General features: G+C 43.5%; 1 protein-coding gene across 2 annotated transcripts; it reads left to right on the top strand.

The window, feature by feature from the left end:
- Nucleotides 1–55,899: 55,899 nt before the first annotated feature.
- OAF (out at first homolog) lies at nt 55,900–137,165 on the top strand. Of its 2 annotated transcripts, none has more exons than XM_077457377.1 (5): nt 55,900–56,045; nt 62,375–62,634; nt 108,250–108,384; nt 127,982–128,162; nt 136,298–137,165. In XM_077457377.1, the coding sequence occupies exons 2-5, from the start codon at nt 62,419–62,421 to the stop codon at nt 136,570–136,572; spliced, it is 807 nt and encodes a 268-aa protein (XP_077313503.1). In that variant the 5' UTR covers nt 55,900–56,045; nt 62,375–62,418; the 3' UTR covers nt 136,573–137,165. The 2 variants fall into 2 exon arrangements, with proteins under 2 accessions (XP_077313503.1, XP_077313502.1); XM_077457376.1 differs by lacking the exon at nt 55,900–56,045 and adding an exon at nt 56,944–57,133.
- Nucleotides 137,166–144,179: the final 7,014 nt, after the last annotated feature.

Here is a 144,179-nt window from a genome sequence, read left to right as displayed (position 1 = left end):
CATTACTATATAAGTTTAGTTATTTATATAATATATACTGTATATATATATATATATATATATATATATATGTATATATATATATATATATATATATATATATATATATATGTATATATATATACACTATATATACAGTATATTTACAGTATATAGGCAGCACAGTGCAGTGGCTGCTGGTGCTCAAAATTTTTGGGGGGGCACAAACAAACTGAAAAATTCTGAAAACAAAACCCATCAAACGCAGCCTCACTGTGCCCATCAAACGCAGCCACTGTGCCATCAAACACAGCCACTGTAGCATCAAAAGCAGCCACTGTGCCCATCAATTGCCGCCACTGTGCCCATCAAGTGCACCCACTGTGCCCATAAAACGCAGCCACTGTGCCCATCAAAAACTGCCACTGTACCATCAAATGCTCTCATTGTGCCATCAAATTCTTCCACTGTGCCCCATCAAATGCTCCCACTGTGCCCCATAAAATGCTCTCACTGTGCCATCAAATGCTCCCACTGTGCCCTTCGAATGCTGCCACTGTGCCCCCCCCCCCACCCACCATCTGCCCTGGGCCTCTCAAAAACACCCGTTGCCAATGTAATTCAAGTGCCCAGCTCCTGAATAGGGGTTGGCAGCGGTGGCCATGGATAGATTCATGCAATGCACAGATCTATCTTTTGGTGATAGAGGGGGTGGCGGGAGAGAGGGGACAGCACCTGTGCGCCCTTACGGACCGCCAATTGCACAGTGGCTTAATGATTAGCTCTTAGGGTCATCAATTTCAATCCGACGCAAGAAAATATCTGAATGGAGTTTGTATTTTCTCCCTATGCTTGCGAGAGTTTCCTCCAATGCTCCAAAGACATGCTGGTAGGTTAATTGTCTCCTGTTGAAATTGTCTCTAGTATATGTGTAATATGTAAGTGAGAGCCTCTAAGGACCTTTGATTTTAAACTCCTTGAGGGCAGGGAATGATGTGAATGTACAGTATGTGAAGAACTGTGTAAATTGCTGACAATAAATAGACACAGGTACCTTGTAAACCACCTGTTAACCATTCACAGTAAATATACTGCGAGTGAGCGGCAGGTGCAGGCGTTTTTCCAAATTTGGGGCCCCCATGCACTTGCCCTCTGCTGACCCATGCTGTGATTGGACACAGCACGAGTTTGGCAGCAGATTTCAACCAATGATTTCAACTGAAACCTGCTGATCGCTGTGTCTAATCTGTTCTGTTCCAAACACACAGATCTCTGTGTACAGAGAACAGTGATCTAACTGTTTCTTCTCCCTGAAAAGCAAGGCAAAAAAACAGCCAAGTGTGTAAAAGCAGCACATATTACACTTCTCAGGTAACCCGGTTGCAATTTGCGACTTACTGCAATTTGCAGCTTTTTTTGCATTTTTGAATGATGAAGGCATGTATAAATGCACTTTACATACTTTATTTAGCAATTTTTAGCAATTTTTTTGCAACTTGTGACTTCATGCAAATTGCTGATTTTTTGGCATTTTTTTTAGTTTTTTTTTGTATTTTTTTGCATTTTTTGAAATTTTTTATCGCAATAATACCATCTTTTCTCTTATGTCCACCTTCGGATGTCACTATGTCACTATACATCCTCTAACATAATTTTTTACCTCTAGTCCAGCAATATACCATAATGCAATTATATTTCTTACCCATTTTTTTTAACTTAAATTAAATTTTATAATATTGTGTATTATGATATATTTGGTATTATGCGGTGTGTCCGTTACAACTTGGAGTTAAGTAGTCCTTGTAAAATTACCCCTCATCATGTTGTGGAGTATTTGTTGTCTATTGGCATTTTAATCACACTACTAGCAATAGCATCCGCCATGCCGAAGCCTGGACGAACCAAAAATGGCCACGGTCACATGGCCATCAATTTAGGACACACCTCATACCATATAAAAACAGGATGGTGTAGCAAAATGGCACCACTCCAAATGACGTCCCATTGAAGAAACTCGTAGGGAGGGACTATGCAGCATCATTGCATCACTTCCGGTTTTGAGCAATGGAGCGCAGATCGCTCCGGTTTCCTGTTTTTAAACACTGTTTTCACTTTTAATGATTTTTATTAAATGTGAGTACCCATCAGTATTATTAATAAATGTTTGGATATTTGTACGGTATCACATTATGGAGTCTCTTTCCTCTCTACATGTGGGCAACATCTTAGCCCTTGTACACACGGTCGGAGATTCCGACGGAATGTTTCCTATCAGACCGTTTTGTCAGATATTCCGACTGTGTGTGGTCTGCATCGGACTGTTTCTGTCAGAATATCCGACGGACCAAGTTTTCCAACTTGCCGGTAAAATTTTCTGACAAAATGCTCCTATCGGACATACTCCGATCATGTGCAGCCTACTCCGACGGACAAAGTGCCACGCATGCTCAGATCAAATTCCTAGACCAAAGCTATTGGCTACTAGCCTGAACATAGTCCCGTCGTAACGAAATAACGTCATCACGTTATGTACAATCGGATTTTCCAACAACTTAGTCCAACATCACTTCCAGACCTCTTCCGGAATTAATCTGTCGGAATTAGTCCAACGGATTTGGTTGTCGGAATCTCTGACCATGTGTACAAGGGCTAAGAGGTTAACAGTGAGGAGACCACTTACATCGCAGACAAGGAGGCACTTGGAGAACACAGGACAGGAAGTTTCCTCCCACTCCACAGGCTACACAGCAGCTCATACTGTGAAGGTGAAATGCCTTCTTGTGGGGTGAATAATAGCGGTGAGTGAGTTTCTTATGGGGCACTGTTTTCCAAGAAGCACAGAACAATTTGAAGGAGCACATTGTCACTTTATTGGACTTTTTTTTATACACCAGGGTTTGAGGACAGAATATACATATTTCTGAACCCAGTTTCACAGCAACAATCTCCGACCGTGTGTACAGGGGCTTAGATTGCTGCATCAGGCCCAAATCAATCAGCTTCTCCAGCCACTGGGTCATAAATGTTTGGCTGTTGTCTCTGAAGTAGGCCACTGTTGTTTTTTAATTTCACTATGACAACTGTCCCATCTCTGTAATGTGAGTTTGTGGTTTTGAGGTGTTTTTGTGCAATTTGGGTTGACATTTTGTTGAACTTTGTATACATCAGGGTGGTACTAAAAAAAAGCTATGCTAAGTAACTTGTTTTTGTTGTTGCAGTTTGTATGAAGTTGATAACTATAGCCTATTTGTTATTTAACAACTTCAATACCGGACACTTTCACCCCCTCCCTGCCCAGGCTAATTTTCAGCTGTTAGCTCTGTCACACTTTGAATGACAATTGCAACGCTGTAAGAATAATTGCACATATAATTACAAAAGCATTTCTAAAGGGATGAGTGTGCAAGAGCTCAGAATAAGAAAGCATATCTACAGATGGAAGAAATACAGTGTTTTTTAACTAGTCCTAGAAGTAGGCTTCCAGTTAAGATCCTGACGGGAGCCCAGTGTGCAATGCTGAGAGAGGTAAATAGGCATTCATAGTACAGTACTGCATGCAGGGCTGCTCTAGGTTGGCTAACATTCTAAACTTGCGGATCATCGGATCCCTGTCCAACTCATCGTTAAAACAAGAATAATTGGGCAGAAGTAAAGGACATGCAGAAAACTCACAAACCCTACATTTACCAATGCTATGAAAATAGTTATAGAACACGTATTATAGATTTTGGTGAAATCCTGCTTAGATAAACATTTTTCAGTAAGACTCCATTCACACTTGACAAAATCGCATGACAAGTCATTCCCTATGTTTTCCAATGATACACATATATGTGTGACTTAAAGTTGCAGCAACTTCAAAGTAGTTCATGAATTACTTTGGTCTGACTTTCATACAACTTTTGAGGGCTAGCATTGAAATCTATGACCCTCAAGTTGCATGAAAGTCGTGGCTGAATATTATACAATGCAACAGTTGTCCATTGCTGATCAAAGCCAAAGTCTAATCCAAGTAGCACCCTTCCAAACTAGCATCAAAGTTGCGTCAAAATTGAATCAAAGTTGCACTCCAAAGTCAGAGAAACTTTGGAGTTCTACTGTGAATGTGATAATGGTTATTTTATTTTTGAGATAAAATGGTTGTTGCAGATTCTTCATCTCTGGCCTCTAAAATTTTCTTTTGGTGAATTAATATTAGTTTCAAACTTGACTAGTTCTTGGTATGATTTGTTGGATTCAAAAACAGTGTAGTGTAAAGCCTGGCTCATACAGGGTGTACTATACAAAATGTCCATGCAGGGCCGTGTCTAACCACATGGGGATGCATAGATGTATATTTGTAAATGTTGCTTGTCAAAGTGTTTTAAACAAAACTCATAAAGCAACAATAGACAAATCAATTTGCAAATCATTTGCCAAACTTTTGATTGTTTGATTAATCTCTGTGGACCAGTGACAGTAATACAGTGATCAGTGCTAAAAATATGCACTGTAACTGTACTAATGACATGGCTGGGAAGGGCATAAACATCTAGGTCGATCAAAGGATGAAAGTGTTTGTTAAGCCACTCTAACCTGTATAAATCATCAGCACTGCCTCCTATTGTAGTATCCTCCTCTGTGTGTGATTTATAAATATAAATGCTGCAAATACCTAATTTCACTGCCGAGATTGTGATCACGTGACTGGCCAACTTTCTCCTTTTCTCCTCTGAGAGATGCAATGGGCGGGGCTGAGATTCCTCTGCTGATGCCAGTCTGGAGGGGAGAAAGAGAGCAGGAGAGAGCTGGCTTATCATGTGATCGCAATCTCAGCTCTTAAATTAGGTATTTACAGCAATTATATTTATAAATCATTCACAGAGGAGGACACTGCAATAGGAGGCAATTCTGATGGTGTATACAGGTTAGTGTTATGAGAGCAGCAGGAGGGAGGAGGTGTGGCTCACACACAGACAGAGAGGGGAGGGTGGAAGAGGACACAGGAGCAGAGAGGAGAGCAGATAGCAGGCTGCTGATGAGGGAGGCACGTAAACTGACCACGGTGTCTGGTCTCAGCAGCCATGATACACAGTGGTCAGTTTACAGAGAGGTGGGGAGAAACTGGCAGGATCAGCCAGGTTGTTTTAGGTGTTACAGGGGGCAAAATGACACAAGACAAGCACTGTGTCATATAACATGCTTTAAAGGAGCAAGAACCCTTTTTTTGGGGGGGTTAACAAATGCTTTAACTGTGTGCCTAGCCAATGTTTTTCTGTGCACAGTTCGCTGGTTTCACTAGGGAAAGAGATCGATTCTAGTCCCTGCTTCCCCCTGTCAGAACTGAGATATGCCTTGTTTACATAGAGAGTGAATTATCACAGCAGAAGCGACCCACTGGTGGTGCACGTGTGCCCCCTGCAGGCAGAAATGCAGAATCACACAGCAATATGAATATGAACATTTACCTTTACTTTTCTCTCCCTGTACTGAGATACTGATGTTATGCTGCAACATCCTCCTCTGACCAGCAGGGAGAGAGCTAAAGCCAAGAAAGTCCTTAGACTTCTAAGCAGAGTGCTGAGAATACTGGTTAGGAGTTTTAGTTTGATACAGCAGCCATACAATAGCAACACTATAATGGTTATAGTACATTTCCCAATATACACTGTGCAGGAGAAAGTGTGGACAGAGGATTTATATTAAACTGCCCAAGAAAGTTCTTACTCTCGCCATCCAGGGGACTGGTAAAAGGGCTTTTTGCACATAGCTGATACTGTTAGAAGGGATTGAGCCACTCAGAGCAGGACACCAACTGTACCCAATTCATACTGTCCTCTATACTGTAAGCTCTAATGAGCAGGGCCCTCTGATCCCTCTTGTATTGATTTGTATTGTAAGTGTACTGTCTGCCCTCATATTGTAAAGCGATGCGCAAACTGTTGGGGCTATATAAATCCTGAATAATAATAATAATAATATACTGCACCTATCCCAAATGTAGACTGCACCTATACCAACCCTGTACCACATTATAACAAACCATTACTGCAACTGAACCACATCTAGCTTGCACCTGTGCTGAGGCTATAATGTACCTAAACTGTATCTATACAGCGGGCAAGCTAAGCGGAACTGCTGTTAATTGCACTGATGCTCTTAAAGGGCCCCAACAATAGCCAGCAGAGGAAAATCTCAAAGGACTGCAGCTCACATGATAATTATTGTGCAAGCCCCCTTTGTTCCCCTGCACCCTCCACTACCATTCTGTTTTTCTTTTGGACATTGCATACCCAGTTGGTCTGGGACTAGCATCACTGTCATAAATGAGTTCTGACAATAAGGTTCCAGCACTCAGTAGATTAAACTTTATGACTGCTCACTGCTGCATTCTTGTCTTGCTTCTGTTTATGCTGATCTGGACACCAAATATCATCTTATGCCAAGCCTTTACTGTTAATTACTTTGTATGCTAAATTGTGTTATTATCATTGTTAATCCATTTATGCTTGGCTACTTACCAAACATTTTGATAATATATTAAGTTTTCCTTTACCACCTGGTTTGGTGCCTGTTTTCTGTGATATAGCTCTACTACTGGGTACCAAGTTTTACATTCAGTCATTTCCTTCAATATTGTATGTTTGTACACTCAACCTTGTATGTTAGGTTTTTTTTGGAAAAGATTGAGCCAAATAACAGAGGTAGCGCTACACATTCACAATATGAATGCAATGCATAGCAATAGTAGAAAATAACATCACAGGTTAGACAAAGTGAGATTTGCAATAGGCTATTGAGGTTTGAATAAAGTGTATTGCTTTTTAACTAGTAAATTGTGCATGTAGATTTCATGCTGATGAATTTGATCTATAAAAAACTGATGAAAGTTGTACTAGTTAAAAAGCAAAAAAATGTTATTCAAACCTCAAAAAAGCTTTTAAAATGATAAATTTACCTGTAAAATGTTACAAATGCACGACCCCTGCAACCAGCCCAATCCCCTGTTGTGACAATGAGCGGGGATGTTCTCCACCCGCCCATCCGCATCATTTATACGCAGTGTTGTGTGAATGGGAAAACTACAAGTACCAGCAGCCTTTGCGGCTGTCGGCTTGTAGTTCTCAATGAACTATCATGGTGCTGTTGAGCACTGTGGTAGTTCATTATTCTTCCTGTCAGTGTGTACGGAGCAGACAGCTTACACTGACAGTCTGTAGGAGTCCTGCATGGCATCAGCGATCTGCTAATTGCAGGTGCAATGCTTTCCAGGCTCCTATAAATAAAAAAATAAAAAATAATAAATGCACATTTTTTTATATATGCAAAAAATGTGCATTCATTATTATTTTAAAGAAAAGTAAATTTGCACCATTGCAGGAGCAGGGTTAATATCACTCCTACTGACCACCTTTGTGGGAGGAGTTAATAGCACTGCCGCTGTCATCAATGCTGAGGGATAATATTGCAGTCACTGACATCAGTGTGGGGTTTATTATTGAGGTCTCTTACACAAGAGCTGGAATTATTATTGCAAATACTAATTGTAAAAAAACACCCTGTAAAACAGCCCATTCAGTTTAAAATAGAAATGGAAGGCAAAACAGTTTTTTATAGATATTAAAAAAATATATAAATACCTTGTGTCCCTTTTTTATAAGTGATCACACTGTTCTCAGCTGCATAAGAGCTGGGGGGGAAGAGAAGCAGGAGCATACTGACCTTCTTAGACCCCTTTCACACCACGCCGCCCATAGCAATAAATTAACTGGTGGGGATTTTCCTTTTTCATGGCTCCCAACTGTCCCTGATTTCGATGGACTATCCCTGATTTGGAGCAATGTCCCCCTGTCCCTCTTTCCCCCTCATTTGTCCCTCATTTTGGTCTGATCCATATAGTTGTACATAAAATGCACTATCTAATTTTCAAAAAGTGTTTCCCAGTGCTAAACCTTTCATCCAAATTCTAAATTGCTACATTTGTAAATTTTAAAAGTCAATATAAAGGAATAGTAGCGGCAAAAAAAAAAAGCCTTTGTGGATTTAATTAACCTTTTTTTTGGTTAATTCTCCTTTAAGGGTTGTGACAGGGGGCATGTCTTATGTCTACATACATTTTCTAGTAGGTGTCCCTCATTTCAGTCTCAAAATGTTGGGAGGTATGAGTTTGGCATATTCACATTGGGCACCAAACCACCACGAACACAAACTTCTCCCCATACCCAAGCTTATCATACCCAAAACTTTTCTAAAATCACCAATGAATCCCTCAATGCATGCTGTCCAGTATAAGAGGTGTGCAGTACTACAACTCATACTGTAGGAGGGTGCTATTTCAATAGTGCAAGGACCATCTTATTTGCTCTTTCTGCTCCAAAGGGGCAAGAATGGTGGAAATGCAGGGTTTCCTAGCCGTCTTTAACAAGGCTTTATGTGTCTTCCTCTTGCCATAACCAACTACAACGGTAAAGCTGTTTGGGAACTTTGAGTGCCAGCATGGCCTGTATGCTTCTGGTTGACATGGCTCACTGGAATTTGTAGTTCTCCACACTCTGCAGAATCTCAGGTTTCCTAACTCTGGGAAGTTCAGCTGAACGAAGACGCAGGAAAGTTACATAAAAGTAAACATAAGCTGCTGAGGAGAGGATACGTGACCATTTACTTTTCCCTACTGGGGCAAATTAAGGGTCACTTTAAATTACTATATATTAAGGTAAACCTGAAATAGAAGGGGAGGGCTCTATTTTAAGATAAACACAACTTAGTAAAGGGGGAAGGCAACTTGAAAATTGTTGAGTGCTGCACATTTTGTATTCAAAAGAAACCTTTGTCATACAAGCTGTGAATATATTACAGTAGTAAAATACATGATAAACTGTTATAGAAGGAAGGAAAAGAAAATATTGAGAAACGCAAATCACCATAATTAAAAACATATGTTCATATATTTAGTGAAAGTGTAAAGTTCAGAGTTCTGTGACGCACCTCCCAGGCAAAAAACCATAAGAACATGCCTAACAAAGACCTGAAAATGTAGTAGCTATATCATGTATATTAAGGGGGCAGTCAACCCAAAATAGTTAGAACTATAGATTATAGAAATTTCCACTTGCCAATTGATATTTCTTGGAAACTGTCATTTTTATTGTGAAATACAATTTAGGTGTATTCTTCAAGAGACAAAAGCCAGAAATATTGTACAGATTCCAGAAAAATTGACCTTTGGTGGTTGTGGTGCTGGTGCCACAACACTATAAGTCCTCACCGTTACTCTGGGTGGGCACAGGAAGGGGCCCTCCTGTGAAATATTATATCAAGAATTGTAATTACATGTCCCTGTTAAACAGGGGCAGAAAATTGGGCCTTAGGCACTGGTGCTGGTGCCACCACACTGCAACCTCTGCCATATACTCTAGTTTTATTGCAGGAATTAGCCCTGCTGCAAACCATTGCATCAAAAATTGTAATTAAACGCCCCTGTTAAACAGGGGCAGAAAATTTGGGCCTTAGGCACTGGTGCTGGTGCCACCACACTGCAACCTCTTCCATATACTCTAGTTTTATTGCAGGAATTAGCCCTGCTGCAAAGCATTGCATCAAAAATTGTAATTAAACGCCCCTGTTAAACAGGGGCAGAAAAATTGGGCCTAAGGCACTGGTGCTGGTGCCACCACACTGCAACCTCTTCCATATACTCTAGTTTTATTGCAGGAATTAGCCCTGCTGCAAAGCATTGCATCAAAAATTGTACTTAAACGCCCCTGTTAAACAGGGGCAGAAAAATTGGGCCTTAGGCACTGGTGCTGTTGCCACCACACTGCAACCTCTTCCATATACTCTAGTTTTATTGCAGGAATTAACCCTGCTGCAAAGCATTGCATCAAAAACTGTAATTAAACGCCCCTGTTAAACAGGGGCAGAAAAATTGGGCCTTAGGCACTGGTGCTGGTGCCACCACACTGCAACCTCTTCCATATACTCTAGTTTTATTGCAGGAATTAGCCCTGCTGCAAAGCATTGCATCAAAAATTGTAATTAAACGCCCCTGTTGAACAGGGGCAGAAAAATTGGGCCTTAGGCACTGGTGCTGGTGCCACCACACTGCAACCTCTGCCATATACTCTTGTTTTATTGCAGGAATTAGCCCTGCTGCAAAGCATTGCATCAAAAATTGTACTTAAACGCCCCTGTTAAACAGGGGCAGAAAAATTGGGCCTTAGGCACTGGTGCTGGTGCCACGACACTGCAACCTCTCCCATATACTCTTGTTTGATTGCAGGAATTAGCCCTGCTGCAAATCATTGCATCAAAAATTGTACTTAAACGCCCCTGTTAAACAGGGGCAGAAAAATTGGGCTGATGGCATCACCCAGAACCAGAAATGTTCTTCCAACATATCAGCGGAGGAGGAAGAGGATAGACAATCAACATAACAGGACAGTCACTCAGCATCAGCATAGGCAGTCTTGAAGGGATGTGATATTTCAAAAAAAATTATTCTGTTACATCAGCTTCAGGTGCTTGGTAGCTGTGGGTGATCCAAGACTGATTCATCTTGATGAAGGTCAGTCGATCAACTGATTCGGTGGACAGGCGCACCCTGTGATCGGTAACAAAGCCACCAGCAGCACTGAAGGTGCGTTCCGAAAGAACGCTGGATGCAGGACAGGCCAGTAGCTCAATTGCATACTGTGCAAGCTCTGGCCAGTGATCCATCCTCAAGACCCAGTAAGCCAGAGGATTTTCGGTGGGAAAGGTGTCCAAGTCTGACCTTGCCCCTAGGTATTCCTGCACCATGTAAATCAGACGCTGGCGATGGGTGCTGGAACCGATCATACCTTGGGGCTGCGGACTAAAAAATTGTCTGAAAGCATCAGTCAGACGGCTACCTTCTCCACCGCTCCTTCTGACCGATGCCTCAGCAATACGTTGTCCAGGACCAGGAGTTTGTAACCTCCCAGTCTCTGGGAACGCGTTGCACAGACCTTTCTGCAAGGCCTCCCGCAGATGTCTCATCCTCTGCTCCCTCTGCGATTGCAAGATAAGGTCGGCAACCTTACCCTTGTACCGTGGATCAAGGAGAGTGGCCAGCCAGTAATGGTCCCTCTCCTTGATCAGAAGAATACGAGGATCCTTCCGCAGGCTTTGCAGGATCAGGGAGGCCATGCAGCGTAGGTTAGCTGAGGCATTCGGTCCGGAGTCCTCTGGGTCACTAAGGACAACATGATCCGCAGCTACCTCCTCTCAGCCACATACAAGTCCACGTGTTTCTTGGGACTGTAAATCATCCCTACAAGACTGCTGTTGCTGCTGATGCTGAGTGCCAGCCTCCACCTCCATACTGACACAATCATCCTCCTCCTCCTCTTCCTTCTCCTCATCCTCTTCCTGTGTGATGGGTGGCACAGCAGGAACACTGTCTGGATAAAGGGGGCCTTGAGAGGCAAGGAAGTCCTCCTCTTCTTGCCTCTGTTCTGCCTCAAGTGCCCTGTCCATTATTCCACGCAGCGTATGCTCCAAGAGGTGGACAAGAGGTACAGTGTCACTGATGCATGCACTGTCACTGCTCACCATCCTTGTGGCCTCCTCAAACGGTGACAGGACAGTGCATGCATCCCTGATCATGCCCCACTGGCGTGGTGAGACAAAACCAAGCTCCCCTGACCCTGTCCTGGTGCCGTAGTCGCACAGGTACTCATTGATGGCCCTCTGCTGCGTGTGCAGCCGCTGCAGCATGGCCAACGTTGAGTTCCACCTGTGGGCATGTCACATATAAGGCGGTTCTTGGGCAGGTTCAACTCCTTTTGGAGCTCAGCCAGCCGAGCACAGGCATTAAATGATTGGCAGAAATGAACACAGACTTTCCTGGCCTGCTTCAGGACATCCTGTAAGCTCTGGTACCTGCCCAAGAACCGCTGCACCACCAGGTTAAGGACGTGAGCTACACAGGGCACATGGGTCAGTCGTCCCTGTCGGAGGGTGGAGAGGAGGTTGGTGCCATTGTCGCAAACCACCATCCCTGGCTTAAGCTGGCGTGGCGTCAACCACCTCTCGGCCTGCCCCTGCAGAGCTGACAAAACATCCGCCCCAGTGTGGCTCCTGTCCCCCAAACAAACCTTTTACCGCACTCACCTAGCACTCTCTCTGCTTTGGCTCATTTCACACTCCACACTCTCACTACACTGTTTATCCTTTTCATACCTCTGCAGGCACATCACAACCAACATATATGTCTACACTTCATCCTCTAGTTTTCACCTGCATTGCTCCAACACTCTCCATACATTTCATTTTTATACACTCTCATTCCCACACACTATTTCTCATTATCACGCAATTCTTTGTATATTTATTTTTTCACCTCACACACTTACAATCTCTTTTATTTCATTACAATTCTTTTACACGCTCACTTAACGCTCATGTACATACTTTGTTTTAGATACGCCTATTCTCCATATACCAGCACTGTTAGCACATGGAATTTATCTTCATACCCAGGCACCTGTTCACTATATCCGCCGCCCAAATATGCCGCCTCAGCTCCCGGGCGGGGCGATCTGCGCCTCCGACGCACCACGGACCAGTTGCTGTTTGCTATGTTCGCTGCCGGGGATGGTAGATATGCTTAGTTAACCTCTTTTGAAAGCACTCTATGTACTGTACCTATTCCCCTCTATACAGAGTGTGGTTTACCATATCTATATATTTTACAGGTATCTGTCGCATCTGCTCCTGATGAGTGGAGAATACATCCACGAAACGCGTAGAGCTACATTTGATGCTACAGTGATAATTACTACGGCCCGACGTTACTTCTAATTAATTTTTAATATTAATTCAGTACATTTATGTTTACATTATGTGATTACAAACACAGGTACCGGATATGTCGCCCTGAGGCATTTTTAGGCTATGCTGTTGCTCCACATACTATTTACTGTTCATATATGTTTTTTGACTTTATGTGTCTTTACATACACCTTGATGTCTCCATATAACACATTTTGTGCCCTACAATGGCACATGTATGTATGTATATATATGAATTTACTCTGTATCATATATTATGGATTCAATTAAATTACCTTTTTCTGACCCTCACACTTCAGCCGCTTCATTTTAAAGTCCCACTTTTTTTCCCTCCTTATTGTGCTAAATACCGGGATGGAGGCGCTAACCCGTGCCTCATTTAAAGTCCCAAACTGCTGCGCCTACTGTTACAGGGATGGGAGCGGCTGGAGATTTGGATTAGTAGTGCTCCCCTGCTATCCATGTGCTAGGGTCATTCTTTAGATGTCCATATGCCCTACAGGGATATGTACATCGGGTACAGCCAAGAACGGACTTGGTTTATTGGTGTATGTTGACAACAAGTCTATTAAGTATTTTATATGACATCTCCGGTACAATCCCTATGGTTATACATGAATACTCATGTCCTATGCATGTCTATGTCTCTGGTGGTGATCTGCATTTGGCTGCTGGTAGCGTTGGTGGCGTTGGCGGCCCCTTTTCCTCACCTATGGGAGCTGCGATGCACATTGTGGGCTCCTCCCCCTCCTCCCTGCACATATAATTTTTATGTCCGGGAGGTTCGGGTGGTTGTCCCTCCGTGCATCGGCGCCACGGTTTGCGGATTTATTTATTTATTTTTTTTTTTTTTTTTTTTTTTTTTTTTTTTCGCGGCATCGCGCCGACGCCGCAGGTACCATCTACGTGACCCTGACGGGGGTGTTTGGGCGGCGCCAATTGCTGGGCGGCTCCACCTGCTCTAGTGTTGGCGCCCCTCCCCCCCCCCCCCCTCGGTTCACACACGTGGTGCTGGCGGCTTGTATTTGGGCTTTCCCAGGTGAGGATGGCTGATTGACACAGCCGGTCTCCTCCTGTGGTTCCTGCACACCAGTTGATTTCTTACTGGGTGATGCTGGGTTTACAGCTATCGGGTAGGTGTAATTTGGTTCTGGATTCACTTTGGTTGTTTTTTTTTTTTTTTTTTGTTTGCCCACCTTTGTTATATCACTTTGTATCACCTATACACTCACTTGTTTTACATCTTATCCTTTTACCGCACTCACCTAGCACTCTCTCTGCTTTGGCTCATTTCACACTCCACACTCTCACTACACTGTTTATCCTTTTCATACCTCTGCAGGCACATCACAACCAACATATATGTCTACACTTCATCCTCTAGTTTTCACCTGCATTGCTCCAACACTCTCCATACATTTCATTTTTATACACTCTCATTCCCACACACTATTTCTCATTATCACGCAATTCTTTGTATATTTATTTTTTCACCTCACACACTTACAATCTCTTTTATTTCATTACAATTCTTTTACACGCTCACTTAACGCTCATGTACATACTTTGTTTTAGATACGCCTATTCTCCATATACCAGCACTGTTAGCACATGGAATTTATCTTCATACCCAGGCACCTGTTCACTATATCCGCCGCCCAAATATGCCGCCTCAGCTCCCGGGCGGGGCGATCTGCGCCTCCGACGCACCACGGACCAGTTGCTGTTTGCTATGTTCGCTGCCGGGGATGGTAGATATGCTTAGTTAACCTCTTTTGAAAGCACTCTATGTACTGTACCTATTCCCCTCTATACAGAGTGTGGTTTACCATATCTATATATTTTACAGGTATCTGTCGCATCTGCTCCTGATGAGTGGAGAATACATCCACGAAACGCGTAGAGCTACATTTGATGCTACAGTGATAATTACTACGGCCCGACGTTACTTCTAATTAATTTTTAATATTAATTCAGTACATTTATGTTTACATTATGTGATTACAAACACAGGTACCGGATATGTCGCCCTGAGGCATTTTTAGGCTATGCTGTTGCTCCACATACTATTTACTGTTCATATATGTTTTTTGACTTTATGTGTCTTTACATACACCTTGATGTCTCCATATAACACATTTTGTGCCCTACAATGGCACATGTATGTATGTATATATATGAATTTACTCTGTATCATATATTATGGATTCAATTAAATTACCTTTTTCTGACCCTCACACTTCAGCCGCTTCATTTTAAAGTCCCACTTTTTTTCCCTCCTTATTGTGCTAAATACCGGGATGGAGGCGCTAACCCGTGCCTCATTTAAAGTCCCAAACTGCTGCGCCAACATGATCCGCAGCTACCTCCTCCCAGCCACGTACAAGTCCACGTGTTTCTTGGGACTGTAAATCATCCCTACAAGACTGCTGCTGCTGCTGCTGCTGCTGATGCTGAGTGCCGGCCTCCACCTCCATGCTGACACAATCATCCTCCTCCTCCTCTTCCTCCTCCTCATCCTCTTCCTGTGTGATGGTTGGCACAGCAGGAACACTGTCTGGATAAAGGGGGCCTTGAGAGGCAAGGAACTCCTCCTCTTCCTGCCTCTGTTCTGCCTCAAGTGCCCTGCCCATTATTCCACGCAGTGTATGCTCCAAGAGGTGGACAAGAGGTACAGTGTCACTGATGCATGCACTGTCACTGCTCACCATCCTTGTGGCCTCCTCAAACGGTGACAGGACAGTGCATGCATCCCTGATCATGCCCCACTGGCGTGGTGAGAAAAAACCGAGCTCCCCTGACCCTGTCCTGGTGCCGTAGTCGCACAGGTACTCATTGATGGCCCTCTACTGCGTGTGCAGCCGCTGCAGCATGGTCAACGTTGAGTTCCATCTGGTGGGCATGTCACATATAAGGCAGTTCTTGGGCAGGTTCAACTCCTTTTGGAGCTCAGCCAGCCGAGCACAGGCATTAAATGATCGGCGGAAATGCACAGACTTTCCTGGCCTGCTTCAGGACATCCTGTAAGCCGGGGTACCTGCCCAAGAACCGCTGCACCACCAGGTTAAGGACGTGAGCTACACAGGGCACATGGGTCAGTTGTCCCTGTCGGAGGGCGGAGAGGAGGTTGGTGCCATTGTCACAAACCACCATTCCTGGCTTAAGCTGGCATGGCGTCAACCACCTCTCGGCCTGCCCCTGCAGAGCTGACAAAACATCCGCCCCAGTGTGGCTCCTGTCCCCCAAACAAACCAGCGCAAGCACGGCATGGCATCGTTTTGCCTGCGTACTTGCGTAGCCCCTGGAACGCCTACGAAGCACCGCTGGTTCTGAGGACAGAGCACTGGAAGAGTCAATGGAGGAAGAAGAAGAGGAGGGGGTGGAGGAGAGAGGTGTGTCACAACCAATAGTAGCATTTTGGAGGCGTGGTGGCGGAACAACCTCCAACACTACTGCACCTTGTCCTGCATCCTTCCCAGCTGCCAGAAGAGTGACCCAATGGGTCGTGAAAGACAGGTAACGTCCCTGTCCATGCCTGCTGGACCATGAGTCAGCGGTAATATGCACCTTACCGCTGACCGCCCTGTCCAGCGAGGCAAGGAAATTGCCTTCCACATGCCGGTAGAGAGCCGGAATCGCCTTCCGTGAGAAAAAGTGGCGTTTGGGGACCTGCCACTGAGGAACCGCACATTGTACAAACTCACGGAAGGGGGCCGAGTCTACCAACTGAAAAGGCAGCAGTTGAAGTGCTAGCAATTTAGCCAAGCTAGCATTCAACCGCTGGGCATGTGGATGGCTGGGAGTGAACTTCTTTCGCCGGTCCAGCAGCTGGGGCAGGGACATTTGCCTGCTATAATCGGACGTGGGTGTACCGCTAGCAGAGTTCCCGGAAGCACTTGGCTGTGACACACCTAATTCTACACCTTCATTCCTCTCAGAGCAGGTTTCAGAGAGGACTGAAGGTCTAGTGGGGTTGGAGATGCCAGCTGATGAGGAGCAAGGAGAGGTCCGCTTTGTTCTTTGGTGTGGGTCTTTGAGGTACGCTTGCCAACGAGCTGCATGGCAGGTCAACATATGTCTGGTCAAGCATGTGGTGCCCAAGCGGCTGATGTTTTGGCCACGCGAGATACGCTTGAGACATATGTTGAAAATAGCAGCGGTGTGATCTGATGCACTCGTCTCAAAAAAGGCCCACACCAAAGAACTTTTAGAATAACGCGCAGTGGCAGCGCCCTGCACAGGCGGAGCTCTGCGGTGTGATTCAGTCGGTGTGCTGCCCCTAAGCTGGCCCCCGGAGGGCATCCTGCCTCGTTGGACATGTGCCTCCTCCTCCTCCTCTCTCCTTCCAGGCACCCACGTGGAGTCAGTGCCCTCATCATCCCCTCCCTCTTCATCGCTGTAGCAAACCTGGCAGTATGCTGCAGCTTGTGGAACATGACTGCCAGATTGCTGTCCTTCTTGAGCATCCCCTCTCTCTGCGCTCACGCTACTGCCTTCCTCTAGCTGAGTGTCATCATCAGAGCCCACAAAACACTGGGCATCCTCCTGGAGCATGTACCCAACACTGTGCTCAAAGAGTTCAGGAGACTCCTCAGGAGGACGTGGTGGGTCTAGGGAAGGAGTCACTGATGATGACATTGAGAGGAGGGAAGACGATGCGTTGGCAGCTGCTTTGCTAGTACCCTGAGACTGGGTGAGAGAGGATGAGGAGGATGAAGAGGGCTTGGTCATCCACTCTACCAAGTCGTTGGCATGTTGCGGCTCAACATGTCCAGCTGCCGAAAAGAAGGACAAGCGTGTCCCATGGCCACGTGCTGATGACAATGCACCGCGTCCACGACCAGCACTGTTGTCTCTAGACACAGAGCCTGCTTGCCCTCTTTTATCGGCTCGCGCCTGTCTGCCTCTCCTTGCTGGCCTTCCAGACATGGTAATGGCCTGAAGGGAGTTGGGTAAAAAAGCAGTTGGGTAGTGTAGATTGTGCTAGAGGCACACAACACCCACTAACTCCTGCAGATGCCTTTATTATAGAACACCAGAGATAAAGGGGTATATACAGATGCATACTGTGCTGTGCTGGAGGCACAAACAACTTCCAATAACTCCTGCAGATGGCAAGTGGTCTCAAATAGAGAAGAGCTATGTAGGTGGATATAGCGGTGTGTACTGGGTACAGAGCACGCAGACAGCACGCACAAGCTCCTAACACTACTGACTGCAAGCTCTATTATAAAAGATAGATCACTAGCTATATAGGTGAGGTGAATATAGCGGTGTATACTGCGGTCAGGGCACGCAGACAACAACCACTACACAACAGCAAGATCGAAAATCGTCTGAAAACGATTGGTGTGTACTGTGTTGAAGGTACACAGAACACCCACTAACTCCTGCAGATGCCTTTATTATAGAACACCAGAGATAAAGGGGTATATACAGATGTATACTGTGCTGTGCTGGAGGCACACACAACTTCCAATAACTCCTGCAGATGGCAAGTGGGCTCAAATAGAGAACAGCTATGTAGGTGGATATAGCGGTATGTACTGGGTACAGAGCACGCAGACAGCACGCACAAGCTCCTAACACTACTGACTGCAAGCTCTATTATAAAAGATAGATCACTAGCTATATAGGTGAGGTGAATATAGCGGTGTATACTGCGGTCAGGGCACCGCGCTGGTGGCCTTATATAGTGTGGGGCGTGCACTACACAGCCTGAGCTATGATTGGCCACAGGCATCCTGCCTGTGGCCAATCATGGCTCTCCTCGCTGCTGGCGCTGCGATTGGCCAAGCACACAGTCACAGCACAATCATGAGCCAGCAATGCACTGCGCATTGCCGAACGGACGAACAGCCGATGTTCGAGTCGAACGTAAATTCGTCTCAAACATGAAGCTCATCCCTAATGAGCACCAAGGGTCCTACACTTTATTGTATTTGGTGGGGTAGCCCCTATGCTGAAAGATAATTTTTTTCAAATGGGAGGATCTGGTTCACCATCTGGATCCACTGTCGGGTTGCTGGAGGAGCAGATTGATTCTACTCAATCATTATGGCCTTGCAAGCTAAGAAGAGAGTTTAACAATAAGCTTTTTATCCAAAAAAAAAGCAACAAGAGTATATAGTGGCAGCAAAAAAAAGCAACAAGAGTATATAGGGCAGCACAGTGGTGTAGTGGTTAGCACTTTCACTTAGCAGCAATAGGGTTGCTGGTTCAAATCCCGACCACAACACTATCTGCCTGGAGTTTGCATGTTCTCCCTGTGCCTGCGTGGGTTTCCTCCGGGTACTCCGGTTTCCTCCCACACTCCAAAGACATGCTGGTAGGTTAATTAGACCCTGTCCAAAAGAATTGGCCATAATATGTGTATGTCAATGTTGTAAGTGTGTCGGGACTCTACAGGTTAAAGGACCGCATAAATAGCTGCAGATGGACACCGGTGGCAAGAAAAAGCGCCCAGAGGCGATTCAGTTCGTATAGGTAGCGCTATATAAGTCATTCATTCATTCATAGTATATGTCAGAGAAAAAAGGAAAAAATATTGTCCAGATTACATAGGCAGCATTTCAGTTGTTGGTGTAGGACACATTTCAAAATTGACACAATGCATGCAGCTGTGTACACAACAAGATATACTTTTTACACTATAAATAAAGGAAGGAACATTGTGAATCCAATTTATTGACTAAACCACATCCTCATATAGACCACAGACAGCAAACATAGTACTTCTATAATCTTTTGTAGGCCTTAGTGCCCACACCACATCACCATTTAGCTGTGGAGGATAAAAAACATGAAAGTTTCTATTTTTCTGAATAAATCAGAATTCATATACTACAGACAGCATATATAGTATAGTTGCCAACATTGTAAAAAAAAATGTACTGTATAGGTACGCTTTTTTTCCTGTAGGTGAAGTCTTATTATGATTAGGGGACGGGACATTAATTTTTAGGTGTGGCATAGTGGGGAAATAAAAATGTGGCCCGCGAAGCGCGCATCGGCGAACAATGGGCCTGGTTTAGGTAGACTATTGGGTGTGACTGAATGAGGGTGGGGCATGGCTGAACGATGGATGGAGGGAGAAAGAGAGAGGAAGAAAGAGGGAGGCACAGCAGGCTCAAATCCTACACCACAATAGAAATGTGTGTATTCCACAAAGTTTAATAATCAGCAGATAAATATACTCCAAACACCTGGTGTTAGCGCTTCAATCATCCCAACACCATGGTTGTTATGGTGTCAGGATGATTGAAGTGCATTATTTCTATTGTTACATTGTAATATAAAATGAAATCAACTCACCATAATGCAGAATCACAGGGAGCCCTGATCGTGTCACCTGCTACCAGATGCCATCAGGTGCCCCCAGTGGAGTCCGTCCTTTCATCAAGTGCCCCCAGCAAAGTCCATCCTTACATCAGGTGCTCCCAGCAGAGTCTGTCCTTACATCAAGTGCCCCCAGCAGAGTCCATCCTTACATCAGGTGCTCCCAGCAGAGTCTGTCCTTACATCAAGTGCCCCCAGCAGAGTCCATCCTTACATTAGGTGCCCCCAGCAGAGTATGTCCTTACATTAGGTGCCCCAGAAAAATCTGTCCTTACATCAGGTGCTCCCAGCAGAGTCTGTCCTTACATCAAGTGCCCCCAGCAGAGTCCATCCTTACATTAGGTGCCCCCAGCAGAGTCTGTCCTTACATTAGGTGCCCCCAGCAAAATCTGTCCTTACATCAGGTGTCCCCAGCAGAGTCCATCCTTATATCAGTTACCCCCAGCAGAGACCGTCAATACATCAGATGCCCCCAGCAGAGTCCGTCCTTACATCAGGTGTCCCCAGCAGCAGATCCTCTCCTTACATCTGGTGTACCAGGCAGCAGATTTCTCCTTACATCTGGAGTCCCTGGCATTGCAGCTCTCCTTACATCTGGATTCCCCAGCAGCGGAGCCCTCCTTACATCTGGTGTCCCCAGCAGCGAAGCCCTCCTTATACCTGTGTCCCCAGAAGTGGAGCCTTCCTTACATCAGTGTTCCCAGCAGCAGAGCCCTCCTTTACATCTGGTGTCCCCAGCAGTGGCAGCTACAGTTCCTGGCTTTCTCATGTGTGTAGTGGAAAGGGGAGGGGCCTCCAATCGATCCCTGCAGCCAATAGGCTTCAGTGTATAAGAGAATTGTCTACTTGTACACTGAAGCACTGAAGAGAGAAGCCAATTGGCTTCCCCTCCCCTCTCCACTGAACACAGGGAGAAATAGTCCTCACAGCAGCAGCAGCGGCCATCTTTTTGTAGCCTGCCGGCCGTTCTTGCCTAGAACATTCCCGATTTCTCGGGATAAAGGCAAAATCCCGGGAATTTAATCGGGACGAGCTCCGATCGGGATGAGGGTCCCAAAATTGGGATAGCCCTGGGAAAATCAGGACTGTCAGCAAGTATGAGGTAGTATTATCTGAATTTGTTGTAGGCCTCTTTACTTAAAACAAAAATCAGCTAGAACAATTCATATACAATCAAAATTAAGTGATAAATGCTCAAAAATTAAATATGATTAAATTAATATAGTGATTAATAACAGTTGACTATATTCAAAAAGTGAATAAATAATTATAAATGAATAAATAAATTAATTAATTATTGACTATAAGTAAATTAATTTAAATTAATTATAATCAATAAATAAATAATTATAAATAATATATAATAATAAATAATTATAAATAAATACAGTGATTATTAATTATTATTATTATTATTATTATTATTAATAAATACAGTGATTATTAATTAGAATTAAATAAGAATAAACCAGGCAGGATATTTTTATTTAAATAAACAAAATATACTCACAAACATAGCAGTAAAAAAGCATGAAATGCCGGGCGGCATGCGAACGCCCGTTCAGAAGGTCAACAGCTATACAAATGCACTGATTCCTGTGTAAATGACAATGGCAGTGAATGGGTTAATCAGGAGGTGGCAGTGTAGGTGTTAAGTGTGTCCTAGGGGCGTGTTACTAACTGTGGGGGGTGTGGCTGTGTGTTAGTGAACACTGATCTCTGCTCCAATCACAGGAAGCAGAGATCAGTGTCACTTGTTGCTAGGCAGAACGGGGAGATGCTGTTTACATCGGCATCTCCCCATTCAGCCTCCCCGTGAGATGATCGTGGGTATCCCCACGGCGATCCAGTCTGCGGGACCCGCGACCGGAACTCATGGGGGTCCCCACCAGCATGCACGTGATGGCGGGTGGCAATTTCAAATGGACGTACCTGTATGCCAATTTGCCTGCCCATGCCATTCTGCCAACATACATCGTCGTGTGACGGTCAGTAAGTGGTTAATGCTATATTGGTACATTTAGAAAAAAAGAAAGGTGAACAAAGGTAAACTTAGCCTTTAAAGCGGTTGTATAGTAATTTTTAGAACTTTTACCTACAGGTAAGCCTATAATAAGGCCAGGGCCGGATTAACATAGGAGCTATTGGAGCTGAAGCTCCAGGCCCCTTTCTCAAGATAGGCCCATTTCCCCCCCCCAAAAAAAAACAAATCTAAAAAAAAAAAAAAGAAAAAGAAAGATCGACTTCGAGGATTGTAGCTCGGCGATCAGGAGTCACAGGGACTCCACATTTGGGGGGGGGGGGGGGTAGGTAGCTACCAGCACTGGTTAAAATATGGGGCTGCTATCATCTATGGTTCCAGAGATACGGGGCTCCTTGTGCAGCCTGTCAGAAGCTACATACAGATCAGCCAGTTTAAATACAAGCTGGAACACTCTGCAGCAGACTGAGATGATGAACTCACAGAGCTTAAAATAATTATTTGTATATTACTTATGATAATTAACCCCTTGCCACCCAGGCCCATTCTGAGACTTCTCTCCTACATGTAAAAATCATCATTTTTTTTTATGCTAGAAAATCAAACTCCTCTGCTGTGCATACTGCCCACTGTCATACCCTTCACACTCCTCTCCTGTACATAGTGCCTTCTGCAATACTCTCTGCACTCCTCTCATGTACATAGTGCCCACTGTTAGACCCTCCACATTCCTCTCCCTCACCTGCACATACTTCCCACTTTTATACCATCCATACTCCTCGCCTATGCCTCTTTCCCACAAAAACTGTTCTTTAAAATTATACTGAATATCCTTAATGTTACCAGCTCTAGAATGGGCACACTTTTGTTAGTTCAACTAAGACCCCTTTCCCACCACACCACCTATAGCATCGGTGGTAAAACGCTATTTTACCGTCGGATTTGCGGCGCATTTCGGCCGCTAGCGGGGCACTTTTACCCCCCGCTAGCGTCAGAGAAAGGGTTAAAACCGCTGGCAATATGCCACAATAGCGGCGTTTGGCCGGCGGTATTACAGCGCTGCCCCATTGATTTCAATGGGGAGCAGCGGTGGAGGAGCGGTAAACACACCACTCCTTCACCGCTCCAAAGAAGCTGCTGGCAGGACTTTTCCCTGACGTCCTGCCAGCGTACCGCTGTAGTGTGAAAGCCCTCGGGCTCTGACACTACAGACAATGGTGCAGCTTTTTTAGGGCTGATTGCAGGCGCTATTTCTAACGCTATAACGCCTGCAAAACGCCCTTGGTGTGAAAGGGGTCTAAAGGAAATCTATTTATTTATTGTTTATAAAAGGCCCCACCAAAATCCTGAGCACCAGGCCCATGATGTTCTTAATCTGGCCCTGAATAAGGCTTACCTGTAGGTAAAAAGAATATCTCCTAAGAATATCTCCTAAACCTGTACGGTTTAGGAGATATTCCCCTCGCAATGAGCTGCTGACTTCAGCGGCGCATACGCACCAGGGATTCTCATCTGAAAGTCTCGTGACGGCATTGCGACATTTAGGCATTGCGGCTCCCGCCACTCACAGCACCGGAGCGTGGACCGAGTGAGATGCCGGCTCCTTGTTCTAAGGTAAGTATTTCATAATGAGCTAGCTCATACTAGCTCATTATGCCTTTTCCTTTACAGGTGTAAAAAATAAAAGTCAGTGGGTTTACTCCTGCTTTTAAGTCCCAACAATTAACTCATCGCTATTGCTCCCTTAGGGTCTCCATTGATATTGATTTGTATCTGTTTGGAAAGTGCAAAAAAAATAAAATCTGTTGATCCTGCCAGAAATCCAGCGAGCTTCTGTGGACTCTGTCCCTGCCATCTCAAGCAGTGTTATCAGCCCTGCCTAGCTCTCCTCTTAGAACTACAGAACCCCTTCCCTGTGTGTTATAGAGATGAGAATAGAGGGAGGTGTTCTGTAGTCTGAAATAGGAAAGCAGGCTATGGTGACAATTCAGCTCCTCAATAGACACTTTACAGTGAAAGTAAGCAGCCTCACCTTACGGCAGAAGGTGTCACTGGTAGGACCACCATGTGAAAATAAAAGCAGAAAAAAAGCCTAAAATAAGAGAAATAATGCAGCCACCCAATCTGAGGACAGAGAATCTTCAATATATTACGTTTTGTTCTTGAGTTTTGTTTGTAGGCGGCCTGCGGTAATTCCCTGGCTGCAGCTGGAAGTTATTATCATGTAATGACCTTCTCCTCCTCCAGCTTGTTTGCTGCGCACAACAAAAACAAGTTTGGATGTAACAACGTGGCAGAAAAAACGTTCATAGAGTTCTGTTTAATGTTTTATTGTAAAAACTTTGTCATAATTCACAATCAACGTTTACGAGTTTATGCCAATCCCCTGTGTAGACTGATCCTGTACACTTTCTGTTTTCTGTTTTCTCTTGTCCAGCAGAAAAGGTCCAACGGAATCATTTCATCGGATATTCCGATGGTGTGTGGGCTTCATCTGACTATTTTCTTCAAAAATTCTGATGGACATAGAAACAGAACATGTTTTAAATCTTTCTGACGGAATCAATTCCTATCGGGAAAACCGTTTGTGTGTATGCTGGTCCGACAGACCAAATAAGACGCAAGGGAAACTATTGACTACTGGCTATTGAACTTCCTTTTCTAGTCCTGCCGTACGTCATCACATTCAAAACAAACGGACTTTGGTGTGATCGTGTGTAGGCAAGCCCGTTCGGTCAGAACTCCGTCGGAAAGACTGTCAGAGTTTATTCCGGCCGTGTGTTTGCGGCATAAGATATCAGACAGAATATTAGTCCCGCTGCACATGTGAAAAGGGCTGTTTTATATATTCTTTATTAGCCAGAAAGGATAGAAATCCACATTTTGTGCACCAAATGCTCCAACAAGCTCATTCCACAGAAGTCGTGGTGAGATCGCATCTGTCAGACAAGGACCTGTACACACAGGCTGAATGTCGGGGGCCAAGGCTTTAGGGGTTACTTTCGCTCCGATTCAGACTAGTGCGACTCCCAAGTTGCGCAATTTAGAGTTGCGACTTTCATGTGATTTTACACTCTCTGGCACTCAAGTCGCATCAAAGTAGTGCAGGAAACTTTTCAAAGTCAATGCGACTTTAAAGTGATTGTAAAGTCTCGTTTTTTTTGCTTTAAAAATAACAAACATGTTATACTTACCTGTTCTGTTGCAGTGGATTTGCACAGAGCAGCCCAGATCCTCCTCTTCTCGGGTCCCTCTCTGGTGCTCCTGGCCCCTCCCTCCTGTTGAGTGCCCCCACAGTAAGCAGCTTGCTATAGGGTCACTTGAGCTGATCCACAGCTCCCTGTGTCCATTCAGACACGGAGCCTTGGCCAAGCCCCGACTATTTCTCTCCTGAATGGCTGACTGTTTTTGATTGACAGCAGCAGTAGCACTGCTTTCTCAGCCAATGAAGAAGGGAGTCCCGGCAGCCGAGACACTCGTGCAAGATCGCTGGATAGAGGTGGGGCTCGGCTAATTTTTAGGGGCATACAGGAGGCTTTTTATCTTAAACCATTGAAATCAATGGGCTGCGACTTGTCATATGACTCTGTGTCCAAAGTCGCATGACAAGTCGCACTAGTGTGAATGGAGCTTAAAACTACACAGTGCAAAATCTGGTGCGGCTCTGCATAGAAACCAATCAGCTTCCAGGTTTTTTTGGACAAAGCTTAAAGTTATTGTAAAGTCTCTGTTTTTTTTTCTATAAAAATAATAAACAATTTATACTTACCTGCTCTGTGCAGTAGATTTGCACAGAGCAGCCCAGATCTTTCTCTTCTCAGGTCCCTCTTCTGTGCTCCTGGCCCCTCCCTCCTGTTCAGTGCCCCCACAGCAAGCAGCTTGCTACGGGGGCACCCAAGCTGAGTCACAGCTCCCTGTGTCCATTCAGACACAGAGCCCTGACCCAGTCCTGCCCCCTCTCTCCCCTGATTGGCTAGCTGACTTTGATTGACAACAGTGGGAGCCAATGGCGCCATTGTGTCTCAGCCAATCAGGAAGGAGAATCTCGGATGGCTTCAGCTGCCCACAGTTAAAATGGTTACAGCCAGACTCAGTAGAGGGAGATTTCTGCTGCATATTTGGCAAGTATAGAATCACAGTATATATAAAATAATAAGCAAAGTGGTTGGAGGGAAGCTTCTGAATGGCAAAGATGTTTTATTACAAATTATGTGAGCAGACTGCAGTTCCTCTTTGAGGATTTTCACTCACTTTCTGTATTGGTGACTTTATTTCACTTTCACTCTCGGTGATAATGGTAAACAGGACAAATAGAGAGGCTAAGTCTCCATAATGGGTACAGACAGCAATAAACACTTGATGGGTTTTCTAAATGTTGCCTTTAGTTATACTTTAAATGAATGCATGTGAACACACACACATTATTGCGTCTCAATGGACCACAGAGTGTGAATGGGTAATAAGTCACTGACCTAAATCAGAGAAAAGTTATACCTGAATATTTTTTACAGGTCTATATAATAAATGAAGTACATGAGAGCTAGGCAACTGACATTTTCATAAAGAGAGATATATTAGGGGGATTCACTATCTCTATTGTCTAGGTCACCAATGTCACAGGGCATGAAAGTTCAGCTCAATAAAAATCAGGACGGGGATGAAAGGGGAACAGTCTAAAGCCCCGTACACACGAGCGGACTTTTCAACATCCAAAGTCCGTCAGACCGAGTCCGTCAGACTATCCGATCGTGTGTGGGCTGCAACGGACTTTAGCTTCGCAAAAGTCTGACGGACTTTAGAAATGAAGCATGCTTCAAATTTTCCCGACGGAACTCTGCCGGACCCGGTCCCCTTCGAAAAATTTGCTCGTGTGTGTGCTACTCCGACGGACTAAAACCGACGCTAGGGCAGCTATTGGCTACTGTCTATGAACTTCCTACGTCGAATCCAGTCGTACGTCATCACGTTCGACTCCGTCGGAGTTTGGTGTGATGGTGTGTGGTCAAGTCCGTTCGGTCGAAAAGTCCGCCAGAACTCCGTCGGAACTCCTTTGGAGGTCTGTCAGACTTAATCCCTCTCGTGTGTACGGGGCATAAGAGTAGATTTCCATAATATTGGAAATACACTATATCCCCAAAAGTATTGGGACGCCTGCCTTTACACGCACATGAACTTTAATGGCATCCCAGTCTTAGTCCGTAGGGTTCAATATTGAGTTGGCCCAACCTTTGCAGCTATAACAGCTTCAACTCTTCTGGGAAGGCTGTCCACAAGGTTTAGGTGTGTGTCTATGGGAATGTTTGACCATTATTACAAAAGCGCATTTGTAAAGCCAGGCACTGACATTGGATGAGAAGGCCTGGCTCGCAGTTTCCGCTCTAATTCATTCCAAAGGTGTTCTATTGGGTTGAGGTCAGGACTCTGTGCAGGCCAATCAAGTTCCTCCACCCCAAATTGCTCATCTGTGTCTTTATGGACCTTGCTTTGTGCATATTTGGTGCAGGGGGGGGGGGGGATTATGGTCTGGGGTTGTGTGACGAAATGTCCCTACACTCAGCTTGAGTGCTTTCGTCATATACCACTTCCTCCCAGTCTGAATATAGATATCAGATATTCCAACCGTTCCCAAGCACAAAACAAGACAAGACTTGTTTCACTGCTGACATGGACTCTTTATTAGAAACAGAATACACACAGCTGGTGGGTGTGATATGTGAGGAAGCAGCATCCGCCTGAGGGGAGGGGCCAGCCAGCACTTACCGCGGTGTGCAAGCGTGCGGGGGATGGAGGACATGGCTCGGCGAGGAGAGGTGAGAGGCTCCGACCCAAGCAGACGTGAGCCCCCGCCGCTTTAGCAGGGCAAAGCGCGGAACAACACCCCCTCGCTACTCCCGCCGTTAGTGGGCGGGTTAAGGAACAAGAGGTAAGCGTGTGTTAGCGGTCGCCTGGGATCCGACCCCCCCCTCTGACCCTACCCCCCCCCCCCCTCCGCCGGCAACGATCAGACCAGACGGGATTCGCTACGAGTCCAGAGAGACACGGGGAAGACAGACAAAAAAAAAAGCACGGTAACAGTGATCAGTGGTATTGTTTGTAATGTATTACAGTGTGCAGTTTTCCCTAATGTGACCACCGTGTGCATGCTTCCGGAATCAGGTGCCTAGGACAGTAAAGTGTATGCGATGTTTACAGAGTGAACAGGTACCCCCGTTCAAGGAAAATCTCTTATAGACAGGGATGGAATGATTGAGGTACTTTCTTTAATGTTTTTCATGACATTAATGTGTACAGATTTACTTATAAAGTGATGGGTCATTAACCACTTGCTTACTGGGCACTTAAACCCCCCTCAGTCCCAAACCAATTTTCAGCTTTCAGCGCTGATGCACTTTGAATGACAATTGCGCGGGCATACAACACTGTACCCAAATGAAATTTTTATCATTTTTTTCCCACAAATAGAGCTTTCTTTTGGTGGTATTTAATTACAGCTCGGAGTTTTATTTTTTGCTAAACAAACAAAAAAAGATGCAAAAAAAAAAAAAAAAATCATGTTTAATAGTTTGTTATAAAATTTAGCAAACAGGTCATTTTTCTCCTTCATTGAAGTGCGCTGATGAGGCGGCACTGATAGGCTGCACTGGTGGGCACTGATAGGCTGCACTGGTGGGCACTGATAGGCTGCATTGGTGGGCACTGATAGGCATAGTTAAGGCGGCAATAATAGGCACAGATAAGGTGGCACCGATAGGCACAGATAAGGCAGTACTGATGGGCACAGATAAGGCGGCACTGATGGGCAAAGATGGGCACGGATGGGTGGCACGGATGGGTGGCACTAAGGGGCACTGATAGGTACCACTGATAGATGAGACTGATGGGCACTGATAGGTGGCACTGATAGGTGGCTCTGATAGGTGGCACTGCTGGGCACTGATGGGCGGCACTGCTGGGCACTGTGGGCACTGGTAGATGACACTGATGGGCACGGATATGTGGCACTGGGGTGCAGCACCGTTGTTGAGGCAGATTGAGGGCACTGTGGGCACTGCTGGGTGGCACTGACGGGGGCACTTATGTTTTATTAAGGTGGCACTGGCAGGGAGCAGGTGGGCACTGGCAGGGGGCAGGTGGGCACTGGCAGGGCTGGCCGTGATCGGGACTAATGTCCCGATCACGGCCGCTGGTGATCGGCTCTTTTTTTTTCTCCTCGCGCTGACAGCGCGAGGAGGAATAATAGCCGATTACCGGCTCCGTTGCATCACATGATCAGCTGTCATTGGCTGACAGCTGATCACGTGATAAGGGGTCGGGATCGACCCCTTGCTCGGATCAGTGATCAGGCGAGTCTCATAGACTCGCCGATCACAGAGCGCGCCGCGCGCGCCCCTCAGGGGGCGCTCAGGCCGCCCGTGCACGGGACGACGTCAATAGACGTAGTCCCGGCAAAGGAGGTCAGCGCTGTAGCCGTCATTCGGCTATAGCACGGATCTCAAGTGGTTAAGGATTGTCTTTATACACAGTAGAGAAACTGGTCACAGCGGGACAATTTTATAAAGTTATTGCGTTGCTATCCTCAGGAAAATGGAAGGGAACGTTGTATGGGAACATCACATATTTAAATATACAAGTAATTTTTCAGCTTAAATATGGGGTGCTGTTGAAAGTTGCCCCTGGTGGATTTCTCAGGCAAAAGGCGAAAAGTTAAACGTAGGAAATGTCTACGCGGTTCACATGGTGAAAAGACATTCCCGCTTAAGGCACATCCCATATAGACAGGGCTGCATGATCAAGGCACCTCCTTTAATGTTTTCCCTGACACTATCGTGAACAAACGTACTCTTAAAAAAACGGGTGATAGAGGATGTTCTTCACACACAGTAGAGAACCCAGAAACAGTGGGGCAATATTATAAAAGGTTTGTAAAGTCATTTTTAGTAAAAAGTGAAGGGAATGCTGTATGCGAACATCTCACCCTTAACTACACAAGCAACCTTTTTGTTTAAACATGAGGGCCCCCTGAAAGTTACCCCTGGTGGATTTTCCAGACAAAAGGGAATAAACATGAGCCAGGAGGCAAGGCTGTAAATGAAATCAACCAGACTGTGATGGTCATGCTATAACCGTGTTGTTAGATGGCCGAGGGTGGATTGCAGGGGGAATCGCCCATATACTGGGCCAGGAATCGCATAAATTGTCTAAAGTGACGGGACTGCAACATTCAGTGAATTCTTATTGTATACTATTCAGGCTAAAACACACCGGGGTGGGTATATTCCTGGACAGGGCGTTCCAAGAACAGGAATTCAGGGTGTACGCAAGGACCCGAGATTAGACGGGCAGAATCTGCCTGGCGATTTATACCATATAACAACACAATAGGAGTAAGTTACCATGAGCAAAGCAGCGAACAAAGCCTCTAAAAGCGGGGCTTCGCGGACCCCAAAAGAGAAAGGACTAGACATCACAATTCAACAATATATGACCCAAGGAGCAAGCCCTAAAGACCCCGGAATAGGCAAGAAACAGCTGTCCATGCAAGAACATAAGAAGGGACCAGGTAAACATAAAGGAGGACCCCGATGTGACCCCGATGGTGTTTTCATGTGACCCACTTCCTGTGTATCATCCTTGCTTACTATCAAATAAGTCCTGCCAGTTATAGATCACCGTTTGGGACTTTCTAAAATGGCCGCCACGGCGTCCTCACTGAATTCATGTCATGCGCAATATGACCTGCATCGGTATATTTTCTATTTGACTCACGCATCGTACGTTATCTTTACCTATTGTCAAATAAGTCCTGCTATCTATAGACTATGGTTTGGGACTTTCCAAAATGGCCGCTATGGCGTCCTCACGCAATGTGCGTCATGCGCAACACCGTGACGCGGTCTCGCACATGCGCACAAATCAATTTGACTCCGAGGAAAAACTGGGCAGCCCTTCCCTTCTCTCCGCCCGCAGCTCGGCGGTGACGTCAGACGCCGCCGAGCTGGAGAGGTTTAAAGTTTCCCATCCTAATCAGTTGCCTCTTGGCAAATGATGGGATTGGATGTCTCGAGTACTCTCTGGAATCCTTTGTAATGAAAAGGTAGGCTACTTTACAACAGTTGCCACCGCTCTAATTGTCCAAGTCAGACCTTGCTGGGGATCTCTATATGGCAATTCCTGCTGGGGGTCTCTGTTTGGCTTTTTTATTTTTATTTATGTTTCCCATTATTTTTTCTTTCTTTTTCAGTACCAACTCGTATTTTTCCTTAACAATATAAAATACTCCAGCCCATGGACTATCCTGACACACTATTGAATATTTTCATAATTCTGTGTTAGCCTTATTGATTCAATTAATTTACTCAGGTAATTATTACTGTGGGTTCCATAGAATTATCCATTTTTATCCTTTTACATACTTTTGTCTAATATTTCTTTGGCCCTTTCATTATTTTGGGCTACATATTCCCATTACTTACCATCTATTATTTATCCCTCTCTGCAGACCCAATTGGCGACATATCTCTCTTGATTTTGGTCTTGGTTATGAGCCAGTATAGACTTCATGCCCTAACCCAACCGATTTTCCAATGACACTATGAGAATTTATTACTGATACAGGGAGTTTTTGGCGACTTTGGTGAGACACTATGCATATTGTATTTATCTATAGTTATCACTGGATTCAATATATGTATTTACCAAATGTTTGAACATTATATCACATTACTCTATTTATTTAATTTTATTTTTTCTTTCAGACTAATTTAATATTTGTATTCTTAAAATGTTCTCTTTATCCATATGTATTGATTTATCTTAACATTCAAGATATATCCTTATTATTTTAGTGCTAATTCTCTGGCTGCTTAAATAATTTTCCTGAAGAAGCCCTATCTGGGCGAAACATGTTGAATAATCGCAGCTTTTTCCTTTTTTCCTGTATGGACAAAAGAAATCTTGGTCAATCTTGAAACGCCTTTCTACGCATCAATGGGCAAAACTGTTTTTATGAATGTATAAGTTATATTACTTTTTTGTACAACACAAATAAAATTATATTATTTTATCTATTTTTCTGTTAATTTTGTGATTCGATACCCTAAAAGTCCCAGGGGTTGGTGATTCCCCAGCCCCTTTCTTGGCCCCCCATTATTTTTCTTCTCATAACTATTGGGACGTGGTATCTTTGCTGTTCTGATTCCTTCTCTCCAAAAATTATTTTCTTAATGTCTGATAAAGGAGGAGGTGCTCATCAATCCAGAGATGACATAATAACAGACAGCGAATGGGAAAGCAGCAAAATCGATGAGTCGAGGGTTGAAGATCACCCCCCTACAAAAGGAGAAATGTTGGAGATGCTGTTGAAACTCGAAAATGCAATTAAAGCAGATATCAGGGGACTCCGGGAAGATATGGGAAGCCTGCTAGAGAGAGTAGAGGCTACAGAGAACCGTGTGGATCTTCAGGCTCAGGAATTAAGCCAAGTTAAAGAGCATGTAAAAATAATACAACATGCACAAAGAGATATCCTGTATAAGTTGGAAGATCAGGAGAACCGGAGTAGAAGAAATAACGTAAAGATTAGTTCGGTCCCGGAGGTAAAAGACGAAGACCTGAGGTCAATATTTGAAAGTATCTTCTCCCCTTGCTGGGTAGACGAGACAGGAAGCACCCCAAAAATTGATAGGATTCACAGAATCGGGAAAGTAAGACATGCAGATACCGAAAGACCCCGGGATATAATTGCTAGATTTACTTTCTTCGAAGGAAAAGCAGCACTCTGGAGAAAGTTAAGGGGGAAAACCCCCCTACAGTATAACGGTCGGGATGTGCATATATTCCCAGATATATCATTCGAGACGCTAGCAAGGAGGAGGCTTTTGAGACCGATGTTGGCTGAGATGCTCGCCCAGAATGTCAAATACAGTTGGGGTTTCCCGGCATGTTTAATAGGGAGCAAAGATGGCAAAACCGCGAAGTTGAGTTTCCTGGAAGACCTGGTAGATTTCTGCGATAAATTATACATAGGCACTCCCGATCTTCCAGGATGGATGGGAGAAGCAGCAGGATCATTATAGTCTAGGTATAGTACTAGTATAGTATAGGGGGGAGGGGGAAAGCGGCGGGGGGAAGCAGGAAGCTCTAGGGGATGTTGGTTAGGAACCCTTTCACCCCCTCCAATGGGAGGAGGTGGGAGAGGCGCAGGCTAAAAGAGCCCCAGGCCCTCAAAACAAGTTGATTGGGAGATGGTAGGGGCTTATACGACCATTAACCAAACAAGGGCCGAGAATAGGCCGCAGAGAAGGCGGGGAGGCGGGAGTGGGGGGTGGGGGAGTTGGGAGGGGGGGTGGGAGGGGAGGGAGGGACAGATGAGGGAAGGAGAAGCCGTGGATCACCAGAGTAAACAAGGCAAATGTACCCGTGTGGGGTAAGGGAGGCGACAGGCCAACTGAAGGTAATAGCAAGATGAGTGGCATAAATTTTATGTCATATAATGTTAAGGGCTTGAATACCCCGATAAAGAGACATAAGATTCTGGCTGAACTAAAACGCTATGAAGCTGATGTAGTTTCTCTCCAGGAGACACACATCTCCCTCGCATCAAATATCAGATTATATTCTAGAAACTTCCCTGTTTGGTATTATAGTGACACAATATCTACGAGTAGTAGAGGGGTCGCTACAGGCTTTTCGAAAAAAACGAGGTTTCATTTAAGTGATAGAATGTGTGATGCGGAAGGGAGATATCTGTTTCTGAAGGGTGCATTGGATGAGATGGAATGTACGTTAGTCAATATTTATGCCCCTAATAGCAACCCGATTGGTTTCCTAAATAAGACATTAAATAAACTTGGGAAGTTTCAAAAGGGATATGTGATCATGATGGGAGACCTAAACTTCTGTTTGAACCCGGAAGTGGATAGCTCGTTCGAGGTACAGAGGGTGAGAAATGAATCGCTAAAAAATATATTACAAAAATGATATACCAATCAATTGGTGGATGCATGGAGAGTCATGAATCCGAGGGTTTGTGACTACTCGTTTTACTCAGCAGCTCATAGGATATACTCCCGCATTGATTATATATTCATTGACCACGGGTTGCTGGATTATGTAATAGAAGCCGGCATAGAAGTGATTACCCTCTCGGACCATGCTCCAGTAAAAATAAGAATGAATATCTTAAAGGGCGGGAGATGCCCCTCGCCGTGGCGGATTAATGAAGATCTGCTACGGGATGAGGAGGATAAGGCCAGAATTGGCATTGAAATTGAACAATACTTCGCTTCAAATGAAACAACGGAAATTGCAGGTCACATATTATGGGATGCACATAAAGCCTATATTAGGGGAATATTGATATCACTAGGGTCTAAAAGGAAAAAAATGAGAGCCGAAAAGATCAAAGTATTAATGGAAGAGATATACAGCTTGGAACAAGAGCATAAAAAAGGACTGAACCAAAAGGAAATAGTATATAAAAAATTAATAAACACAAGGGACGAACTGAAGGGTCTGTTGGAACAGGAAACGAAGAGGGTGTTTAATGGTTTGGCCCGGGAACGTTACATAGGGGGAGACAAGCCGAGCAAGTATTTAGCTAGGATGCTACAAAAAAAATAATAATAATAATAATTTTATTGGGAAAATGCAAAATAAAAACTGTAGCATGGTATTTACAACCTAAGAAATTGCGGAAACCTTCAGGATATACTATGAGGGGATATACTCAGATAGATACCTGGGACTACAGGACAAGGCCAAAGATAAGAGGATCGGGGCTTTTTTAAATAAAGTTAGATTACCCAAAATAAGCTCCCTTGATAGCGAGATGCTTGAGAGGCCAATATCAGAAGAGGAATTAGAGAGGTCACTATTAAAATCAGCCCCGGGAAAATCCCCTGGACCAGACGGGTTCACAACACTGTATTACAAAATATTTAGAGAATCCCTTATCCCTAAAATGTGCAGGTACATGAATGGTCTGGGAGAGGAATACAAAATGAGTAATGAAGGCCTAATGGCTACAATCACCTTAATTCAGAAGGAGGGGAAAGATCCAACACAATGTACTAGTTATAGGTCGATTTCGCTGTTAAATACAGATACAAAACTATATGCCAAGGTCTTGGCGGAGCGGATGAGGGAGTTAATGACGACCTTAGTCCACCCAGACCAGGTGGGGTTTGTACCGGGGCAGGAAGGAAGAGATAACGGGATAAAAACACTTCTCTTACTCCAGCGGATGCAACAGGGAGGGACCCCCAGTCTGCTCTTGTCGACAGACGCGCAGAAGGCCTTCGACAGGGTAGACTGGGGGTTCATGTTCCATACAATAGAAAGGATGGGGATAGGCCCGAAAATGCTACAGAAGGTGAGAGTGTTATACAATCAACCAAAGGCACGTATAAAGGTAAATGGACAAGAGTCAGCGTATTTTGTAATGGAAAGGGGTACAAGGCAGGGGTGCCCGTTGTCGCCCCTGCTGTTTGTCCTGTCGCTGGAACCTCTCCTGGCGGCAATTCGGGAAAACCCAGAAATAGCAGGTGTAAAAGTAGAGAAAGAAGAACACAAACTCTCCGCATTTGCAGATGATATACTATTTTATATTAATAACCCTAAGATGTCTATGCCAAATTTAATAAGGATGTTGGAACAGTATGGGGACGTATCCAACTTTAAAATAAACCGGCTTAAATCTGAGATATTGAACATTAACATTAATAGAAAGGAGGCACAAATACTGCAGCGAGAATGGAGTTTTCCGTGGCGGAATGAACTTAAATATCTGGGAATAAAGCTGGCGAAAACTGAGAAGAAACTGTACCGGATTAATTACATCCCATTACTAGACGAGATCCAAGCAGAATGCAAAAGATGCAGTAATAGACCATTATCGTTGGTATATAGGCAAGTTAATGGGAAATACAATTCACCTCTTATAGCACTAAAAGAAAAAAAAAGTGCCTCCGTTCATCAAAAAACGGGAAAACGGGAAAGGGAATTAGGGACACAAAAAGACAGTGTAATGCTTGGTAAAATTTTTAAATTAGTCCATAGCTCTGCCGTGGATTCTAAAACAGCAGAGATGAATTATAAATGTCTGACGAGATGGTACTATACCCCATAAAAGAACAGTAAATTTCAGCTTGACAGCTCTAGGGAATGCTGGCGTGGGTGTAAGGAGACGGGTACGATGGCACATCTGTGGTGGGGTTGCCCGAAGATAAAAAAAGTTTTGGAACCAAATTCTACTTTATACTAAAGAGATCACTGATATTGCGGTGAGTGCCGACCCCTGGGTAGTGTTATTTCATACGATAAAAGGGGGGGTTAAACAGTATAAAGAATCTCTGATCCCACATTTATTAAACGCGGGGAAAAAAATTAATCCCAAAAAAATGCCAGGAGTTGGAGGCGCCCTCAATGTGGGAATGGGTCGATATGGTAGAAGAGACCTACAAGATGGAATGTTTAAGTGATAGTCTGGAAGAGAGGAGCAATAAACATACTGCTGAGAAATGGAAGCGTTGGCAAGAATTTAAGAAGAAATGGTATATTACAGAAGGGCTAAGGGCATAAACCTCACACGGGTACAAATAAGGCAGGATGGCAGTTCGAGGGCGGTGGTCCACAGAGTTGGGGGGGGGGGGTGGAGGGGGGGAGTTGGGGGGGGGAAGATATGGCGTTAGGGTACCTAGGGAGGGGAGAGATTAGGTTTTGGTTCTAGTATATAGAGGTGGTAAGCATATGAAATTTTGTATGGAAAATAATCCAAAACAATAATTTTTGGGGGAAGAAAAAAAGGGAGGTAAATTGCCACAATGATGTGAAGTTATGAGAAGGGATTCTGAGCGTTAAGCTGATTTGGGTCCTATGGTTATTATTGGTTTCACTGAGTTGGCAAAAAAAAGAAGAAAAAAAAAAAAGAACCAGAATACAGTCATTTTATACACTTTTAACACAAGGGGTTAGATAATGAGGTAGGGCTGCTCATGGATACTCCCCCTCCCCTATAGCAACAACTTAAAATACAATTACATAATTAACGTGTTAATTAAGACAGCACTTAAGGCAGCCTAGGTGACCAGACAGTCCGTCTCCAGAGGTCAATGTGATCAGTTCTTTCAATGACCATCTACTGTTCAGAATTAATAACCAAGAATAGTTTTTGGGCAAAGCCAAGAAAACCTTCTCACAAAGAGCACCGTTCCCCCAAATGCCAGCGCCCATGATTGGTGGGCAAGAGGCTAACATTCAGTCCCCTCCAAAAGCCTCTGTCCTGGCTAGGTCTGTCACAGGTTGTTTTTCAGGGGTTGTGTTTGGCCCCTTAGTTGCAGAGAAGGGTACTCTTTTTTTTTTTTTTTTTTTTTTTTTTAAAGGTTAAATTTTATTGTTTTTTTCTTTCATAACAAACAAACAAACAAACAAGAGTAACATTCCACATCTGTATACAACATGTTCAAATGTACATCTAGAAATTGACTCTGGCCGCCAGGGACCAGTGTTGCTTAGTTACAATATTCAACTGATAACAACATTTCCATCCTACTGCTCTACTTAGGCACCATCATATTCCCTCCACATTCTTCACCAATACCAAAATTTTCATTTATTATTTTTATTTTTTTCCTCCCTTTTAGAGAAGATAAGCACCATTATATGCAGGAACATGAGCATGATATAGACCCTTTACTTTAGCCACTGTCTACCCCTCTTCCCTCCCTACCCTAAGCCGTTATTCCATCACACGGAGCGTATTGAATCCAGCTCACCCAAATTTTGTCAAACTTTTTAGTGCTTCCTCTGGCTGTATACGTTAGTTTATACATCGGCAGTGCGCCATTGACAATATCAATCCAATATCGTAAGGAAGGTGGGGAGGCCCCCCTCCATTTAAGAGCAATTGCTTTTTTAGCATAACAAAAAAGTATTCTAAGTAGAGACTTCTGAGATGCAGATATACCTTCTTCCTCCAGCACCCCCAACAGACACCGAGCAGGAGAATAAATATTGGGTAGGGCTAAAACATCTTCTAGAAATGTAAGGATTGCCTTCCAGAATTTGACAATTTCCGGACATAGCCAGACCATATGAAAGAAGTCCCCTACCGCCCCCTACATCAATGACACTCTGGGGAGTCCGTCCTTCCCATTTTATGGAGCCTCAGTGGGGTATAATAGATCCTGTGGAGATAATGAAACTGTATCAGTTTGTCCCTAGCCGAAATCACCGAGGAGAGGGCCGTATCCACGACCTCCTCCCAGGATTCCCCTGTGATGGACGGAATGTCCGACTTCCACTGTGCGGACACCCTGCCCATCCTGACAGAGGAAGATGTCATTAAAGCCAAATAGTACCTTGATATGAGCTTGGCGTGGTCCTCCTCCTTTATTAACTGCTCTAATTTTGAAGGGGTTAGTAACACTTCCAGTCCGCCATATTGTGCACAGACAGCATGCCTTAGCTGCAAATATCTAAAAAAAAATGTATTGGGCAGGTTGTAGTCAGTCTGAAATTGTGTAAAGGACTTGATAATAACCCTGTAAATCTGGCAAAGCCAGACCCAAGCGAATTGGCAGGTGCAACGTGTCCAATGACACTCTAGCCGGTTTGCCTCCCCACAAAAAGGAGACCAGGATTTTATTGATACCCTGAAATACCTTGTAGATCGGTGCATGCCACAACAGATACAAAAAACGGGGAAGATATATCATCTTATAGATATTAATTTTACCCAGAAGGTTAAGGGGCAGAGTACGCCACGTCTGTAAATTTTCTTTCAGTTTCAGGATCAAAGGTGAGATATTGTTTTTAGTGTAATTACACAGCGGTAACTGCACCTCAACCCCCAAGTAACGGAACTGGGAGACCTTTTTCAAGGGTACCTCCGGTGGTAAAGCAGGATCATAGTCGGGGGATAACGGGAGAAGTACGGACTTATTCCAGTTTACTCTAAATCCTGAGTATGCACCAAACCTATAAATTTGTTCCAGTGCGTTCCTCAGTGAATCCCCTGCATCTGCCAAATATAGGAGCATATCATCAGCGTAAAGGGACGTTTTTTCCTCCCTGTCATTTATCTTGCAACCCTGGATTCCTAAGTTCGACCTCAAGCTTGCCGCCAGTGGCTCAATAGCCAGGGCAAACAACAGGGGTGACAATGGACACCCCTGCCGAGTGCCCCTTGTAATCTCAAAAGGATCTGTAATAATATTATTCACTTTGAGCCTCGCCCTCGGCCTAGTGTACAATAATTTCACCCATGCCACAAATCTTGGGCCAAAGCCCAACCGCCCAAGGACCGCCAGCAAATAGGACCATTCAATGGAATCAAAAGCTTTATGTGTGTCTAAGGACACCACTACTCGTGTGTCCGGATCCTGGCCCTCCGACTGAAGAATGGTAAACAGACGCCTAAGATTGATCGCCGTCGATCTCCCGGGTATGAAGCCCGTTTGATCCTGGTGAATAACAGACGCTATCACCTTATTAAGTCTCAGGGCCAAAATTTTTGCCAGTATTTTGGCATCAACATTAATCAATGATATGGGTCTATAGGACTCACATAGCTCACGGTCCTTGTGCGGCTTCGGTATCAGTACAATAAGCGCCTCCCTCAGGGATTCGGGAAGCTCCCCCTGTTCCAAAGCAGCTATAAACATTTGCAACAATCTGGGGGCCAGACCGTCCGCAAATGTTGCGTACCACTCAGCCGGAAAACCGTCCAGACCTGGCGTTTTGTTCGGGCTGAGGGCACGAATTGCAGCGAGTGTCTCCTCAACAGTAATGGGAAGTTCCAAGTCCTGCGCCGCCTCCACCCCCAATTCTAAGAGCGGGATGGGGGCTAAGTAGTCCCGCACCTCCTCCTCCCCATAGTCCACCTTAGAAGAATACAATTCAGAATAAAATTGCACAAACGCCTGCGCTATTTCTGTTTGTGTGGTACATAAGGTCTCATGTTTGTCATATATACGTGGGATAGAAGCTGGGGTTTGCTGCGAGTGGGCCAGGTATGCCAACAGGCTACTATTCTTATTACCAAATTCAAATATGTGCTGCGCCTGATATAAAAGTTTTTTCCGGGTCTTTTCTACTAAGACAAGATCTAAATGGCGGACCCCTTCCCTCCAACCTCTATACGTATCGGAATTGGGGTTTGCTATGTATTCCACCTCTGCATCTGTCACCTTCCTTTCTGCCTCCATAAGTTTCCACTGCCTGTCTGATCTAAGTTGTTTAATAACCCCGGCCACCGAGCCCCTAAGTGTGGCCTTAAACGTTTCCCATGTGATTCCGACAGGAGCCCCTGCCCGATTGTCAACCCAGAAGTCACCAATAGACGACTGCGTAGACCTCTCGAAACTCTCCTCCTTGAGCCACAATGGACTCAACCTCCACACCACGTACCCTCTCGGCCTCTCCATGTCAAAGGTGACCATAAGTGGGGAGTGATCCGAGACAGCACGAGGCAGATATTGGGCCTCCAGCACTCTCGGCAGCAATTCATTGGATACAAAACATAAATCAATTCTAGAAAGTGTTTTAAACGTAGTGGAGTGACAGGAGTAAGCTCTAACATGTGGGTTTTTCCACCTCCAGGCCTCCACCAGGTTATATGACCCAACACACTGAGCCAACGGGGAACCATGCCTAGGCGCCATTCCAAATCTGTCGGCATCCGGTGTTAGCACCACATTCATATCCCCCGCAAGAATAATGGGACCCTCTGCAACTCGGAGAGCAGCCTCCATTATTGTTCCCCATATTTCTATTGTAAAAAGGGGGGGGAATGTATACAGCTATAAACGTATACACTCTGTTGTCCAATTCCAACACCAGAACCACAAACCTACCCATAGGATCCGTTTTGACCATCTTAGTATGACACAATAATGTCTTGGAAACCAAGACCGAGACCCCTCTGGCATAGTTGGAATACGTAGAGTGGAACGCCCTGCCCACGAAAGCCCTATGAAGGGCCAAGGTCTTAGGTCCCATCAGGTGTGTTTCCTGGAGAAATATTATACCTGGGTTATGTTTTTGGATATATTTGAATACTAAGGCACGTTTAATCTTGGAGTTGAGGCCCCTCACATTCCACGATATCAGTTTAAGTGATTGCATGGTGAGTGAGTACTAAAATCAACAAGTAAGGAGCATAACAGCGTCTATAAATGGGGTGTTTGGGATCCACAGAGAGCGGGCAGAGCGTCCCACCCCACCCCCCCACGCCTCCTAGTACATCATAGAGCAGCAGTAACAACGCCCCCCAAAATAGGGGGGGCACATTCAAACTCCACAATACGAACATGTTATAAAAAATAGTGCAAAAGTCAGAAAATCTATCTGCAGTGAACTGTGATCCATAACCATGGATCAGAACTTCCCCTCCCCCACCCTGCCCGTAGCCCCAAACAACCCACGAGCCTTTACCCCCAACTGTAAACCAATAGACATGTTCACCCCTAAGAGGGGAATACTCCCAGTCCAGCCGGACCGGGGGATCAAGGGTGGGTATGTGATTCCAAAAGAGCATAGTACAGACCGCGTCGCTAGCAGGAATACTCCCAGCCTGCCAGGCCGCAGCAACAGTGCACATGCAGTAATACTTCAAGTGTCAATGCCATGTGAGCTTTCTGGCGTGTCATTTGTCAGGTAAACACTGGTTGGACATCTTTCGCCGTTCTCCGGTTCCACAACAGGCATGTCAGTATTTATCAAGCCGGGCCCAAGGATTCAATCCAGTTGTTAGCCTCCCTGGGTGATGTAAAGAACTGCGTTTTCCCTCCCTGGACCACACGTAATCTGGCCGGGTACAGCATGCTGTATGGAAGGCTGCGCTCCCGCAGTCTCATTTTTACACTCTGAAAGGCCGCCCTCTGCTTCTGTGTCGCAGCCGAAAAGTCAGGGAAAATAGTTATCCGGTTGTTGTTATACAGTATCTCAGGCATGTTGCGGGCCTTGCGTAATATGGCTTCTTTATCTCTGAAGTAGAGAAAGCGAGCTAGTATGGGTCTAGGATACCTGCCAGGTTGTTGTTGCCTCAGTGGGACTCTATGAGCCCTCTCAATAGCAAAGAGGTGAGAGAAACAGCCAGTACCAAAGGTTTGTTTACGCCAGGATAACAGAAACTCTTCTGCCTGCTTCCCCTCGGAACCCTCCGGGAACCCCAAAAAGCGTAGGTTGTTCCTCCGAAGGCTGTCTTCAATGTCCCCCAATTTGGCCTCCTGGGACTTGCAGTCCGCCGCAGTATCTCTCACTTGCACCATTAAGGGATTGAGGTCATCCTCCACTGTGCTAATGCGCTGCTCAGCTTCACTGACCCTCTGCCTGATTTTCTGGACATCATCTTTCAGTATAGCAAAGTCCACTCGGATGGTTTCTATCTGGGTAGATAGCGCCGCATGGCAGCTTTTGATAGTGTCCATGATTTGAGCCAGCGTAGGTTCTTTTACCTGTGCACCGGAGCCTCCTTCCTCTGCATCAGGCGGAGGGGATGGTAGGGGAGCAGCCAGAGGATCCGGGAGAGCAGGCCAGTCTGGGTCCCCCTCGGTGTCTCGGCCCGCATTCAGCTCCGCTGCGCCATGCGTCCCTGCACCCGTCCGGGCGCCATCTTGACCGGCCTCACGTGCGAACCGGGCCAAACGGTCCGCGGGCTTGCTACCTACCCGCGGGCCGTATTTGTTGACCATGCTCATGTGCCCGGTGTGTTCCCGGATCGAGTGCACTGCTCAGCAGGGCGATCCCGGTTCCCAGGCTGGTCAGGATACTTCAAGGATTTCGGCGCGGTCAGGAGCTCTCAGGAACAGGTCTTCACATACCGGAAGTCGGCCACGCCCCCCCGAAGGGTACTCTTAAGGCGTCATCATACCAAGACATTTTGGACAATTTCATGCTCTCAGCCTTGTGGGGACAGTTTGGGGATGGCCCCTGCCCAGTTCCAACATGACTGCCCACCAGTGCACAAAGCAAGGTCCATAAAGACATGGATGAGTGAGTTTGAGGTGGAGGAACTTGACTGGTCTGCACAGAGTCCTGGCCTCCTCAACCCGACAGAACACCTTTAGGATGAATTAGAGTGGAGACTGCAAGCCAGACCTCACAAATGCACTTCTGGAAGAATGGTCAAACATTCCCATAGACACAATCCTAAACCTTGTGGACAGCTGTCCCAGAAGAGTTGAAGCTGTTATAGCTGCAAAGGGTGGGCCAACTCAATATTGAACCCTACGGACTAAGACCGGGATGCATCAAAGTTCATGTGCATGCGAAGGCAGGTGTCCCAATACTTTTGGTAATATAGTGTATATTCTCTGTTGAATCTACAGACAGTAAGTGGAGGGAAATCTCTCTAATGAGACGGAAAAAAATTACAGTTTTTTAACCCTCCCCTAAAAAAAGTTGTGGCTTTAGAAATACTTTAAAGTAGAACTATATAGAAAATGTTTTTTTCATTTTGGATAGAGCACGGGAGGGTTATAACCCCTGTCAGATTTTTATTTTTATTTTTTTGCTATTTGTGTCCCATTGTGCAGATTTTTCTTCACTTCCTGTCCTATAGCCAAAACAAGAAGAGAGGAAATCCTTGCAAATGTAAGAAATCCATTGGGGACCCCCAGGTCACTAGAACTAGTGTGACCACTGGAAGATTTTCCTTCTATTACTTTTCTGGGGACAACCCAAAATTTGGGAGTTTCTTTTACTTTCACTTCCAGGCTGGGTTCACACTAATGCGAATTGGATGCGAGTTTCACCGTATCCAATTCACATGACAGGAGAGTGTGACCGGCTCTCAATAGTACACACATCCCCGTGGGGGCCGCAGAGCGCATTGCACAAGAGTCCTGTGAGTCTTTGGCTCTGTGTCAGGTCCAAACTCAGGCAAAAATTCAGGCCTGGTTTGTCTCTGAAATGGAGAACAGGGGACCCCCTGCTGTGAGCCGCTCTGCACAACAGTGTGAACCCAGCCTCAATGATAATGGTGAACAGGACAGCTAGGGATGATGAATCTCTATAATGGGGGCACAGGCAGCAATAAAAACTGCCAGGTGTTTTAATCCCGCTCCACTCTATCCAAAACTTAAAAAAAGTTTTACCTTTAGTTATACTTTAACCACTTCAGCCCCGGAAAAATTGGCTGCTCAATGACCAGGCCGATTTTTGCGATTCGGCACTGTGTTGCTTTAACTGACAATTGTGCGGTCTTGCGACGTTGTACCCAAACAAAATTGACTTCCTTTTTTTTATACAGATAGAGCTTTCTTTTGGTGGTATTTGATCATCTCTGCAGTCTTTATTTTGTGCGCTATAAACAAAAAAAGAGTGACAATTTTGAAAAAATATTTTGTACTTTTTGCTGTAATAAATAGTCCCTTTTTTTAAAAAAAAGCAAATTTTTTTCCTCAGTTTAGGCCGATATGTATTCTTCTACATATTTTTGGTAATATAAAAACCAAAAAACATATATTGATTTGTTTGCGCAAAGTTATAGTGTCTACAAAATAGGGGATAGAATTATGGCATTTTTATTATTATTATTTTTTTTTACTAGTAATGGTGGCGATCTGTGATTTTTATCGAGACTTATGGTGGACACATCGGACACTTTTGACACATTTTTGGGTTGATTGACAATTATACAGCGATCAGTGCTATAAAAATGCATTGATTACTGTATAAATGTCACTGGCAGGGAAAGGGTTAACACTAGGGGGCGATCAAGGGGTTAAATGTGTTCCCTATGTGTGTGTTCTAACTGTGGGAGATGGAACTCACTATAGGAGATGAGGGATCATGGTTCCAAGCTCATAGGAACTCACAATCTGTCTCTCCTCAGCTCACAAAACAGGGATTTATGTGTTTACAAACATACGTCCCTGTTCTGCCTCTCGTGCCCGCAATTGCTCGTGGTCAGAGGTCATTGCGACCACCGGTCACAAGCATCGGCACCCCTGCTGAGCAGCAGGTGCCTGCTTTCCCGCTTAAAGGGACCGACATCTAGCTACGACGGTTTGCGGGATCGTGCCGCAGTATAATGACGGTGGCTGGTCGGCAAGTAGTTAAAGTAGAAGTTCACCCTAACACTGAAATCTGTAAATCTACAGGCATCCAAAATCTAAGACCTGTAAAGAAGAAATCACTGTACATACCTTTTTTAAAGTCTCTCCAGTCTGGAACCACGCTGAGCTGTCAGTGGCGGCTTCAGTGTGTGGGAGTGTGCAGAAGAGGCAGCTGACAACGGAAGCTCCATAGAAACTCTATGGGTAACGTCACTTTCCAGCCGCTGTCGGCTGTCTCCTCTGCAGAGCTTCAGAAAATGTACGACTAGCGATTTCTTCTTTACAGGGCTACATAGGTTAGTTTTAGATCGTGGATGCCAGATTTTAGTGTTAGGGTGAACTTCTAATTTAAAACCCCGTACACATGGGCAGAATGCCGGGAAACATTTACCAGTTCAGAAAAAAATGTCCGACATGCTGCCCATGTGTATATCAGTCCGTACGACAGAAGCTGGCAGTTTAGCCAGCATCTGTCAGATATGCATGATGGAAAACCAGCAGCTGACCGACTCCTGATTAGCACTCTCAGCCAATGGCAGAGAACACTGATTGGAGTGTTCTGGCGGGGGGAAATCGAGGGAAACCTCACGTGGTTAGTACAGTGTCTCCAACCGGAGCTGTCAGTTTTCTTTGGTGCAACCCAGCGGTTGTAGTGTGTACCGGCTTTTGTCTAATGTGAATAAAGCCCAGACTGTTGATACTGAACTGATACCATCACACACTGTAATCTCCCTGAAGCAGTAAAAACCATGACCTATGTAAGCACAGACTTTACAAGGAAGTATTACCACTGCTTGGACAACCGCTGTACTATTCCAGTTCATGGGAAGTAAGTCGTAGTTTAATCTACTTGTTATTTGCACAAGCAGAGCATAGACAACCTTTATTTTTTATTTTTTGTTTAACCACTTCAGTTCCGGACCAATAAACACCTTAAGGACCAGAGGTCTTTTTGCAATTTCGCACTGCGCTGCTTTAACTGGTAATTGCGCGGTCATGCAATATTGCACCCAAACGAAATTTGCGTCCTTTTCTTCCCACAAATAGAGCTTTCTTTTGATGGTATTTGATTGCCTCTGCGATTTTTTTTTTTTGCGATATAAATGAAAAAAGAGCGAAAATTTTGAAAAAAAAAGATATTTTCTTCTTTTTGTTATAAGAAAAATCGAATAAACTAAATTTTAGTCATACATTGAGGGCAAAATTTATTCAGCCACATGTCTTTAGTAAAAAAAATGTCAATAAGCGTATATTTTTTGGTTTGCGCAAAAGTTATAGCGTCTACAAACTAGAGTACATTTTCTGAAATTTACACAGCTTTTAATTTATGACTGCCGATCTCATTTCTTGAGGTGCTAAAATGGCAGGGCAGTACAAATCCCCCCCAAATGACCCCATTTTGGAAAGTAGACACCCCAAGGAAATTGCTGATGGGTATGTTGAGCCCATTGAATATTTATTTTTTTTGTCCTAAGGGATTGAATAATGACAAAAAAAATAATAAAAAATTTTTTTTACAAAAAGTTGTCACTAAATGATATATTGCTCACACATGCCATGGTTATATGTGAAATGACACCCCAAAATACATTCTGCTGCTTCTCCCGAGTACGGGGATACCACATGTGTGGGACTTTTTGGGAGTCTAGTCGCGCACGGCACCCCGAAAACCAATCACCACCTTCAGGATTTCTAAGGGTGCAAATTTTTGATTTAACTCCTCACTACCTATCACAGTTTCGAAGGCCATAAAATGCCAAAATAGCACAAAACCCCCCCAAATGACCCCATTTTGGAAAGTAGACACCCCAAGCTATTTACTGAGAGGCATGTTGAGTCCATGGAATATTTTATATTTTGCCAAAAGTTGCGGGAATATTACAAACTTTTTTTTTTTTGCACAAAGTTGTCACTAAATGATATATTGCTCACACATGCTATGGGCAGAAGTCAAATTACACCCCAAAATAAATTCTGCTGCTTCTCCCGAGTACGGGGATACCACATGTGGGGGACTTTTTGGGAGCCTAGTTAACTAGCTACCTAGCGACACTAGCGACACTGATGCAGCGTTCAGAAAAATTATCGCTTAGTGACACTGGCAAAAGGGGGTGAAAGGGTTAACTAGCGGAAATCAGGGGGTTAAAACCATTATTGGGTAGTATATCGGGGTACCTAGCGCTATAAAAACCTGGCGGTGAACCTAAAAAAATAACTAGCTACCTAGCGACTGTAGCGACACTAATGCAGCGATCAGAAAAACGATCGCTTAGTGACACTGGCAAAAGGGGGTGAAAGGGTTAACTAGCGGCAATCAGGGGGTTAAAAACATTATTGGGTAGTATATCGGGGTACCTAGCGATATAAAAACCTGGCGGTGAACCTAAAAAAATAACTAGCTACCTAGCGACACATGCAGCGATCAGAAAAATGATCGCTTAGTGACACTGGCAAAAGGGGGTGAAAGGGTTAACTAGCGGCAATCAGGGGGTTAAAAACATTATTGGGTAGTATATCGGGGTACCTAGCGCTATAAAAACCTGGCGGTGAACCTAAAAAAATAACTAGCTACCTAGCGACTGTAGCGACACTAATGCAGCGATCAGAAAAACGATCGCTTAGTGACACTGGCAAAAGGGGGTGAAAGGGTTAACTAGCGGCAATCAGGGGGTTAAAAACATTATTGGGTAGTATATCGGGGTACCTAGCGATATAAAAACCTGGCGGTGAACCTAAAAAAATAACTAGCTACCTAGCGACACTAGCGACACATGCAGCGATCAGAAAAATGATCGCTTAGTGACACTGGCAAAAGGGGGTGAAAGGGTTAACTCTAGGGGCAATCAGGGGGTTAAATCTTTATTGGGGGGTGATAGGGGGCTACCCTGGACCTAACACTAACTGTCCTGACAGTTTTTACTGTCACAACTGACACTGAATGCATTGATCAGTAAAGAAATGATCAATGCAATCAGTGACACTGTGACTGGGGGGGGAGGGGGGGCGGGGGGGGGATCGGGGGGGGGATCGGGGGGGGTTTGTGTGCCTGTGTGTACCTACATGTCAGTGTAGTGTTCGTTCTTTTACTCTTCTCCTCGTAGTCCGGTCAAAAAGACCGCCCCGAGGAGAATGACATCACTTCCTCCTTCCTGTGTAAACAATACACAGGGGAGGAAGCTTCTCATTGGCCAGGAGCGATCCAGAGGGGGTGGCCGAAAACGAACGGCCATCCCCTCATCACGGAGCGCTCCTGGACCGAATCGGACCGCCGTATCCAGCGGGAGGGGGTCCGATGGGACCCCCCACCCGCTGGAAGGCAATCACGTAGATGTACGTGATTCTGCCTGCCTGTGCCATTGTGCTGACGTACAATGGCAATACGGCGGTCCTGAAGTGGTTAACATGGTAGCATGATGTGTGTGCATCCACACGCTGCCAGGCAGCTACAATGCTTTGGGATAAGCTTGCCCAGTCTGGCTCTTATAGAGATGGAAAGTTTAACCACTTAAAGCGGTAGTAAACCAGTATGCTTTTTTTTTTTTTTTAAACCTGCAATGTAAAGCTATGATGTACTAGAATGTATCACATACTAGCAAATTATTTGAAACCTACCTTAAAACAAAGCTTTCCAGCTTAACTAAAGGTAGATATCAACCATGGGAGATTACTCCCACTTTAAGCCCTGGTTCACACTGGAGCGTTTTGACATGCGATTTGACAGGCCAAATTGCATGTCAAATCGTCAGCAATTGCCATCAATGACACCATTCTAATCAGTGCGCTGCACTGATTTTAAAAAGTAGTTTCTGTACTACTTTTTTGCGATTTCAGGCTGCGATTTACATTGACATCTGTGCAGAAACCCGCATAGACGTCTCTGAAATTGCGACTGAAATCGGGACTAACATGCGGGAGTTCAGCTCAACTCGCACGGTTTAATTCCGGCAGCTCAGTGTGAACCTGGGCTAAAGACCAAGCTTTTTCTGGTACTTTTTGTTTACAATTAAAAATCTGTATTTTTTGCTAGAAAATGACTTAGAATCCCCAAACACTATATAACATATTATGTAACCCAATTTATTTGGTAAAATATAAAAGATGATGTTACGCAGAGTAAATAGATACCTAACATCTATTAAAGTGGCTGTAAACCCTGTTACACCACTTTTACCTACAGGTAAGCCTGTAGCAAGGCTTACCCGTAGGTACCTTGACTTGTACAGTTTAGGAGATATTTAGTGTATGCGGTGCTGCCGACATCACCAGCACATGCGCACTGAAAAAATGGGGTGCTGTTCCGTTTCTTCAGGCAGCCCCCACGCAAATGGGTGGGAGTGATGTCATTGCGGCTCTGACAATTACAGCGCCGGAGGCCGCGAACCCTGAAGTTACTCAGAGGGCCAACGCTGATCCAGGGCATCATACTAAAGTAAGTACCGTATTTTTCCCTCCATAAGATGCACCTAGGTTTTAGAGGAGGAAAACAAGAAAAAAAATATTCTGAACCAAATGGTGTACTAAAATATTTTCCAGTGCCCATGAAATGCAGCCTGACCATTGCCAATAATGCAGACTGACCATTGCCACAAACACAGCCTTACCTGATGTTATCCCATCTGCCTGACAGAAGACAGAGCAGCCCAAGTGTCCGAATACTCTGTTTTCTGTTTCAGGAGTGTCAGGCCCAAATGGGAGATCGCTCTGCGGCCACGGCTTTGGATGTCTGTCTCCCGCTCTCCTGCCTCTCTTCCTGTGGTGGCGGCGGGTGGGGCCGTGCCAGCGGTGATGAGGGGCGGTGCCTGGCGTATATTCGCACCATAAGATGCAGAGACATTTTCCCCCATATTTCTGGGGGAAAAAAGTGCATCTTATGGTCCAAAATATACTGTATTTCAGTATGAGCTAGTATGCGATGCATACTTGCTCATTATGCCTTTGTCTTGCAGGGTTTGTTTGTTTTTTTCCCCGGAGGTTTACAACCTCTTTAAGTCTATTAAGAAAGGAGATAAAACCTTTTTTAGGTATATTATTGATAGAAGGAAAAATACAATGGGATCACTAAAATGAAAACTTGGCACCACACATATGATGAGGGAGACCTGGATGTAACAAACCATTTAAAGAGGAAGTAAACCCTGATGGGTTTACTTCCTCTTTCATTCCCTGCAAAGGCAAAGCATAATGGACTACTATGCAGCGCATCCATCTTTTTGGTGGGGTCTCGCAGCTCCGCCGCTGTCATTCGGCAGCTCCGTTGTTGGAAATGCCGCGCTCAGTGCGCCTGCGCGCCGCTGTCTACGGCGCATGCGCCGTAGACAGCGGTGCCTGTCTTCGGGCAAATATCTCCTAAACCGTATAGGTTTAGGAGATATTTCTTGGACCTACAGGTAAGCCTTAATCTAGGCTTACCTGTAGGTCAAAGTGGTTTGTAAGGGTTTACAACCACTTTAAACAATTACTTCTGTTCAGTCTTCTCAAAAATAGATTGCACTAACAATAACAAGTTGGGGAAACATATTGGTTCTAGTAATGATGGTTCATTTTTAGGATTTCGGCAGACAGAGGTAACAGAGGAACTGGCTCGGTTAAAGCTTAATAAAGCAATGGGCCCTGATAGTATTCATCCCAGAGTTCTAATGCCGTGTACACACGGTCGAACTTTCCAGCAGAAAAAGTCAGACATTTTATCGGCTATTCTGATTGTGTTTGGGCTTCAGCTGACTTTTTTTTGTTCGAAAATTCTGACGGACCAAGAAATAGAACATGTTTTAAATCTTTCAGACGGAATCAATTTCTATCGGGAAAACCGTTCATCTGTATGCTGTTCCGAAGGACCAAAAACGACACATTAGCAGCTATTGGCTACTGGCTATTGAACTTCCTTTTTATAGTCCCGTTGTACGTGTTGTATGTCACCACGTTCTAAACGATTGGACTTTGGTGTGATCGTGTGTAGGCAAGTCCATTTCAGCGGAACTCCGTCGGAAATCCGTGTGTATGCGGCATAAGAGAACTTTGAGGAATAGTTGTTGGATCATTAACAGATCCTTTTAATCAATCTCTTCAATGGGGAGAAGTTCCCCATTAATGGCGGACAGCTAATATTGTACCTATCCACAAGAGGGGCAGCAAAAAATACACAACTTGCTGGACCCAAAGCAGCATGGCTTTACTGAGGGCAGATCATGTTAGCCCTTGTACACACGGTCGGAGAATCCGTCGGAATGTGTCTTATCGGACCGTGTTGTCGGATAATCCGACTGTGTGTGGTATGCATCGGACTGATTCCATCGGAATATCCGTCGGACCCAATTTTCCAACTTGTTGGAAATATTTTCCGACAAACTGGTCCGATCGGACATACTCTGATCATGTGTAGAGAATTCCGATCGGACAAAGTGCCACGCATGCTCAGATCAAATTCCTACACCAAAGCTATTGGCTACTAGCCTGAACGTAGTCCTGTCGTAATGAAATAACGTCATCACGTTCTGAACAATCGGATTTTCCGACAACTTGGTCCGACCGTGTGTATGCAACAGTTTCGGACAAAATCCGTCGGACAAAATCCAACGGATTTGGTTGTCAGAATGTCCGACCGTGTGTACAAGGGCTTAGACTAATCTGATTACATGTTCTGACTATATTACCAATGTTGTGGACCAGGGTGGTGCTGTGGATATAGCATATCTTGATTTCAGCAAGGCATTTGTTACAGTTCCACACATAATGATCTAATACAAAAGTTGTACAAGCTAGGACTTCACATTTGGATGGTTCAGTGGATATGCAGTTGGCTAAAGGATAGATACCAAAGTGTGGTTGTAATTGGGGTTCACTCAGAACAGAGAGCAGTCACTAGTGGTGAACCACAAGGCTCTGTACTCGGTCCTGTTCTATTTAATCTATATGTAAGTGATATAACTAAAGGTTTGTTGGACAAGGTATGTCTTTTTTCTGATGATACAAAGGTGTGTAATAGGGTTGGTAGCCTTGGAGGTGTCTGTAACATGGAACATGATTTGACATTGCTGGAAGATTGGTCAAAGCAGTAGAAACTGCAGTTCAATTTTTCTAAATGTGAAATATTGCACCTAGGGATAAAAATAATCCCCCGAGAGAGTACAACATTGGGGGTACAGTGTTCGCCAGCACTACAGAAGAAGAAGATTTGGGGGTACTTATTTCAGATGATTGCAAAATGAGCAAACCATGTGACTAAGCAGTTGGAAAAGTGAATAGAATTCTAGGACGCATCACTAGAGGTATCACCAGCAGGAGGAAGGAGGTCCTGATTACCTTATATAGATCTTTAGTGAGACCTCTTTTAGAATACTGTGTCCTGTTTTGGAGACCACACTTACAGAAAGATATCGATAAAACAGAACGAGTACAGAGACAGGTAACAAAAATGGTGAAAGGTCTAGGCTCTAGGGGATAAAACATATCGAGTGCGAGTTCAGGAACTTAATATGTACAGTATGGAGGAAAGAAGGGAAAGGGGAGACAAAACTTTAAATACATCAAATGGGGTGAATAAGGTTCAGGAAGGTAGTCTCTTTAATATGAAACCAAAATCAAGAACACGGGGACATGACCCCAAACTAACTGGAGGAAAGTTCAAAATTAATCTAATGCCTCATACACACAATCAAACAATCCGGTGGAAAAGTCTCAAGTCCACCGGACAATCCGCCCATGTGTGTTTCTTTACCCAAAAGTCCGGCGGACTAAGAAAGTCGTTTTGCACTCCAATCTGTCCACCGGACTCGCATTTCGGCGGACAATACGGCCGTGTGTGTGCCAGTCCACCGTACTTTTGAAATGAACAGACTTTTCCTGCCCGGAGAAAAGTCCGCTCATTTTGAGCGCGGCTCCAGGTAGCCAGGGCTAGCGAAGGAGGCGTCACTGGCCCCGTCACCTGGTATGGACTTAAAGGGGAATCCCTACGCCAAAAAATCGGCATGGGGATCCCCCCTAGGTCCATATCAGACCCATTTCCGAGCACGCTACCCGGCCGGCCAGGAAAATGGGGTGGGGACGAAAGAGTGCCCCCCCCTGAGCCGTACCAGGCCGCATGCCCTCAACAGGGGGGGGTGCCTTGGGGAAGGGGGGGCTTTTTTCGGCGTAGGGATTCCCCTTTAAGTCCATACCAGGTGACGGGGCCAGCGACGCCTCCTTCACTGGTCCCGGCTACCTGGAGACGCGCTCAAAATGAGCGGACTTTCCTCAGCGTGTGTGGGCGAGTCCGTTCATTTCAAAAGTACGGCGGATAGTCCGGCGGACTTAGTACGGCGGATAGTCCGGCGGACTTAGTACGGCGGATAGTCCAACGGACTTAGTACGCCGTATTAGTCCACCGCAAAAGTACCGTGTGTGGGCAGGTAGCTCGTTCAGAAAGTCCAGCGGACAATCCGGCGGAAAGTCCGCCAGACTAAGTCCGCCGGCGCCGGATAGTCTGCTACGTGTGTACACGGTATTAGAAAGTATTTTTAGAAACTTCCCTTGTAATAGAACTAAAGAATTACAGGTCCTCTTTATTATGAGATCTGGGGTCTCTAAGACCCGGTAAACCACTATAATGTCACATGCGTATATATAAATATATATATATATATATATATATATATATATATATATATATATGTATTACAAGTGGTTGAAGATTTCACTCACTGACTTGTGGGAAATAGGGTACACTCTGGAGTACGCTTCAATAAAGAGCGTTTTGTTGGAAGTGCAGAATCATTTACTTTGTGATACATGTCCAAGAACTAGAAGAGCCCTGATCATAGGAGGATCTGAGGATCAATGTATAGTCATCTCCTCCGCTGTGCTTTTTAGTTGGGTTATTATGATGGACGATGGTGTGTCTTTCATCCACATACGGTATACAGCTCTGTGTTCTGGCTGCGGTCCCATCCACTTCCTGCAGGGCACTTTCACACCCTTCCTGCCCAGGGCAATGTTTAGCTTTCAGCGCTGTCTCACTTTGAATGACAATTACACAGTCATGCAGAAATGTACCCAAATGACATTTTTTATTATTTTTTTGGAACATTGTTTTTTTTTTTTTGCTAAATAAACAAAAAAGTTTTTCTTAGTTTCTGTTATAAAATTTTGCAAACAGGTCATTTTTCTCCTTCGCTGATGTGCGCTGATAAGGCTGCACTGATGGGCACTGATAGGTGGCACTGATAGGTAGCACTGATGGGCATTGGGCACTAATAGGCTGCACTGATAGATAGCACTGATGGCCTATGGGCACTAATAGGCTGCACTGATGGGCACTGATTAAGCGGCATTGATGAGGAAGCACTGATAGGCGGCACTGATTGACAGCACTGATGGGCACTAACAGGCGGCACTGATAAGAAGGCACTGATAGGCGGCACTGAAGTGCACTGTTGGGGCTGCATTGATAATCAGGACACTAGTGATCAATATCCTGATTATCAGTGCAGATGTCTCCTTCCACACTGGCCAGTTACTGGCTCTTCTCTCCTAATGTGCTGTCAGTGTGAGGAGAGGAATGCTGATAACCAGCAAATCTTGTTTACACTGTGATCACCTGTGATTAGACACAGCTGTTTACATGGTAAAGGGCCGCTGTGATTGGTCCTTTACCCTGATCTGTGTCTGAAGCACACAATGATCATAGAGCATGCTGTGGGGGGAGGGTATCTATTGGACAACCACACTGTAGAGCCACCTCATCCCTTTAAACCCGAACACCTATGAATTACACAGGTTCTGAGGCTAATTAAATGCAGATAAGGCACCTAGTACGTTTAATTACCACCCTAGTCAGCCACAGAACCTGTGTAATTAATATGTGTTCAGGTAAAGGGATGAGGTGGTGACCATAACTGTAGCCGTCGTTTTATAGTATGGTTGGCAAGTGGTTGAGGCCTGTGTGATGTGTCGCTTTCTATGTGTGTGTTTGTTGTGGTGCGGCATTGGGAAGCCTCTTCACTTGAATGAGCTTCCCTAAGGTTCCATTCACATTTAGCATTTTGGGATCTTGGGCAGAATCCCTGCAATCGCAAAACGCAGGTTTGGATGGCATTCATTGTCAATGCCACCCAAACACGGTGCGGTTTTGCAGTGCATATCAAGTGATAAATCGTGCTGCAATCACTGCAAACCACAATGCACAAAGCTTGTTACCCAAAAGAAGCTCATGTGCCTTTTTGGACAACAAGCTTTGCGTGTTGTGGTTGCAGTGCGATTTGAGATATCCCAAATTGGGAGAAACGCAGCAAAGCAGCACAAGTACCATTTTTTTGTCACTGAGGGAAATGCGTTTTGTGTTCTGCTGCTTATTTTCCTCACATAATGTGGGACTGTTACCTGTGCTTGGGGGTGACACTTATAATGATGGCGCTGGGAGCACGTTACAGGTTTTGCTGCATTTTTAGTGCGTTTCTGAGACGTGCGTTTCCAGAACACCCCGGGGTGACTACGGCCTGCAGTGTGAGGGGCCGCATTTCTATCACTATATCCTCCATTCATCACCCCCAGGGGGGTATTATTATCATTATAGAGGGAAAAATAAAGGGACACAGTATGATAGGATACAGGTAGAATCTGATCAGATGGGGAGTGACCCCCATACACACTCTCTGAGGGGATGGAAGGTGTTCCTGGCTGTGACAAGGAGGATGATGAGGGGATCACAGTGTGCGGGGTCACGTGCTCCTCATCCTCCTCTGTGACACGCTGTCTACCCCCCGAGCCGGCTCTGGCCCTTTAAGTCAAGGGGCAGGTCCTGGAGGAAGTGACGGCTCCCAGAGCCACCGCCTGGGGGAGAACATCCCGAGTCCGGCCCGGAGAGAGAGAGACAGACAGAGAGAGGAGCGGATGGTGGCCGGAGAGCAGCGGAGAGTCCTGGAGTGAGTTCACTGTCCTCCCCCCTCCCATACATCACAATTCACTTCTACTACTCCCAGATCTACACATCCCATCCATCCCTACTCACTTCTCATCTATTTACTTCTCTCTTCACCCTCCATCTATTCCCTCTACGAATCATCACCCTCTATGTATCCTGATATTACTGATCACCCTCCATGTGTCCCTGATACTACTGCTGATCACCCTCCATGTGTCCCTGATACTACTGCTGATCACCCTCCATGTGTCCCTGATACTACTGCTGATCACCCTCCATGTGTCCCTGATACTACTGCTGATCACCCTCCATGTGTCCCTGATACTACTGCTGATCACCCTCCATGTGTCCCTGATACTACTGCTGATCACCCTCCATGTGTCCCTGATACTACTGCTGATCACCCTCCATGTGTCCCTGATACTACTGCTGATCACCCTCCATGTGTCCCTGATACTACTGCTGATCACCCTCCATGTGTCCCTGATACTACTGCTGATCACCCTCCATGTGTCCCTGATACTACTGCTGATCACCCTCCATGTGTCCCTGATACTACTGCTGATCACCCTCCATGTGTCCCTGATACTACTGCTGATCACCCTCCATGTGTCCCTGATACTACTGCTGATCACCCTCCATGTGTCCCTGATACTACTGCTGATCACCCTCCATGTAGTCCCCGATGCTACTGATCGCCCTCCATGTAGTCCCCGATGCTACTGATCGCCCTCCATGTAGTCCCTCATAGTACTGATCGCCCTCCATGTAGTCCCTCATAGTACTGATCGCCCTCCATGTAGTCCCTCATAGTACTGATCGCCCTCCATGTAGTCCCTGATACTCCCCCTCTTTTGTGTTGTTTATGGTAAAACGGTATTCCAGATGTGTTGTATGACGTGTAGATTGGCTGGATGTTTTCTAGCTGTGGGAGGTGGAGGTCCCGATGGTCACTGATTTCCAGGTCCTCTGCCGAATGCCCTTTCCAAGCTAGTGGCCCCTGGGGTTATGGGACCCGGAAGACAGCGGTGGTCACTGTAGTAGTGGTAACTACTGCAGGGATTCTCTGCTTCCACGGGGATCTGAGAGGTATGGGATGTATACTGTATACTTGCTGTGGAAGCACACTGGAACTATGCAATCACATTCTTACCTGGAGCTCTTCTGTAAATACCTTTTTAGGCAGCGATGGGTGTACGTAGATTCCACCACTCTGGCACATGTGTACCCAGTGCCATATCCAGGGAATTGTATTGTCTATATAATACCATTAGGCTCTATTCACACTTGTGCATTGTGTGACTTTGGAGTGCGACTTTGGATGGGTGCGACTTTGCCAATGATAATGGACAACTGTTGCATGTATAACATTCAGATGCAACTTTCAAGCGACTTGGAGGGTTTACTTTGCAGTCTATGATATGAAAGTAGTGAAGGGACTTTTTTAAAGTTACACATATTTAAATGGTTGTCATTGAAAAACACGGGGTGTGACTTTAGTGTCCAAAGTCACATAACGAGGCGAGCAAGTGTAAATGGAGCCTAAGAGGTGCGTTCAGCTGTGTTCAAAATCCACCTTTTGCTATCCTGCCAAGGAGGTGCCAGGTCTGGCTAATGCCCCAGGTAGGTGAAAATCTCTGTGATAGACACCTCTACTGAGATCTCCACTAGGTTCCGGGTCCTGTGCTGAACGGCCGATGGATGGAGAACACAGGAGGTTGATTGCTTGGCAGACTCCATTTAGAGAATGCTTTATGTTTTCTGCGTGAATACAACGTGTTCTCTCATTGGATGAGGGGGGGAGAGTGTGACATCACAATGCAGAAGGCCAGCCGCTGAGCCCAGGACATGGATGCAAGCGGACATCACAGGATTTGCTGTGTCTAATTCACTGATTTTCAACTTTAGGAACATCAGCCAGGTATGGTGTATGTATGGTCACTATGGTCCATGCTGGACCAATGTAGCTATGTATGAAATGTATCTTTAAGGGCCCATTCACACATGTGCGACTTTGGACTTGCCAAGTCATAGCCTATTGTTTGCATTGGCATCTGTTTAGCTCGGTGCGACTTAAAAAAGGGGCCTGTACTACTTTGGTGCTACTTGTAATTCGACTTTGTTCCAGAGAGGTAAAAGTCGTTCTCCAAAGTCTTTGGAGATGCTCTAATGTGAATGGAGCCCAATGTGGTTCTAAATGCTCAAGGTTTTTTATCTTGATGTATTCTATGCACTAACGTAAAAAAAAACTTCTGGGTATGGCTTCTTCCCCCAGCTCTCCCTTATACTTGCCCCATCTCAATCCAGCCATGTGCACGAGAGAAGCGGCTCTCCCATGTCTTGTACTCTCTCCTCATTGGATCCTGCTGCTGTCAATCACAACCTGTGAGCCAATGAGGAGAGAGCGGGGGACTGGGCCATGAATAGACACAGAGTGTGGCTCGGGAGTGAGCCTGCTTGAGTGCCCCCATGGCAAAAAAAGCTTGCTATTGGGGGCACGTTGCATGACCACCAGCGGTGGACCCAAAAAGAAGAGGATCGGGGCTGCTCTGTTCAAAATCATTACACAGAATGGGTACTGTAAATATAACATGTTGTTCTGAAAAACTTTTTCTTTCCTTTTTAGAATCACTTTAAATCATTAAAGTATAAGTTCAACTTAAAAAACAATAAATGCAAATTTTTTTTGCAGGCAAAAAATGTACATTCGTTGGTTTCTTTTTCTTAAGATCCTACAAAAGAATTGCAGTGCCAGGCTCCTGCAGGCTGTCAGTATAGCTGTCTGCCCGGACCTCCGATTTGGGCAAGCAGTTTGTAAGTTGCAGGAAGATCAGTGAACTACTGGAGTGCTCACCAGCGCCCTCATAGTTCATTGAGAACTGCAATGGCGGAGGGTAGTTGTAGTTCATTCATTCACAGAACCCCGTGCATAAAGGAAAAGGTCATATGGACAGAGCCCTGCATGGTCATGCTGTTGTTGAATTGTGACAGCGGGTGTGGGGAGTAAATTCCCCTGATCGCTGTCACATTGGGGGTTGGGGTGGGGGCAGGTGATTTAGTAGCATGTTACACTCTAAATAAGGGGGTAACATGTTACTAAAGGTGAACCTATCCTTTAGTCCCCGTTCACACTGATGCAGTGCGGGATTTACAGTGATTCCTGCGAGTTTATGGCACCGCATCACAATCGCACTCCGTTCATGCGAACCACTGCAGGTGTTAATGTTAACCTAATGACACCCCAAAAATAGTTTGGGATTGGCTGAATCGGATCCCATGGGTGTGAACACCCATGCGATCTGATTCCAGTGTGGCAAAAAAAGGTGCATGCTCCTTTTTTTTTTTTTTTTTTTTTTTTTTTTTTTTTTTTTTTCTGTGCAGAAAGAATAGGCTGAAACGCACTGTAAAGAATCCCATGTGATTTGTACAGGAATGTGGTGCGATTCACATGCGGTTCCCCGCATGAACCGGGGCTTGAAGCTGAATTCCGGGGATAAGACATCTGATCAAACAATCGTTTACAGAATTGGACTTTTTTATCAAATTTAAAGGCCTGTCAGAAAATCTGAAGATAAATTTCATCCGATGAACGATCTGCTGATTTTCCTCATCGTTAGTAAGCTGCTTTTCACAGCCGATTACCAATTTTCGGCAGACAAAAATTGGATGTGCAGGCTTGAAAATGTTTGTCTGATGTGACCACAACTTCTGATCTTTCTTTTCATTAGTATGGTTTTCTGACAAAAAAATAAAAATCTGAAGAGCAAGTCTAGGCATGCTCAGAAATGAAAGGACACATAACGTCACTTCTGACGTTAAATTCTGTCGTAAAAACATTTTCTGATGGTGAGTAACCTCTTCACTTTCAATTTGAGACTAGCAGCAAACAAAAAACTGATGAAAATTCGTCCAATAATCTGACTGTGTACAAGGCTTTAGAATGATCAAAATGGCACATTAATTTGATTTACTGAGACTGGAGAGTGCAAAAAATGGTGCAACTGTGCAGGGTAGCCAATCAGCTTCCAGTCTTTGTCAAAGCCTAATCACTTCCCACCCGTATGGATCCCATATGACATCCTGGAGTTGAAGTGGAGATATCTGGGGATTTCCTGGAGCTACAGACATCATCCACATCTCTTTGTCTTCAGCTGGTAAAAGCCATCCTAGTGGCTGATTAGCCCCCCTCCACCTATGGGTGCCTCTCCAGGCTCTCCGATCACATGGACCTGATCTGGAGGTGACATCAAGTTACCAAAGAGCTGGCCACGGACTGGATAGTCTCTGGCCATCTCTATGATCCGCTACCATTCATGGTAAGGGAAACCTGGCAATGAAGCCTTTCATCTTTACAGCTGGTTTCCTACTGTGCATGTGCGAAGCGCACTGAGCTTTCTAACTGGCCCGGTGGCAGAGGAAGAAGGAGGGGGGCCGAACTTTGAGGAATCTCACCACGGGGATGGGGACCTCTCAAAAACAGGGGTGGTGGAAGCAAACAAGCCGAGTTTCCCCTTTTGGGTGGAGTTCCGCTTTTAAAGGATGTTTTTTTAAAACAAATTCTGATCTCTTCATCACCACTTCACTGGATACTTGGACTATTTTTTTGTTTATTAATCATACAACATATATATTATTTGACTTATTTTATTTCACTAAGTGCCGGTTCACACAGGGCAGCCCGACTTGCAAGGTGATCTGCACACAACTTCATCCCTGTGAAATGCCTCCTGTATAGAAGTCAATGCAAGTTGCCCCAAAGTAGCACAGGAACCTTTGTTGTCAGTTGGAGTGACTTGAGTCGCTCCTATTAGAACAGCTCCATAGTACAGAATGCAGAGCGACTTGTCAGGTGGCTAATGCCGCGTAAACACGAGCGCAATGTCCGACGGAAAAAGTCAGACGGAAGCTTTTCACCGTATATTCCGATCGTGTGTATGCCTCGTCGAACTTTTGTTTTTTGAAAATTCTGACGGACCTAGAAATAGAACATGTTCTAAAAATTTCCGACGGAACCAATTCCTATCGGGAAATGTCTGTATGCTGTTCTGACGGACCAAAAACAACGCATGCAAGTACGAGACGGAAGCTATTGGCTACTGGCTATTGAACTTCTTTTTCTAGTACCGTCTTAAGTGCTGTACGTCACCGCGTTCTTAACGATCAGACTTTGGTGTGATCGTGTGTATGCAAGACAGTTTCAGTGGAATTCCGTCGGAACAACCTTCAGAGTTTATTCCGGTGAGAGAACCAGTCGCCCCTGTGTGAGCCATCACTTAGGGTGCTTGTTTTATTATATGTAGAGTGCTGCATTTTCTGCATTACTTGTTTTGAGGGTGTTTTCTATAGGTCTATTGCACTCAGCTTGCTGATATAATATTTTATTGATTTGATGTTAGAAGCTGATTGGTTACCATGCACAGCTGCACCAGATTTTACACTCTCCAGTTTTGGTAAATGTGTTAGGGTCCTTTCACACGGGGCGGATCAGTTCTGATCCGCCCCGTAGATGTCCGTTTGCTCAGCGGGGATCACTCCGCCGATCCCCGCTGAGCAGGGAGATGACAGGTCTGTCTCTGCACACTGCGCAGGGACGGATCTGTCACAGCGCCGCTCTCCCCTATGGGAGATCGGATGACGACGGACCGCAGTGCCCGTCGTCATCCGATCCGATCCGCAGACGGATGGAAAAATAGCTTTTTCCTCCGTCACACTTTTTCGGATCGGAGCGGGTCGGATGTCAGCGGACATGTCACCGCTGACATCCGACGCTCCATAGAGCTCTATGGAGCACCCGTTCAGGTCCGCCTGAAAAACTGACAGGCGGGCCTGAACGGCACGTTGGTGTGAAAGAGGCCTTACTCTATTGGAAGATTCTAAACATAGGGCAGTAGATGGATTGGTAAGTATCGGTTGCATCAAGCAATTTTTTTTGGATCTTCTGATTTGTATTTTTATCCTGTTGTCGTACGTAGAATCGATCCATGTATGACTGTTCATACACTGACCCATGTCTATTGGAGATGTAAAAGTAAAGTGACTATTCTGAGCAGACGATGACCAATCACACACCTGGGTGCTGTTTTGGTATGCGGAGTGAAGGTGATCATGTGACCCAATAATGAGCACAGTTAGTAGAGTTTAGTGATGTGACCCTTATGAGTCTTTCCTCTCCCAGATCTCGCACTAAAGCCCCTCCAGCCCGCATTGTATGGCTCCTTCTCCTCCTCGCTGTGTTTACTGTCAGCACTGATCCCGTCTCTGCTGTCACTGTGCAGGAATCCACCCCGGGAGGGGGGAACATTTCTCATTTCCTTTTTTCTTTCCCTCTAGGTTTTCCCGTTTACACCTCCTGCCCCGGCACTCTCTGCCCGGTGATGTTTCCTCTGGTGCTGCCCAGAAAGTTGTGGCTTCTCCTTCCTATGCTGTGGTGCTGCCAGCCGAGCCTCAGTGAGCTGAAAGTTCGCGTTCGCCTTGAAGACGGGCAAGTCGCAGAAGAGAGCCTGCAGGCGGATAACGATAGAGACTGTATTGCTTTGGAGTTCCGGAAAGCAGATGGAACATTTATTACTTACTTGGCTGACTTCAAACAGGTGAGCGGAGAGGATTGCAAACATGACTTCCATGGCTGGGGGGCTCGGCACGTACCGGGGTGCAGGCATGCAATTCAGTGCTCAGATTTGTAGAATTGATAAAATGTACTTAAAGTAGAACTTCACTCTCCCAGTCCGCAGTGATTATTTTAATCCTCATGCTGCTAGCACTAGCAAATAGATAGGAAAGTGTGTGTGTATGTGTATGTATATGTATATATATATATATATATATATATATATATATATATATATATATATATATATATATATATAATTTTATTTTATACTTTTTTTTTTTTTTTTTTTTTTCTCTTTACATTTCTTCAGTTACCTCCTGGTTTCTTGCCTAGGCAAATGATGCCATACATCCCAGTAGTCTAATACTTACCTGCCCTGTGTAGAGGTTTGGCACAGAGCAGCCCCGATCCTCTTCTTAGGTCCCACACCAGCTTTCCTGGCTCCGCCCTCCCGACTGGTACCCCCATAGAGAGCAGCTCTCCATGGGGGCATCCGAGCCAAGCCACTGCTCAGTATGTGCATTCAGACACGGAGCCATGGCTGGGCCCCTCCATCTCCTGATTGGCTCACTGACTGTGAATAACAGCCAAAACCCAATCAGGAGCATGAGTCCCAAGAGAGGAAAGGATCTTGTGGACATCACTTGATCAAGAGGGGGCTGGGGGTTGGGCAGCTTTGTCTCCTGATTGGCTCACTGACTGTAGTTGGCTTTTGGCTCTCAATCTGGGATGCAAGACTTGCATGGACATCGCTGGATTGAGGGGGTTGTTGCACACAGGTTTTTTACCTTTATGCATGAAGGTAAAAAAAGTGGGCCTGGCCCCACCCCCTCTGTCTCTGGCTCACTGGCAGTTATTGACAGCATCCGGAGCCAATGGCTGCCACTACTGCCAAAAGCCAATCGGGAGTGAGTCCCCGGAGAGAGGCAAGGCTCTCGTGGACATTGTTGGATCGAGGGGGGGCTCAGGTAAGTATTACGGGTGGCTGGGAGGGCTGCTGTACACAGGTTTTTTACCTTCATGCATAAAGGTAAAAAACCTTGTGCCTTTACAACCACTTTCAGGTGTGTGTGTGTTTGGGTTTTTTTTTTTTAATTACAAGAGCTACTAGAGTTACTTAAATTACCTCATTTCTGAAGTTGTTTTCTGAGAAGAGAATCTTTGTATTGTAATTTATTCTTTAAATTCTGAGCATGCGTGGTCTTGGTCACTCTATCTATTTATTTTTTCTTTCTTTTTAATTTTATGGACGAATACTGTAGTTATTGAATGAAAAAGTTTGTTCTGTTATCATACTAGAAACATTTTCGTGTTTGGATAATTTTGCATTAATGGTCGTGATCGGCAATAGCTGTGCACTAATGATCAGATTATCGGACGATCGTCCCGAAAGCAGTATTTTTTTGTATGAATTTCTCATTGTGCATACTAGACAAAATTCATTGCTTAGGCAGGCGTTTTCATAAAATTCTCATTGTAATTCCCATGTGCCTAACACATAGCTTAAATTGTTCACGCTTCTCCGTTAAAATTCCCAGGACTAAACTGAGTCGAAGTTTTGTGTGGTGTGTGGGGGGGGGGGGGGTCATTTGTATAAATGGTGCTTGGTGGGTGCATGGGTTTTGTGTGGGGGGGGGGGGGGTCATTTTGTATAAATGGTGCTTGGTGGGTGCATGGGTTTTGTGTGGGGGGGGGGGGGTCATTTTGTATAAATGGTGCTTGGTGGGTGCATGGGTTTTGTGTGGGGGGGGGGGGTCATTTTGTATAAATGGTGCTTGGTGGGTGCATGGGTTTTGTGTGGTTTTTTTTTTTTTTTAATTTTTACCACCTGGTGATCCAGTCAGAAAGTCTGTTATTATCTCTGTGTGTGTGTGTGTGTGTGTGTATATATATTTATTTTTATTTTTTTTCCCAGCTTACTTTAACCCCTTCATGACCATGTTATTTTTGGCTACTTGGCACTACACTACTTTAACTGGTAATTTCTCGGTCTTGCAAACCTGTACCTAAAATGACATTTTTGTTTCACACAAGTAGCGCTTTCTTTTGGTGGTATTTAATCGGCACTGGATTTTTTTTGTTATAGAAATGAAAAAAGACCGAAAATTTAGAAAAAGAATAAAATGTATAATATATATATATATATATATATATATATATATATATATATATATATATATATATATATATATATATATATATATATATATATATATATATATATTCTCCAACAAAAAAAATAAAATCTTCATACATGTAGGCCAAAATGTATTCTGCTACATGTATTTTGGTATAAAAAAAAATCCCAGTAAGTATACTGGGACTGTGATGGGCAGGTAATCTGACAGTAAGGGTACTTTCACACTGGGGCGTTGGGGGCATTGGCGGTAAAGCGCCGCTATTTTTAGCAGGGCTTTACTTTAGTTTTTGCTGCGCTTTTCGGCCGCTAGCAGGGTGTATTTAAAGAGGGATTCCGCCAAAAAAAAATATATTAAAAGCCAGCAGCTATAAATACTACAGCTGCTGACTTTTAATAAATGGACACTCACCTGTCCCGGGTTCCAGCGATGCCGAGGCCGATCGACCGCTCGGGCCTCGGCTGCTGCCGCCACCATTCTAGGTGAGGGAATCAGGAAGTGAAGCGAATCGGCTTCACTTCCCGGTTCCCTGCTGCGCATGCGCGAGTTGCGCCGCGCAATAGGAAATCTCCGCGCTGTCACTGGGACCCGTGTGTGTCCCAGCAGACAACGCGGCAGGGCAGGAAATGGCGTAGACTCCCACGGGAGTCTATGCCCGGAAGTGGGTGAAAATACCTGTATTTGACAGGTATCTCCACCCCCCTCCCCCCCTGAAAGGTGTCAATTGTGACACCGGAGGGGGGGAGGGTTCCGATCAGCGGAGGTTCCACTTTAGGGTGGAATCCCGCTTTAAGCCACGCTAGTGGCTGAAAAAGGGTTAAAAGCGCTGCTGCAGCATGGCTTTGCCAGAGCTTTTTTTTTTTTTTTTTTTTTTTTTTTGCCCAATAGGGAAAAAAAACTAAAAAATTCTCTAACGACAAAATATTATTAGCTGGAGTTCAGCTTCAATGTGTTAGGCTCGGTTCACACCAGACGCGGCACGACGTGCCGCGCCGCGACCTGACAAGTCGCCCCCGTTCTGTACTACGGAACCGTTCTAGTAGGAGCGACTCGAGTCGCTCCGACTTAGAAAAAAGGTTCCTGTACTACTTTTGCGGCGACCTCGGGCGACTTGCATTGACTTCTATACAGAAGTCATTTTGCAAGTCGCCGCTGAGGTCGCGGCGCGGCAAGTCGTGCCGCGTCTGGTGTGAACCGAGCCTAAGTCAAGATCATCTAAATCTGCTAATCTAACACTATCTTCCCGCAGACTGACATCGCTGCTGTCCAAAGGTGTCTCTGTTGCTCCTCCATCCAGAGTGGAGACATCCTAAGACAGGAAGTGTGTTATTGGCTGGATCACCAGGTAAAAATAAAGAGGACAAAATCCTTTTAAAAAAGAAAACAAATGCAGCCGTCACATTTTTAAGGCTTGAAAAGCTGCAATATATTACCCCCCCCGGCCTGTGCTAAAGCCGGAAGATGGCCACAGCGTGGGCTTAATTTGCTGGGAGGGTGTACATGGATGTCCTTCCTGTGATCTCGCGTGCCCCCTGCAGCATACGGACTCAGCTGATCACAGGTCAGGGTAAAGGGCCAATCACAGCAGCCCTTTACTATGTGATCAGCTGTGTCCAATGACAGCTGATCACAGAAGTAAACACAAGCCTGTGAGGGGAGAAGAAGGGAGCCAATAACTGGCTTGTGTTAAAGGGAGATTGGCACTGATTATCCGTGTCCTGATTAACAATGCCCATCAGTGCTGTCAATCAGGGCTTGTCAGTGCCGCCTCATCAGCGCACATCAGTGAAGGAGATAGAGATATTTGGGTGAATAAAATGACGCGAAAGGTCGTACGATATTTGGATCGTGTGTATGGGCCATAAGTTCACCTTCAGGAAGATTTTCTAAAAATCCCTGGAGGCTAGTCTATGTCCAATAAATGGTACATACCCGAGCTCCCATTACAGGTGCAGGTCTTGGGTGGCCCTTGTGGTTCCTCTCCCCATCCATGTATACAGGACGGGCTGAACATCACAGTAATGTGGGAACTCCAGGATGTTCAGACTGCGCACGGCGTTCTCTTCAGCTGCACCGGGCCGTTCAAACTGCATGCAAGTACGGCGCATGGCCTCCATCACTTGCCCGCTTCAAAAAAAATGGAAAAATAAAAGAACAATGATATGCTTCCTATACATGTATCATATTTTCCATCTGCCCGAGAACTTTGGATTGTTATTTGTGTGATTTCCATCCAGTACAGCTTTGTATAGTATGCATAGTGTCCCCATCTGTCTGCTGACAGACTTCCTATAGAAGTGCCCCGTTATAGAGGCTCCTTTTTATTGCTCACACTTTACTGAGAGCTCCGTTATCTTTTCTATATAGTGGAATGCACAGATGGATATGAATTCCCCATTATAGTGAGTTAAACGCCAATATTCCTGACACCAGGTAGGGAGCGCCGTATACAGACACATAGATGGTGTATTATGTCTCTCAGTGATTTACACTCACCGGACACTTTATTAGGTATACCTTGCTAGTCCTGGGTTGGACCTCCTTTTGCTCTAATTATTTGAGGCATAGATTTAACAAGGTGTTAGAAACGTTCCTCAGATTTTGGTCCATACTGACATGATATCATCACGCAGTTGCTTCAGATTTGTAAGCTGCACATCTATGATGCAAATCTCCCGTTCCACCACATCCCAAAGGTGCTCTATTGCATTGACATCTGGTGACTGTGGAGTAGACTGACCTCATTGTCATGTACAAGAAACCAGCGGTGAGATGATTTGAGCTTTGACATGGCTCCTTCCAGCAGGACAATGCATCATCAGAAGATTGGTACACTGTAGTCGTAAAGGGTTGGACATGGTCAGCAACAATACTCAGGTAGGCCGTGGCATTTAAACAATTCTCAGTCGGTACTATGGGGCCCAAAGTGTGCCAAGAAAATATCCCCCACACCATTACACCACCACCAGCCTGAACCATTAATACAAGGCATGATGGATCCATGCTTTCATGTTGTTTATGCCAAATTCTAACCCTACCATCTGAATGTCGTAGCTAAAACCAAAACTATAGGCAACGTGTTTCCAATTTTGGTGAGCCCGTGCAAATTGTAGCCTCAGTTTCCTGTTCTTAGCTGATTGGTGTCAACTTCTGCTGCTGTAGACCATCTGCTTCAAGATTAGATGTGTTGTACGTTCAGAGATGGTATTCTGCATACCTTGGTTGTAACAAGTAGTTATTTGAGTTACTGTTACCGTTTTTATCATCTCAAATCAGTCTGCCCATTCTCCTCTGACATTAACAAGGCATTTCCCTCTACACAAATGCCACTCACTGGATATTTTCTCTTTTTCATTCCATTCCATTCTCTGTAAACCCTAGAGAAGGTTGTGTGTGCAAATCCCAGTAGATCAGCAGTTTTTGAAATACTCAGACCACCATATCTGGCACCAACAACCACGCCATGTTCAAAGTCAATTAAATCCCCCTTTTCCCCCATTCTGGTGCTCTGTTTGAACTTCAGCAAGTTGTCTTCACCACATCTAGATGCATAAATGCATTGAGTTGCTGCCATGTGATTGGCTGATTAGCAATTTGTGTTACCAAGTAATTGAACAGATGTACGTGTATATATAAAGTGTTTCCCTCTCTTCCATTAGTGATGTTTTGTTTTTTTTCTTGACCTCTAAACATTAATTTTCAATTGTATTTTCTGTTCTTTGTGCCTTTTTTATTATGGGGGCAGTTTTATGGCTCCTGCTTGTTGCATAGTGTAGTCATGGAAGGTTCTACAACACGAAATCTATTAGACATATATCTGTATAAGAAGACACAGAGAGACAATAATTATCTCTGATTGGCTGCTGTGGATTGTAGATTATGCGTCCTGCTCTTTGCCTTACTCAAGTGAAATAAGCCAATTGCTGTATTTGTAAAGTAGATTGTGGGCGAAATGATTGTGTTGTGTAATCTTGTAGTCAGTTTGGTGGAAGTTTTTTCATTTGTTCTCAATTTATCTTGCAAAGGAACACATTTCTAACTTTGACCAAATATGTAAAACTGAAGAGGAGCTTTGTCTGTCTCCTGCTCTGTCCGCATTTTGAGCCGGTTCACACACATAGGCATTTTTTAGTTTTGCAGAAGTGTACATATAACGTGGCTTCCTATGAGTCGCATTCATAGCTGTAGAAGAAAAACCCCCCCAAATTTTTTCTGGAATACCCCGCGCTTGGACTACAAATATGTGAGTAGATACGGTATATAAGCTGCTCCCCCTCAAAGTGCAAAGAAACTTGACTTTGTGAGTTGTGGGTTGTGAATGATAAAGGGGGCGCTAAATAAAATAACAATAACAAAGAAGCGTCCTGACGATGTCATTACGACGAAACGTACGTCGAGGCGCATTTTGGTCCGAACTTTTGGTTCCCGAGATCCGGGGATGGAACGCACGCCAATTCAAGCAGCGGAAGCGGCACAGCTAGGTTCCAACTCATCCGGTCTGATGCGTTCGTTCCTTCTAGTGCCGAGCTTATGGTACTTTTAAAGTAAGAGGGCATTTGGCTATTTTTGTTTTTCTGTTCTTTTAAAGAAAACGTCATCCCATGGTCCGGTTTTCTCTATAGTTTTTCTTGAGCAAACGTGTATTGAAACAATATCACTGGTACACCTAAGCAGAGTTTCTCCATCAAGGTTGGCAGTTCCTTAAACCTGCTAAAGCTACACCTGACCTTACTTTTTAAATAAAGGGGTCAAGGTGAGTTGGTGAGTAGGCTACTTACCATAGTTCACTGGGTGATGTGTTTGTCCATTCCTCCGAAGCGGTGACGGGATACAGGATTTATTCCTACTTCATTTTCACTATTTTCTATGCATATGGACAATTTGTTGACTTTTTTTTTTTTTTTTTATATATGTTCACTTTTTTTGAGTTGATCTTATGTATTTAATGTATATTGCAGTATGTATTGAATAGTAAGATACCTGCGGTATTAAGCACTAGAGCATTCATAGCTTGGAAAGGTCCTGCGATTTTGGTCCAGTTTCAGAAAGCCGCCAAGACTCCTGTATGCATCTTTGGGACATCATAGAAGTCTATTGGAAAGCATCGCTTAAGCCTTTTTTTTATTTTTATTTTTTTTTTTCATGCTAGTTTGGAAAATGGAGAGGTTACTAAAATTACAGAAATTCTCGTATGACAGAATAAAAATCTGGAAGTGATGTCATGTATTTGTATTGTGTGTTTGAAGGAAAACTCTACTGATTAAACAAATCCGTCCATTCTGGTCTCATACGGGGAAAAGTTTTTCATGTTTGTTCCTTTTGGATAATCTCAGCTGAACTGTTGTGATTGACTCTCAAAAGCTGTGTACCAATGTTCAGATTATCGTACGAACGATTATTTTTTTTTTTTTTATCCAATTTTCTGATTTCTGTTTACTAGGCTTAACCCGCACAAACTGCAGGCTAGCTGCACTTTTCCCAAAGCACAGCAAGATCGCACAGGGGCAGTGTGAAGTCGCCTTTAGGTGATCCCCCAAAAATGTATCTCTTCAGAGAAGCCTATTCTGCCTCCACCTAACAGCTGAACTTTTAATTCTTCCATCAGCCCATCCCTCGGTTATTACCTTTTTTGTACCACTTGCCCCACCCTATTAGATTGTAAGCTTTTATGGGCAGGGCCCTCTAGTATTGTCTGTACTGTGTTGTGTGTTTGTTTTTTGGGGTGTGTTTTTTTTTTTTATTTTTTTTTTTTTATTTTTTTTATATAGATATATAGATATCTATCAAGTGCTGTGCAGACTGTTGGCACTATATAAATCCCGTATAATAATAATATTATTACCACTACCATTATAATATTATTATTAATAGTAGTAGTAATAATACTAATAAATAATGGTGGTAGTAATAATGATAATAATAAATATAGTAATGATAGTAGTTAGCCCTGTGAAAGGATCTTTCTTGGAGATCAGGTGTGCACATGTCATGCTGTTCCCAAGGATGGCACCATAACACTGGGAGTGATGACATCATCAGGAGGCTGGTATTTGTTCTTTATCCAATGACAGATGGGAAAGTTCTTAAGGCTACATTCAGACTGGCGATTCCTACTGCGGCTCCGAGCGACTAGTTGTGGCCGCTGGCCCTGTTCACTATGTTGACTGTCGGGCGCAGCTATTCATGGCTCTCTGCGCAGCCAGTGATTACCAGCGGTGATCGCTGGCTGTGCAGTCAGCTGCGGATACCTGTGGCTGCCGGCGATCTGTCATTACAGTCTTAGCATCTCTAGACTCCAGGTGCTGCTTGCAGCCAGCCCATGATTACATAGTTAGGTTGAATAAAGACACCAACCAGTCCATCCAGTTCAACCTGAGTAAGTGTCTACAATTGTCCCTATCCCTGTACATTGCACACTCACATCGGTCCCTACCCTCAAGGAGCCCACAGTCCAAGGTCCCCTTTCCTATATTAGGGCCAATTTTGGACAGAAGCCAATTAACCTACTAGCATGTCTTTGGAGTGTGGGAAGAAACTGGGGTACCCAGAGGAAACCCACACAGGCACAGGGAGAAGATGCAAACTCCAGGCAGGTAGTGTCATGGTTGGGATTCGAACCAGCGACCCTTTTTACTGCTAGGTGAGAGTGCTAACCACTACACCAATGTGCCGCCCATTAAAGTCTATAAGGATGCAGCTGCTGCACGGACACAGTCACTCGTCCTATTGTGACAGGCGTTTGGGTGCAGATGAATGGCTGAACGCACCCTGTCTATGTTCAGGTCCATGCACCCACACACCTGGCTTGTTGGGATGAGCTGCTATGTCTAGAGACTCTGAAGAAGACCGGCTTGTTTGTGATACGGCTCGGCCTCGGCGCCCGTGTAAACGAAGCCCAACGGTGGAAATTTTTAAAGTGATTTGTCGCTCAGCAATTACGATTCATCAACCTCGCGGCTCATCGGCATTTGTTATGCTTGGCTACAAATCGCTGAAGGAAAGTGATATGTAACAGAGCACAACCCAATGTTGTAGCACACAGCGTGCGACTTTAACAATGAAATCACTGCTGGGATCACTGTAATTAGCAATTTGTAGTGTGATTAATCTCTGCAAACAAATCATCCAGAGGGCTACTGGCAGCCTTCCTGCAGACAGTCTACACATGGGGCTGATGTTCAGACTTCCATGTTGTCATAGTGCAGAATGGAAGTAGTCGGGGTGATGTCACATCTTTGCAGAACAGGGGCTCACTACTTCTAGTAGGATGAGGGTCTCTTCTTGCAGAAGAGCCCTCACTAACTCTGTGCAATTTAAGAGGGACTCCAAAGGATGCTTACATAAATGGCACATTCAGTTTTCAATACCTGACACAGGTTGAAACTAAAGATAAGTGTCCTTGTAGATGAAGCGCTCTGCAGTCTGAAATCTGCTTCCAGCACTGGGGGGAGACTATTCCGTATTGGGGCACACGAGAAAAAGCTCACCCACAAAGTGGAGCGCCACCTAAAAGGGGACCCTTGCACCATTTTGATGCTTCCCAGTGCATTTCTGATGCTTTTTACGGATGCATTCCAGACGCGCTTCTTTTTATTTTAGTTTTTTCTTTTAATCCTTTTATTTCACTACACTGGGATCCGTTGTGTGGGGTGTTTTTATTTTTTATATGCATTTTTGATATGTTTTACCATATTCCAGTGCAGGCAAAATGCAGCATGTTCTACTTGATTGCTCCTTCATCCAGAGTGGCCGTAGCAGATTGAGATGGACTTGATTGACCCGTAATCTTGTTACTCTACAATAAAAACTTTTGTAAAAGAGATGGACTTGATTAAAGTGGTTGTGAACTTTTTTTTCTGCTACTCTTCCCTACAGGTAAGCTTATAATAAAGCTTACAGGCTGGTTCACACCACAAAAAATGCATTCCAGGTTTGTTTCAGATGCATTTCTACATGCACATATTTGATGCATTTTCGGATGCATTCCAGATGCGTTATTTTTTTCACTGTACTTGGATCCAGTGCATATTATTAATAATAATAATATTTTTTTTTTATGCATTTTTACTGCGTCCTAGTGCAGGAAAAATGCAGCATGTTCTACTCCAAAAGAGTAGAACTCTGCTGTTCAGAGCGGACAAGGACCGAGTCCGATCTCAGCTATGAGCCTGCATGTCCGTTTCCATCCAATTGTCACCCAATCCACTGGACGGATTTTGTCAGATTGCATGCCAGGCGGGTGTCAACGGACACATATCTGCTAAAATTGGCCTCCCCATAGAGGTTAATGGGTGACCCGATCGCGTCTGCCTGAAAAATGGGCAGGGGGACCCGATCAGTCCGATCATGTGAAAGGGGACTTTAAAGGTTGTTGAAAAACACGGTATTGCATCGCATAGTAGTCCATTATGTGTCTCTTACCTGACACAGGAGCCAGAGATGTCACCGCTGTCCCCTGTAGTTCCGAGCATCCATCTTTTTGGTGGGTCTCTCTGCTCCGGCGCTGTGATTCGCCAGAGCAGCGATGGCGTCACTCCCACGCATGCGCACGGGAGCGGACACTCGCGGCATATCGCCGCGATCTGCAGCTTACCCAGTGCGCCTCGTCGCCACTGTCTACGGCGCAGGTGCCTTAGACAGCGGTGGCTGTCTTCAGGTAAATATCTCCTAACCCGTATAGGTTTAGGAAATATTTCTTGAACCTACAGGTAAGCCTTAATCTAGGCTTACCTGTAGGTCAAAGTGGTTTGTAAGGGTTTACAACCACTTTAACACTCATCGTTTTTATACCATACCTAAGTAACGCATGATAAAGGTTACGGGGAAACTTTTTAGGCCATGGACTCTTTCTTTATTTATTAGGCTTAAATTGTAATTCAATCAGTCGTTTTCCCTGGAAAGAGGAGCAGGAGTTGCCTTCTGTTTGGTGTTCTTTCAGGCTGCCTGCACATTGGTGTAGTTGGCCGTTTCCTCACGTAGCGCTGTAGTCCTCTTCCCAGGAGCACACATTTAAGGGTGGCTTCAGTGGAACCCTACAAATCAAGGAGACACCCTTAGGCTGGATTCACATCTATGCATTTTTAGTGCTTTTTGCAGATTTGCACTACAGAACGTGTTCCATAGGAAACCATGGTGAATGGACTGTAGTAGAAATCTGTAAAATGCAAAAAGCACCAAAAATGCATAGGTGTGAATCAGGCCTTACAACAGAAATGGGGGGGGGGGATTAAAGGATCTGCAAAGATAAACCAGCAGAAGCATCCCACAATGTACAGTAAGTTCTAAGCAGCATCTTCTATAGTATATAAAATAATAGGGCTTAATACCAGTTTGGGTCGCACCTTCTAGCCATAGATGGGCCCAAACTTGTTAGGCAGTTAAGGTTTCCAGTTTGTTTGATTACTGCACAAATAAAAAAAAGTTCTTTTGTGGATTATTTCATGGTCCAATAATGTCTGCTGTTTATAAATGGTTGTTTTGTTCTATCACGTACAATAGCAGTGGGTTGGTTTCATAGTGTGATGTTCCTGCGCTCAGTACCTCCACTGTGTCCTTGTCCTGTGATCAGATTCCAGTCTTCTATGAGCTGCTTGTGGCACCTGCCCAAATCCTCTATTGTGTGCCCATGTTTGTATAGGTGAACGGAGCTCCGCTTTTCTCCAAACCCTACTTCACATTTCTGAACTTTCGTTTCGATAAAACGTTTTGGGCTCTGAGCTTTTGCTTTATGGAACCTGGTTTATTTCCTGAACCGAAAAGTAATAAACGTACAAAGATTGCAGTACAAAGTGTCAAGTCGGTGCTTTGCGCTGATTTGTTTTATTACTTTGTTATCTAGATGTTCTACAAACGTTGTATGTCTATTACGTAAGGTCTGGCTGGCAGCGTGCAAGTAACTGCTTATTTGTTACATAATCTGCATTAAAGAAAATTGTTATAGTGAGTGGAATTTTATCTCATTTATAATTTATAAGTTGGCTTTACTTTACTTTTCCCTTTTTATCTTTGGGATGCATTTTAGTTGTGATGCTGTATATGTTACACCCAAGTTTAGGCCAAATCTAGCCTCTTACTTAGATATAAATATAGCAATCTAACTATCTTTTGGGACACGCCAATATCGAGCATTTGCCTTAATACAAAATGAATGGGTGCAAATCGCACTACAAAGAATTGCACTCTATTATTTTTTTTATAATTTTTTTTCCCTCCACTGTGTGTGTGTGTATAATATATGTGTGTGTGTGTGTGTGTATATATATATATATATATATATGTATGTGTATATATATATATATATATATATATATATATATATATATGTATATGTATGTGTATATATATATATATATATATATATATATATATATATATATAATAAAAAAAAATTATATTATTATTATTATTATTATATATTTTTTTTTTTTTTTTTTTTTTTTTTTTTAGAAAAGGACCATCTAGTGGGAAGTTTAAAAAAAATATATATTGGCACTCACAGTACATATCTGGCCACGTGCAAAATAGTCTACATAGGTGTCCCGGTCCGCCGATGATAGCAAATCAGAGCCTCTGAAGGTGCTCACAGGCCTGGAGATGTTCTGGGACCCTGTGTGTGTATAGGGTGGAAGTGATGTCGGCTTGGGGGCAGCACCCTGATTTGCTATCATCGGCGGAACGGGACACCTATTTAGACTATTTTGCATGTGGCCATATATGTACTGTGAGTTCTAACATTTTTTTTTTAAACTGCCCACTGGATGATGCTTTTCCCTTTTCTATACATTCTCACACACAGGGAAATCGCATGTGATTTGGACAGGACTTCCTGTTAAAATTGCATGCAGTTCTTTGCAGTGCAATTTCGATCCCATTCCTTTTTGTATTGATGCAAATTGCACTGCAAAGTATCAACTTTTGGTATCAGAAACATTTGGACGAGTATTGATACTCGCGTAAATACTTGGTATAGGCACCGATACCGGTGAATCCCGAAGATTGGCATGAAACTAGCAAAGTAAGAGGCTAGATTTAGCCCAAACTATAGGATATACCAGACCTATATGTGAGAGAGAACTTTTTGGGTGCAATTTTTTATTTTATTTTTTTATTTATTGCTGCAAATCACACTGCAAAGTATCAATACTCGGTATAGGCGAGTACTTGATGAAAAAACGGTATTGGTGCAACCCTAATCTCTCTCTTATTTTTGTTATTTATTCTCCCCGTTCTTGCGCTGTATTTTTGATTCTGACCGCGCTAAGCATGGCAGGGTTTCCAACTGTCAGTAAATTTACAAATCGTTTAATGATTTACCAATTTTCAATCATAGCTGTAGCAGAGTTGGAGAGAGTGGACACGCTGCAATGATTGCAGAAAAAATTGAAAAAGGTAAACAATTTAAAGTAATACTAAAGCCCTCCTGTCGTGTGTGTGTGTGTGTGTGTGTGTGTGTGTGTGTGTGTGTGTGTGTGTGTGTGTGTGTGTGTGTGTTAGTTCTCCTTTTATAAAAAAAACAAACAAACATGTTATAATTACCTGCTCTGTGAAGTGGATTTGCACAGAGCAGCCTGGATCTTCCTCTTCTCAGGTCCCTCTTTGGTGCTTTTGGCCCCTCCCTGCTGTCAAGTGCCCCCACAACAAGCAGCTTGCTATGGGGGTACCCGAGCCACAGCTCCCTGTGTACATTCAGACACGCAGTCGTGGCCTGGCCCCACCCCCTTTCTCTTCTCATTGGCTGACTAACTTTGGGAACCAATGGTGTCACTCCACCTTTCCTGTGGGGTTGTGGGGGGGGGGGGGTGCCCTCCCAGCAAGCCCTGTGCTGAGGGCCACCTGTGCCAGCACACTCTTGACCAACCACCCATCCCTGGACCTGTGCGATTCCTGCGTGACTTTCAGTTGAATAGTCTGAAATGGCACAAAAAAAAAGCACTGCACCAAATTGCGTGGTACTGTAGTACAATGCGTTCTGGTGCAGGCAAACGCTCTGCATTTCTGATCTGCCTTTGGGGAGTCCTTGGGAATATATTGACACCCGCAGCAGGCTGCGTTCTGAATTGTAATTGCAGATTTCCTGCACCGCGTTCTGCTGTGAAGAATCTCAGAAGGGAGTTGGTAACAGAAGATATCTGGGAAGGCTGAAAACATTTCTGAGATGTCACTTCAGTGCACAGGAAGGGGACACAATTTCTGTCAGCAGTTTTTTTGTTTTTTTTTTTAGAATTTTTTTTTTTTTTTGCTGGAAATGTACTTGTCCTTAAAAAGAGAACTAATGCCGGCACAGCTAAAGACTGCTAAGCTGCAATAAATGACATTTTGCTTAATCGAGGTGATTGTAGCCGTATTATTGCACTTCAAACAATTGAGTACTGTTCTTGATACTTCTTATATTTTCACTAACATACAATATTTCAGGACAAGCTTTCGGGGCTTTCTATAGAGCTATAGACAAGGGAAGAGGGTGACAGAGAGGGGCCATTAAACTGTTGGATAATGAGTATTACGCTATGACATCATCCGATGAATGATCGTTCATTATTTATTTTTTGCACGCTAATCCCATATCAAAAAGGTGGGGAAAAAAAAGAATAAAAAATTCGGAAGTGATGTAATTTGTTGTAATTTATTTTCGAACGACAAGTGTACTGATTAACCACTTCAATACCAGGCACCCCCCGCATTTTTTTTTTTTTGATCATGTGTACAGGCCATAAGGAAACCCACGTCAAATAGAATTATCATTCTTAATTCAGAAGTTTTTTCCTTTCTTTGAGGCTCCATGCACACTAGTGTTTTTTATTAAAGCGGTAGTAAACCCGCATTTATTTTTTTTTTTTTTTAAACCTGCAAAGCAAAAGGCATAATGAGCTAGTATGCACCGCATACTAGCTCATTATGAAATACTTACCTTAGAACGAGGCCCCGACATCTGGCCCGATTCACGCCGAGGGAGCCAACATGCTCCCTCGGCGTCTCTTCCGGGTATCGCATGCGCGCGGGAGATTGCAGTCCGGCCGGACGAGCACTGCCGGATTTTCACGGAGAGAACCCCCTTGTGCGCATGCGCCGCTGCAGTCAGCGGCGCATACCGAGGGGAATATCTCCTAAACCGTACAGGTTTAGGAGATATGTTTTTTACCTACAGGTAAGCCTTATTATAGGCTTTCCTGTAGGTAAAGGTAAAAAATGTGGGTATACAACCACTTTAAAGTGGTTGTAAACCCATTACACTTTAACCTACAGGTAAGCCTAGATTAAGTCTTGCCTTTTTAGATGCAAGAAATATCTCCCAAACCTAAAAGGTTTAGGAGAAATAATTTCAGAACTAGCTGCACTGATGTCTATGGTGCCGTAGACATCGGGCGCAAGCGCACTGAGCGTGGCGTTTCTAACGGCGATCATGCTGTTGGTGGTGGCTTTGGTCAGTCACATCGCTGGAGCCGCGATACCCGGAAGTCACTCCAGGATAGATGGTGGCATTGGAGGAGGGGAACGAGGACTGCTTTGGGGGCTTCGATCTCAGGTAAGTAATTCATAATGAGCTAGTAGCGTAGTTTTTTTTATTTTTATTTCTGAGGCTTTTTTCTGCTCTTATGCCACGTACATGCGAAAGGGAACGTCCGACAGAAAAAGTCAGACGGAAGCTTTTCATCATACTCCGTGTGTGTGTGCCTCATCTGACTTTATACATCAAATTCTGACGGACCTAGAAATAGAACATGTGTTAAATATTTCCGACGGAACAAATTCCTATCAGGAAAACCGTTCGTCTGTACACTGTTCTGATGGACCAAAAACAAAACCCCCCAAAAAAATGAAATGCTCAGCAGTAGAGTAATAAGGTGTAATGTTTGCCTTATCCCTTGTTCCAACAGAGAGTAACTTCTTTGGGGCCGGTTCCCCCAAAGCCTCTCCTCTAAGGCACTTTAGCTGGCGGTAGATATATAAAAAACCTGGTGATGAGGCCTCTCAGCGTTATTTCTCACTTTAAATACAGTTATTGGAGCAATTTTAAATTTGGGGCACAACAGTGATCCACCTCACCAGAACACCTACTCCATACACTGAAATGTGTAAAGAATTGTAGAAAGCGGGTTTTAAACCATATTTCAGCCCTCATGATGGTTTTGTATTCTCTACATCAGGGATATGCAATTAGCGGACCTCCAGCTGTTGCAAAACTACAAGTCCCATCATGCCTCTGCCTCTGAGTGTCATGCTTGTGGCTGTCAGAGTCTTGCTATGCCTCATGGGACTTGTAGTTCTGCAACAGCTGGAGGTCCACTAATTGCTTATCCCTGCTCTACATGGTTTCACTAGTAGAGTACTGGAGCTGGGACTGGATTTGGGGTCTAGAACCCGAGCTAAAGCACCTATCTCTGGGACAGACGTGTATTTGTTGGCCTTGCCCACATTGCAAATTGCAGAAGGAATGGATGGCTTACAGAGTTTTGACAGAGATTAGTCAAACTAGTCTTCCAGCTTCACTGCTGTCTGTCTTCTGTTTGGCTAGTCGTGGGTCGAAGTCCTGGTCACCAGGGCATGTTTGTCAGTTGCTTTGGTGATGTGTAAGCAGTCTGCCTTTTTAATATTAACTAGTGTGTGTGTGTGTGTATGTGTGTGTGTGTGTGTATATATATATATATATATAATGTATATGTATGTATGTGAAGAAACCTGTGTAATACATCCTTGAATTTCATTCAAATGCCAGGCCTTGATGAAATTTAAGGGATTTTAAATGAAACTAGTTTGCCCAATGGCAAGAAAGAAAGCATGTTCTAATGGATGATCTTTCTACGAAGGTTTGAATGAAACTGTAACGTGCTTCATATGCTTTCTAGGGTAACCTTCATATCTGACCCTACCATAGCCCTATTGAATAAATGCCCACCTGATCGAATTACGACACAATTTAAACTTTAGTTATACATTATCACTTCATCAAAACAACTGCCAAGGCGTGGAAAACTCCCAATCTTTGTCTTGAGACAAAACCTAGAATAACACAATTTATGATCTATAGCAAAATGGAGGCCACATTCTCCCCCCCCGCTTCTTTCACTACTTTGCTTTTACTTTCTTTTCTTGGGTATTTTAACTGTATACATTAGATAGGCTGCTTCATATTCCTGGGATTATGGAGCTTTTAAAGCACAACTTCAGTATTTTCTTCTATTAAATCTTCTGGCCTTACTTTAACGATTGTAAACTTTTTTTCCTCCCAGTAAATACCTTATACAGCCCACTTCCTGTTTGTCTGGGAAAAAAGCCTAGGGCTTATGAGATCATCTCTCTGAGAGAGGGTTTGGAAGGGAGTGGGGATGAGTCATAAGAGGGTCAATGAGAGCGGTGGAGGTGTGTGTCTGTAAATCCAGGAAGTGAACAGGTAGAAGCTTCAGCTGCCCACAGTTAAAATGGTTGCAGCCAGACTCGAAGGAGGGAGATTTCTGCAGCATACAGAATTTGGCAAGTACAGAATCGCAGTATATATAAACAATGTGCAAAATGGTTGGAGGGAAGCTTCATAATGGCAAAGATGTTTTTATTACAAATTTTGTGAGCAGACTGTAGTTCCTTTTTTAAATGATTATCCCCATGAGTCTGGGTTGTCCATTTTTGCAATTGTTCTGTTTATGATTTTTTTTCCTCCAACTTTTCTTTGAACTATTATTACACCCGTTGTGCACTATATATTGCGTTTTTGATTGCACAGCAGCATACACAAAACAAAATTAGACAATGCTGTATTTGGTCTCTTATTCTCAATAACAATATTGAACAAGAAAATCTGTGTGCAGCCAGCTCTAGACAGAGCGTGTCGCGTGCTCCTGCATACCCAATGGTTGCCTGGCACAGGGTAGAGGGATGTTTTGTTTCATATGTGTGCTTTGAACTTCTTGAGTATTGTGTTTTTTTTTTTTTTTTTTTTTTAGTTTTGTGTGGGGTGTTCAATATTATTATTTTTCTTTTTTTTTCGGATTGGATAGCATTTTGTTAGCCTGAATAAACATTGCCTCCATTGCAGTGTCTATAGGTTGTTGGTTTAAGATTATTGTCTGGAATGTATGGCCTGATGAACTGTCAACCCTGTCATAAAGAATACATTTATTGTCATTAAAATCAACAAGCTCCTTTTTACTAATCGCCTCCAACAAAACATGAAGACTGCAGTGGTTCATGTTGTTGGTACTATAGGAAAGTATTCGGGGCTTTATGCTTTGTGTCTGGTTGTCTGAGTTCTTTGTCTGTCTGCATCGCCCTCTGTGATTTGTAGTGAGACCTCCTTTCTCAGCATCTGACGGTTTGTGATGAGGAAATAAAGTCCCTTTTTATGTGTTGTTTGTCTGTTATGCCCCCCACCAAAATTCTTCTTCTGATGTCTTCTTTTCCATTCCCACGTTATCACCTATTACACTCCAGGGTCTTCTCCTTTGATAACCGGGAAAAAAATGTCTATGGTGACCATAGTGTTCCTTCTCAACGCCCCCCCCCCCCCCCTTTTTTTTTTTTTTTTTTTTATTATTATACATAAAGTAATGCAATAGCCTGGTATGACAACATATGTAATTTGGAATGACGTTTTATCATTGGTTGTATTATCACTGTGCCGCTCTGTTACTAGAAAACACATGAAAGTGAATGTAGACGACAATGGTTTAGTTCATGCATGTATTCCGTCATTCCATTGTTTTTCAGCTCATGTGCATACCTTTTTGTCTTTATATTGAGTTGCTGAAATGAAGCTTGCAATGAAAACAAGTGTGGTGTAGGCTGATGAAGAGAAGGGAGTGCTTTGGAAAGCCAAAAGCAGATCTAGTCTCATATTTTCACGTTTAGAGCAAATGTCTTTCTGCATAAAACCCATCCCCAACACCACAACTTTGTCTATCCAGAGCTTTCATGCTACTGTCTTCCATCCAAACCGCCACCAAAAATGCTTGTTATGGAGGCATCATTACCTCTCCATTGTATAACAATGCTTGGGCCTAGCAAATGCCCACTAGGCCTGCTCATTGCATCATGGTTGGGGGGGGGGGGGGGTCATATGCTTTCCCATACTTGGAAGCACTGCGTATTTTTTATTTTTTTTTTAATTGAGGCCACAGATCAAGGTAATGTAATAAGTGGCTGTGGGGTAAATTGGGGTTTTTCCTGTTGGGATGAATTAACTCCTTCACATACAGTAAACTGGAGTTAAGCCATCTTGGGCTGGTTAGTCAAGATGGCTGAAGACCAGTAGAGGATGTTCGCTCCAGCAAAGAAAACTAACAAGGCTGGCAGTGCTCAGGGGCTAGGATAATTATTTGTGTACGATGGCTGCAATAAACCACAATGTATGCCCAATAACTTGCTTTTGCAATTTATTCACAAAATAATTAAAAACAGTACATAGTCCATTGAACATATAGTTGCAACGTTACCCATGCTGACTCGGGCACTGATGGATCACTGTGTCTGGAATGGGGAGATCCAAAGGAAGGCACTGCCCATCATGGCTGCCTGGTGGAACAAGCAGACAGAGTATACAAGCCGGACCTGCTGGCATGTGTGGATAGCGTCCCTGGACCCCTGGATGGAAGCACGGAGCCCAGAAGGGAAAGCCGCCGTGGCTAGTGTGTGTGTGTGTGTGGGGTCGCTGTAGCCCTGGGCCAGCGTGGAACATGTGTCCCTGTTGCCGTGACCATGTGTTTCGTGAATAAATAGCTAGAAGGTTATTGGGCATACATTGTGCCGTATTGCAGCGACCGTACACAATTGATTAACCTAGCCCCTGAGCTCTGTCAGCCTTTTGGCATCCAATCCCATGCCACTGGTCAGCAGCACAGTGGAGCTGTGATCCTACCAATCCCATATTGGGTTACCTTACAGCCAGTAGCGCCTGGAGCCCAGTTTCTATTCACACCAGCAAGGAAGCTCACAGACATTGCACTGCTGGAGCAGAGGTTCTTATTCTAAAAATGCTTACATATTCAGTATATTTTAAGTGTGACAAGTATTTACCACTCCAACTGATTACAGTATTACCCCTGACAATGACTTTGTCTTTCTCTCCAGAAGGACATTGCCATCTTTGAAGCTTTATTAAGGGTTGTCCTCCTATTTTATAAACAAAGATGATGGCTTCTAGATATCAAGTGGTATGGCCTAACCATTCCAATAGAAAAACAAGAAACCTGCCAGGTCCTGTGACGGGACTTTCCCTGTGACATTGACAAATAAATACAGATGTATTGCTATGACGTCCCATGAAGGGCCCTATCCATTATAAATCATCTCCTAGAAATGCTATTATATTTTGTACACAGCTTCTCTCTACAAGGGTTCCTCCAGGTTCTAGGGGTTCCTTGTGAAAACTTTACCCACTGTCTACCAAAGTAAGGAGCATTCTTCCCCCTGATTTCCAATGTAATGGGCTTTTTCCCCCACTGACTCAACATAAGGTCATGGACCACAAGTTTGAGAGATCTCTACAATTTCGCTGTCTGCATTTTTTTTTTTTTTTTTGTTTTTTGCACATTATTATTTCGCCCTGCTGCGGGCAAACAGCAGGCATTCGAGCTGATGGTTGGCTCCCTGGCAAAAGCAATCCAAGCAACTAACTAGCCTCTAAATAAACTTATCGCCATTACACAAGCGTGCACAATTTTAAAACGTGACCTGTTTGGTATCTATTTAATCAGCATAACATTTTTTATATATTAACCCCCCAAAAAATGGGTTATGTATTCATTTTTTTTTTTTTTCATTAACATTCAAAAAAGTGGTATTCACACCACCATTTTTTCCCTCTAGGGCAGGGATCTCCAAACTTTCTAACAAAAGGGCCAATTTACTGTTATTTAGACTTTAGGGGGGCTGGACCGTGCCTAATGGGAGTAAACAATGCCCAATCTGTTATTAGGGAGATAAATAGTTGGCGTCAGTGGAAGGAACAATGCCCCATGGCTGGTGGCAGGAGAAGGAATAGTGCCCCATTGTTGGTGGCAGGGGGGCTGAACTGTTGCCAGTGGTGGTAGAAAATGTCATGGTTTTAGTGGGAGTAAACAATGTCCTATCTTTGGGGTTCGAGGGATTTTTAGTGCCCCATCATTGGTGTCAGTGGGAGGAATAGTACTCCATTGTTGGTGTCAGTGGCAAGAATTATGCCTCCATTGTTGGTGTCAGTGGGAGGAAAAGTTCCCCAAGGGCCAGATGAAGGCAAACAAGGGGCCAAAGTTTGGAGACCAGTGCTCTAGGGCCTTTGCTTTAAAAAAGAAATACATACAATTGTGTGTGTGTGTATGTGTATTGGGACACCAATTTTAGTCCCTTGGACAAGAAGGTTGTTTTTAAAAATTAAATTCCACACCCCTGATATAGGGCAACCTTTGGTGTTAAATGCACTAAGTATGCTACATTTTCTACTCCTATAGAGAGAGTAATTTAAATCATATTCCCAAAATGAAAACAGGTTTCAAACCCCCACTCAACCCCCGTGTTTTTTTTGTTTTTTTGTTTTTTTTACACAAGATTGTTGACATGTCGGATTCATTCATGCAGACTTTAAGTTAGCGATGTGCCTGGTTTAGAGGAAAGTGTTTGTGCTGTCGCCAGTGTAGCGGTGACCAGGAATTGGCAACAGGATGGGCTGTGGCATGAAGGAGCTGATAATACTCTTGAAGAAAATTCTTTCATTCCAAAATACCGTAACATGCTAGTGGCAAATCACAAACAGGAAATTACAAACAGAAAATCCCATATTGTGCTAGTGGCAAATCACAAACATTTGGAATCGGAGGATTGTGAGGAGCATCAGAATGTGGAGGATGGAGGCCCTGTATGAACACATGGGTTTATACATGCATTGTGTGGACTTCTAATGTTTGTGTGTAATTTGATTAGGTCGGTTCTCTTTCCTGCAAATTCTATTGATCGTGAATAGGATTAAGGTGTGGTAAATTGGGTGTGTCGACTTTGAGCCGCACTACTAAAAAACACATAGTTGTGGGTTTTCACGGTTAAAAAAAAAGAGGTAAACATAAGGTTTTTGTATTCTTAAGACTGACTAAACCTTTCCAGCTAGGCAAACATACAGATCCCATTTTACCTGAGTGCATCTATTTCTATGTATGTTTTTAACCTATGAATCACTTTCCTGCTCTCTATTTAGTCATGAATTACGGACATTATAGCACTGTCCTGGCTTTATTTTCCCTGCAGCTTGTCTGTCACTGACTTTTGGATACGACACGGAGTGGGCAAAATAACCGAAACACCGCCACTTTAAGGCCGGGCTTTTTCTGGCACTTTTTGATACGTTTCCATTGGTAATTTTTTGCTAGAAAATTACTTATAACCCCAAACTTTTACCAGAGGTCCTAAGGCATAAAATGGCGAATGTTGCAATTTTTTTTTTTTTTTTATGTCACACGGTATTTGCGCAGGGGTTCAACAAACTTAGTACTTAAAAATCTCCATAGGCTTTAAACGTCTTTTACAGAGTTACAGAGGAGGTCTAGCGCTAGAATTATTGCTCTCGCTTGAACATTCACATACCTCCACATATGTGGTGTGAATACTATTTACATATGTGTGAGTGACATGCGTACTTTTTAATTTTCCACTGTCTATTACAAGGAATGTAAACATCCTTTGTAATAGAAATAAGGATGACTGGTCCTCTTTATGGAGAGATCTGGGGTAAAAAAGACCCCGAATCTCTGTCTTTTTTTTTTTTTTTTTTTTTTTTTTTTTTTTTTTTAAAGAGATGTGTGTGTGTGTGTGTGTGTGTGTGTGTGTGTGTGTGTGTGTGTGTGTGTGTGTGTGTGTGTGTGTGTGTGTGTGTGTGTGTGTGTGTGTGTGTGTGTGTGTGTATATATAAAAACTTGTTTGCGCCATATAAAGCCTGTATAAAAATAATAATAATTCTTCCAACCTGGACCTGAAATGACATTGCTCCAGTCCTCCAAGGCCATAGAGGCGATCAGAGCAGATCTATTCTTTGATCGCCTGTGTGACCAGCCGGTGGACAGAAAATTGTTATACAAGCTATACACTCACTACTTTACATTTGTAGCAAAGTGTCATTTCTTCAGTGTTTGTCACATGAAAATATATAATAAAATATTTACAAAAAATGAGGGGTGTACTCACTTTTGTGAGATGCTGTATATGTCCAAGAATTTTTTTTTAAACGATACTTCCTGCTGACCGCAGCGACTGTGAACGTGAATTCCACATTCTTACCACCCTGACAGTGGAAAACCCCCTACGTAGTTGAAGGTAAACCCACTTCTCCTCCCAGTTTTAGACCTCTTTCACACTGAGGTGCTTTAGTGCTAGAAATAGCCTCCAAGTGCCTGAAAACCACCTCCCCTTCATTGCAGTGTGTCTTCTTACACTGGGGCGGTGCGCTTGCAGAATGCTATGGAAAGTCCTGTAAGTAGCATTTTTGGGGCGCCTATTGACCTGCCTATTGCAATGAATGGGCAGCCCTTTTTTTATAAAGCGATTTGAAGCGCCGCAAAACAGGAGTTTTTAACCCTGCTCCGCTAAAGCACATTTTCTACTCTCACTGTCAACAGTCTGCCCCCTCAGTGTCTGAAGGACAGTAAACTGGCACTTTGTTCAGAAAGTGTGGAGACCCCGGGTCTAACTGGTGCACTTGGGTACCGTGCGAGGAAAGTTTCAGCAGGTGCCACTTTGATAATCGCTGTGCGGATGGATGCTGGGATATTAGGACTGGCAGGGTGTGTATTGTTCATCATTCAGGATGTTGGGTTCCAGAATTGGTTGTGTTCACTGTCACGTTGGTGTGCGCTCGGAGCTGAAAATGGCCTGACATGGAGAAGTGCGTTAAAAAAAAAAGTTTTTATATAGAAGCAGAGTGGAGTGCGGCCTGCTCTGTCACACTTCTTTGCAGCGCTGTTGTATTTACTGTTACAGTTGATTTGCAGCACTAATCATACTTTTGCTTTGTAAAGGTCGAACGATGATGTAAAAAACATCTGTTGGTGATTTAGTGGAGCTGTCTTCATTATTCCCTCCAATAAGCAATCATTCAATTCATTTGGCATAATGTTGAGCTGATAAAGTGTGGTGCACAGTGTTCTGGGGGCAGAATCTCAGAAATGTCCAATGAGTCTACAAGAGACTTCAAGCCCTGGCTCATAAAACATGTTGTCTACTAATCGTTCTCTCTCCTACAATACTAATCTTCTCCCTAATGCTTATCTCAGATGTGTATACTCTCCTCCTGTCCTGGCACCAGAACAAACTACCTGGTAAAAAGTGGTACATAGGACAACTCACTATAAGGCATGAAAAAAGAAGCCGTACAATAATATTGGAAAACTAGGGGCAACCCCTACTATGTCCCCAGGAGGGGGAAGAATGGACTATCTCGGTACTCACAATTTATTTCTATTTTTTTAAAAGCATAAAAAATATTTAAAAAGGAATATAAATCCAGATACATGAATAAAAACAATATTTATAGTAACCTCTTCAAACGCGTGTGTTGTTCCAAACTCATATTGCTGATAATGTAATATCCTCGAATGAGACTGAGGACACAAGGGGGGTTGATTTACTAAAACCAGTGCACTCAGAATCTGGAGCAGTTGTGTATGGTAGCCAATCGGCTTCTAACTTTCGCTTGTTCAATTAAACTTTGGCAATAAAACATGGAAGATGATTATTTTCTATGCACTCCCACCCAACTTGTTGGGGGGATTTTGCTTAATTTTAGCAATCGAGATCGATAGATGTGTATGCTTGTTGCCTGTCCTCCGTGGGAGCGTACACTTGGGTGCCCTTGTTCTCGCTGCCTTTGTTTGCTGGTTTCTCTTGGATTGCACTATATATAATTCCTCCCGAAGAAGCAGTTGCCACGAAACCTGTAGAGTATTTACTGTACATCAAGGATTGATCACATCTTGTGTCCTCAGTCTTATTCGAGGATATCGCTAGTAATATCAGTTTGGAACAACACACTCTTTTGAAGATATTACTATAAATATTTTTATTCGTGTGTGTGTGTGTGTGTGTGTGTGTGTGTGTGTGTGTGCCAATTTTATAGTCCATTCATCCTCCTCCTGGGGTTGCCCCTAGTTTTCCAATATTGTTCAGATGATGGTACCCTTATACTTTTCAAATTTGTGATTGTCTAGAGCAGTGGTAGGCAACCTTGGCATTCCAGCTGTGGTGAAACTACAAATCCCATCATGCCTCTGCCTCTAGGAGTCATGCCTGTGATTGTCAGGGTCTTGCGATGTCTCATGGGACTTGTAGTTTCACCACAGCTGGAGGGACGAGGTTGCCTCTCCCTGCTCTTGAGGCTTACACCTTATTCCTAAAGAAACCTTAGTATATGGGTGAAAATCAGGTTTGCTGACAAAGCAAACTGTAGTTTACCTGCAAGCCAACAACATTTACTGCAAGTTCTGACTCTTGCAAAGCCATGTGCTCATCTCTGACCATGCATCAGCTTAAAGAGGGGCGCCAATCGCACTATTCTGTGCGGAAGTTGTGGGTCACAATATAATTAAAGTGATATGAGAAGCTACATTTTTATCCCTTTCTGCTGCAATTGTCACCACTTACATTGACTGAATGTTGATGCTTTTCTTCTTCTTTTGTCTGCACCTATGGTTGCTGCCCTGTTTGCTGGTGGTTCCATTACATTGCAGGATCCATGGAGTCACAATATGCACTTCCAAAAAGCAGCCGAACAGCCTAGATGAGATACGCATGCACAGTGGCACTATGCTAGGCAGCTAGAGGGCTGGACAGGGCCTTCAGGTGTGGTGGCACTTTGCATCATGCAATCTGTGGTTCAGGTGGTGGTGGGGTTCAGATATACTTCTCCGAAGGGATCAGTGTGTGCTCCCCACTGGAAGTTCAGGGGAAACAGTGCTCAGGAAACCAGAGGTGATGAGCATAATACATTGCTTGTGGTGCCAAACTTTTTATTTTATTTTAATTTTTTTGCAAGTAATTGTTTATTTTTTATTATACTTGTATGCTTCATAAAAATAAATACAGAAAGGATTTTAGTACTACTATCTAAATATTTTACATATATTTCAGGGATTTCTATTCATCTCTGTTGATTAAGGGGGAAGAGTAGGGGTCTTTTTAAGCACTAGGCCCGCAGTGCTGCAAGTTCAAAATAAAGATTAGTAGTGAAGTGATTCTTGGCAAGTGAAGTCCGGGCCCCGCTGTGAATGTACCCTGAGCAGTCTTTTGAAAGTTCTTTGTTCCAGCACCATGGAATAAGTATGCAAACTGCAAATTTAATTTATTCCCTGTGTACTTTTATATATACAGTGCATCAGGAAAGTATTCACATCGCTTTACTTTTTCCACATTTTATGTTACAGCCTTTATTCCAAAATTCATTAATTCCCCAAAATTCTACAAACAATACCACAAAATAACACTGTGAAAGAAGTTTGTTTGAAATATTTGCAAATGCATTATAAATATACTAAAAAAAAAAAAAAAATCACATGTATTTGCTCAATACTTTGTTGAAGAACCTTTGACACCAATTACAGCCTCAAGTCTTTTTGAGTATGATGCTTGGCACACCTATTTTTCGACAGTTTCTCCCGTTTTGGAATAAGGCTGTAACAGTGATTCTCAACCAGGGTTCCTCCAGAGGTTGCTAGGGGTTCCTTCAGCATTGGGCCATTTCTGCCTCTCGGGATAAATTCCCACCAACACCATTGATCTTTTTAGCTATCTGTAAGGAGGTAATTCTTCCCAATGACCACAAGTGTAAGGACCCTTCTTCCCACTGACCATCACCCTAATGTATCATGAGTTGTCGATTTCTAATTTTTAGCAGGGGTTCCCCAAGACTGGAGAACTATTTCAAGGGTTCCGCTGTGTTGAAAAGGTTGAGACAGGCTGCTGTAACATAACAAAATGTGTAAAAAGTGAAGCGCTGTGAATACTTTCCAGATGCACTGTACTTTACATTTACAGCAAGCATGGTAACCTCAACATTGTATTCACTTTCTCAGGAAGAGGGGGACACAGCTGTGTACTGTACAAAGGATTCATTATAACATTGCACATCTTGTGTTAATAGTCAAGTGTTATTCACTTTTAAAGCAGAGTTCCACCCAGACTTCCGCTGATCAGATTCCCCCAACCCCCCACCCCCGTTGTCACATTTGGCACTTTCCAGGGGGGAGCAGATACCTGTCAAATCCAGGTATATGCTCCCATTGCTGACGAAAGAGCACAGCACGTTGGCAAACTATGCCATGTCTGGCCCCTCCTCCTTCCCACACAGGTCCCAGAAGATGACGGGGACCATTCAGAACACCCAGCGTGACTCGCCCATGCTCAGTAGGGAACCAGGAGTGAAGCCGAAAGTCTTCACTGCCTGGTTCCCTTACCAGGCGCCGTCCATATGTTAAAAGTCAGCAGCTACACTATTTGTAGCTGTTGACTTTTCATTTATTTTCCCAGGTGGACTTCTGTTTTAAGGTCATCACAAAGGACAAGGGGGCACTCTTTATGTCTGGAGGAAAAGAGATTTCATATTCAAATACGGAAAGGTTTCTTCACAGTAAGAGATGTGGAATAGACTTCCTCGAGAGGTGGTTCTGACCAGCTCTGTAGATTGTTTTAAAAAAGGCCCGGATTCTTTCCTGAATGTACATGATATAACCGGATGTTACCATTTTATAGGTAAAGTTGATCCATGGAACATCCGATTTGTGTCTTGGGGGATCAGGAAGAAATTTTTTTCCCATGCTGGAGCAAATTGGATCATACTATATTGGGGTTTTTTGCCTTCTTCTGAATCAACTGTTGGGTATCGGATTGTATAATTAATTTTTTTTCCTTCTATTGGTTGAACTATATGGACTTTTGTCTTATTCAACCAGACTAACTATGCAACTATCTAACGGTGATATATATTTTGATGGTTTATGGATCTTTGTAAAAAGACAACGCAATGCTAGCCTGGCCTCAAAAGCTCTTTACAGTGTCTTCCTGCAAAACATAAAGGCAAGGCAGTGGCATGAACTTCACTAAACCTCTGAAGGTACACTTTGGTATCTGGCACCAAGCCATTAGTGGCAGATCCTTTAAGTCCTTTTGGCTGGGTTCACACCTATGCGAATTGGATGTTTCCCCACATCCAAATCGCATGGCAGGAGAATGTGACCCGCTCTCTGACGCTGGTTCACATATCTCTGGGACGGCTGCAGGGTGCACTGCTCAGAAATGCTGTGTGTCTTTAGCTCAGTTTCAAGGCCGAATTCAGGCAAAGATTTGGCCCCGATTCATTCCTGAACCAGAGAATGGGGACGCACAGCATTCCTGTGCGATCCACAGCCAGTTCCAGTGTGAACCGAGCCTTAAAGTGGTTGTAAACCCTTACAGACTACTTTGACCTACAGGTAAGTCTAGATTAAGGCTTACCTGTAGGTCCATGAAATATCTCCTAAACCTACACGGCTTAGTAGATATTTGCAAAAGGACTGCGGCGTGCAGGCGCACTGCTAACGGCAATATGCCATTTGTGGCGGCTCCCGTGCGCTCTGAGTGGCCGGAGTAGCGATACCCGGAAGCAGATGGACGATTAGTGCTACAGGGGACAGCGGTGACATCGCTGGCTCCTGTGTCAGGTAAGTGACACATAATGGGCTACTATGCGATGCATAGTAACCCATTATGCTTTATCTTTGCAGGGAGACAAGTCCTGAAGAAGAATTGAGGCCAAGTTAATAACTTGTTGCCGTGTTCCTTTTAAATCATTCTTAAACTCCTCAGACCAGGCCACCTTCTTCCATTGCTTCATGGTCCAGTTCTTATGCTTGTGTGCTCCTTTGTAGGCGCTTTTGGCTGTGGACACTGGTCAGCATGGGTACCCTGACCGGTCTGCAGCCCCATACACTATATACTGCAATGCACTGTTCTGTTCTGGCATCTTTCCTTTGGAACCAGATTTAACCTTTTTTTTTTTTAGCTCAGTAGCTCTTCTGTTGGCTCATACTACACGGGCCAGCCTTCGCTCCCGGCAAACATCAATGAGTGTTGGCCGCCCATGACCGTGTCCTGTTCACCAGTTATACCTCTTTGGACCACTTTCTGGTAAGACCCGACAATGTCAGACCAGGAACTTCCCACAGTCAGTTTTTGAGTTGCTCTGACCCAATCATCTATCCATTACAATCTGGCCCTCGTTAGTCTCTCTAATCCTTATGTTTGCCCAATTTTTTTTCTGCTTTCAACACATCAGCCTCTTCAGGGACAACATGTTCACTTGCTGCTTAATATATCCCACACACTTCCAGGTGTCATTGTAACCGGCTAATCAATGTTATTCACTTTACCTGTGGGAGGTCATAATCAGCTGATCAGTGTTTTTATTTTTGTTTTGTTTTTTTTGTTTGTTTTTGACTCGCATCCAATTTGCATAATTGTGAACTCAGCCTTAATCAGTTTGAAAACCGTATTTAAACTTAGAAAAAGCCAAAAAAACAAAACAAACAAAAAACCACGTACTTTTTTCCTTTCCAAGTAAGGTCTTCTAGAAGTGAAGGAAGAATATGGCTAAACTGTCCTGTAACCCTAAGGCAGTTCTTGACAGCATAGAGGTAACAAATAATTAACAGGTACCACTGGTCCAGCAACATTCTAATAACAATGTAAGCTTCGTGTTGGGCCTGAATTCTTTTCTTCACAATAACTACAAATGTAATACACGGTGTGGGAGGTACAGTAGGTAAGCATGGGACCCTTTCCCTTGCATCGTGTGAATGCTGCCAGGGATAACGATGCAAATCTACAATGATTGATTTTATAGCCTTCCCCCATCACAGCCAATTTATTGAGTATTTTACAGCAGTATGATTTATGTGACTTGCGAAGGTAAGATTTACATTTTACTTGCCTTGCATGAGGTTCTATAAGACTAGATGTTGTTGTGTTTGCCGCACTCCATAAAAACTCCCATTGGTGCACCACGTCATGCTATCACCAGTGTTCGTGGTGACAATAGTGGACCATGACTGCATCATTTGGTTCTGAAACCACCACAGAGTAAAAACAAAGGGGCACAATTGAGTGATGGAAACAGAACCCCCCCCCCCAGAACAGGGAGAACCTGAATAAAGAACTCCAAGACAGAATCGCCAGGAATTTTAATGAAGGCCGCAGATATATAAATATTGAGATTTACTTTTGAAGTTATAATAACATGTTAGAGAATATCATCTGTGATTTTTAGCGATTAGGTATTCTTTATTGTTATATGTTAACAATCTGACATTTCCAGGACCACCCACAGTACATTTACATCATTACTTTGATGCCAAATACCATTGTTATAGCAGGAGCTAGCTGCCATAAGCTCTGTATCCTCTTGTTCTGTGGGCGATTGTCTACAAAATTGAAAGTGGTCTCAGTGGCGGATTCGCCACAAGATCACTTTTAGGTACAGTGGGAGAAGTGCTCCTGCCAATTTCCGGTAATTTAACGGAGAGAGCGGTAAAGGGAGAATCGATCCAATCTGCTGGAGGGATAAGGAGAAAATCAAGTGAGGGTAAGACGGCCTCACTCGACTCTATGCCCTTGGAGGACTGACTTCAATTCTGCCTCACAACGTTTAAAGGGCTGGTGTGTGTTTGTTTGTTTTTTCGCTTTTGACGGTGAATGAGAGATCTGGGGTCTTTTTGACCCCAGATCTCTCAATAAAGAGGACCTGTCATGCTTATTTCTATTACAAGGGATGTTTACATTCCTTGTAATAGGAATAAAAGTGATCACCCAAAAAAATAAAAATAATTATGGAACAGTGTAAAAATAAAAAGTCAAATTTGAATGAAATCAACAAAAAATGAAAGCGCTCCTTGCGCACACAAACGTAAGTTGCACCCACATATGTAAACTGTGTTAAAACCACACGTCGGGTATCACCGCGATCATTAGTGAGAGCAATAATTCTAGCACTAGATCTTCTCTGTAACACTAAACAGGTAACCTGTAAAAAAAAAAAAATGTAGGGCATCGCCTATGGAGATTTTTAATTACTCTAGTTTGCCGCCATTCCGCAAACGTGCACAGATTTAAAGCATGATATGTTTGGTATCTATTTACTCTGCGTAACATCATCTTTCACATTATACAAAAAATTGGGCTAACTTTGTTGTCTTTTTTTTTTTTTTTGTTTTTGTTTTAATAAAAAAAAAATGCATTTGAAAGACTGCTGTGCAAATACAGTGTGACCTAAAACATTGCCACGATCACCATTTTATTCCCTCGGGTCTCTGCTAATATATATATATATATATATATATATATATATATATATATATATATATATATATGGTTCTAAGTAATTTTTCAGCAAAAAATACTAATTTAAACTTCTAAACAAAAAGTTCCAGAGAAGCCCTGGTCTTAAAGGGGTTGTTAAGTCCTAAAAGGTTTTTTTTTTTTTTTTTTTTTTTTTTTGCTTTACCCTAATGCATTCCTTGCATTAAGGTAAAAAGGTTAGGTGTCAGCATTGCCCCCTCAACCCCCCTTTACTTATCTGAGACCTCAATAGATCCAGCGCCATGCATGTCTGCAGAGCTTTTCTCTTCTCGCTTCCAAGTCTCGCTGGCGTTGCTGGGGCACTGGGAGCCATCAATCAAAGCCAGTGATGAGGAAGTGGGGGGGCGGGGCCAACTCCTGTTGTCTGTCAATGTACGCAGCAGAGGGACTCTGGTGCAAGCACGCACGAATGCCCCCATGGGGGCACTGATCAGAGAGAAAGGGCCAGGAGCACTGACAGGAGACCTGAAAAGGGGAGGTTACTGCCCACTCTGTGCGATTCCATTGCATAGAGTAGGTAAGTAGAGACATGTATGTGTGTGGTGTTTTTTTATTTTTATTTTTTATTTTTCCTCTTCTTTACCTTTACAACCCCCTTAAGGTGGTTAAGGCTGTTCACATAAAGGCGTCCAAGATTGTGGACAGAATCGGCATGATTCTGGCAGCGATCCCAAATTGCGGGACACCCTTGCAATCGCCGTAATTTCCAATGGCACCCTGGAAGTGATGGATTGCAAGGGCGTCCTGCAATTTGCAGCAGTTCGGGATCGTGGGCAGAATCGCGGTGGCTCTGCCCGCGATCCAGGATGCCTAGATGTGAACAAAGCTATAAGGGTTAGTTGAGCGTTTAAAAAAAAAAAAAAAAAATTAAGAAAAAATACCCTATCTCCTCCAGCCCCTCCCACACACAGTTCAATGCACTTACCTCTATGGGTGACAGTTTCACTGTTCACACAGCCTGGTACAGCGGTCCTGGGGTAACTGCAGCGGGAGGAGGTGGGAAGGACAGTGTAGGGCATTCTCCATTTCATTTTTTCTAAAAAAACTATAACTTGCCATTCAGTAAGACTTTCAATTTTATTTTTTTAGGGGTTGGGGGGTTGCCATGCATTACCTTAAATATTTGACAATACCTATTATTATTTTAACTCCTTGACGCCAACCTAACACAAATAGGTGATCTTACTGGACTGGAATCTTTTTCTGTGGGGCCGCACGTTTGTGTATCTACCTTTCTGCTGGGTGCGCTCCCAGCACAGAGATTGGGGCCTCATCGAGAGCCCCAGGACTCCCGATCCTGGATCACCTGATCGCTGTGCTGGCCTCTGATTGGCTACCACAGTGATCAGTCACTGTGAAGCCCACCCCCATGTTTTCTCTCTCTGCGAATGGAGACTAGAGCTACATCGTATCTCTCGCTTTCCTTGGAGAGAGAAAAAAATTGTGTGGGAGTAAAAAAAAAAAAACATATATAATATACAAAATAATAATTTATAAATAAAATCTAGGTATTTTTTTTTTTTTTCTTTCTTTTGCTTGTTTTTTGTTTTGTGTGTTCGTATAGGTGTCTGTGTGTTTTTAGGTAGGATAAAAAAAAAAAAAGCAAAATGTGCATTGTGTCTGGGCTGTACTATGGGTACAAGCAACAACTAACATACACACATGTGGTTTCGCTGCGATTGCCTGGAGCCGGACATTTCTTTGGTGGAAGATTATGGTAGTAGCAAGAAATCTACAGTTGAATTTAATTCAATCTATTTTGGGCCAGTTTTCCTTTTGGTAATGAAGAAAAATTCAGGAAATATCCATTACCATTTACCATCAAATGAAAGCCCAATTTGTCCTGTGCACAAAGTAATTGTGACGATATGTACGGATTTAGTAATACAAGTCCGTTTCAAAATTGTGCTTGGGCATTTAGATTTGTTTTACGAAACAAAGAGGTTAAGGAATAAGTAAGGGCTTGTTCACACTTGACTAAATTTCGAATGGTTAACAAACACTCCTTTAGCGTTGGCATGGGCGTTTTAGACTTGTGTTGATGAGCTTTAGTATGGGCGTTAGACTGGCATTTTACAAGTGTTCATAACGAGTTAAAAATGCTCCCCAAACGCCTATTCCATTACAGGAAATAAAATACTCTTAATGCCCCGCAACCACACCGCAACTTCCTGCCAGAGTGTTTGTGAAGTGCTACCATAGACTTGAATGGGAGACATTGAAAGGCTTCAAACACCTCCTGGCTGGACATGAGGCTTCAATTTTGATAGTGTGAACAGCATGTGTGTTGTCTATTGTGTTATTTGCATAGGTGTTTTTGAGGGGTGCTTTTATTACTTTAATGCCAGTGTGAACTTGGCCTAAACCTCTGCAATTAATCCCCTTTTTTTTTCTTTTTCTTTTTTTTTTTCTATTTAGGCGTCATGCACACGAGACGCAGATGAAACCTCTGTTAAAAAAAGCTGAAACGCGCGTTTTGCCGCGTTTGCATGCCGCGTTTAGACGCGTTTGCGTTTAAACGCGTTTATAAAGATAACATCATGTAGACCCTCCCCAAGCTCTCAAAGCATTTTTTTTAACTATTTCTGCTATTTTGATCAGAGTGAGCAGCAGCAGCATAGAGAGCAGTTGTACACTTGCATTTGCCGTGTCACTTGCCACGGCACCTGCCACAAGTTGTGGATTGTCCACTTGCCACGTCACTTGCCACAAGTTGGGGATTGTCCACTTGCCACATCACCTGCCACGTCACCTGCCACAAATTGTGGATTGTCCACTTGCCACGTCACTTGCCACATCACCTGCCACGTCACTTGCCACGAGATGTGGATTGTCCACTTTCCACCTCATCTGCCATGCCACCTGCCACAAGCTGTGGATTGTCCACTTGCCACGTCACCAGCCACATCACCTGCCACAAGTTGTGGATTGTCCACTTGCCACGTGACTTGCCACGTCACTTGCCACATCACCTGCCACAAGTTGTGGATTGTCTACTTGCCGCGTCACTTGCCACATCACCTGCCACGTCACCTGCCACAAGTTGTGGATTGTTCACTTGCCACATCACCTGCCACGTCACCTGCCACAAGTTGTGGATTGTTCACTTGCCACGTCACCTGCCACGTCACCTGCCACAAGTTGTGGATTGTCCACTTGCCACGTCACTTGCCACAAGCTGTGGATTGTCCACTTGCCACATCACTTGCCACGTCACCTGCCACGTCACTTGCCACGTCACCTGCCACAAGTTGTGGATTGTCCACTTGCCACGTCACTTGCCACATCACCTGCCACGTCACTTGCCACGAGATGTGGATTGTCCACTTGCCATGTCACTTGCCACGTCACCTGCCACGTCACTTGCCACGTCACTTGCCACAAGATGTGGATTGTCCACTTGTCACATCACCTGCCACATCACTTGCCACATCACCTGCCACGTCACCTGCCACAAGTTGTGGATTGTCCACTTGCCACGTCACTTGCCACATCACCTGCCACGTCACTTGCCACAAGATGTGGATTGTCCACTTTCCACGTCACCTGCCATGCCATCTGCCACAAGTTGTGGATTGTCCACTTACCACGTCACCAGCCACATCACCTGCCACAACCTGTGGATTGTCCACTTGCCACACCACTTTCCACGTCACCTGCCACGTCACCTGCCACAAGATGTGGATTGTCCACTTGCCACGTCACCAGCCACATCACCTGCCACAAGTTGTGGATTGTCCACTTGCCACGTCCCTTGCCACGTCCCCTGCCACGTCACCTGCCACAAGTGGATTGTCCACTTGCCACATCACTTGCCACATCACCTGCCACAAGTTGTGGATTTTTCACTTGCCACGTCACCTGACACAAGTTGTGGATTGTCCACTAGCCACGTCACTTGCCACATCCCCTGCCACAAGTGGATTGTCCACTTGCCACATCACTTGCCACGTCCCCTGCCACAAGTGGATTGTCTACTTGCCACGTCACCTGCCACAAGTTATGGATTGTCCACTTGCCACGTCACATGCCAGTCACCTGCCACAAGTTGTTGATTTTCCACTTGCCACGTCACCTGCCAAGTCACTTGCCGCGTCACCTGCCAGGTCACTTGCCACGTCACCTGCCACAAGTTGTGGATTGTCCACTTTCCACGTCACTTGCCACTTCACCTGCCACGTCACTTGCCACAAGTTGTGGATTGTCCACTTGCCACATCACTTGCCACCTGCCATGTCACTTGCCACAAGTTGTGGATTGTCCACTTGCCACGTCACTTGCCACAAGTTGTGGATTGTCCACTTGCAATTGCAATTGTTTAAAATATTTTTCTAATGGTTTTTCATCATTTGCAATCATTTTTGAGATTTTTAATGTAAAAAAAAAGGTCACCTTTAAAAACGCATATAAACGCAAACGCGGGTGCCGCGTTTAGCCGCGTTTTGCGTCTGAAACGCAGAAATTTTTGTTTCTGAACGCATTTTTTTGCTTCTGGAAAAGCAAGATTAAACGCAACTGCATATAAACGGAAAAAAACGAGACTGTGTGCATGGACACATAGGATAACATTGAATGAGTTCAGGTGCAGTTGAAAAAACTGTCCAACTGCATCTGAACGCGCGTTTAACTGCGTCTCGTGTGCATGAGGCCTTATAGTCTGTGAAATATATCATTAAAACATTTGTTTATATTTGTTCGAATTGCCTAACCAAATAAAAAAAAAAAATACTTATTGATACTTTCAAAATCATGTGAGCTGATAACATGTCTTTGTGAGCTACAGAACAACTCCTCCATTTGGGAAGAGGTGGAGGGGGGGTGTTTTGTAGTCCTATCTTAGGGTAGTATCCTGCATAGATGCAGTACAGTTACAAGGACCGGTAAGGTGCAACATGTTCTTGGGTTTAGATCAACTTCTTAAACGTTGAGACTTTCAAGTCGGGTGTTTTTTTTTCCTCTTCTTTAAAGACTATTTCGGAACAGAAAGCGTGGGTGGATTGTGATACTTACGTAGGTTGGACTTCATTGTCCAAGCTCATGATGTGGCAGGAACCTTTCCTAGTAATGTATTCTAGTGACTCACATTGAACTTTGCCTGAAAAGCTGATGTGGTTTCTTTCTTCCGATTTCTCCTCCTCTCTTTCGGTGTTCTCCGTGGTGTTTCTCTTCCCCTGGGTTTCCCTCTGACCCGTACTTTGTATAAATCTTCTTCCACTCAGTTTTTCCACATCTGTAATTTTCATTTTGTCATTTTTCCTGGACAGTAGACTTTTCGTTCCCTTCTTTGTTCCTTTTTTATCTAGCAGTTTGTTCCTGGTAAACTCATTATAGAAATGGCTTTTGTGTCTGGCCCTGCACTGAATAATACAAACAATTTAATATCTTATTTGTTCCTCTTTCTTCTTCAAGTGATTTGTAGACCTTGGTGGCTGACCCCTTGGAGGGACCATTAATAGGCTGTGGGTTAGTGAGGGCTCCTGATTAAAAGGCGAAAAAAAAAAAATATATTACAACCCAGAAAATGTGTGTGTTTTTTTTTTTTTTTTTTTTTTTTTTTTTTTTTTAAATCAAAGCAGAACTACACTTCATCTGAGCACCACAAACCAAAAAAACATATTTAATTCATTTTTAGTGCTCAAAGCAAACTTCCCCCATCCATTGATGTCTCAATGCTTTATTTTATGAGAAATCATCTTGAAGAAAACTGCCTAGCATTTCTGTCTGTGGCCATTTTGAGTAAGGACAGGTGATTCATATAGCAATTGACTTGCTGGAATCCATCTGCCCTTAGCTCAGGCATGCATGCAGGAGGGTGTACTTAGCTGAGAATCCCCTCCCGAAGAATCCTGGGATGTATGAAGTCATTAGCCTAGGCATGGAAACCAGGAAGTAGCTAAAGAAATGTAAAAAAAAAAAATGGTTAAAACCACTAAATACTAATACTTTCCTATGTATTTACTAATGCTAGTAGCATAAGTATAGTAAAAGTTGATTCAGAGTAAAGTTCCACTTTAACTGTTTTATAAACACTTTCTTTTTCTTTTTTTTCACACAAAAAAATAAACTACTACCACTGTGCATTATTCTATTGTTTTCTATAGAGAAATTGGATAAGGTACTACACTCAAAATGAAGTAATGGTTAATGTTGTGGGAGTTTTGCTGGTTGTTTATTCTGCCCCTTCCTTCCCTTTTTTTTTTTTTTTTTTTTTTTTTTCCACGTGTAACGATGCTGTGTGTCCCCAGACCATCTGCTTTCATTTACTGAAGTCTGTGGGCAGATAGACAAACTACAGTACAAGTTTCTACTTACAGTATCTGTAAAGAAAAGAAATGCAGATTTGGAACATTAATGGAAGTGTGATTGTAGTGCTATGGAGTTTGCGTGTATAATACAGGGCTTGACAAATTTGCTTTGAATCTAGGAGCCAGTTAAAGTTAGGAGCCTTTTTTTTTTATTTTTTATATATAGAGTGGTATGGATTGTCAGCTCCCAGGTCTCGGGTAAGGGCAGTAATTTTCACCCCCTAACTCACAACGGAGCACCCAGTCAATAACTCCAATGTACATCAGGGTTATGGGCTGACCAGATAGAGTAAGGCTGGCAACAGGTGGCACTGGATTGGAACTGGCAGATGGCACTGGTAGGTGGCAGGTGTCATTGGTTTGGGACTGACAGATGGTACTGGTTACCACTGGCAGGTGGCATTGGTTGACATTGGCAGGTGGCACTGGTTTGAAATTGGCAGGTGGCATTTGTTGGCACTGGCAGGTGGTACTCGCAGGTGGCACTGATTGGCAGTGGCACTGGTTGGTGATGGAAGTTGGCACTGGTTGGCGAAGGTGGGTGGCATTAATTGGCAGTGGCACTGACAGGTGGCACTGGTTGTCACTGGTAGGTGGCACTGATTGGCAGGGCACTGGTTGGTTGCAGGTAGCAGTGGCAGGCACTGGTTGTCACTGGCAGGTGGCACTGGTTGGCGGTGGCAGATGGCACTGATTTGGCACTGGCAGGTTTCACACTGAGCACTCGGTAACTGTGAAACTGACAAGTACAAGTAACAGAGGAGAGAGGAGCTGTCAGAATTGAGCTTAATGTCGGGGGCAGGTGGGACCCGGCCGGGTGTGAAACTGACAAGTAACTGAGAGAGGGGAATCTGTCAGATTTGAGTTTGATGTCGGGGTGGGCAGAATCCGGCAGCTATCAAATGCCAGCCAGTGATTGGGCTGCTTAAGAAAAGGGGTGGGGCCGCATACATGTAGCGGCCCGCCCAGATCCAATTGGCTGGTGTTTGGTAACTGCTGGGCCCTGCCCACCCCAACATGGTCCCACCCACCCCCAACATCAAGATCAAATCTGATAGATCCTCCTCTCTCCTCTCTGTTACTTGTCAGTTCTCTCCATTTCTTCAAAAAGTATATTTAATAAAGTTAAAATAAAAAATGTGGAAACTTTTTGAAAAACCTGTGTGTGTGTGTGTGTGTGTGTGTGTGTGTGTGTGTGTGTGTGTTCCGGTTTAATGTGGCTCCCTGGTAATTTGGATATGTATATTTTTTGTGGCCCCCAGGGCCACACACGATATATACTAATATTTATTTATCAATGCTGCCTCAGAAGGGACAGGGAGGGGGCGGGAGGAGCTCCGTCATATTGCATACAGGAGAATCTCCTGTTTACTTGGTGGTGTCTGTAATAGGAAGTCTAAGTGTATTAAAGAGCCTGCAGAGTAAATGGGAGATTCTCTTGTATGTAATCTGTTGGCACTCGTCCCGCCCCCTCTATGTCCCCTCCGAGGCTGCAGATTCCTGGCAATGGTGAGGCTACAGATGGGCACTGATTAGGCTACATTTGATGGGCACTGATCCTTATTTTGCTTTACAATTCTTTATTTAACTACTTGCTTACTGGGCACTTAAACCCCCCTCCTGCCCAGACCAATTTTCAGATTTCAGCGCTGATGCACTTTGAATGACAATTGCGCGGGCATACAACACTGTACCCAAATGAAATTTTTATCATTTTTTTTCCCACAAATAGAGTTTTCTTTTGGTGGTATTTAATTACAGCTGGGAGTTTTATTTTTTGCTAAACAAACAAAAAAAGATGCAAAAAAAAAAATCATGTTTAATAGTTTGTTATAAAATTTTGCAAATTTTTCTCCTTCATTGAAGTGCGCTGATGAGGTGGCACTGATAGGCTGCATTGGTGGGCACTGATAGGCATAGTTAAGGTGGCACTAATAGGAACAGATAAGGTGGCACCGATAGGCACAGATAAGGCAGTACTGATGGGCACAGATAAGATGGCACGGATGGGTGGCACTAAGGGGCACTGATAGGTACCACTGATAGATGGGACTGATGGGCACTGATAGGTGGCACTGATATGTGGCTCTGATAGGTGGCACTGCTGGGCCCTGATGGGCGGCACTTATGGGCACTGGTAGATGACACGGATGGGCACGGATATGTGGCACTGGGGTGCAGCACCGTTGAGGCAGATTGTGGGCACTGATGGGTGGCACTGTGGGCACTGATGGGTGGCACTCTGGGCACTGCTGGGTGGCACTGACAGGGGGCACTTATTTTTTAATGAGGTGGCACTGGCAGGGGGCAGGTGGGCACTGGCAGGGCTGGCCGTGATCGGGACTGACCCTAAAGTGGACCTTCCGCTCATCGGAACCCTCCCCCCCTCCGCCGCCACAATTGGCACCTATCAGGGGGGAGGGGGGTGCAGATACCTGTACAGTACAGGTATCTGCACCCACTTCCGGGATAGCTCTCTGCGGAAAGGGGCGTAGATTACGCCCCTTTCCGAAAGTCCCCCCGCTGCCTGCTGGGAAACACGCAGATCCCAGAGGCAGCGGGCCCATCCCTATTGCGCAGCGCGACTCGCGCATGCGCAGTAGGGAACCGGGAAATGAAGCCGAAAGGCTCCACTTCCTGATTCCCATACCCAAGATGGCGGCGGCAGCACCCGAGAGACGATCGAGAGATCGGCTTCGGGTGCCGACATCGCGGGCGCGCTGGACAGGTAAGTGTCACTATTTTAAAAGTCAGCAGCTGCAGTATTTGTAGCTGCTGGCTTTAAAAAAAAAAAAAAAAAAAACGCGGAGTCCCGGCGGACTCCCGCTTTAAGCTGAATATGTTCATAAGTCGGAACAGCATGTGCAGAACGGCAGATACATTGTTTTCTGATGTTCCGTCAAATGTGCCGCCATCAAAAAGTGGCCACGCAGCCTCCCGTTCAGAAGTAGGAGTCGTTCATAACTCAAGGACTTCCTGTAATGGTTCAAAGAATGTCAGGCAAAATGGTCGGCCCTCACGCATGTTCACTTCATCAAATCTGGCTCTCTTTGAAAAAAGTTTGGACACCCTTGATGTAGCGTGTGTGTGTGTGTGTGTGTGTGTATAGTTTTTTTTTTTTTTTTTTTCTCCTCATTCTGGGTGAGCTGCATACATAAGAGTGCGTGCACCTAATTGGTATATTAACCATTTCAATACCGAGCCAATTCTGACATGTCTCGCATACATGTAAAAATCGTGTTTTTTTATTTATTTTTTTTTTTTATTTTTTTGCTAGAAATTTACTTATACGTTATATATATATATATATTTTTTTTTAAGCAAAGGCACTAGAGAATAAAATGGTGGGTGTTGCAATTTTTCTTGTCATGCAGTATTTGGGCTCCTTACTTTGGTAGACAGTGGGTAAAATTTGCTCAAGGAACCCCTGGAACCTGGAGGAACCCTAGTTGAGAGAAGCTGTCATAAAATTATAATAGCATTTCTAGGAGATGATTTATAATGGATAGGGCCCTTCATGGGATGTCGTAGTGATTTCTTTATATTAAATCTGTATTTTGTTTTGTTTTTCATTTAGAAAATGTCACTGGACCTGGAAGTGACGGTTTTGATGCCCAGTTTGCATGAGGCCTTATTCTTTAAAGCCCAACTGGCTGTCCCAAAAGTGAAATGTGAATCCCTGCAGCATGTTCAGTATTTAATTCTCATTTTGTATTGGAGGAATCCAGTAGAGCAGGGATCTGCAATTAGCGGACCTCAAGCTGTTGCAAAACTACAAGTCCCATCATGCCTCTGCCTCTGGGTGTCATGCTTGTGGCTGTCAGTCTTGCTATGCCTCATGGGATTTGTAGTTCTACAACAGCTGGAGGTCCACTAATTGCATATCCCTGCAGTAGAGTATTACTTGTTACTGCATAGTCCACAGGATTTTTCCTCACTGGTTTCAGTAGTGACATCCAGAACCTGAAGCTGCTCCTCTTCTCTAGTTGTTTGGCCGGCCCGCTCACTGATGGCTTTATGTAACTAGGACCGGCGTCAACTACTGGTCCTGCTTCTGCACAAAGAAAGCCTATTGGTCTCTATCTCAAATACATAATAATGCATAATAATGAAAAAAATATAATTTGTAAACTGCTGCACTCGGGGCTGTATCATGAAATCGGTGGGCCCATGAGCAGGATCAAAAGTGGGTCCTAGGCATGAACAAAAAAAAAAAGTGGTGAGAGAAAAGTGGGCAAGGTTTAAATTGCACTAATAATTGGGCATGGCTTAAAGGGGATGTGGTCAGTGATGACTTGCATACTGCAGAATGTGGCAATGTGTCCAGCGGTGCTAGTATGTGCAGGAGAAGGTTGTGGAGTGTATGGCGGTGGGTATTATGTGCAGGAGAGGGGTGTGGAGTATATAGTATTGGGTATTATGTGTGGAGTGTACAGCGGTGGGTATTATGTGCCAGAGAGGAGTGTGGAGTTTATGGGGCAGTGGGTAGTATGTGCAGAAGGAGTATGTATGACAGCAGATATGTGCAGGAGAGTGGTGTGGAGTGTATGGAGGTGTGTAGTATGTGCAGGTGAGGAGTGCAGAGTGTACAGCGGTGGGTAGTATGTGCAGGATCTTGTCAGTAGGGCAGTGAACAGTGCTGGCAGTTCTTTATTTTTATTCCTATTCTTTTTTTCTACAACTCTGTTTTTTGGGGGCCAGTGGATGGTGTCAGTAGAGCGGTGGGGGGGGGGGGGGGGGTGGAGAGTTGGACGATATCAATAGGGCAGTGGATGATTTCAGTATGTATATGGTTTTTTTTTTTTGTTTTGTTTTTTAATCAGCCGGTCCAAACAGACCCCTGACATCTCCCCTTTGAATGAACAGGAGACCGAGACTCTGTTCACTATGCTTCAGTTAAGAATGGACAGTCAGTGATCACGGACTCTGTTGATTCAGAAAAGGAAGGGGCCAGTAAATATATACCAGCCTGTTCCTCCAGCCTGACAGTTTGCTGCAGGGGCAAAGGACACGGGGACAGTCGGGACGATCGGTGTGCAATTACAGGCACCGATCTCCATGTATACCTTTCAATTAATCAGCTGATAGCTGCTGGAATGAGAGGATAAGAGGTGGAGATACCATGGCAGTTGTGGTACAGGGGGATCGGTGACTGTAACTGACCTGCACCGACTGTCAGCCAGAGTTGGGTTATCCATAGGTGCAGAGTTGCCCCCCCAGGACCCGTGTGCAGTGAACACCCTGCACCTATGGAGGATAAGCCACTGGCTGTACTGCTAAAGAGCAAAAATGTGTTCTTGTCCTGATTTGGTTACATTTTATTCTGGTTCCAACTTCCTCATTTTAATTCTACAGAACATGATCAAAGAAAAAGCCTTTATCTTCTTATCACATCTGAACTTATTCCAAGGTTCATCCTTAAAGTGAACGTATACATTGCCTGTACCTATACTGGACAAAGTAATAACCTCACTTTACAGAAGGTAACCCTGCTTCACTTACCTTTCCTATGTTTCCCTGGCCACTCAAATGTATCTTGACTTGTTGAGGGGGGAAAAAAACAAATAGAAATCTCCTCTAGAGATGCATTCAAAAACATTTTGGGTATTTTTTGCACATTGAAAATTCCCCACATTCACTAAGCTTTGGGGAAATACCGTGAAATGTAAACGGCTGATTTACCTTTAGTGAATCATTCCCTATATAGTGTGCTTTAAAAAAAAAAAAAAAAAAAAAAAAACTTTTGGACAGGGTAGGGGAAGGCTTCACGCTCTCATCATGGTTTTTTGCCACCTGGGTCCTATTGGATTAATTTTGCTTTACTTCTGGGCCAACACAACTGGAAAAAAGAGCATATCTCTACAAGATGAGGGAAATCCTCTTAAGGCCCGTACACACAATCAGACTTTTTGACAACAAACATGCAAATTAGTTGTTTTGGAGAAAAACATCCGATCGTGTGTACGCTCCATCGGACAAACTTTTTCGGTTTTCATTTGACTTTTGTTGGCTGTGCGAACGGACAAACTTTTTGAGAACATAAGTTCGATGGAGCAATGTCCGATCATGTGTACACAAAACCATCAGACTTTGTACAAACATGCACCTCACAACCAATGCAAAAGATCAGACAACAATACAGAAGTTGACCAAAGGTGGCGCTGGAGTAATTGAATGTCCTCTTTTGAAGTGTCATCAGTACGTTGAAACATCACTATGTTCGTGTTTGTTGCCTAAAAAGTCAGATCGTGTGTATGCAATACAAACTTACGGCCAACGCCCTTTGTACAAAAGTCCACGGGAAAGTTTGTACAAAGTCCGATCGTGTGTATGAGGCTTTAGTTGTCCATCACAAGAAGTGACACCAGTTGGAAGACTTGCCCTCTATTCCTGATCCCGTGATGACTTCCCCACCTTCAGCAAGTGAAGTATTGTCTTTTAGGTACACTTTATAGTTCCTCCTATACAGTGAACTTGTTTTCACAGTATGGACAGGGTGCTGGTTTGATTTGAGCTCTTTCTGTTTTCAAGTGTTACATTTTTGTGTCGGTTGTGTTTTAAAATGTGTTTTCATAAATCCCAAGTGTTCCATACACTGGCACACATTTCAGAACTAAAATGGTATACCTATTCTTTCCTTTTCCTGTGGCACAATCAATGAGAACTTCTGGTATATTCTGAAACTGAAAAAAAAAATGATCTCCCCAGTGAGGTGCAACCCACTCTTGGATGTCGGCCAGAAAACCTCCTGTTCTGATATATATATATATATATTATTTTTTTTTTTTTTTCACCTTTTTTTTTCTGGTAATATAGTGCGATGTAAGAAAAAGTACATTTTGATGATCTGCCAGGCATTAGATCACTAGTTCCCTCGGCCTGAGCTCTTCTACTGACATTTGTTGTGTTGTCTAGAACAATGTTTCTCAACTCCAGTCCTCAATTACCCCCAACAGGTCATGTTTTCAGGATTTCTCTCAGGTGAAACGGATGTGGTAGTTACTAAGGCAGTGAAATTGATCAAATCACCTGTGTGAAAACAGGGGGTACTTGAGGACTGGAGTTGAGAAACATTGGTCTAGAAAATATATCAAGTGTAGATATTTGCCAGCACACCATGGCTTGACAAGGTACCATCCAAACTGATTTTTATTGCACGATTACATCACAGAGCACTACTAGAAAATATTTCTGTAAAATATCATGGGGCTTGACAAATCACAGGTATCAGGCCGCCATGACGACTCGAAATTGTGTCCTGACACCTGGGCTTTTATCAGCCCATTCATTGTTGCAGGGATGCACAATTTGTATTGCCCGATCCCCGGGATATGCAGTTCCAGGTGCTGGGCAGGTTTTTTTTTTTTTTTTCCCCCTACATTTCACTCTACTGCCACCTGATTGCTCCGCACGCCCCACACTGTATCCCAGGCTTTCACGTGTATGGCGTCACTTAGGGGCCCCCATTGACTGACAGTTTCCCCGGCAGTGCCATCTGCATTGCAGTACCTTCAGGGGAGACCTGCAGAATCTTTTAGACTCTGCAAAAATCATCACATAGGTGACATATGTACATAGGGGTCACACACACACACATACATACATAGAAGCGTAAACACACGTATTGGGGCGCATACACATGTTGAATATCGCCATGCACAAACTGGCTCATAACTTATTTTAGTTTCAAAGCAAACTTGTCAAGCCCTGAAATGGCATACATTACCTTCAAGAACCATAGACCTGTTTTTTGTAATGTGGTGTTGGATTCTTCTTGTCCTATAAATTGGATGAAATCTCAATTCTTTTATGCCCTCCTTTTAGGATGTGAAGATTTTCCGGATCTTGATATTGGGAGAGCTGGAGAGGGGACAGAGCCAGTTTCAGGGACTGTGTTTCATTACCCAACTACAAAGCAATGAAATTATCCCCAGTGAATCTATGGCCAAGCTAAGACAGGTAAGACCACACTAATTATAAAAGATACTTTTTAGAACTTTGTGGTACCGCATCAATGTGAAAAAGTAGTTCCTGCACTACTTTTGGTGAAGTCGCACCCTAAGCCCCACTGACATGCAATTGTGCAATTTCAGATAAGTCACACAATTTAAAAACCACAGTCAATGTGAACAAGGGCTAAACCAACTGAAGTTGTGGAGGAACTTGAATACGCTATGAAAACTTTGACCTCCCTTTTCAACTTTTTGGGGGATTCATTGGAACACCAACTGCAAACTAGATCTTCTAGTCAGCATCCGTACCAGAGTTCACAAATGGCACACTAAAATGTATGTGGAGTCTGTTACAGCAGCAAAGTACAGGGCAGATGTGAGTTACTGAAAAATACTAAGCTGCGCTTAACTTATACAGACAAGTGATTGTGCTAAAAATATAACAACCATATATAAATAGTGTTACTTACAACGTGCATAATATAGAACACACATGAAAAAAAAAAAAATATATGAAACTTAAATCTTACAATATAAATTCCCAATATGTAAACCTCTTATCAGCATAAAAGAGGATAGAACAGAAACACCCAGTGTTTAGACAGTAAGTCCATATATATGAAAACTAATTGTAAAATAACTAAAAATAAAGTCCTCCAAAGTTAGACCACAATATTCATAGATATCCGCCACTCGGTTCAATGGAAAAAAGGGATGTTCAATCCACCACCAACATGCGATAAAATTTGCTGCTTACCAGAACAACATGACCCCCCCACTACAGAGGGTCACACGAGACTTGTAAGGATAGATGTCACTTCCAGCCAAAAGGGGGATCCTCCGTGTCCTCCTGGTTCCACCACTCCAGTGGGGGTTGGGAAGGGGACCTGTTCCCGGGCGTCTTCCTCACAGGTCCAAAAGAGGGCTCAAAAGCAGGGATATAGGAACCATAAAGGGAAAAAGACTCCAGATAGTGTAAAACCCTTTATTACTCGCGATAAAAAAAGTAAAAATACACTTACAAATGTATAGAAGAAAATAAGCCTTAAGTCTGCGGCGCCGTCGGACGCACACAGACAGACCCGTTCTCCTGGAAGCCGTCACAAACACGAGGTCATTGTATAGCGTACCGCTCATTCCTACGCGTTTCGCAACAAAATTGCGTCATCCAGGGGCACCGATGTGAGTTACTGCCAATTGTTTTGGGATGGGTTGTCCAATAAGCTCATATACATGGAATGGTCAGATGTCCACTAACTTTTGGTCATTATAGTGTAGTAGTCCAGCATAACCGTACATCACAAATGCTTGGTTCTGAGGTTGTAACCTGATGTAATCCAGTGTGTATGGGCTTCCTGTAATAAAGACCAGTCACAGCTGCCCTCTGTCCTTGTACAGGGTGACTGGTCTTGTATCGGCCCCTCCTGTAGTGTTCTGTGAACGGTCTGTAGTAGGGGGGCCTGCTGGGTCCCCACAGCTCTGCTCTCTGCACAGGTATGATGGCATTGCTACTTTTTTTTTAGTAAGAAACTTTTTTGGGCAATATTGTCACCGCAGTTCAAGTGTCATTGCTACTTTTACAAGTTAACAGACTCTGCAAATGCATTTAGTACACACAAAGTGAATTATGTCCTTTGTGGCAATATAGAAATAATCAGAGAAAAGGTTTAATTTTTTTTTCTAGGTGTGAGAGACTAAAGAAGATAAAATACTTGCCTTGATCCTCACTCCTGTAGACTTCCTCCTCTTTTTATAAGTCTGGTCCCTCAAAACTGCTCTTCTTTGCTGCCTGACCTCTTTCAGCTCTCCAATGTCACCATGTACAATGCAGAACCAGTGGTCCTGCATTGTACAAGAGAGTTCCAAGGGCTCGCCCACTTCTAGGGTGTATTAGATGGCGAAGGAGAATGCAGGCTGCCTGAGGAACGAGGAATAAAGTGAGCAGTTCACATTTATTCATCGCTCCCTGGATTGGGGTGGGGGGCACTATAAGGTCCACTTATTCTTCATCATGGGAGTTTAGCTGTATGAAACAGGAATAAATATGTAACTGTAAGGTGTGGTGGGCCTGCATTGGGCAGCTATTCCAGCTCAGCCCCACCACAAGATGAGGCATAATGCTTTGTCTGTGGTGTGGCCGGTTCACACCACCGCACACCCCACTCAATAGAACTTTTATGAAGTGTCACTCTGGGGTTGATTTAATAACAAAGTGCAGAATGTGGTGCAGCTGTGCATGGTAGCCAATCCATGTCTAACTTCAGCTTGGAAGCTGATTGGTTTCTATGCAGAGCTCTGCCAGATGTTGCACTCTCTAGTTGTATTAAATCAACCCCAGTGTGACAATTCGGTGAAGTCCGCTTAAGAAGTGAACAGTGCCTGCCTGCACCGCAACCGTGTTTAGAGTGTTACTAAACCCAGGACCCTGCATTCACTATATCTGGTCTCCACAGTACACAGAACATGGAAATGCAATTATTTTAGTAAATATAAACTGCTAAATACCTTTTCTTATCAACAGTATATAGCAGTCTTGTGAAGTCTCAGTGCCTGATTTAAAGCTTGTAGAAGGTGTTTTCATACTGCACTGAGCTGTCCTATCAGGGTGCAGGACCCCTGACCCTCTGTCTGAACAGTGCTGATTGGCCCTGTGCTGATCACATGCACTATCCCAAGGAAAAAAACTCTCTAGCAATACACGCCAAACTGAGCATGTGCAGCCTGACTTGATTTACTTTGTCCTATCTAAACATGTTTTGGGGGCAATGCAAGAATGGTGGTGGTGGTGGGGGGGGGGGGGGGGATCTGTGCATACAGGATCAAACAGCCTTCTTAGAAAATGCAGCGGGTTTGCTCCTTGGACTCTACAGTGAGTATAACAAGCATCGCTTTACTGCATATACAGATCGATTTTTCTGTTGTGGGTTTAGTAACGCTTTCATTTTGTCACAGACGAAGAGGTTTTGTCAGCTGCATGCTTTCAGTGACTAAAACAAAATGAAAATCGCATTCAGTTTCAATTCAGATCACTAAAATACGACTAAAACTAAAATGGCATTTTAGTCAAAAAGCTATGACTCTTTGAAAAATTAACAGTGGTCAAAAAGCAATATTCTTGTTTTTTTATATTCCGGTAATGTTTGCAATGCCATTTCAGTCAATAGAGTTTACAGTTTTTGGTAGGGTTGCCCCAATATTGGTACTAGGCATTTTCATTAGTATCGCTACTCACGAAAATGCTCCGATACCAGAAGTGCTGTCAGCTGGGGCAAGACGCCTCCTCCACTCCGGCAGCAAGGTTCGGAGCAGTAGACACCCCTCCAGCACCGAGAACAGTGGTAAGAATATGCTCCGATCTAGGGGGGTACTAGGGTGGGCTCCCCCCTTACAAGCCCTCCACCGCCCCAGACATTTGCCGGCAGTCTCCTATCCAATGTGGTACATAATGAGCACAGCACCAAGTGCTTCCCCTCCCCCTCCCCATCCCATTCCCTTCCACCTACCATGTGCACAGTGTATACTGTATAGCTAGCTACTGACATTAAGTTGCCGTTCCTGCCATGGAATTTCACAGGTCGGAACTGCAACCAGTAGCTAGCTATACACTGTGCATATTGTAGCTGCAAGAGAATCTGATTTCAGCTGCAGCGTGTGCTGTGTGTAGAGTAGGAGCTCTGCCTGTGTTCAGGCTGTGTACAATGCAGGGTTGGGAGTCAGAGCTGTGCCTAGTACACTGCCAGCGGTGATCCCTGCACTGTGCCCTCCTACCCCCCCCCCCCCCCTGTACTGTGCCCTCCTACCGCCCCCCCCCCCCTGTACTGTGCCCTCCTACCGCCCCCCCCCCCCCCCCCTGTACTGTTCCCTCCTACCGCCCCCCTGTACTGTTCCCTCTTACCGCCCTGTACTGTACCCTCCCTGTGTTGCCTCCTCCTTCTCCCTCCAACTGCACCTCTGTTCCCATGTCTCCCAATGACCCTCCCATTCCCATCCTCTCCTCTTCCCACAGCGATCACAGCCTTTTCCATACCAACTCTCCATCCCCATTTCACCCCACCCTCAACTACCCTGCCCTCACTTACCCATCTACTCCCCCTCCCACCCTGCTCTCACCCAACTCCCTAACAACCCCCCACCTACCCTTCCTAGACGATGGGTAGAGCTGCACGATTCTGGCCAAAATGAGAATCACAATTTTTTATTTTGCCTAGAATAAAAAGATCACGATTCTCTCAACATAAAATCTTTCACATTCTACAAAAAAAAAAAAAATTGGGCTAACTTTACTGTTTGTGGTTGTTCTTCTTCTTTTTTTTCTTTCTTTTTTTTTTTTTTTTTTATTATTCATTAAAGTAATTTTTTCCCAAAAAATTGCATTAGAGAGGCCGCTGCACAAATACAATGTGACATAAAATATTGCAACAACCACCATTTTATTCTCTAGGGTCTCTTCTAGTAACAAAAAAAATAATTTTAACTTGAAACCAGCAAATGTCAGAAAAAGGTTCAGTTGTTAAACTTTCTTCATTTAGGCCTGGTTCACACTTGTGTGATGCAAGAACCCTGCGAATCATCTGCGGGTTCCCGACTCGCATGGCAGTTCACACTGCCATATGCAAACTGCTGGGGAGTGTCATTATATGTTAACGACACCCCCATTTCTGACAGTTCGGACATGAATCGGATCGCATATGTGTGAACATGTGATCTGATTCTGGTCCGAACAGAAAAAAGGTCCTGTGCGTGTTTGGACCAAATGCGGTGTGATATCAGCCATACTATCTGTATGGCTGAAATCCGACTGCACAGACATCTCATGTAATGTGAACAGCAGTGCACTGCGAATTACATGCGATGTCTGGCATCGCACAAGTGTGACCCGGGCCTCACACAAAGTCTATTTTCTTTGACAAATTGTTACAATGTTTATACTTGGTTCTACTGCTAAAGAATGTTGTGTTTCTTGGCAGGCTGCCCTGTTTTTTTTTTTTTTTCTTCCTTTCTTTTGACAGCTGTGGCCTCAGAAGAGCAGAGAAAATTATTTGCATAGAAAGAATCGTGATAACAATTCTTGACGATTAATCATGCAGCTCTAGTGATAGGCATCGGTAATTGGTATTGGCGAGTACTTGCAAAAAAAGTATCGGTACTCGTAATCGGTGTTAAAATTTTTTTATGATACTGGAGATTTTGGTAGACTAAAATATAACTAAAACAATTCAGATGACTAAAAATTACTAAATCTAAAATGGCATTTTAGTCAAAAGACTATGACTAAAACACTGCACCGCAACACACGCCAGCTGTTGCTTTGTAATGCAGCGTCCGGTGTAAATGGACCCTTTGAAGAGGCATATTGCCTGTTTGTCCATGCAAATGTTTGCTTTTCAGGGTTGTTTTCTTAATCAAACATTCGCATTAAAACTCCTGACTGGTGCGGGACTGATTCACCTGGGGAAAGGATCTAAAAAAAGAATTCCTAGATGCTTTATGTTGCACTTTGCTGCTCATAAGGAAGTAGAGAATCCTTTGTCTGCATACCGAAGAACAAAAGGTTAACAATGACCTCAAGGCAAACGGCTCCATCTAGTATATTATTGTACTCGGGCTGATTTCCCTGCACAGCGCCCCCCTGTGGCTGTTCACGCAGCTCAACACTTTATGAACTTGAGATTCATATATTATTAGATGTTGAACATCCGACCCTCGCCTCCACCTTCCGCCCCTCTCAGAGCACAATACAGGGAAACGCATACATTGCGTTTATGGCTGTTAAAGCCATTTATAGTAAAAGTATAAATGTAATCAAACCCATATACTGAACGTATAACCTGATTTATTTATTTTTTTGTTTTTTGGGTAGAGTGGAAAAGTTATGAAATCCTGGGGACATCAATGTTTGTCCTGATTACCATTGTTACTGGAACAAAAGGTGATCAAGTCCAAAACTTTACATTTGTTGCTAGAACCATATTAATTGGAAAATCTTAGTGTGGGGACGCTTGTTATTGTGATAAGTGTCTGAAGGATTTCCCTTCACTTGGGAGAGATTTCCTCTCACTTCCTGTCCCCTAGACAAATGAAAGGGATATGTCACCCATGGGACACGTGACTACATACAAACCCGCCAGCTTTAACCCTTTCCTACTCTATCCAAAACCTGTAGACTTTATTTTAGATAAACTTTATTGAACTGTCAAAATAAAATGTAAATACAATACAGTCAATGAACATCTAAATTGGATTAAAAATGTAATCCTAATTCACAAGCAAGAATGAGAGAATAATCCACAATTAAAGCATCTAAATGGCAATACATACGTACGTACATACATACATACATACATACATACATACATATGTGTGTTTTTATATACAGTTTTTATCAGCGTATGACACGCACATTCATTTTAAGAGGGAAGTTTCAGAGAGAAAACGTACATTTTAAATAAGGAATTTTGGAGCAAAATAAGGGTCAGTGCCCATCTGCAGATTCACCATTGCCATCAATGCTGCCTGATCAATGCCCATCTGCAGCCTCACCGTTGCAATCAATGCAGCCTCACCGCTGCCAACGATGCAGCAGCCTCACCGCTGCCGTCCATGCAGACATCATGGGACAAGTGACTACATACAAACCCGTTTAACCCTTTCCTACTCTATCCAAAACCTTTAGACTTTATTTTAGATAAACTTTATTGAACTGTCAAAATATAAATGCAGTCAGTGAACATCTAAATTGGATTAAAAATGTAATCCTAATTCAGCAGCCTCGCCGTTGCCTTCGATGCAGCAGCCTCGCCGCTGCCATCAGTGTAGCCTGATCGATGCCCATCTGCAGCCTAGAGGGGGCAGGATGACGCCGACAGATTACATACAGTGAGAATCTCCTATGATGGACAGAACAGTGGTCCAGTGGCGGCCCAGGAGACGGGACTTCCTATTACAGAGGCCACCAAGTAAACAGGAGATTCTCACTGTTTGTAATCTGAGGGCGCTGGTCCCGTCCTCCCTCCCTGTCCCCTCTGAGGCAGTTAAAATTGAAGTATTGGCGTATAACACACACACGCTATTTGCACCTGATTTTCAGGGTGAAAAAGTGCAAGTTATACGCCAATAAATACCGTATATATTGCCAAAAGTATTGGGACACCTGCCTTTACACACGCATGAAGTTTAATGGCATCCCAGTCTTCGTCCGTATGGTTCAATATTGAGTTGGCCCACCCTTTGCAGATATAACAGCTTCAACTCTTTTGGGAAGGCTGTCCACAAGGTTTAGTAGTGTGTGTGTGTGTGTGTGTGTGTGTATATGGGAATGTTTGACCATTCTTCCAAAAGCGCATTTGTGAGGTCAGGGACTGATGTGGACGAGAAGGCCTGGCTCGCAGTCTCCGTGCTAATTCATCCCAAAGGTGTTCTGTAGGGTTGAGGTCAGGAGTCTGTGCAGGCCAGTCAAGTTTCTCCACCCCAAACATACTCATCCTTATCTTTATGAACCTTGCTTTGTGCAGTGGTGCGCAGTCATGTTGGAACAGGAAGGGGCCATCTCCAAACTGTTCCTACAAAGTTGGGAGTGTGGAAATGTCTTGATATGATGACGAGTGTCTTGATATGATAAGAGTTCCCTTCACTGCAACTAAGGGGCCAAGCCCAACCCCTGAAAAACAACCCCACACTATAATACCCCATTTACCAAAAAGATTTGGACCAGTGCACAAATCAAAGTCCATAAAGACATGGATGAGCGAGTTTGGGGTGGGAGAACTTGACTGGCCTGCACAGAGTCCTGACCTCAACTCGATTAGAGCGGAGACTGCGAGCAAGGCCTTCTCATCCACACAAATGGTAAAACATTCCCATAGACACACTCCTAAACCTTGTGGACAGCCTTTCCAGAAGAGTTGAAGTTGTTATAGCTGCAAAGGGTGGGCCAACTAAATATTGAACCCTATGGACTAAGACTGGGATGCCATTAAATTTCATGTGCATGTAAAAGCAGCCGCCCCAAATATTTTTACTTTACTGGATGAGATTGACGTGTCCCTGTCAGTCTCTTGGCGTTCCTCCTCACCTTCCCCAAGAGGCTGCAGTAGTGGGGGCTTGCAGGGTCCAGTGGGTGAAGCTGTAGTCATCAAATCAGGTTGTCTGATCCCAGAAGAGGTGGAAAGCTTCTGATGACTAAGAAGGACCAAAATGGCAGCACAGGATCTGGGCTGGAGTAGCTGGTGAGCAGTTCACAGCAGGATAAGGCTAGATCTGTGGGGTAGGTGAGTATTTGAATCTAGGACGATGCTGAACATCGGGTGCATAACAATACCATACAGGGGCGGACTGACCATTGGGCCACTCGGGCATTGCCCGAGGGCCACATGCCACTGGGGGGCCCCATCAGGGTTGCCAGTCTCCGTAAAACTAGGGACAGTATGTAAAAATGTGTGTTTTTTTTTTTTTTTTTTCTTTTACATCTGTCTCTGAAATGTCCCTTACCGACATCCTGAGATTATAGCTGCCCCAACTCTCCAGTACCTTCTCGGTCAATAGAAACATGTCTGTGTATACTGTGTGATTTTTATACTGTGTGTGTTTGTGTCTACTGTGTGGCCCCATAATCTCTGATTGCCTGGGGGCCCCATAATCTCCTATTGCCCAGGGCCCCATGAGTTGTCAGTCTGCCCCTGATATCATAGCAGGTAAAAAGTGAGGAAAAAGTTCCAGAATGATCCATTTATAAGTGCCGGTTCACACTAGTGCGATGCGAGAACTCTGCGAATCAACTGCGGGTTCCCGCATTGCACCAGACACGCACGGCAGTTCACACTGCCATATGCGAACTGCTGTGGAGTGTCATTATATGTTAACGACACCCCCCTTTCAGCTTGCATATCGCACTGCAAACTGACAATTCGGACATGAATCGGATCACATATGTGTGAACACACATGCAATCCGATTCTGGTGCGAACAGAAAAAAGGGTCCTGTGCGTGTTTGAACCGAATGCGGTGCGATATCAGCCATACTATCTGTATGGCTGACATCGCACCTGCACAGACATTGCATGTAATGTGAACAGCAGTGGCGCTGCGAATTACATGCGATGTCTGGCATCGCACTAGTGTGAACCGGCACTCAGTCTACGTCCAAAGTTCAAAATATGTAATAAAGATAAATGTATGCCTCAGTCCTTGAACCTGTAGAAATCGGTGACTGAATATAATTTTAAAAACAATCACAGATTACGTCACGTAGAAAAATCCTGCATGCAAAGGTAACATTCTGCAGGACGGCCACCTTCATGACGCCAGGACTGTGGAAGCCATTGGTTTATGTTCTGCAGAGGTGAAATGGTTAATGCAGAGCTGTCTGAGAACAGCGATGCTTCATGTGAATACACAAGAGACCTCCAATATTGGAACATTCTTAAGCTGAAAAAAGAATCGCAGGCATTTCCTGTGTTGGCGAGAAGAGAAATATTGTACTATTGTTATTCAGAAGTACAGAGTGTTGTACTTTAGTCAATTTCAAGCCTTAAGAAAGAGAATGTTAAATGACTAGATCATTGCTAGGACATAGACGGGTATATCAATTTATTCATCCACAATTTATGTTTGGGAGCTAGCGCTTATATCTAACATTGAATGTTTTAGAACAATAAAGTTGTTTGAAAGGCTAACGAAAATGTCATTTTGTTTTGCTACCACGTTATTCGTTTATTCGTTTTTGGCTTTTTGCTGAAGAAAATTCGTTCTATGAAACTATTTGTTTTTAATAAGTTTGTTTTCAGTTACAATTCTGTAGTTCAGTGTAAGGGCTACGTCTCACTAGGCTGCACTGTCCGGTGCAAGTTCTGACTGGAAGCGGTGCCATACATGTGTTTGTGCATTGTACTTTTTTCATTTTTATTTTTTTCCATTTCTTTTTTTTCAATGTTATTTGAAGTGTCACATTTTTTTCCACATTGCACTGCCCCCATTATGGAATGAATGGGGCACATGGAAAACCCTAGCGGTGGTCTGTGATCGTCCAATGTGGAAAGTGTGAATGAGCCCTAACATGCCGAATGTCAAAATGCAAGCAAATGTAGATTAACCACTTAAGGATGTGATCTGGGGTCAAAAAGACCTTCGATCTCACAGCGAATGCTCTGCAGAGACCACTTTTACCTGAAAGCAGACCACCTGCCATTTTTTGAAAATACCGGGGATATGGTATATCTGCTGCCATAACAACAGTATTCAACATCAAAGTACCAATGTATAAGGACGGCAGGTGGTTCCGCAAGTGAATAAACAATATCCTTAACCGTTTCGCATTACACGCAATTGCAGGGCATTCATGTCGCTCCCCCCCACAATTAAAGAAATAAAATAAAAAATGTGAATGTACCAATAAAAATAAAATTGTACATTTTTTTATAAAAAAAAAAAAAAAAAAAAACTTAGTAAGGGTACATTTAAACATGCATCAAATGCTCCCTTGCTTCTGAAGCCCGATCCACGTTTGGATGGCACTCCAGTGGCTACTGACAGGTGGTAATAAAGTGAGTCGCCACCTGTTGTTAACCGCATTTTTGAGAGGAAATGCACTACAGCTGTGTGTATTGCACGCAGTTGCATAGCGTTTTGCGGCTCTTCCCCATTGACGTAAATGTGTAGAGTTCAGAAGGCTGCGTCACTACAAGTCGGGTCAACTTTTGTGTGTGTGCAAAGCATCGCGGCCACAGCATGCAAATTCCTCCATCCGCTGCCTATTTCAGCTTAAAGGCGGGCAGGCGGGTGAAACGCAGCTTAACACTGCATTTTTTTTATGCCCCCCAACTGCAGGTATAAGGCTTTGTTCACACGGATCCTACTACAGTGAGGCCGTGTTTAGCTGCACAGGGATGTACAGCTCCATGCAGGCCATCCCATTGATGTCAATTGGGACACAACAGCTGCACGGGAATGCATGGGTGTTCTGTGCATTCGCAGTGCCATCCATATTAGTTGGGATGCAGCAGCTGCATGGACAGAGCCACAGTTCCCAACTTGACTTCCATGTGTGTTTTATGTCAGTGAACGCACAATGTCTGCATTTAGGGCCATAAACCTACCCCCACCCAGATTTCACATCTGTCCTTGCAGCCGCTGTGTCGCAACTGACACAAATTACACTGACACTTGTCTGCACAGGGATGCACCAAACACCGTGCAGGTAAACATAACCCTCCATGGGCATATGCTCTATGTGAAGGAGGCCTTAGTAGCAATTTTGATTTTTTGAAAGTTTATGCTGTGTTTTTTATGTGTGCAAATATTTTAGTGTGGTGGTGTGTGTTTTTTTTATTTTTATTTTTTTTGTGAAAATGTGATTTGATAAATATTTGCGTAAATATTGCCTGGCCTTAAAAATCCGTAGAACCTTTTTATTCTACTGATCATGTACTTTCAGAAAATATATGGTTTGGTGGGTCTTTTACAAAAACTGTTCGATTTTCACCATTTTGCAAAAAGGCGCAATTTTAAAATATTTGCAATTTTAACTCCATACAGGTTTAGCTTTTATTTTTAAAAGGAATTTAGCAGGTTTTTTATTTATTTTTTTTTTTTTTTAATTTGCTGTGTTTGTATCTGCTAGTAATGATTTTAGTGTATTTTTTGTGAAAATATTGTTTTTGAACATTTTTGCAAATATCTCGGGGGGCCTTACAAGTCAGTAGCGCCTTTTTATTCTACAGATCAAGTGCTTTTAGAAAACCTATGGTTTGGGGGATATTTTACAAACTATGAAAGCTGTGAGTGAAAAATGAAAACCTCCAGATTTTTAGAGACATTTTGGATATTTACGTTTTTGCATTACTCGATTTTCACAAAAAGGTGCAATTTTAAAATTTACAAATATGTGTTATTTATTTATTCAACACAGGTTAAACTTTTTAATTTAGTAGTAATTTATTTGAGCAGGAATTTAGTAAAATTTTCTATGCGTTTGTTTTTTTTTTGTGTGTGTTTTTTTTTTTATTTTTATTTTTTTTACCTGCTTTATAATGATTTTTGTGTATATTCAGCAAAAAGATTGCTTTGATAAACATTTGCGCAAATATCACAGGACCTTTAAAAATAAGCAGCACCTTCTTTTTTTATTCTACTGGTCATGTGCTTTCAGAAAATTATATGATTTGGGGTAGAGCTGCACTATTAATTGTTAAAGAATTGAGATCGAGATTCAACTCCCGTCAAGATCAAAGCATTTCCTCAATTCAGTGCAGAGAGCTCAAGCCGACCAGCGGTCAAAAACAAACAAGCCAGGCAGCCTGTCAAGTTCATCACAACATCGCTCAGGCGAGATAAAGAGGAATATTGTAACATTTTGTTCTTTTAGATCAAAGGAATGAACTCTTGTCTGTATTCAGTATTTTTTGCTAGAAAATTACTTTGAACCCCCAAACAATATATATTTTTTTCAAACCCTAGAGATCAAATGCTTTGTCACACTTTGTATTTGCGCAGCAGTCTTTCAAACGCAATATTTTTGGGAAAAAATAAAATTTAATGAATAAAAAAAAGTACTTTTTTTTTTTTTTTTTTGGTATAATTTGAAGGATGTTACGCCGTGAGAATTGTGATCTTTATTCTAAGCAAAACTGTGATTCTCATTTTAGCCATAATTTTGGAGCTCTAGTTTTGGGGAGTCTTTTACAAACCCTGAAAGCTGTAAGGAAAAAATAATAAAGCAATGGAAAAATTGCAAAAATGGTCCAGCCAGCTGAGTTAAAAGGATAACTAAACCTTTGCTTTTGTTTTTTGTAATAACAAACCTGTCATGCTTGCCTCCTCTGTGCAGTTGATTTTGCACAGGGGCCGATCCTCCTCTTCTGGGCTCCCTCCTGGCTCTTCCTCTTCTCGTGTGCCCCTTTGGAGAGCCACTCTCCCTCTGGGCACTCGTGCGGGGGTTGGCCCCGCCCCCAGGCTCTGGCATCATTGGATTTGGTTCACAGCACTTGGAGTCAATGGCTGCGCTTCTATCAATCTATCCAATCGGGACCCGAGACACCGGCTGGAGCTGATGTGCTGGAAAGACCAGGTTCAGGGGAGTAAAAGGGGGGGCATCATTCAGCTATACCCATGAAAATTCAAGGACATCCCTGGACGTACCCTTTTAAAAGTGGAGAGCAGGCCCTGGCAATGAAAGGGTTAAAGTTCACTTTAGCTTTTTTTTTTTTTTTTGGAGCCTGAAGATGTGTCAGAGTATCTGTGTGCCCGTATGGGCAAGCAGATACACTAACGGGAAGAATCCATGAACTACCACAGAGCTCGAAGGCGCCGTGGTAGTTCATTGAGAACTACAAGCCGACAGCCGCAAAGGAGGCAGGATGAAAGGATGAATGATGCAGTCATGGGCCGCACTGATTTAAAAAAGTGACATCTAGCATGGGGAACTTCTCCCCGTATTGCTGTCACAGGGACGGTAGGATCCGGCAGCCGCTGCAGCACTGGGAACACCCTGAAATCGGGTGGAATATGTTAAATGTTCCCAAATGTAACTTATTCTTTAAAGACAATAGATGTGTGCTAATGGTAAACAGAACAAATAGGCTAAATCTCACCAACAGGGACGTAGACCACAATAAATGATTGGTGTTCTAATTTCTCTCTAAAAAAAAAAAAAAAAAAAAATTCTGTCTTTAATTATTCTTTAAACAGAAGTAAGTGGCTGTGAATTGTTACATGAATATTTGGTCTGTTTCCAACAGATCTGTGCATTAACTCTTGTAATTTGCCTGTGTGCAAGGTTTCCTGTAATAGACCGGTTACTCATGTTCTCTCTCCTTGCGCAGGGTGACTGGTCTTGTCCCCGCCCCCTCCTGTAGTATTCTGCGGGCAGCCTGTAGTGGGTTGGGCTTGCTGGGTCCCTCCCACAGCTCTGCTCTCTGCACAGGCTATACCGTGGCTTGAAAAAGTATTTGTACCCCTTGAAATTTTCCACATTTTGTCATGTTACAAACAAAAATGTAAATGTGTTTTATGTGATGGACCAACACAATGTGGCACATAATTGTGAAGTGGAAGGAAAATGATAAATGGATTTTCAATTTTTTTTTTTTTTTTTTTTTTACAAATATGTGAAAAATGTGGCATGTATTTGTATTCAGCCCCCCTAAGTCAATACTTTTGTAGAACCACCTTTTGCTGCAATTAACGCTGCAAGTCTTTTTAGGGATGTCTCTACCAGCTTTACACATATAGAGAGTGACATTTGTGTCCATTCTTCTTTGCAAAATATCTCAAGCTCTGTCAGATTGGATGGAGAGCGTCTGTGAACAGCAATTTTTAAGTCTTGTCACAGATTCTCAATTGGATTTAGGTCTAGACTTTGACTGGGCCATTCTAACACATGAATATGTTTTGATCCAGAGCTTCACGATTAATTAAGAATCGAAATTGCGATCTTTTTCCCTTCCCGATCTTCAAAACAGCATGTCGCGACAAGTGCAGAGTTCTCACAGCTGGAAAAAATAAATAAAAATCCAGGCAGCCTGCCAAGTTTTATCACAACAGTGAATAAGTAGAAACAAAGTATCTTTTCATTCTTTTATCAAAGAAAAGAAGGGCGTGTAAATGAGGGAAGTTTAACCATTTAAAGACCAAACCTTTTCTGACATTTGTTGCTTACAAGTAAAAATCATTATTTTCTGCTAGAAAATTACTTGGAACACCCAAACATGATTTATTTTTATTTTTTTTTGTTTTTTAACAGAGACACTAGAGAATAAAATGGTGGTTGTTGCAATATTTTATATTGCACCTTATTTGCGCAGCGGTCTTTCAAACACAATTTTCTTTTCTTTTTTTTTTTTTTTTTTTTTTTTTTTAGCATTACAAAAAAATATATAGTAAAGTTAGCCCAATTTTTTTATTTTTTTGTATAATATGAAAGAGGATGTTACACTGCGAGAATCGTGATCTTTATTCTAAGCAAAAAAATGGAGATTCTCATTTTAGCCAAAATCGTGCAGCTCTACTTTTATCAAAACTATTCCATTGTAGCTCTGGCTGTATGTTTAGGGTCGTTGTCCTGTCCTGCTACTTTTTCAAGGCACTGTATACAGCACAATGATTTTCATTTTAAAGCGGAGGTCCACCCTAAAGTGGACCTTCCGCTCATCGGAACCCCCCCAGTACAGTACAGGTATCTGCACCCATTTCCGGGATAGCTCTCTGCGGAAAGGGGCGTAGATTACGCCCCTTTCCGCAAGTGCCCCGCTGCCTGCTGGGAAACACACAGATCCCAGAGGCAGCGGGGACCGTCCTTATTGCACAGCGCGACTCGCGCATGCGCAGTAGGGAACCGGGAAATGAAGCCGAAAGGCTCCATTTCCTGATTCCCATACCCAAGATGGCGGCGGCGGCAGCACTCGAGAGACGATCTAGAGATCGGCTTCGGGTGCCGACATCGCGGGCGCGCTGGACAGGTAAGTGTCACTATTTTAAAAGTCAGCAGCTGCAGTATTTATAGCTGCTGGCTTTTAAAAAAAAAAAAAAACGCGGAGTCTCGGTGGACTCCCGCTTTAAGGTACTATCTGGGTTTACAAAAGCATTTGGTGTTCAGAGTGGATTTATATCCTGTGTAGCTTTAGAAAATTTATTTTTTTTGTTTTTTTTTGTGCCCGGGTTCAATTTTGAATTGTGAAGCCCAGAGTGTGAAATTAAATTTAAGAAACTTCCAGTTTATTAAATTTCCTCTGCTATATTATTTATCTTAGCAGATATGTTTAAAAGCAGTTTGGGAATTCCTACATTTGACGATTTTGTTGTTAATAGAATCATCATGCAGTATATTGGAAAACACATATATTGCCCCTATGATTCATTTTAACTTAACCGCTTCAGCCCCGGAAGAATTTACCCCCTTCCTGACCAGAGCACTTTTTGCGATTCGGCACTGCGTCACGTTAACTGACAATTGCACGGTCGTGGGACATGGCTCCCAAACAAAAGTGACGTCCTTTTTATTTTTTTTTCACACAAATAGAGCTTTCTTTTGGTGGTATTTATTCACCCCTGTGGTTTTTATTTTTTGTGCTATTAAAAAAAAGAGCAACAATTTTGAAAAAACACATCATTTTTAAATTTTGCTATAATATATATTATCCCCCAAAAATATATAGTTTAGGCCGATACGTATTCTTCTACATATTTTTTGAAAAAAAAAAACGCAATAAGCATGTGGTGTGCACAAAAGTTATAGTGTTTATAAAATAGGGGATAGTTTTATGGCATTTTTTATTTTTTACTAGTAATGGCGGCGATCAGCGTTTTTTATCGTGACTGCGACATTATGGCCTACACATCGGACAATTTTGACACATTTTTGGGACCATTTATACAGCAATCAGTGCTATACAAATGCACTGGTTCCTGTGTAAATGACACTGGCAGTGAAGGGGTTAACCGCTAGGGGGTAGTGTAAGGATTAAGTGTGTCCTGGGGAGTGTTTCTAACACTGGGGGGTGTGACACGTCGCTGATGTCTGCTCCGATCACAGGGAGCTATGATCAGTGACACGGTCACAGGCAGAACGGGGAGATGCTTGTTTATCATTAGCATCTCCCCGTTCTTCCTCTCGACGAGGCGATCGAGGGTATCCCCACGGCGATCGAGTCCGCGGAACCCGTGACCCTGCTCTCATCGGTCCCGACCGGCATGCAATGGCACGGCAGCAAATTTTAAGGGGACATACAATTACACCCATTTGCCCAGCCGTGCCATTCTGCCAACGTACATCGATGTGCGCAGGTTGGGAACCGGTTAAAGTGTCCCTAAACCCACATCGTAAAAAACTCAATAAATGGTGTATTTTATGCTGTTCAAAATTACTCAGTCACTATGAGTTTTTTGTTTTCCGTATTCTGCAAAAACCTGGTTGATCCCGCTGCTCTCTATCTCAACCTCCTGTTTATATGCCCAATTCAGTGAGGCGACACTGCACATGCTCCATTTTTCAGTGAGTTTCTATGCTGAGCATTTCCACCTTCTCGCAGCTGAGAAGCCCATGGGACTATAGAGTCACACATGTGGGTGTATACACAGTGGTAAATAACAGACCACTCCCCTCCTCCTCCATGCCCACTATCCAGCTAAACACAATGGGGCTGGATATTGCATGTAGATTAATGGAGGCTTCGCCTCAACAACTCTTATTCTAAGACACAGGCTGGAGGGGGCATATCACAGCCTGTGACTGTCAGAAATCCGCTCACACCATGTGTATTGCCAAAAAATAATAAAGGTTTATTTAAATTTTTTGGCAAATATATCTTTGTATGCCAATTTAAAACAGGTTATTGATAATTTATTTGAACTCTGTAATTTTTTTTTATTTTGATAATTTGACCAGAACTAGAAGCTCCTCCTGTTCTGGATCATGTGAAAGCTGTATATCGATTAGGAAAAATGCACTTACATGTTTTTTTTAAATAATTACAGCACCATCATCCATATACATAAATAGAAGGGATAATGTAACAATGTAGGGGACAATGTAAATGAAATAGTGTTTAGTATCACTTTAAAGGTTAGTGAAACTTTCAAATGTAATTTGCTGAATGTTTTCCCATCCTCTCCGTCCTCCGCTCTGATTCCACAGTTCTGGTACAGAGTTCACCAGTGTTCTTCCACAATGTTTACCAAAGAACAGTGCATCTTCTTCTCACTGTCTTGTGCATGTAGAGTAGAACGCTATCACCTTCTATAGGGCCTGGAGACTGATCTTTCTCCTGGTCCCATAGAGGTACAGTATGTAGGGTTCTACTTTGTTACTTGTAAAAAAAAAAAAAAGTGTTTATTGAGAAGAGCAAAGACATTTTATACAGTATACATCAGTAAGGCAAAAAATGGTACAAATCCAAACTTGTGATATGGCAGTTAGCATACATAAACGCAGTAACTTCTTATATATCAGAACGTTAAGGCACAAAACGGTTCTCTCCCGGCATGAACATTGTGTAGCCAGTTAACATGTCTGTCACAGTGCAGCTGCATGAGCCTATTAATGCAAGAGGAGAGCCGAAACATAATATACCCATTTATACAAGGTTTTAGTCAGGTAGTGCATTGCAAGTGGCAGCATTCTCCAGCCAAGCATCCCATACTTTGCCATATTTAGCGGGGCAACCTCTGTGAGCATAGATCTTTTTTTATATGGAAGAACCCTGTTGACTGCCACTTTCCACTCCTGGATTGATGGTGGCTTAATCTGGAGCCATTTTCTGGCAATTAGCAGTCTGGCAATAAAGAGCGATTCTTGAAGGAATATTTTATGAAATTGATCGGAGTCAGGGTCTGAGAATATTCCAGGGAGGCTTTGTTTGGGGCATAGTGTTAGGGGAGATCCCATTTCATCGTGGATAAATTGCACAATATGTGTCCAGTAGTCCTGTATCACAGGGCAAGGCCACAATATGTGAAAGAACGTGGTGGAAGGGCTACTGCACCTGGGGCATAAAAGGTTGTAGCTGGGTTTGTATTTAGCTAGTCGTATCGGGGGTCAGGTAGGTTCTGTGCACTATGTATAGTTGTGTAAGGCGATCGGACAGTTTGGTGGAGACTTTCTTGCATGTGTCTAGTGCCTCTTCCCATTCATCGTAGGGTTCTACTTTACATGCATAGGAAGCAGGACACAGAACCAGCATTTAATGACAGGATTGATGATCTCCTCTAGTATCCAGCGATCCTTGCACATACCAACAATTGATTTCGGCACAGGATGTCTCCCATCACTAATAACTTTATTTGCAGCTCCCACCTGTAGATCAGATGATGGTATCTGCAAAGATTGCTGCAGATTACAGGAGATCGGTGGGACTGTCACTAAATGACAGGTCCACTCTGGGGAACGTAGAGACTTTGAGATAAGCCAAAGTGGCGCTAATGCATGCGCAGTAGCGGCAAGAAGGTAATAACAATATATCACAACTACATATGCATGGTAGCATCAAGGTGTAAATGTAGACCCAGTGTTATCCAGAACAATACCCAACAGGAAGCAGAGTGGTCCTTGCAGCAGATTAGTCTATTTTGCAATGGGACACGATCTGCCAGTTCACACCACCTTCCTGCTGTGCTACTTCTCCTTTTACTGTCCTGGTTGGGGGGGACAAGATCTGTAAGGATGGCCATACATCATACAATTTTCTTGTACAATTTACCTTTAGATTTACCAAAACCATATAATATAAGGTCAAACCTAAACACTTTCAAATTGTATGTAATTAGGCAGGCCCTTGCACTACATAGTTGAAGGTAAATCTAAAGGATATTGAAGAAGAAAATTGTAAAATGTATGGCCAGCTAGGTTAGTGGCCAGCTTTAGTGTTACATAACGACCGCAGAGAAAAGTCGGGTCTCATGTCATGTCGGGCAGGACTGGGCTGTGTGGTAAAGCAAAGTGTAAATCACAGAAGAGGGTGAAACAAATCTACAAATCTATTGGCAGGTAAAATGCCTCCTTTTTTTTGCTTGGAGTTCACCTTTAAAAGAAGTCAGTTACCATATTTCTGTCCTTGCTGGCTGTCTTTTTGGTTAGGTGCTGCAGACGGCTCCTTGTAACTGATATGTTTGTTTCACAGAAAAATCCCAACACGGTCCGTCAGGCAGAGGAGATTAGAGGGACTGAGATTTTGCAGATGGAGGTAGCGGTAAATTTTACGAAAGGTATCCAGCTGAGCTCCCACCTTCACAACATCTGCTCTGAAGCCAGGGAGGCAATCTACACGCGGCAGGAAGATGTGAGAGCATGGCTAAAGAAAGGTAAGCCATCATTTTTACATGTTGATGTATATAATTGATTCTCTCCTATTCACCAGCCTGGTATGTTCCAAGGATTTTATCAAATGTCACCCTTGTAATTGAGCTAAAGGTGCAAAGCCAGCAGTTTTTAAAAAACTGCACTACCCCAGCTGCCAGGGGAATAACTCCTCCAGTGAGGGTGGGAGTAAAGCCATGGGAAAGAAAAGACAGGTTCTGGTGGTAGGGGACTCCATTCTTAAAAGAACAGCGAGGGCGATCTGTCACAAAGACCTGAAGCGCCAAACTGTATGTTATCTACTGGGCTCTCGAGTTCGGCACATCATGGATGTGGTGGAAAGATCACTGGGAAGGGCTGGGGAAGACCTGGTTGTCATGGTGCACGTTGGCACCAATGACAAAGTCAGAGGAAGATGGAGTGTCCTAAAAAATGATTTTAGGGACTTGGGAGCTAAATTAAGCAAAAGGACCTCCAAGATAGTAGTCTCAGAAATACTACCGGTACCTTGAGCCACACCAGAAGGGCAGTGGGAGATTAGGGAAGTAAACAAGTGGCTGAGGAGCTGATGTAGAAATAAGAGGTTTGGGTTCCTGGAGAACTGGACAATTTCTCAGTCAGTTACCAGCTCTTTAGTAGGGACAGACTGCACCTAAATTGGGAAGGTGCAGATCAGCTGGGAGAGGAAAAATAAAATAAAAAATTTATTTATATATATATATATATTATGGTTTGGGCATTCTTCCTTTCCTGTTTAATTACTTTTTTCCCAAAGGAAGGAGGCAGTCAGGCAGCGGACTGCAGAGATCCATAGCTGCAATGTGAGAAACTGCTGCTAGACTCTCAGAAAAGGTTTCTGTGATCTAATGGCAACAGAGTTCATTTTTTTTTTTTTTTTTTTTTAACCTTGGTATAATTTGGATCCCTCCAAATCAGCAGGGAAACTAGTTGATATTAAGGGCATGGTAGACGGAGCCAAATATGGGCCAATTCTAAAGGTTTTCCTATTGGCCTGCAAGAGACCTAAGACTTGAGTGGAAACTCCTTTGTCAGCGGGAAAGTATGCAAAAAGACACAGCAAAATCTACACTAAAGAGTTTAAAGCTCACCACACATTACCAGAGGCCCCCCTGGGTCATGGGCGGCACACCCCCAACCCCCTCGTCGGACAGTCAGGGCCTGCACTTACCCCCTTTTTACAGGCCGGACGCATGGATAGGGCGATCTAATGGACAAGCCGCCACTACATGTTACAATCTGATTGTACAAACTTATTTAGAACTTGCCTGATTGGATACAAATTAGACAGTTCGGTAGGTCCTTATATTATATTTTTGTAGTCTAATATCTATATAAAGGTTGTATAGTCGGATTGCACCATGTGGTGACCCTAACTCTTTTGGCTGGGAAAAACGTCCTGCTTTTTTGTTTAGCATTTGCATCACAAAAATATTTACAAGTGCCATTTTTGTTTAAATGAAATGGTAGAAAATGTGAAATAAATAAAACTAAAATTTGAGGTTATAGGACAACAAAGTGAAGAAATGTTCCAGAAGTAGGAGAAGTATTGCACCCGTAATTTTGGTTTGGTACTGTTTTGTATTAGGATTGGTTTTTAATCATGTTTTTTAAGCTTGTGTTTTTTGTTTTTTTTGTTGTTTTTTTTCAAATATAAATTTTTATTATTCTCCCAAACCTGGGGAGGGAACCCCGCAATACAGAAATAAGAGCAGGTACCCTCATATTCAGATCAAATCAATTATTCAAGGTAAATACATTGCAGGATACAGCTTAACTGTCAGTGGCAATCTCCTAAGTTATATGGACCCACAAGCATGTCAACTATACCACATGAAGAAAAAGAAACCCTTCGGTTGGAGAGTAAGATTTCGGAGTCTACCCTCCCCATTTCCCACCTTTTCTTAAGTGGGAGGGGGGCGTGAGTCTTAAGCTTGTGTTTTTTATGTTTAACCCTTTTGACTGGAATAACAACTTCAATTTATAATTTTTTCTTTGCTCAGTAAGTGATTTGATCACCTCCTTAAAACCACCTCATCTCTTCTACATGTGTACAAAGTAGGGTATCTGGGCATTTTGCTCCAAGGCCTTATACTCAGAGTGGCCGTCAAGTGAATGAGTGGGGTGAAATGAGTGGAATAGATCTTCAAAGGGCTGCCGAGGGCCACACCTGTTTAATTGAAAAAAAATATTCTAGCACCTTGGTGATGAACAGTATATAATGATTGCTGCTTACAACAGATTATGTCAGAAAGGGGCTTTAAAGCATAGACTGAGGAGCTCAGGAAATGTTCAACTACAAAATTATGTAGTGAGATCGTCCAACTAGAACAGCTGAGCACTCATGAAGTTTAAAAATGTAAATCCGTGCGGGTCAAAAAACACAAATTTATCATACCTACCTTATACTGTTTAAATACTTTTTAGCCAGAGACGCTTGTATAATCAAAGGCTGGAAAAGAGAAAGCAGAATGTTTGGAGTGGAAGTGATGCCATCTACTGGTGAACTGGCAGACTGGAAATGCAAGCTTTTGGAAAACTTTGGGTTTCTCATAAGACGTAAAACCTACTGGAGTGGAGAACCTAAACATACATAAACTACAAAGATCTACAAAAACTGTAGACTTGACATTACAGTTTTAACAAGAATTTGCTGTGATAAATTTTTAGGTCCTGCAGATTGCGATAAGGATGTAGGAGCTGCACGATGGTGTGAAGTTTTTCAGTTTTTGTTTTTTTGTGCATTCCTTTAAGTGTATTTCCATGTTTGCAGCCAAATTGGATTGACACCTCACTATTATCCAAGGGGCCATTTTAATATCATACCCTTCAGCAAAGGGCAATCACAAGAGAAGGTGACCCCTCTACCCAACCAGTGTCAAACACCTACATCAGTTACATAGAATCATCCAACATCTGAGTCGTAGAGTCATCCCGAAGCCATTTGGACCACACTTTGTCAAACTTTTTAGGGTAGTCCCTATTACTATAGGTATATTTATATAATGGTAATGCAATGTTGACTATTGTTTCCAAAAGTTGGCAGATGGAGGATTAGGCTTTTTCCAAGCAAGAGTTAAGACTTTCCTTGCATAAAACCATAACCGCCCAAAAGGGTTAGTTCAGCCACTGTGAGGGCCAACTCTTTCAACCAAGCCCAAGAGGCAGACACGTAAGGAGGAAGGAAATGCGATTCCTAAAACTAGGTGGATGATGCGTGTCCCCATTCACATATCATAAATTACAAGAAAAATTTTAAAACTTGCAGCTTACCTTTTTTAGATGCTCTATTCTGGACAATCCTGCAAGGAAACGACAAAACGGAAACCCTCTGGTGGGACTTTAAAAGGCAATGCCTCCAAAAATTGTATGTATAGACAGTAGATATAAAAATTTGTATAAATTTTATTATACAAATTCTAAAAACATGCATACATGAAAAATTCAAAATGTGTTCACATGAAATCATGGAAAACCACTTATTTTACATTAATCTTGTGCAAATATACAGAGTGAAACTCTACGCATTTCAAGATTATGCATCATTCCTCTTCATCAGGAGAAAGTGGTATAAAGGTCTATGATATCAGAGATATGGAAGCGGATATCTTGAATATAGCAAAGAGGTTGAAGGTTGACAACAACTTGCATAGGTAAAATTTGGCTGCGCTGACCTCCAATGATGACCCAGAAGATGGGCACAAGGGAGATCAGAAAACAATGAAAATCAAAAGGGGGGGGAGGGGGGCAGAGGAGAGGGGACAAGGCCCGACCCACAGTCTGACTGTCCATGGCAGAGAGGTATAGAACCCAAATCTGGATAATCCTCACTCGGAAATGGTTATTGTGCTGGACTGGAGGGGTTCACAGTGGGGAAAGAGGTCAGTGCACCTAATTGGGTGGCCCCTACGCTGGTAGATAATATAGTGGCAGGTCTAATGATTTTCACTGCGACTTCCATTGACTTCTGTTAAATTAATTTGCAAGCCAAAGTGAAATCGAATGTGCAAAACACACTGATGTGTGGCTGTGATTTCAAAGCCGCACCCTTGTGAAACAGGGCTGGGCTTAAAGACCAATTCCAGCCTTTTCTCCCCCAGAGCCAAACCCTCCCCCATTCAAATATATATATATATATATATATATATATATATATATACACAGGGGTCAAGTCCTGGGAAAAAAAGTGTGGGAACTCCCACCCAAGATCCATTCCCCCACCAAAAAAAAAAAAAAAGGTACGCTCATATGCATATATACTTCACAGAAAATACAGTACAACATTTATTGTAAAGTGCCAGTTTACAAAAACAAAATAACGTGTCAAACAAAACAATAAACACAATGGGTGATGATCTTTCCCTCGCAGGGAATTTCTACCACAAATACACCCTGTTCCAAATTCTGTTACACAGCCCATTAGAAAATATCCCACAAACAGGAATAAGTATTGGCAGGGTATTGCAGAGTATTGGCAGGGTATTGCAGAGTATTGATAGGGTATTGCAGAGTATTGGCAGGGTATGTATTGAAGAGTATTGGCAGAGTATTGCAGAGCATCGGCAGGGTATGTATTGGCAGGGTATTGCAGAGTATTGATAGGGTATTGCAGAGTATTGATAGGGTATTGCAGAGTATTGATAGGGTATTGCAGAGTATTGGCAGGGTATTGCAGAGTATTGGCAGGGTATTGCAGAGTATTGGCAGGGTATTGCAGAGTATTGGCAGGGTATTGCAGAGTATTGGCAGGGTATTGCAGAGTATTGGCAGGGTATGTATTGGCAGGGTATGTATTGCAGAGTATTGGCAGGGTGTGTATTGCAGAGTATTGGCAGGCTATTGCAGAGTATTGGCAGGCTATTGCAGAGTATTGGCAGGCTATTGCAGAGTATTGGCAGGCTATTGCAGAGTATTGGCAGGCTATTGCAGAGTATTGGCAGGCTATTGCAGAGTATTGGCAGGCTATTGCAGAGTATTGGCAGGCTATGTATTGCAGAGTATTGGCGGGGTATTGCAGAGTATTGGCGGGGTATGTATTGCAGAGTATTGGCGGGGTATGTATTGCAGAGTATTGGCGGGGTATGTATTGCAGAGTATTGGCGGGGTATGTATTGCAGAGTATTGGCGGGGTATGTATTGCAGAGTATTGGCGGGGTATGTATTGCAGAGTATTGGCGGGGTATGTATTGCAGAGTATTGGCGGGGTATGTATTGCAGAGTATTGGCGGGGTATGTATTGCAGAGTATTGGCGGGGTATGTATTGCAGAGTATTGGCGGGGTATGTATTGCAGAGTATTGGCGGGGTATGTATTGCAGAGTATTGGCGGGGTATGTATTGCAGAGTATTGGCAGGGTATTGCAGAGTATTGGCGGGGTATGTATTGCAGAGTATTGGCGGGGTATGTATTGCAGAGTATTGGCGGGGTATGTATTGCAGAGTATTGGCGGGGTATGTATTGCAGAGTATTGGCGGGGTATGTATTGCAGAGTATTGGCAGGGTATGTATTGGCAGGGTATGTATTGGCAGGGTATGTATTGGCAGGGTATTGGCAGGGTATTGGCAGAGTATGGCAGGGTATTGCAGAGTATTGGCAATTTGGCAGGGTATTGCAGAATGCAACTTGCTTACACACTAGTGACTGACCTCCTGGTATTTATTCTCTTCCCTTCTTTTCTGGGGGGAGAAGAAGTAAACTTGAAAAGTGCAGCGGCTGTGGCAACAGGAGGCACTGGGTAGAGGGGAGCGGGAGGACAGTCCGGCGCGCAGCGTGTGTCACACTGACTGACGGTCTCGCGCCAGTGCGTGCCCACGTGCACGGCCGAAGTCATATGACCGGTTGCTAGATGCGGAGCGGCCCCTGCCTAGCAACCAGTCACTCGGCGGCTGAGGAGCGGCGCGGACTACGCGCTGCATAGCCTCAGCCCGGCTCAGACAGCTAATGGGAACGGCGTTCCCGCTGTGGAAATAGTACGGGAACGCCGTTCCCATGCGTTCCCGCACCACTCGAGCCCTGTATATATATATATATATATATATATATATATATATATATATATATATATATATATATATATATATATATATATATATATATTTTACCTTATGACGCCAAATCACATACTGTATATGTACAGGGTTGGCTACAAGTGGTTATACCAGGGTTATGACTGCAGCTGTACACCATGAGCCCAGTATTTATTTATTTTTTTCAGCTGGCAATGCTTTTTCATCTAAAAGCAATCCTAACAGCTGATTAGCCACTAGATTGCTTCCCCAGGTGATCAGGGAGCCTGGTATTGATCCAGCAGTGTTGCCAGGTGATCACAGAGCTAGCCGGGGACCATCCCTCTGCTTCAGAAGCGAACACACATGTAAACCGTGTTCACACCATACATGAGGTATAGCCGAAAAGGTTGTACTGAGTTCAATAATTCCAGTGATAGACCTCCTCTGTAACTTTAAACTGGTAACCTGTAAAAATGTTTAAAGAGTCGCCTATGGAGATTTTCAGTATCCTAGTCTGTTGTCATTCCACATGCACGTGCAATTTTAAAGCCTGACATGTTCGGTATCCATTTATTTGGCATAACATGAACTTTTATACTTCACCAAAAAAATGGATTATACAGTATATTGTGTTTTTATGCATTAAAATATGTATTCACGCAGTGTATTTTTTCCCAATACAAATTGCGTTTCAAAAACTTCTGCGCAATAACCACCATTTTATCCTCTAGGGCCACTGCAAAAAAATAAATATATGCCTGTAATTTTCTAGCAAGCAAACACTGATTTTTACTTGTAAACCAAAAGTGTCAGAGTAGGCCTTTTCTTCAAGTGGTTAATACTTGAAGACCAGCACTGGATCGCAAATCGGCAAGTCTGAGGGGGGAAAGCGCTGGAGAAGAAGGGGTAGTATTGTAATGAGAGCTGGTCTTGTTTTACAAAAGGTCCAGTATCCTTTTCGTATTTATCCCCTTTATGCCTAAGGGTAAAACTAATATTTAATGCCTAAGCACAATTTTGATCTAGGTATTTTTCCTTTATTTTTGTATTTATTATTATTATTATTATTATTATTATTATTATTATTATTATTATTTATTTTTATTATTTACATTTTTATACACACTTTTTTTTTTTTTTTCCTCTCTGCCAGGAGAGAAAAAGATGCAATGTATCTTTCCTCTCCATTCTCAGAGAGAGAAACACAGGGGCAGGGTTCACAGTGACTGATCACTGTTGGTAGCCAATCAGAGGCTACCACACTGATCAGATGACCTGGCTTCAGGAGTTCTGGGTCCTAATTGTTTGTACGGGACCTGGGGCTCTCGGTGAGACCCCAGTCTCTGTGCTGGGAGCTCTCAGCACAAGGACAGATACACATACACGGCCCCACAGAAAAAAGCCCAGTCCAGTGAGGCTGCATATGTGTTATGTCCGTGTGAACGTGTTAAAGTTTGTACATTGTAAAATATTACAGAAAATACTCTACAGAAAGACAGTTAAACCAGTCATAGACTGATCAAAATCCGGCCAGTTCATCAGGCACCGGAGGACTTTTGTTCCATATATAGGCAGAGATGTTGCACAGAACTCAATCTGCTGATCGACATCTGTACAACTACCCTGTCCAGTTTACTCTGCTTGATCAGAAGCGCTGATAAGTGTATCGAGGGGGGGGGGGTCTCCCCACTGTCAGTATACAACAGCTCAGCAGCAGGAGTCTCCCATCCACACATTTTGATAATAGGGTTGAAATAGGTTTTAAAATGTAAAAAAAGATTTAATTGGTGGGCTTCATTATTCTTTTGAGCATGCACGGTCTTTAGATTCAATACTGTATTATGCCTTAGGCTGATGCCAGATGGGCATGTCTTCTGCTGTCTACCCTTATAGAATCACTCCTCCTTTACCCAGATGCAGGGAAATGTCACTCTTTGCTGACCCAAACGCTGCTGAATCTCATTTGCCAGCAATGGGGGTGACCTCTCGCTGCATCAGCTGAAGAGAAGCGATTCCAGGACAGACGGGCAGTCTCTTGCCAATCTGCAAAAAACGGCAAGGTTATTAATGGTAGTCATTGATCTATTTTTTATTTTATTCTTTTTCTTGTAAGGTGTTGACGGATCGATGTTTGAGATTCTTCCTCAGTCGAACTCTCTTCCAGTTTTGCATCCCTGCAAGCTTTGCTCTCATGATTGGAAACCCTGCATCTGCTCATATCGTCTAAGCTTGGAATGGATACCATGCAGCCTGAAATATTGCAAAAGCCGGGATTCATCTGGCAAGACCACTTCTTACAAGTGTGGCATCCGCAGCTGCCAAAAAGGCTACAGCTTCCACTTCTATGTGCCCCAGAAACAGCTATGCCTGTGGGACGAAGAGACATAGCAAAGTCCTTTTTGTAGCTTCTATCTACACCATTGTGCCCATAAATGAAAGAGGACCACAACTTCTTGAGATCCAACAAGTGCATTTCCCTAAAGTTACTCCTGTACTGTGAAACTTTAGGATCTGGTAAGAAGTAGACTCTGCACATTCACCTTACTTTTGTTGAGAAGAAACGGGCTTATCTATTTTTTAATTGCACAATGACTGAACCTTCTCAGCACTCTTAATGTGCCTTATCACAAATATGAATTTTCTTCAACTCCAATAAGTATCTTATCAAATGTAGGTACCGACCTCTAGTGGGACTTTACTGAAACAACCAGTATTAAAATAAAAACTGTGAATATTTGGGAATTAACCCTTCCCTTGTCAACAGGACCAGTACTTCATGCCACAATGCCTTTTTTCTGGTCCCTGTGGCAACAATGGGTTAAATACTTCCTGTGCCTTCATTTAATATGACTTATTTTGATATAGTTCAGATATTTTTTTCTATGAAGATGCCTTTTTTTTTTTTTGTATGAAATAAAGGTGAAAAGAAACCTTTTGAACAAAATATTTATCATTTGTAAAATAAAATGATTTTTAAAGTACTTTGTGTGCCATTGGCTTGCTTTAGAGTTTATTCTGATGCTTACTTTTCAATACATTGCATGTCTGTGGAATTATGGGGTTAATTTACTAAAGCTAAAGAGTACAAAATCCAGTGCAGCTCTGAATAGAAACAAATCGGGTACCAGTTTTTGGTTTGTTTGTTGTGCTATTAGCAAAAAAAAAAAGTGGCAATATATATGCTATTTCTAGATCTCAAGGGCCGACTTTCATATAGTACTATTGGGCCCCTTTCACACATGCAGACCATTCAGATCCGCCTGAAAAAACTGACAGGTGGATCTGAACGGTCGCTCCATACAGCTCTATGGAGCATCGGATGTCAGCTGTGACATGCCCACTGACAACCGATCTGCTCCACAAAATCCAGACGGATGTCCTATTTTCTCTCCATCTATTGGATTAAAACAGACAGGCGGTCCGTAATCATCTGATTCCTCCCCCCCCCCCCCCCCCCATAGGGGAGATCGGACTCTGACGGGCCCGTCCCTGCACAGAGTGCCGAGACGGACTTGTCATATGCCGATGGAGCGATCCCCGCTGAGCAAGCGGAGTAGTGAAGACGGACAGCCGTGTGAAACGGGCCTTACATAGACATTAATATAAAAAACTAACCAATAACACAGTAGCCATGTCCCCATCTTAAAGTGGTATTAAGGCCAAAAGCAAAAATGTATTATATGGCAGTTTACCAATTCTTAGATGTGATGACTGCATTCATTTCTTTATTTTTTTGAATTTTTTTGTTAATTTCAGCAATACAAAAAACGCAAAGAATCCTGCGAGCCACCACTAGCCAGATGCCCAGTAAATGTATAGAGAAAGGAAAGCTGCTGGCGTTAAACACGTCTCACAAATCGTGCAAACATAAATGAGTAAATACTACGCTGCGCTATAATTATGATCTCATCAAAAATAAAATAAATATAAAAGGTATTGGATCAATATAAAATGCAGCAGCTAAAATCAAAATAGATTATTAAATAACTAAATTGAAAAGTGCTGTGCTACGTACTATGCACTATACCAAATGCGTACATAAAAACACACAAATATTGACCAATGGTGAAGTGCCAGTAAATAAAAAATTTAAATAAGGGAGTGGAAACCCAAATGCACCGTAAATATATAGTGCTCATGTGAAAAAACATAGAAATTTGAACACCTGCCAAGTTGTTTTTGTGATTGCAGCGTATTGATTAGAAGCACAGCACGACACTTTGTCTGCACACAATCACTTTAATACTTGTCATGTATTTTTTCACATACATAATATGGACTTTTATGAACTTTTTGAATCTTTTTAATTTGTTTTTTTCACATGAGCACTATATATTTACATTGCATTTGAATTTCCACGACGTTATTTTATTTTTTATTTACTGGCACTTCACCATTGGTCAATATTTGTGTGTGTTTATGTTATGTATACATTTGGTAGCCAATATTGGGTGTATAGTGCATAATACGTAGCACAGCACTTTTCAATTTAATAATCTATTTTGATTTTAGCTGCTGTATTTTATATTGATCCAATACCTTTTTATATATATTTTATTTTTGATAAGATCATATTTATAGCGCAGTGTAATTTCAGCAATACATTTGTTAATTTTCAACTTCCTTTTAACAGACCAAGCTACCCAGCAAAAGTGTCAGGTAAAGGTTGAAACAAAGCATTTAACATTGGCAGGGTGTTGACAATAGTCAGCTTTTATTCTTTTATGTAAAACCTTTATCCCAAACAGAAGGGGAACAGTTTGCTGTGACCGCCTAAATATTGTTAGCTGGAGCTCGACTTTAAAATGGTTCTTCATCCCCAAAACAAAAACTTAACCCAGCAGCTACAAAAAATACTGTAGCTGCTGACTTTTAGGAATAGGACACTTACCGTTCCTGGGATCCAGCGCTGTCCACAACCCGAGCCGGTTTGGCAATTTTTGTTGTTTTTTAGTCGTGTCTGACTCTTCGTGACCTCATGGACCATAGTGCACCGTGCTTTTATGTCCTCCACAACCTTGAGCTTGTTTTTAACTTTATGTTCATTGTTTCAATGATGCTATCTATCCATCTTGTTTTCTGTCGTCCTCTTCTCCTTTTTCCTTCCATGTTTACTAGCATCAGGGTCTTTTCCAATGAGTCTTCTCTTCACATGGTGGCCAAAGGATTTGAGTTTCAGCTTCAGGGTCTGTCCTTCCAGTGAATATTCAGGATTAACGTCTTTCAAGATTGACTGGTTTGATTTTCTTGCCATCCAAGGGACTTTCAAGAATCTTCTCCAACACCATAGTTCAAAAGCATCAATTTTTCAGCGTTCAACCTTATGGTCCAACTTTCACAGTCATAGGCTACTACTGGGAATACCATAACTTTGACTATGCATCACTTTGTCGGTAGGGTGATGTCTCTGCTTTTTATAATGTTGTCTAGGTTGGCAATTTTTACCATGCCAAAAATAATCTTCTGTGGAAAGGTCGTCTATATTGTTGTGCTACAAATTTATAGCAGGGGAAGCAGTCCTACCTAGAAATATTCTGCAAACTCTAAACCAGCTGAACAGTCTTGTCTGCTCTCTGTATTCTTTCATATAGTCCTCCTGTTATTGTGAACTGCTGATCCTGTAATATGTTCAAATTTGATTATTCCCTAAATCATAGGAAAACGGCCCTCTGCTATGACCAGGCTTTGTCATCCTGAGTATATCTTAGATGCCTTATATTTTTATATTATGAATTCAGTCAGCATGTGTCAGAAAAGTATCAAAAATGATTAACGAAGGATAACATCCGTAATGAAAAATGTATTCTATTTAAACAATCGGTATAGCTAGATCCCCCAGCGTGGTGCATTTACCAAGGTTAAAACATGGTAGCATGCATTTACTAGTTCAATCTGTATATGGCATCCTGCTATTAGATATTTAATGAATAATCTTTGTATGACATCCCACTAATAGGTTTCCAATGAACAAGTCTGATCACAATGTCTTTTATATTTTTAGTTTGCTTGATGCCTTTTCCCACGTGCAGTTTAATTTTACTTAAAGAATAAGTACACTGTTCTATACAATTGTTCTGATGACCTTCATACCTAATTGATTTTTAAAGAGTAACACCACTTTTGTTGAAAACAAAACATTCCTATCTGGGTGATCTACTGTATGTACATTGCAGGGATTTTCACAACTTTGCTGCAGATTCCTACCTTTAGCTATTTTTCTGTGTCTGTGTGCGGAGGGAATCTGTATGGAAGTGATTTCATAATGATCAATCAGCTGCTGCACTTGCAGGGCTCTGATTAGGAAATTTGCAGAGTCTTCATCCCTTTTAGACATTTTGTTGCAGTGGATGCCAAATTCTGACTTGTAGCTTAGTGCAAACTTATGAATTATTCAATTATTATGCCAATCACACAATCAGGAAATTCCCCACAAAAGTGGAGTTACCCTTTAAATACCAAGAGCCCTAATATTTTCTGTGCTAAGAAAGTGAGTAAAGGCACATGAAAGGAAATGCGCAGAGAGTGCGGGGAAGACCAGCAGAAAGGAATTGTCATATATAGATGGATATACAGTACTATGCAAATATTGTAGGAAGGTGTGAAGAAATGCTCTAAAGTAAGAATGCTTTCAAAAATATATTTAATTGTTTATTTTTATCAAATTAAAAAATGCAAAGTGAGTGAACAGAAGAAAAATCTAAATCAAATCACTATTTAGTGTGACTTACCCTTTTGTCTTCAAACCAGCATTGATTCCTCTAGGTACACTTGCACATAGTTTTTGAAGGAGCTCTGTGTTTAGGCAAGTTGTTCCAAACATCCTGGAGAACTAATCACAGATCTTCTGTGGATATAGGCTGCCTCAAATCCTTCTGTCTCTTCATGTAATCCCAGACAGATTTGATGTTAAGATCAGGGCTCTGTGGGGGTCAAACCATCACTTCCAGGACTCCTTGTTCTTTATGCTGAAAATCGTTAAGGACATTGTATGTTTGGGGTTGTTGTCCTGCTTAAAAATAAAGGTGGGGGCAATCGCAGGCCTGCCTGGTGGTATGGCATGATGGATTAGTATCTGCCTGTATTTCTCAGCATTGAGGACACCAAAGATCGGGCAACGTTGAGGACTGTAGGCACAATGACCAGCCAAAGAAACCTTATGCAGCAGATGAAAGACACATCATGATTACTTCCCTTTGACATTTAGAAGATGTCCAACAGTGCCATCAGCACAGAACTGGCACAAATCAGAGGGACCCAGGTACACCCATCTACTGTCTACCAAAAATGCTAGGTGTTGTCAGGTGTTGTACATAAACTTATTGCCCTCTTTCTGCATTTAGACTGCCGTCCTTTAAAGAGGAAGTAAACCCTGATGGGTTTACTTCCTCTTTGTCTCACTGCAAAGGTAAAGCATAATGGACTACTATGCATCCCATAGTAGCCCATTATGTTTAACTTACCTGACACAGGAGCCAGCGATGTCACCGCTGTCCCCTGTAGTCCGGAGCATCCATCTTCTTCCGGGTATTGCTGCTCTGGCAACTCACAGCGCTGGAGCAATGATGACGTCACTCCCGCGCATGCGCACGGGAGCCGCCACTAACGGCATATCTCCGTTAGCATGCCGCTGCTAACGGCGACAGTACGCCTGCGCGCCGCTGTCTACGGCGTATGCGCTCTAGACAGCTGTCACTGTCTTTTAGTAAATATCTCCTAAACCGTGAAGGTTTGGGAGATATTTCTTGGACCTACAGGTAAGCCTTAATCTAGGCTTACCTGTAGGTCAAAGTGGTTTGTAAGGGTTTACAACCACTTTACGTTTGCTTCTGCCACCAGCCCACGGTGAGAAATGGACACTGGGGCCGATTTTACTAAAACTGGAGAGTGTGTGAATCTGGTGCAACTCTGCATGGAATTATAACCTGGAAGCCGATTGGTTTCTAACACTTAATTGAACAAGCTGAAGTTAAAAATTGATTGGCTACCATACACAGCTGCACCAAATTTTGCACACTCCAGTTTTAGTAAATCGACCCATGTGTTCTGACCTGGGAAATGCAGTATGAATATGGTTTTACAAGAAACCTACCTCACGTAAACATTTGAGATCCTTCTATCCAAATTTCTCTATATAAGACAGAATAACTAAAATCTCCAAAAAATACAGGGTGTACTAAATCCTCCTCTTCACAAGATAAATGCTCCAGCCTCAAGCAAAATTTATACACAAAGCCAAATTTGCAACCTGCAGATAACTCTGAAGCAAATGCTTTTCAGTCTGGTGCTTAGTGTGACTGCTATATAATATAATTCAGTACTGTGCTGAGATTAAAGCAGGGTAGACACTTTGGGGGGGGGGGGGGGGTTTCCGTTCAACCAGCAGGATGAATGGCAAAAAAAAAAGAAAAGACAGATCCCTGCTTTCACACAAGCAATGTGGATGCAGGCATCTCTCCCGCTGCACTATTGTATTCTGACAGCTGGAACTCCTCGAGATCTGGCACCGTCACCACCAGCTGTAAGAACAAGCTCCAGCGGTATTCCCTGTCCTGCATCCTTCCAGCTTCCAGAGTCACCCACTGGGCCGTAAATAATCTATAGTTTCCCTGCCTATACTTTCTTGACCTCATCTGTGATTATTTGGACCTTGCTGCTGACAGTGTAGTCCAGTGACGTGGAAGCATTGCCTTCCATGTGATGGTGAAGGGCAGGGATATCCTTATGCATGAAGAAATGACAGCTGGGAACCTGCAACTGTGGTGCAGCACAGGATGCAAACTCCTGAAAGAGGACAGAATCCCCCAATTGGAAAGGAAGGCATTGTAAATTCAGCAATTTATCCAAGAGACATTTAGACACTGTGCATGGGGTGTCATTTTTACATCGCTCTAGTATCTGGGGCAGCAGAATTTACCTGCTCAATGCAACAGCTCATGGGATTGGGCTTGCTAAATCCGAGTAAGGTTGTAGCCTACACATGACCCTACCCTGTGTGGCCTTATGCGGACTCTCTTCCTTAATGGAGGAACCATAGGGTACACCACTGACCCCCTTAATATAATGTTATCCCTAGGCTGCTGAGAGGGTATTATGTATAGTGTGGGTAGAGTTGGAAAGAGAAGAGCTGGAAGGAGGAGAGGTGGTGAGAGGTCAGATGTCTCTTCACAGATGTGTTAGCCAAATGGTGATGATGTTGCCAAACTTGATGTGCTGGACGCAGTCTGAAAAAACAATGGTGCAAGTTGCTGCACATGTGCTTACAAAAAGCTGAGCTTTGGGGAGTAGACAGCCGTGCCCTGCACCTTTGGAGCTCTGCCATCCAGTAAAATAAGGCAGCTGTTTTCTCCACCTCTCTGCTAGCTGCCTCTCTAGGGTCTTTCCTTTCCCTCACTTTCCTCCTCTGCTTTATATGGCGGGTATGGTTAGAGAACTCATGATCATACCCAACTTCCTCATCCCTGGAGCCCGATTGGCAGTATGTTGTAGCTGTGGGAACATTGGTGTGAAATTTGTTCTCCCTGCCTGGTGTCTCCTCCTCCTAAACTCTCATTACACATCTCCTGCACAACCTTGGAGCCAAGTAAATGCTGGTCATCTTTAGCAAGTGGTCGACACTGTGCTCCAACAATCCAGCCAAATACCCCGCAACAGTTGGCAGAGCAATGGCAAGAGTAGCTGTGGGTAAGGAGTTGGAATATGGTGCCTTGGCAGCTGTGGTAGTCTGCGTCTTGGTTAGCCACTCAATCACCTCCTCCACATACTCTGGCTGTATAGAACATCTAGCACTCGAAAAAAGGACAAACATGGCCTTTCTGTAGATGATGCACCACGTCCACAGCTACTGATTTGGCCTATGGATGCAGAGGCTATTTGTCCCGTCATAGCTGCACAGGAACTTTTGCTTCTTCCTGTAGGCCTATGAGACATGATGCCGAGAATGTGGGGCATATTCCCTACTTTTTTTTTGCAGAAGCTGTATGGGGGATAGTGGCGTT

Source organism: Lithobates pipiens, unplaced genomic scaffold (genome assembly GCF_037356315.1).
Source record: "Lithobates pipiens isolate NorthernLeopardFrog02 unplaced genomic scaffold, aLitPip1_a1.2 Scaffold_27, whole genome shotgun sequence".
Lineage (NCBI taxonomy): Eukaryota > Metazoa > Chordata > Amphibia > Anura > Ranidae > Lithobates > Lithobates pipiens.
This window is presented reverse-complemented; position numbering and strand designations above follow the sequence as displayed.

Excerpts from the sequence above, each read along its gene's own strand:
- OAF (XM_077457376.1), top strand. The coding sequence starts at position 56,959 with ATGTTTTCTAGCTGTGGGAGGTGGAGGTCCCGATGGTCACTGATTTCC. Across the intron at positions 62,635-108,249 it reads ACTTGGCTGACTTCAAACAG|GATGTGAAGATTTTCCGGAT; the intron begins GTGAGCGGAGAG and ends CCCTCCTTTTAG. Across the intron at positions 108,385-127,981 it reads CTATGGCCAAGCTAAGACAG|AAAAATCCCAACACGGTCCG; the intron begins GTAAGACCACAC and ends TTTGTTTCACAG.